The 129000-nt window shown below is 50.4% G+C and overlaps 36 protein-coding genes and 1 non-coding gene across 37 annotated transcripts in view; 22 read left to right on the top strand and 15 right to left on the bottom strand.

Annotated features, from left to right (window-relative positions):
* Positions 1–7406: 7406 nt before the first annotated feature.
* On the bottom strand, positions 7407–11490 carry VC83_06132 (uncharacterized protein; the record flags this gene model as incomplete). The annotated part of the gene is made up of 4 exons (XM_024469737.1): positions 7407–8011; positions 9539–11146; positions 11200–11364; positions 11412–11490. The coding sequence occupies 4 exons, from the start codon at positions 11488–11490 to the stop codon at positions 7407–7409; spliced, it is 2457 nt and encodes an 818-aa protein (XP_024324146.1).
* A 3914-nt stretch (positions 11491–15404) lies between these two features.
* Positions 15405–15734, top strand: VC83_06131 (uncharacterized protein; the record flags this gene model as incomplete). Its single annotated transcript, XM_024469736.1, has 1 exon — positions 15405–15734. One exon carries the CDS (start codon positions 15405–15407, stop codon positions 15732–15734), a length of 330 nt encoding a protein of 109 aa, XP_024324147.1.
* Positions 15735–16247: 513 nt separating this feature from the next.
* Positions 16248–16748, bottom strand: VC83_06130 (uncharacterized protein; the record flags this gene model as incomplete). The annotated part of the gene is made up of 2 exons (XM_024469735.1): positions 16248–16640; positions 16713–16748. The coding sequence occupies 2 exons, from the start codon at positions 16746–16748 to the stop codon at positions 16248–16250; spliced, it is 429 nt and encodes a 142-aa protein (XP_024324148.1).
* Positions 16749–17103: 355 nt separating this feature from the next.
* Positions 17104–17631, top strand: VC83_06129 (uncharacterized protein; the record flags this gene model as incomplete). The annotated part of the gene is made up of 3 exons (XM_024469734.1): positions 17104–17131; positions 17195–17354; positions 17460–17631. 3 exons carry the CDS (start codon positions 17104–17106, stop codon positions 17629–17631), a joined length of 360 nt encoding a protein of 119 aa, XP_024324046.1.
* Positions 17632–17840: 209 nt separating this feature from the next.
* On the top strand, positions 17841–18212 carry PAC1_3 (protein with putative role during mitosis; the record flags this gene model as incomplete). The annotated part of the gene is made up of 1 exon (XM_024469733.1): positions 17841–18212. One exon carries the CDS (start codon positions 17841–17843, stop codon positions 18210–18212), a length of 372 nt encoding a protein of 123 aa, XP_024324045.1.
* Positions 18213–18486: 274 nt separating this feature from the next.
* On the bottom strand, positions 18487–19434 carry VC83_06127 (uncharacterized protein). Its single transcript, XM_024469732.1, has one exon. It carries the CDS (start codon positions 19242–19244, stop codon positions 18687–18689), a length of 558 nt encoding a protein of 185 aa, XP_024324115.1. The 5' UTR covers positions 19245–19434; the 3' UTR covers positions 18487–18686.
* An 8291-nt stretch (positions 19435–27725) lies between these two features.
* On the top strand, positions 27726–28100 carry VC83_06126 (uncharacterized protein; the record flags this gene model as incomplete). Its single annotated transcript, XM_024469731.1, has 1 exon — positions 27726–28100. The coding sequence occupies one exon, from the start codon at positions 27726–27728 to the stop codon at positions 28098–28100; it is 375 nt and encodes a 124-aa protein (XP_024324044.1).
* A 3240-nt stretch (positions 28101–31340) lies between these two features.
* On the bottom strand, positions 31341–31658 carry VC83_06125 (uncharacterized protein; the record flags this gene model as incomplete). The annotated part of the gene is made up of 1 exon (XM_024469730.1): positions 31341–31658. One exon carries the CDS (start codon positions 31656–31658, stop codon positions 31341–31343), a length of 318 nt encoding a protein of 105 aa, XP_024324123.1.
* Positions 31659–34170: 2512 nt separating this feature from the next.
* On the top strand, positions 34171–36743 carry VC83_06124 (uncharacterized protein; the record flags this gene model as incomplete). The annotated part of the gene is made up of 5 exons (XM_024469729.1): positions 34171–34206; positions 34271–34989; positions 35035–35316; positions 35371–36195; positions 36251–36743. The coding sequence occupies 5 exons, from the start codon at positions 34171–34173 to the stop codon at positions 36741–36743; spliced, it is 2355 nt and encodes a 784-aa protein (XP_024324122.1).
* A 2068-nt stretch (positions 36744–38811) lies between these two features.
* VC83_06123 (uncharacterized protein) lies at positions 38812–41147 on the top strand (the record flags this gene model as incomplete). The annotated part of the gene is made up of 1 exon (XM_024469728.1): positions 38812–41147. Exon 1 carries the CDS (start codon positions 39546–39548, stop codon positions 41145–41147), a length of 1602 nt encoding a protein of 533 aa, XP_024324114.1. The 5' UTR covers positions 38812–39545.
* An 843-nt stretch (positions 41148–41990) lies between these two features.
* On the bottom strand, positions 41991–46648 carry VC83_06122 (uncharacterized protein; the record flags this gene model as incomplete). The annotated part of the gene is made up of 11 exons (XM_024469727.1): positions 45958–46648; positions 45816–45901; positions 45432–45753; positions 45321–45380; positions 45126–45232; positions 45057–45078; positions 44008–44972; positions 43770–43937; positions 43295–43570; positions 42642–42911; positions 41991–42495 (listed from the first exon to the last, which is right to left on the bottom strand). Exons 1-11 carry the CDS (start codon positions 46372–46374, stop codon positions 41991–41993), a joined length of 3198 nt encoding a protein of 1065 aa, XP_024324043.1. The 5' UTR covers positions 46375–46648.
* Positions 46649–46663: 15 nt separating this feature from the next.
* On the bottom strand, positions 46664–48253 carry VC83_06121 (uncharacterized protein). Its single transcript, XM_024469726.1, has 3 exons — positions 47490–48253; positions 47016–47437; positions 46664–46966 (listed from the first exon to the last, which is right to left on the bottom strand). The coding sequence occupies exons 1-3, from the start codon at positions 48109–48111 to the stop codon at positions 46829–46831; spliced, it is 1182 nt and encodes a 393-aa protein (XP_024324113.1). The 5' UTR covers positions 48112–48253; the 3' UTR covers positions 46664–46828.
* An 86-nt stretch (positions 48254–48339) lies between these two features.
* On the bottom strand, positions 48340–52693 carry VC83_06120 (uncharacterized protein). The gene has a single exon (XM_024469725.1). The coding sequence runs from the start codon at positions 51595–51597 to the stop codon at positions 48607–48609; it is 2991 nt and encodes a 996-aa protein (XP_024324112.1). The 5' UTR covers positions 51598–52693; the 3' UTR covers positions 48340–48606.
* Positions 52694–55222: 2529 nt separating this feature from the next.
* Positions 55223–56275, top strand: VC83_06119 (uncharacterized protein; the record flags this gene model as incomplete). Its single annotated transcript, XM_024469724.1, has 2 exons — positions 55223–55234; positions 55958–56275. The coding sequence occupies 2 exons, from the start codon at positions 55223–55225 to the stop codon at positions 56273–56275; spliced, it is 330 nt and encodes a 109-aa protein (XP_024324188.1).
* Positions 56276–57388: 1113 nt separating this feature from the next.
* On the bottom strand, positions 57389–59036 carry VC83_06118 (uncharacterized protein; the record flags this gene model as incomplete). Its single annotated transcript, XM_024469723.1, has 2 exons — positions 57389–57564; positions 58781–59036. The coding sequence occupies 2 exons, from the start codon at positions 59034–59036 to the stop codon at positions 57389–57391; spliced, it is 432 nt and encodes a 143-aa protein (XP_024324189.1).
* A 994-nt stretch (positions 59037–60030) lies between these two features.
* VC83_06117 (uncharacterized protein) lies at positions 60031–62501 on the top strand. The gene has a single exon (XM_024469722.1). It carries the CDS (start codon positions 60199–60201, stop codon positions 62278–62280), a length of 2082 nt encoding a protein of 693 aa, XP_024324192.1. The 5' UTR covers positions 60031–60198; the 3' UTR covers positions 62281–62501.
* Positions 62494–64790, bottom strand: VC83_06116 (uncharacterized protein). The gene is made up of 3 exons (XM_024469721.1): positions 64673–64790; positions 64466–64613; positions 62494–64397 (listed from the first exon to the last, which is right to left on the bottom strand). Exons 1-3 carry the CDS (start codon positions 64781–64783, stop codon positions 63106–63108), a joined length of 1551 nt encoding a protein of 516 aa, XP_024324193.1. The 5' UTR covers positions 64784–64790; the 3' UTR covers positions 62494–63105.
* A 102-nt stretch (positions 64791–64892) lies between these two features.
* VC83_06115 (uncharacterized protein) lies at positions 64893–68449 on the top strand. The gene is made up of 3 exons (XM_024469720.1): positions 64893–65242; positions 65302–67210; positions 67260–68449. Exons 1-2 carry the CDS (start codon positions 65013–65015, stop codon positions 66914–66916), a joined length of 1845 nt encoding a protein of 614 aa, XP_024324190.1. The 5' UTR covers positions 64893–65012; the 3' UTR covers positions 66917–67210; positions 67260–68449.
* Positions 68450–68617: 168 nt separating this feature from the next.
* On the top strand, positions 68618–71023 carry VC83_06114 (uncharacterized protein). The gene is made up of 5 exons (XM_024469719.1): positions 68618–68730; positions 68784–68887; positions 68939–69052; positions 69114–70398; positions 70448–71023. The coding sequence occupies exons 1-4, from the start codon at positions 68664–68666 to the stop codon at positions 69957–69959; spliced, it is 1131 nt and encodes a 376-aa protein (XP_024324191.1). The 5' UTR covers positions 68618–68663; the 3' UTR covers positions 69960–70398; positions 70448–71023.
* VC83_06113 (uncharacterized protein) lies at positions 70387–71887 on the top strand (the record flags this gene model as incomplete). The annotated part of the gene is made up of 2 exons (XM_024469718.1): positions 70387–70398; positions 70448–71887. 2 exons carry the CDS (start codon positions 70387–70389, stop codon positions 71531–71533), a joined length of 1098 nt encoding a protein of 365 aa, XP_024324196.1. The 3' UTR covers positions 71534–71887.
* Positions 71888–72103: 216 nt separating this feature from the next.
* On the top strand, positions 72104–72531 carry VC83_06112 (uncharacterized protein; the record flags this gene model as incomplete). Its single annotated transcript, XM_024469717.1, has 2 exons — positions 72104–72135; positions 72183–72531. The coding sequence occupies 2 exons, from the start codon at positions 72104–72106 to the stop codon at positions 72529–72531; spliced, it is 381 nt and encodes a 126-aa protein (XP_024324197.1).
* A 768-nt stretch (positions 72532–73299) lies between these two features.
* Positions 73300–74509, bottom strand: VC83_06111 (uncharacterized protein). The gene is made up of 3 exons (XM_024469716.1): positions 74108–74509; positions 73784–74030; positions 73300–73701 (listed from the first exon to the last, which is right to left on the bottom strand). The coding sequence occupies exons 1-3, from the start codon at positions 74370–74372 to the stop codon at positions 73593–73595; spliced, it is 621 nt and encodes a 206-aa protein (XP_024324194.1). The 5' UTR covers positions 74373–74509; the 3' UTR covers positions 73300–73592.
* Positions 74510–75487: 978 nt separating this feature from the next.
* Positions 75488–80543, bottom strand: VC83_06110 (uncharacterized protein; the record flags this gene model as incomplete). Its single annotated transcript, XM_024469715.1, has 2 exons — positions 75488–76653; positions 76707–80543. 2 exons carry the CDS (start codon positions 80541–80543, stop codon positions 75670–75672), a joined length of 4821 nt encoding a protein of 1606 aa, XP_024324195.1. The 3' UTR covers positions 75488–75669.
* A 615-nt stretch (positions 80544–81158) lies between these two features.
* On the top strand, positions 81159–84439 carry VC83_06109 (uncharacterized protein; the record flags this gene model as incomplete). The annotated part of the gene is made up of 2 exons (XM_024469714.1): positions 81159–81379; positions 81434–84439. The coding sequence occupies exons 1-2, from the start codon at positions 81257–81259 to the stop codon at positions 84437–84439; spliced, it is 3129 nt and encodes a 1042-aa protein (XP_024324035.1). The 5' UTR covers positions 81159–81256.
* A 30-nt stretch (positions 84440–84469) lies between these two features.
* VC83_06108 (uncharacterized protein) lies at positions 84470–85830 on the bottom strand. The gene has a single exon (XM_024469713.1). The coding sequence runs from the start codon at positions 85527–85529 to the stop codon at positions 84798–84800; it is 732 nt and encodes a 243-aa protein (XP_024324034.1). The 5' UTR covers positions 85530–85830; the 3' UTR covers positions 84470–84797.
* A 724-nt stretch (positions 85831–86554) lies between these two features.
* On the top strand, positions 86555–87058 carry VC83_06107 (uncharacterized protein; the record flags this gene model as incomplete). Its single annotated transcript, XM_024469712.1, has 1 exon — positions 86555–87058. One exon carries the CDS (start codon positions 86555–86557, stop codon positions 87056–87058), a length of 504 nt encoding a protein of 167 aa, XP_024324037.1.
* A 363-nt stretch (positions 87059–87421) lies between these two features.
* On the top strand, positions 87422–88036 carry VC83_06106 (uncharacterized protein; the record flags this gene model as incomplete). The annotated part of the gene is made up of 1 exon (XM_024469711.1): positions 87422–88036. One exon carries the CDS (start codon positions 87422–87424, stop codon positions 88034–88036), a length of 615 nt encoding a protein of 204 aa, XP_024324036.1.
* A 972-nt stretch (positions 88037–89008) lies between these two features.
* On the top strand, positions 89009–90658 carry VC83_06105 (uncharacterized protein; the record flags this gene model as incomplete). Its single annotated transcript, XM_024469710.1, has 3 exons — positions 89009–89493; positions 89547–89645; positions 89728–90658. Exons 1-3 carry the CDS (start codon positions 89315–89317, stop codon positions 90656–90658), a joined length of 1209 nt encoding a protein of 402 aa, XP_024324039.1. The 5' UTR covers positions 89009–89314.
* Positions 90659–91724: 1066 nt separating this feature from the next.
* On the top strand, positions 91725–92039 carry VC83_06104 (uncharacterized protein; the record flags this gene model as incomplete). The annotated part of the gene is made up of 1 exon (XM_024469709.1): positions 91725–92039. One exon carries the CDS (start codon positions 91725–91727, stop codon positions 92037–92039), a length of 315 nt encoding a protein of 104 aa, XP_024324038.1.
* A 1375-nt stretch (positions 92040–93414) lies between these two features.
* On the top strand, positions 93415–94920 carry VC83_06103 (uncharacterized protein; the record flags this gene model as incomplete). Its single annotated transcript, XM_024469708.1, has 3 exons — positions 93415–93980; positions 94280–94478; positions 94534–94920. The coding sequence occupies 3 exons, from the start codon at positions 93415–93417 to the stop codon at positions 94918–94920; spliced, it is 1152 nt and encodes a 383-aa protein (XP_024324041.1).
* A 7747-nt stretch (positions 94921–102667) lies between these two features.
* Positions 102668–103891, top strand: VC83_06102 (uncharacterized protein; the record flags this gene model as incomplete). The annotated part of the gene is made up of 3 exons (XM_024469707.1): positions 102668–102836; positions 102924–102939; positions 103141–103891. The coding sequence occupies 3 exons, from the start codon at positions 102668–102670 to the stop codon at positions 103889–103891; spliced, it is 936 nt and encodes a 311-aa protein (XP_024324040.1).
* Positions 103892–105686: 1795 nt separating this feature from the next.
* On the top strand, positions 105687–109466 carry VC83_06101 (uncharacterized protein; the record flags this gene model as incomplete). Its single annotated transcript, XM_024469706.1, has 2 exons — positions 105687–108462; positions 108563–109466. Exons 1-2 carry the CDS (start codon positions 106298–106300, stop codon positions 109464–109466), a joined length of 3069 nt encoding a protein of 1022 aa, XP_024324042.1. The 5' UTR covers positions 105687–106297.
* A 384-nt stretch (positions 109467–109850) lies between these two features.
* On the bottom strand, positions 109851–109932 carry VC83_06100 (the record flags this gene model as incomplete). Its single annotated transcript has 1 exon — positions 109851–109932. It is a non-coding gene; the product is annotated as a tRNA-Ser (tRNA).
* A 924-nt stretch (positions 109933–110856) lies between these two features.
* CPA1 (Multifunctional pyrimidine synthesis protein CAD) lies at positions 110857–113244 on the top strand. The gene is made up of 4 exons (XM_024469705.1): positions 110857–111064; positions 111242–111254; positions 111319–111582; positions 111647–113244. The coding sequence occupies exons 3-4, from the start codon at positions 111403–111405 to the stop codon at positions 112838–112840; spliced, it is 1374 nt and encodes a 457-aa protein (XP_024324208.1). The 5' UTR covers positions 110857–111064; positions 111242–111254; positions 111319–111402; the 3' UTR covers positions 112841–113244.
* Positions 113245–113316: 72 nt separating this feature from the next.
* On the bottom strand, positions 113317–119658 carry FAS2 (3-oxoacyl-[acyl-carrier-protein] synthase). The gene is made up of 3 exons (XM_024469704.1): positions 118736–119658; positions 113711–118677; positions 113317–113650 (listed from the first exon to the last, which is right to left on the bottom strand). Exons 1-3 carry the CDS (start codon positions 119250–119252, stop codon positions 113540–113542), a joined length of 5595 nt encoding a protein of 1864 aa, XP_024324207.1. The 5' UTR covers positions 119253–119658; the 3' UTR covers positions 113317–113539.
* A 992-nt stretch (positions 119659–120650) lies between these two features.
* FAS1 (beta subunit of fatty acid synthetase) lies at positions 120651–127585 on the top strand. The gene is made up of 3 exons (XM_024469703.1): positions 120651–120904; positions 121035–126255; positions 126312–127585. The coding sequence occupies exons 2-3, from the start codon at positions 121065–121067 to the stop codon at positions 127427–127429; spliced, it is 6309 nt and encodes a 2102-aa protein (XP_024324216.1). The 5' UTR covers positions 120651–120904; positions 121035–121064; the 3' UTR covers positions 127430–127585.
* A 20-nt stretch (positions 127586–127605) lies between these two features.
* VC83_06096 (uncharacterized protein) overlaps positions 127606–129000 on the bottom strand; it is a gene marked incomplete at its 3' end in the record, with an annotated part of 1854 nt that continues 459 nt past the window's right edge. The window contains exons 2-6 of the mRNA XM_024469702.1: positions 128912–129000; positions 128799–128856; positions 128575–128699; positions 127646–127946; positions 127606–127616 (exon numbers count right to left, since the gene is read on the bottom strand). The exon at positions 128912–129000 is cut by the window's right edge and continues 42 nt beyond it. Coding sequence (XP_024324215.1) covers positions 127606–127616; positions 127646–127946; positions 128575–128699; positions 128799–128856; positions 128912–129000 — 584 coding nt within the window. The remainder of the gene's footprint in view (positions 127617–127645; positions 127947–128574; positions 128700–128798; positions 128857–128911) is intronic.

The raw sequence follows: 129000 nt of genomic DNA, 5'->3' as shown, positions 1-129000 counted from the left end.
ATACCAAGATGTAAGGTGGTTTTTGCCTGCAACAATGATAAATGGTGGTACTGCCCAACCTTGAGAACTAACGCCTTGGATTACTGTAACCCATTCCCGATTACCAGGCTGTACCTTCTTTGCTTTTGCCCGCCCGTCTGAGCTTGTTACAACCATAGCAGTTGAGATAACGCCCATCATAAACCCAGTCTCATCAAAGTTGTAGATATCTGCTTCATCGATACCATATTTCGCAATTGTGTTACGCACAAGCTCAAACCAGCCATTAATAACTTCTGGATCTTCGCACTTAGCCCTCTGGTAGTCGTATTTGCGCTGAAAGCGTGTCTGGAGCTCTACACGCCGCTTAACAAAGTTTGAAGCCCAACGCGACCCAACGCGTGACGCGTCGCGTGTTGCAAGTAGTCGACTTGCCATATCTTCAACAACAGACAGCCGAGGAGGAAACCCTTTGGCAGCTAGGTCAAGTATATACTGAACAAGGACGGACTCCTCTAGGTTAGTTAATTTCCGTGAGTTGGCTTGGATATCGCGTCGTGAAGGTACACCTTCTAGACGACGACCTAGCTTGCGGTGGTCCACAGAATAGATCCTAGCAGCAACTCGAAGGCGTAACTTTGGGTCGCTTTGCATAGCCTGGATAGCTAGCACTAATTGGCTTTCATCGTTTTTATGGGGCATGTTTTGTTGTTGAGGAATTTAACATTTAGTTGGGGGGTTTGGTCACCGCATCATTTTGGCGCTTTCGCTTGTTTGGCGCTTTCGCTATACATGTACGTTAACGTTATTATTTTATATTTTTATATTTAAGTTATAGTATAATGAACTTCAGTTTCATCATAAATTATGTAATTAAGCGTTACTGTATACCGTTACTGTCACGACTGAAATACTAAAGACAGGTTGTGAAATCATCAATTGACTATTTATACAAGAACACACTAATTTATCTAATGCTGCGAGAATTGGCGAACCAGGACACAAGCTGCATATCCTTGTTCTGGATGGTGATACGCTTGGCGTGGATGGCGCACATGTTGGCCCCTTCGCACTATTAGTATAGTTTTTGTAGGTGTTCATAGAGACAGCTTACCTTCGAAGTATGACACAAGGTGGGCCTCAGCGGCCTCTTGGAGGGCACAGATGGCAGTAGACTGGAAGCGGAGGTCTGACATGAAGCTTTGCGCGACTTCACGAACAAGACGCTGGAATGGGAGTTTGGGGAGGATGAGGGCGGCCGACTTCTGGTAGTGTCGGATCTCGGCGACGATCCGTTCTTTCATATAAGTTAGTAGTGTGAACAATATTCTATTAGAAAAGAATAGCATACTGTTGACAGAAGCCTTGCTCAAAGGAGGGACAGGGCGAGGGGCTTGTTGTGGGAAGTTGGAGCCAGGGTGATCCCGCTCCCAGTTCCTTTTCTGGGCATTGTAGCTCCAGATCTTTTCTTGGCGGGCTCGGCGCGCAGTCTTGTGAATATCGACTGTTTGTTGAGTTAGTAACCTTGTATTGCTTGTAGGGTAGGGTGGAATACTTACCGTGGCGCTCAGGCTTTTGCTTGGTGCGAGCCATGGTACAGATGTGAGCGAGAGCGATATCTAAAACATGTTAATTTGCCATATTGTAGCAATTTGGCGTTACTGCTGGGCGTTACTGTAGTTGTAACGCCCAAAGAACAAAAGGGGTGAACTTACAAAGGTTGGTGACAGAAGGAAAAATTGCTAGAACTTGTATATTAGTAAAATAAACACAATACCGTTACTCTACAGCGTTACTGTAGGGTTAAATCAAATGTAAAGAAGATTGAACTTACCAATGTTGCTAGACGCGTTATCTCAGAATTGTTGTAGAAGTTAGGATCGAATTCGAAGTAAGGGCGCTTAAGTGTTGTTGCAAACAAAAAAAACTCCGTTTCTTGTTCCAAATCTGGACGTGTCAATAACAAAGAATAGTACGAGTAAGTTAGCAAAGAAACCACCCTTACATTTGATTACCTCTGATTATTAACTTCCTTTTAGATTTCCAAATTTATTGACTATACCGACCCCGACCAGTAAGTAGTTGCGCCCCTACTTTCAAAAGACGTCCGCCTTGTTAGCACATTGAGTACTCTCACAACAGTATAATCAAAGCCAGTGCTAACAGTAACGCCCTATAGTAACGCTCATCAGCTCCAAATCGCCTCTAACGCAACTTTACCATGTCGTCTCCAGCCACTGCGAAGTCATATGAGGAGAGACGCGCGGAAGTCATTGCAGCTACTGCCCACACCATTGAGCTCGCTCAGAATGCGGACCGACAGGTATAACAATCCTACCATCCTGATATCAATTGTTCTAGAGCTGATAGCAAAGCTAGGCTATGAGCCGTGCACGCCGTACCCGCCAGGGTAAAGATGACTGGGAGGGCCTTACGGCCAATGAACAAGCTGCCGTGTTAGCTACAACGCAGCAGGATATCATGGACAGGCGCACCGCTCGTGGTATTGACGCCAATTCCCGCCTCACAGCCGCTATTAATGATGAGAGTGCGGCTATTGCGGCCATTAATGCAGAGGAGCTGGAGGAGAAGTTGAAGGCCCTACCAAAGGGCGAAGGCAAAGCTGTAAGTAATAGCTAAAACATGACGATACTATCTAACATAATGGTTAGACTGGCAAGACATCGACTAGCGACAGTGGTGAAGAAAATACCTTAAAGGATATCTGGGCCAGCAACATGGTCCCAGTCATTGAGCGCTGGGAGCGCAATATTGCCCTTGCTGGCAACATCCTTATGCCCGAACTCTCAAGGAAGGAGATCGAAGAGTTTGCTGGGGGGGTTAGCAACCCTGATAATATCAAAGAGTTCGTGAAGCAGTGGGAGAATAACAGCAATGCTGATGTTGAAGATGGGCTGGTAGATTTTGATGATGATGGTGAAGAAGTGGAGGTGGTTATATCAGAGGATGAGGAGGACGATGATGAGGACGAGGATAGCCTCAACGGCTTCATTGTCGGGGTTCGTGTAGAGGAGGAGGAGGAGGTGGAGGAGGAGGAGGAGGAAGAAGAGGAGGAGGAGGAGAAGGAGGAGGAGGAGGAGGAGTAAATTCACGTCGTATACTGTACTATAGTATACTAAACCAATGGAGTTTTTGTGGTTACTGAATTCCATTTTGAGATCTTCTGCCGTTACTATCTGCCGTTACTATCTAATAAAACTATTTGTCAGTACTCCGAATAGTGACTACTGTACTCATAGTAACGGCCAGCAGTAACGGAAGAGAGCCCAAAAGCAAAAAGTCAGCATGCTTCTACTCCTCGGCTGAGCCAAGGAACACAGTCCGACCAATTAACAGTCAAACGCCTGTTTTGCAATTCCAATTCATATTACACTAGCTAGGATATACAGACTCTGCATCCAATAAAAATAAGGGCTACTACTCATCATCTCGGTTACACGTAGGCTACAGTAACGGCCAGCAGTAACGGAAGAGAGCCCAAAAGCAAAAAGCCAGCATGCTTCTACTCCTCGGCTGAGCCAAGGAATACAGCCCGGCCAATTAACAATCAAATGTCGGTTATACAGTTTAACTTTATATTATGCTACATAGGAAATATAATCGATCTGTATCTACTTAGGGTTATACACACTGCTCATTATCTTGTTATATGCTGTAGCAACAGCTAATAGTACTAGATATAGCTTCAGACTTTGAAATAAGATAGGGCTAATGTAGCAAATTGTTAAGCCAATGAAACCAAATTGCTGATTTTGTAATTTAAAACTCGTAAGCGTTACTCTCTAGCGTTATGGTAAACCTAATTAGAGCTAGACAAAATTGTTTAACTCCATAATACTATGTTCAACTAACACAAAATAGGAATAGCAAAGAGTAACGGCAATGAGTAACGGCAATGCGTAATGGCAATGCGTAACGGCAAATAGTAACAGCAAAGAGTAACGACAAAGAGTTCAAATATTACCCTATTGCAATGTGGCATTCTTGTATTCTATACTACCATTTGTTCTGTTGCAAAAGACTATGAAGAAATGGCCGTCCTTCCAAAAGGCCTCACTTAACATTCATCATTCGTCTGATTGACCTACACTCCTACTACAGTACATTTTCTCTATCCTCTTAACAACATGTCGAGCCCAAGCCCATTTACAATGATGAATCAGTCACAATTTGAGCATCCGCTTACCTCTGACACTGAGGATATCAACTCGCCTTTCGAGCCAGCACTTATCTTCTCCCAAGATGATGTACTGAGTGGAATTGAAGCTCCTCTTGATGAACTTCTTGAAAAACTACCCAAGTCTCCTAATAATCGATATGTTATATGGAAGGAGGATACCGCTAACGAATGGCATCAATGGTGGACTGCGAAGATTTCAAACAACATCAATCGAGAGATATTCCGACATATGGTTTGGACAAGGTCGAAGACGTCCTTAATATGGACTCAATTCTACCAAGGAGCTGAGGTCCGAACTGGCAATCCTAAGGTACTATGTCAGTTGTGTTGGAGGGCTTTTGCACACCCTAAGCTTCGACAAGGTGGGAGTAGCACATCTACTTTAACCCGACACACCAAATCTGGTGCTTGTAGTAGAAAGGATGGATCGCAAACTCATTTACACTTAGTAAGTTATCTATCCAGTGGTCTAGAGTAACGTTCTAGAGTAACGCTAATGACCTTCTTTAGCTGCCGCGTGCGCATTTGGAAAGGAATACCATACAGCCTTTCACACATACAGCATGGTGAGAGCAGTTGATTATAGCCATAATTTCATCAAGCCTCCCTTTTCGAATAGTGGAGAACAAGGAGGTGCGAAAGGTTCTAAACATGTTGAAACCCGACCTGGAAATTCCACACCGGACAGTTATACGCAAAGAATTAACAATGCAATTTAACAACGTCATGGAGAAGCTACTATTGGATTTACCGCCTATGGCAAAGGTTTCAATTGCCCTTGATGGATGGCAAAGTCCGTTCAAATTAGCGTTCTTAGCAATTACTGTGTATTATATCACTGATGATTGGCAATGGAGAGAGGTGAGCAGATTATAACTTATATAATAATATATTAACTTACTAACATACATCTTATAGTGTCTTATTGGTTTCGAAATGACTGGAGTCCATTCAGGACAAAATATGGCAGCTGTTGTACACAATGTACTGGAACAATTCAATATTACGGGACGACTTTTTTGCGTGACAACTGATAATGCATCAAACAATGGAACAATGCGCAAGGAACTTGAGAGCTACATGAGAAGTACTACACAAGAAGTAGAGTGGAGTAGTGATGCAACAAAAATACCATGCATGGCGCATGTTATACAGCTAGTTGTAAAAGCTATGCTAAAGGCCTTCAATGTCGACATGGCTGAAGAAGTTATAGATGTTACTGGTGTTTCAATTACTGATGATACGACAGTCACATCAGCTATTAGAAAGGTTAGTCCATGATAGTAACGCTTGATAGTAACGCTAACTGACGTCAAATACACAGATACGCACTCTTAGCAATCTTGTGAGCAGGTCTGCAAAGAAAACTGAATTATTGCTCCAGAAGCAATCTGATATAGAAGCAAAGAGACTACTGTGGCTAAAACGGGATATTGATATATGCTGGAATTCTACATATGACATGATAGTCCGAGCGATAAGACTACGCATCCCAATTAAAAGTTGGCTTGAGGAACAGATTATTAAGGAGCCTCATCTTGATCAATTCGCATTATCACCAACCGACTGGAAAAAACTAAAATACTTAGTCGCTCTTCTGCGGCCCTTTGCAGAATTTACTCATCTTATTGGAAACACGAAAGACACTACAATCAACCATACATGGAATGTATACAATACATTATTTGACCATCTTGATGATATTAATCAAAAGCTATATAACAAGGATACAGCATCTAATCCTTGGGTAGACGAGTTTATATAACAAGGATACAGCATCTAATCCTTGGGTAGACGAGTTTACTGCTGCTATTACTGCAGGTGTTGCAAAGTTAAGGCACTATTATACTGAAACTGGTGGTCCTGTTGAACAGACGTATGCTCTTGCTGCAATTCTTGATCCATCTCAGAAACTGGACATTTTTAACGCTCCTGAATGGGACCGTTCCCACTCAAAGAAGTACCGCCAAATATTCTTAGATTACTGGAAGGCTTACTATCAAAAAGATTCGAGGGACCAGCATGAGGCAGTACCGCCTTGCCCCTATACACCAACAAGTCTTAATGCGGTATTTCGGATGAACCGGCAGCTACATAAAGGGTGGCAGAGCCCATCAAGTACCAGCTATAATGAAGCTGAGCGTTATTTAAATGCGCCAGTGGTTAGTGCTGATGCAGATACTCCAGTGCTCCTAGTGTGGAAGACCTTAGAGCTCTCTTACCCTTCAGTTGCGAAGATGGCAAGGGATATCCTTGCAGTACCAGGTAAGCTCCTACAGTAACGGTTAAGAGTAACGCAAATATCTTACAAATCGCTTTAAACAGCTACTGGTACTGGAGTTGAGCGCATATTTAATATTGCCCGCGATATCCATGAATACCACAGGGCACAAATGAGTACGGCTACAGTTCGAGAGTCGATGATTGTTAAACACTATCATAGGTATAAGTGGGAACTTGATAATCATTGGGATAATATAGACCATGTATTTGGCGCTCCTGACCCAGACTCTATAATTGAGGACTCTGATCGACAAGTTGCTATGACGATGGTAATATCATCTGACGAGGAGGATGCTGAACAAGACCTACCAGACCCATCAACGCCACATAGAGCTACACAAGGTCGCAATGGAAGATTGGAAACTCAGAGGAAGCGAAATTTTGGGGTTCTAAATAAGGACCTTCAGAATGATGAAGCCTCCATTGATACTCCTCGACATTCGCAACGACTTAGAAGGTAGAGGAGGGTACTATTCAGATGTGGGTTAGAGTAACGGCTCACAGTAACGGAATATATCACTAATTAGCCTTATATAGCATTTGGAACCAGCTTGAACAATATATTATGTTAACTACTGCGATAGATACCAACCTTTGCGCTAGGTGGTAGGAAGGCTGGCCTCCCAAAGTCGACACAAACCTGTGTGCGATGGCGGTGGTGGTGATGGTAGGGAAGCCACTGTAAGCTGATGCATTCTGAGACATACGGCACTTATAACTCTAATGTAATTACCATAATTTATTATCTATATGATAAATTTATCCTAATTTCTATCAATATACCGTTACTATATACCATTACTCTTGGTCACAGGACTAACATCGTGATCTACAAGCTAAATATACTAAACTTCAGTTCGGGCTTTTTAAAAAAAAGCTCGGATGGTAAAAAAGCCTAGACCGAACCACGGTCTGGTCTTAACCCTAGAGACTGGACCGAAGTTCAGTCCGGGCTTTGAAAAAAAGGAGGACCGAACCACGGTCCGGTCTTAACCCTAGAGACTGGACCGAAGTTCAGTCTGGGCTTTGAAAAAAAGGAGGACCGAACCTTAAAAAAAGGAGGACCGAACCACGGTCCGGTCTTAAATTTAAGGACTGGAACACTCATATAAGCGGTCCGGTCCAGTCCAGTCTGGTCTTTACGGTCCGGGCCGGCCAGTCTAGTTACGATATAACCACAGAGAGTCTTCGTAATGCTTTCAACTTTGCTGTCCTGCGTTATGCTCCATAGCGCTTTTGTAGTCTTCTTAAGGCGAGAGTCACCTGCCACTGGTAAGGTTTCGGCAAGGAGACCATCGAGCGCTTCAATTTGAATCTTGCAACCTTGAACGGCTGGCAGCAGCGCAGCCTTCGTTGACTCTTCGATAGCACCATGGTCAATTTTGTCTTTGGTTTGTTTGAGCGTCTCTTGCAGCACTGGCAGCTCGGCTTTGATGTGTCGAAAGGCCTTTGGAATCTCCCCAAGGTTGGATTGGAAGTCGTCGAGACGCGCTAAGACTTTCGTGCTAAAGTCGACGAGCTGGACGATGCTGGCGATAATGCCGACTACTGTGAGAGGGTCAGCCATGAGAAATGGCTTGCCTATGAGCCAGCATTATTAATGTAACCTGGCTGGTACAACGTAAGGTTGAATGCCGGAGTCTCGCGGCGCTTGCCAACAATAGACGATACCCGGTTGGTTGCGAACGCCGCAACCCAAGAACACCAGAAATAGACTTGCTGACAAAGGAATACAGGGGAAAAGAACACAGCTTAAGGGTTTGATCATGTGTTAACTATGGCAAAATTGAATCAGCTGCACCATAAAGACCTAGGATGAGTCACTCATGGAGCGCCTAAGCATACAAATGCGGATATGCAGGTAGTTATCACATACGACCATAGACTCAAGAGAACTGGGCATCCCGTCCGCTCTGCCATACATAACCTTGGGATCGGTAGATTAGTAGTTGGGTGGGTGACCACCAGCGAATACCCACTGTTGTATGTTTTTTGTCTTTTGACTTTTTATATAACATTATGTAAGGTCCTTTGTTCTTCTGTCTGCGCTTCATCTATTGCATGTCCCAGCAAACACTCGGTGGACATCAGGTGAGGGGTAATCGGTACCATCTGTGTGGAATAATCGGGACCACCCGATGGACCGTCTGGTTAAGGCGATGGTCGCAAGTAGCGCCATATGATAATGGCGTCATAAACTAATGAAGGCTCTCATCCTTTAGCCTTCATACCGGGCGGGCAACACCCACTGAATGAACCCATCACCACCCACTTCAGACGCATGCACTACACGGCTTTTGAATTAGACAAGAATAACAACGTTATTGCAACTCAGCACTTGGTTAAACAGAGATAAGTGATGTCCTAGAGGCGAGGCGGCTTAGAGGCTCAAGTTGGTGAAAGCGATGATGGTGAAAGCAGATATTTGAGTGGTTGGTGCTCGTGCAACACCGACATCCTCAGCTGAACAGGGTTCGGGTAAATAGAATTCGTGAGGATCGACTTATAGTGCAATATCAGAGGAGTAATCATCACATGCTGCCGTAGACTCAAAGAGAATTGGGCATCTTTGTGAATTCGGTCAACGGAACTTTATACAGAGGCTGAATCGCGTGAGTGGTTCTAGGGCAAACGCCTTTATGAGGGCGCCAAATGGCACGTTTTAAAACCTGTCAACCGCTTCGCGCTTTTTCGTTGCTCTGAGGTATGGCCGGCTGAACATTTATGAGATATTTCGTAACGGCGCGAGCCGCCGTCGGGCGTGATCACGTGCTTCTTTTAGCCCACGTGCTGTATGGACTTTCAATGTCCCTGGTGCAATATAAGTCATTAAGTAAAACTAATATATATCGCCAAAGCGAACTCATCTCTTATGTATGCAAGTGCTTGCTAGCCCTAAGATACAATGCAATGATTCCCTCCATCACCTTGCCTCAAACTCTTTAATTCATTCAGAGTGTATTGTATCTCTCTTCTCCCAGGAATTCTCACCCGTTGGACGGCCCTTCCATTTAACAAAATATTCAATTTTCCCTCTCCGTTCTCGCTTCTTGAGTAATTCCACACCAAAGTTACCTTGATAGCTCGCCTCAAAGTCATTGATGAGATCTGTACTGATGTCGTCCTGTTTCTGCCACGTATTATCCTCATCCCGGAAGCCTGCCCACTTCACGAGGTACCAAATCACGCTGCCTACTTTTGACTTGGCAAGAAGCGCTTCAACCTCCCACCTCCCTTCTGTAGCGTGGATGGCAACTAGATTGCTTTCTACTCCTTGGCTGCTACAAAGCTGTTGAACTTCCGTGCGTTCTATGTTTCCTGGTGTAGTTGACACTATGCTTCCGTGAGCATCCTCGATCGAGTCGGCAGTCGCTGGTAGAGTTGATGTGGAAGGAGGAAGAGCATCTTGAAGCTGTGGATCAAGCAAGTCCATCGAAAACCTGGATGGATATCTTTTTCCGCTTTCTTTAGCTGAGTTTGTTATCTTGCGTTTCTTGCACTTAGACGTCTGCGAGCTGTTCTTCAGCTTTGTGCAGTAGTGCACTTGCAACGTCCCTTTGGTCCTTTCCGGGAAGTACTCTGCTATTTCGTCCCATGGCAATTTGTCTTTCTCTTTCAGCTGTATCAACAGTTTGTTGTCATCTTTTGAATATGTCGAATGCCTCCCAGGTCTGCTCACGACTCGTTCTCGCAAATGCGGCCGCTCCCTGTCTCTATCGCCACTAGAGGCACTGCTGATGACATCTTGTGCCTGCTCTATGTCGAGAGGAAATGGTAACTCCTGGTAAAATTTAAGGCAATACACTATTCCCGACTGGAATGTTTGTAGTGTAAGGGAACCCCGGATTGGTATCTCGTGACTCTCTAGCGGGGAATCAGACGACGTCGCTCCTGTCTTTGGAGTTGAGACCTCAGAGGAATTGGCCGTAGCAAAAAAAGCCTCTTTCACATTGCTGGGGCTCATGTGTCCAGAGCTCTCCGTGCTTTTTGCCCGCCTCGGCCGTTTTAGTCTCCGCTCCTGTATCTCAGAGCCAGCGGTGTCGCTATCATTTACGTGATCTCCACCATTAATAAATTGACTCTTTGGAGGGATATCGAAAGAGACCGCTGTTCCTCCCTGGCTTAAGACATCCCAGGAATCGGTCGAAAAAGTAACGTCTTTCACATTGGTGAAGTTTGTTTGTGCAGAGCTATCCGTGCTCTTTGCCCTCCTCCGCCGTTTTAAACGCTGTGGGTGCTCTATATCAGAATCGGAGCCATCATTGCTATGGTCTTCGCCATCAGTACCATCTGTGCTTCCATCTCGATCATCGCTGCGCTTCACCCCAGGGCTTAGTTCAATCGTGTCGATATGGTCGTTCTCTGCGGAAATATAATCATTGCTATCCCTTGTTGATTTTGGTTGATATATATCCATCTTGTCTTCGTTCGTTGGGATCCCTTCGGTCACAGATATAGCACTGGTTTCTTGAACACTACCCAAACCGGATAGACCCTCTGTCTCAAGCTTGCTCATGTTTTGAGAGGCAAGCAACAGCACGTCATTCACCTTTGTCGTAGTTGTCTGTATCGCCACATCACTTAGTGCAGCTTGAGAACCGGAGAGATCTACTAGGATCTCCCTCTCAGCATCGTCCAGCACTCCACTGTGGCCCACATCACTGTCCAGGAGGATAGGCTCATCTGAAAGACATGAGCAACGCGCTTTGCAATTACTGGAGGCTTCCGGTACTCACCCTGGCTTGTACCCCATTTCAGTTTATCCGAACCTGTCCCGTCTCCGCGGACGCTGCTAAGGCTGCCATTTATATCTGGTAATAGGAGTTCTTCGATGGAAGGAAACTCCGTCTCTGCATCGCTGACGTCTGCATCTCCACTGTATCGAATTGACTGCATGGTTTCTGCATTTGGTCAGCTGTTGCCGTCATAAAGAAATACGGACACATACCTCCTGTTCCTGGTAGAGATTGGCGTTGGCGTTGATTAAGAGGCAGTTCTGCGTGGTCCGAACTGGATGACATGTGCATCTGGGCTGCGTCATGTGTAATTGTCCTCTTGATCCCTTCAAAATTGGCACTGGCTGTAGACGGTTGAGAGTGAGTCGAACCAACACCTTGTTGTGGATGCGAAGGTGGCCAAAATGTCGAAGGCGGTATAACCACAGGACGTGGTGGTTGATAAAATTGTTGGCTGTCCCACTGAATAGAAGTCATCTTGAACTTTGATATTGGACGAGACCTATGAACTCGCTATCTGCTGAGGGACACCCGTCCTATATATACTCGTGAGCTACGGCTAGCGCCTGTAATCCGGCCTACAGAACACCCGTGGCAGTCGCCCAACCGCTTCGCTCACTTTTGGCATTACGTATGAGGTTGCTAGATGGCGTAATCATCCCATGTGTGCCAATCTTCCGGATCGATAGCTGTGAAAGCCGCGTCCTGAATCAAATCAGTGGGAACTCTGGCGAAAATGACACCAGGCTCGGTGATCTTTCCGTAGAGGCTGAGCTTTGCTGCCCCAAAGTGGCACTGTTCTGGCTACAAAGAAGATCGGCGACTCCGAGACTAGGCCTGTATCAGAGCGTTCCGCTATATCCCTTTGCTGCGCAGGCAGGCGAAGGAAGTGATTGACGAAAGACTGGATCGGCCTTGGGAACCAAACTAGGGGCGCTAAACCCTTCAGGCTGACCATAGCCTGGTATATCGTGAGATTCGACGCTTAGTTTCAGAGAGAGTCATACGAACTCTCTGCGACTAGGCGTAGATTTCTAGAACCTTCTAACCTATTTGTTAGGGAGGAATCCTTTAGGGCAGAGAATCATACACGAAAATGGGTGTGTTTCTCCAGTAGCCGTTGATATCTCTTACGTTAGAGATGAGCATTTTATAATAACTCGTTACCTACAAGGTATATGCAGCATGCGTTGTAGGTGCTAAAGCAGCATTTGATGACTGCTTAATTTGGCTTGTACTTTGATGAAAACTGAATTCTTCATACGCAGTCTGGGCTTGTAACTTGTCAGCTAGTAATTGCTCTGTTGCTGTAATAAGATCCTCTCTATCTTCAAAATCCTCGTTCTCAGTGAGTGTATCCATCTTAAAGCTTTAAGAGTAGGTAAAAGGAAAGGTACGAGGGAAGGTGCTCTATATTATATAATCTGTGTAGAACCTCATTAGATTCCTCGCTAAGGATGAGGAATAACCCTAACTATATAGAGGCATTATTATTAAATAACATCATAAAATAATTTAGCTACAACTATAATAAAAATGTCGCTCCCATCGAGAGAAAAGAAGATGTCTTCAAATACTCATCTACAACGAGAAATTGACACAGGCCATACATCAATTGAATCATTTATTCCACCTAAAAATATAATTGATTCTGATACAATTACTGAGAAAAACCGACTTTTAAGCTGGGCCAATGCCTTTAACCTAGCTAAATATGAAGCTGAAAGGTATATATATTTACTTATATATAGGTGCTAAAGGTATAATAGTAAGAAATAAGTCGGTCCTATCAAGGAATCCTATAAACTTGTCATTCCAAATGAGTCAAAAAGGAAAAGGGACAACGCAGACAAAGAAGCCGAAAGGGTCGTTGACAACGAGGAAAACCAGAGAGTATTGTCGTCGCCTACTATAGTTCAGTGACCTCAGCTACTCTACTTACCACCAACCCCATCAAAAAGGGTCGCTACCAAAACGACAAAGAGGGTTATATACAGCTTGATTTCCTTAACAAAGGAGAACTTGTTCTTATTTCCTTAATTTCTATCCCACCATCAAAAACATATCAGGCATACAAGGAATTACCACAACTTATCCTCGACTGGGACGAGGGAAAAACCCTCGTTATTAACGACCAAAGTATACCACTTAAGTATTGGAAGATACTACATAAAGACAGCCTTCCAACTTACTGGAAGGTAATTAAGAATAACTGGTTTCAATGGAGGGTAAGCTACGATAATACACCTTATTACCTCGATACTAACAACTATTTTAGTTTATTTATTACTCATTTGTTGCCTGCCAGAGGGACTGGGAGGTATTTTGGAAGAAGTATGGCGAATTCTCGTCTATAACGAGGCTCTATAGTACCCTCCAGGGGGAGCGTATAGCAGCTGATAAAGCAGATGCAGACTTAGCAAGGAAAGAGGTTAATTTTATAGCTACTTATATGCATCGTGGGGCACGAGGGAAAAGAGCAGTACTTATGAAGAAGGACATTGATATTGCTCGTTTATGGCGAGAAAACAATAATAGAAGTGTACAGTGGTGGCATACCTTCTAGTATATAGTAGACTATAGGCTATATAGAGCAATTTACTTCCAAAAAATGATGTTTATATAGGCTATATATCAAAATTCTCGTTGGAAACGAGGAATCACCTGCGCATGCGCAGGTGATTTTTTACTAGTTTCCCGAATTCACAGGTGAAAAAATACGATGCGCAATGCGCAAGTGATTTCTGCAAAACTCAAAATTTCCCTCGCCTACGGCGACCCCATTTTATTTTAAAAAAAGTTAACGACGTAGGCGTAGTGCACATATATTACTATATAAGATGTTAATTTACGAGAAAGCTCGTCGTTACCCTATACTATATCTCCAAAACTCGGTGGGAACGAGCCTTCTGAGGCCTCGCGAGCGTGTTGATGGGGTGGCTACAGGGGGGTTGGGGCCGGCCCACTTGGTGGCACCTTGGCAGCCAAACCCAAAGGGGTGCGCATCGTATTTTTTCCGACAATAATCCCCCATTCAAGTGTTGTCAAAATTACATCGCTATAACAGGGGTCCTACTGTAGGCAACTACAGTAAAAATATGATAAGTTGATGCCTCGGATCCACAAAAATATATCGACTTAATGCATATATCGAGTATACTATGCGACGGCAAGCGGGGCGCGGTTTTCAGCGTCCTGGCTCGCTTCGGTTTAGCGCCTCTACTTCGGGTTTGGCGGTGTCTCGTTCTAGTTTGGCGTGCGTGGTTTAGGCATTACTGCCTGCCGATCTACACCACGCCGCTTTTCCTCAACCTCAGAAGTATAAGTAGACGCTGCCCCTCGCTCCTCTATCCGCACTCTCCCTCGTTCCTTTCCATCACACACTTTCGGCTCTGGCCCACACCTTCTCGGCTGCACTGCCCCCTTCTCTCCTACCAATTTCGCAGCATGTATCCAGATCTGTCGAATGCTCCGGCTCTAACTCGCCTTCGACCTCCTCAAAGTCGTCATGCGCCTATCATTCTGTCGTCTCAGCCTTTTACAAGTTGCAAGGCAGTCAGCTAGGCTGAACTTGGCCGGTTCTCGGCGATAGGGCGACGACAACGCGCTGGCGGTCTGTCCAGAGCAATTTCCCCCGTCTGTTCCCACTCGAATTCCAACACCTACATCGGACGTCGTCGCCCAAATTTAGTCGGAGGCTATACTGCTGAGCGTTGCGATATCCAGGATCCCCCTGACAGGCATTTTTCGACCACCAACAATGTCTTGTCTCTGGTAACCAATATCGGGTCGCGACATTATGGATTCTGGTGGACCTCACTGAAGTGTCGGCATCATCGCGGTTGGATTAGGGCGGATGGAACACATGACAAGGAATGATTCTTGCTCATGCTTGTGGGAATGTGCCTTGGCCAATGGCAAAAACACCTCACGACGGCGGCAACAATAATGACGGGTTAGGCAAGGTTGCTGTGACACCTTGATTGCGTTGCATCCATGAAGCGGGGGGATTATATGGGCTGATTGGGGTCGGATGCAGGAATCGGGAGAAGGAGTTAAGGCATGTTACACGCTAAGATCGAAAAACGTCGCCGTCGAATTCGTTTCTTCGCTTTTGAGCCACTCGAGGCTTCAGCATACTCGTCGATGAAGGCTCAGAATGCAAGGAACAGTCTATTTGGAAATTCCGGGTATTGAAGACATCGATGAGGTTAAATCGTTCGCACGATCAATGTTACAGCGTGGCTCCGTTGATTTTGAGAGCCTCACGGAAAGTCTTGACTGATCATTTTGAGGCAGGAGAGGATGCGATTCCCGGCATCACTGATGTAGCAGAATCTGTCCTACGGGAACTAATATCGGAGCAAGCACAGTGGCCAGAGGATGAGATGACAAAAATGAAAATGCTTCAATCAGCGTTTGAAGTACTGGAACAGAAGGGTGTGATCTCAAGGGCGATGCTGCAGCAGATGTGGGAATGGCGAAATTCGTGGCGATGCTTCGTCTCATCATGTCGGCTACTGCTATTTCCATGAGCAGGACCTTGACGGGTGTATCGAAGACGGCGGCCTAGTTCTTCGACATTGTGTCATTGGTGACAATTTTGCTGATTTGGAGAAGAGGGCGGAAAATGCCCGTATAATTACCGAGACAATGGAAGATGTGGGGTTGGCAACGGAGTGGAATGAAGATCCTGAAAGAGTAATCCATCTCCCTGGGTTTAATTGGCGAGTTCGCCTACACGATAGCACCCACGATGGTAATGAAAGTGAAGGAGAAGAGAGTCTGTCTCTAGATGTCTCTAGATGCCTATGTTTGATGAGACGATTACAATTTGAATCTATATGGGCTGTAACTTACCGTGGATTCTAAGCGAACGCTACTTTTAGTACAGAAATATTATGAAGGCAAGAACGTCTCATGTCTGTAGAACTAAGATATACACGTACCTGCGCAGTCTCCTCTTTCCTTCAGGACCTAACAGTCTCTCGACCAGCACCTCGACTCCCCAGCTTACGTTTTCGAATGCGAGGAGTGCGGCCGGACCTTCAGTCCTTCGCAGGCGACGGGTTAGCACTACCAACCACCTTGTCCGCTTTCTTTTTGTCCTCCAACAGATCAACACTAGACTCCCTGCTCAAATGGCTACTATCCTTAACCGGACTTGCACTCTGTGAACCACCAGCGGTTCCCGGATTAACGTTGCTATTGCCACTACCGCCCTGGCTTGCGATGCCTACGCTAGGGGAAGAGAGATGTGGTATGTTCTTTGGGAGAGGATGCTGAGAGCCAACGCTTTCGGTGTCGACCGAACTAGCTTTTCCGGCTTTGGAGAGAGCGTAGTCACCAGAGTCGAAGTATTTGTGCTCCGTGAGGTGGCCGAATTCGGAGGGGAGCTTGCCGTAGAGGCGAAAGAGTCGTTGCTCGTTGAGGGAGAGAGACTCCGTGTAAAGTTCAGTAAAAATATAAAAGCCGACAGGTGCAAAAAACGTGCTGGGTCACAAACTACTTACGCTGATATTGATTTTGTTCTTTTGATGGAAGTCCATATTGAAGCTTGCAAAAAGATTCGTCCTCTCTCTTTTAAATTTTGACATATGAGATGAATGAACTACGTTGGGGTCCCGTTCTGCCTAACAATATATGAGCTCAAGATTGTATGTATACGTCATAATACGGATATTGCCGTTAATGTGGTAACATCTGACAACAGTTGTCACTCCTCCAGAATTTCAAAGCTTTTAAAGGTGATCAAAGTATCGTGTGTAAGTACCTAGATTAAGTTATGCAAACTCTTTCGGCGACGACCCACTAATACAATGATAGTCTTTCAAGATACCTCAACGTCGGCGGTGGAGAGCTGTCAAAGGCCATTGCGAGGCTAATTACCAAGTGCAAGCTTAGATGGATTCAATGCTGATGTATGTAAAAGGTGCTCGACGACTCGCCCCCGTATTCCAGTAACTCATATGCTAACGCCCTCATCTCCGCTAAGTCTTCCAGGAGCTCCTCAATCTACTGTACCGCCACCGCACCACCGAATGTAAGAAGGGCGAGGAGGTCTTTGATAAGGACGACGCCCGCGCCATGACCCCGCGGCGGAACAGCGACGAGCTGGAGAAGATGAGCCAGGAGGCCAGAGTACAGTTATCACAGTCAGTCCGACCCTCGATTGCCTCCCCGTTTCCGGTCCACACCGGTCAAGCTCAGCACAGAGCGACAGACATTTTTCGTTAACCCGTTTTGTCCTCTTCCCACAGACACGCAAAACTGCTCAACGAGTCCCTGCTGGAGATCTTTAACTGCATCGAGGCAATCAAGGAGGAGCACGACAAGCTGGACGGCAATAATAAGTTCCTGCAGAGGTACATTAGCGATCTTATGTCCACACCTAAGATCGCGGCCACCGGCTCCGGCAGCAGGAAGAAGTAATATAACGGATCTTCCATTCTGTCGACTGGCGATGACCGGACCCTCCGTTTATGGAATGTTTCCGGATCAGTAGCAGAAAATAAATTGACATTGTTCGGCCACGGGAACTTTATCGAGTGCTGCGTATTTGCGCCACCATCCTATATCAATACCTAGCAACTCTAGCTGGATTGCAAAAATCGCCGCCTCTAACTAGCACATCAGAGTTTATGGCCACGGGTTCGCGAGATAAGACCATCAAGCTGTGGGATACACGGGGCAGTTGTTTCAAGACACTGATCGGCCATGACAACTGGGTGCGGTCTCTTGTTTCCCACCCTGGTGGCAAATATCTCATCTCTGTTGCAGACGACAAGGCACTACGATGCTGGGACCTTAGCCAAGATGGAAAGTGCGTCAAGGAGCTATCGAGTCTGCATGATCACTTCTTCTCTTGTCTGGCATGGGCTCCGTCAATTGTGAAGGATAAGGATAAACCTCCAGCCAACGGCGAGGCGGGAGGAAGCGCACAAGATGTGCAGATTCGCTGTGTCATTGCCACTGGAAGCGTGAACATGGCACTGAAAATATTTGCCAGATAGTTGTGCAAGAACAGGCTGCATCGTTGCACCAATAGGGGCTGGAGCCGCGACAATGATGGGCAGGCTTCCTTTGAAACGGTCATCCGCACATCCAGTTGTTACAAGCCCCGACGATAGATGATGGGTGGGCTCCAGCTCAAGCGCCTCGGATGATAGATGATGAGCTGTATACTAAGCTGCTTAAGTGATAGATGAGAAGCGTTAGAAGACATAATTCGCCTAAATATAAATTCGGTGTTTTCATGAATAATATCAGTAGTGGCATTGGCCCATTTCATTCACAAGACAACGATCCATTGTAATTATGAACAGCTATAAAATAGACCATGTACGAACTCCGCCAGGTGAAGAAAACATCCGCCACTATACCACATGATATCCGCCCCCTTCCGGCCACTAGTCCTCTATTAAATCAATAACCCCATCCCTCCCACATCCGCGTCACGGGTCCAATATCCCGACGCACCCCTTTCATCAGTCCATCGCTACACTATACACCCTCCCCCCGGATCCTCCAAACCCATCTATTTCTCGGGCCTGTTCGCACGACGGCGGAGCATCCACTTGTGGATGCACAACCAGATGACGCCAAGCGCGACAACGCCAACGATACAGAACACGACCACGACACCAGCCTCCTTCTTGGCCCAGTTCTCGCGCTTGGAGAGCTGCATGGCGACGTCGCGCGCGTCGAGGGTGTGGATGGTAGGCATCTTTGCGGAATTGACGATGAAGCGCGATGCGGACGTAGGCTTTCTGCAGTGGGATGTTAGTTGTGAGTGAATAAGGCGCGAGGAGGCTCTGGATCGAATCGTATGTATCGGCGAGGACGAGGAATGGGCGACGCGACGGAACGACGGGATGACGAGGAGTAAACAAGAGCGTGCTGATGCACAGAGCGTTGGCTCCAGGCTCGCTGGCTGTCTGGGGAGCTTGTAAAGCACGAGCGTCGCGGATTGTGGGGGAGACGGTCGTAGGGATAACTCGGCAGTTCGTGATGCGATGTTTTGGCGTGGACAAGCTTGGGTTCATCGGTCTTGGCGACGCAATCGACTGATGCTGGTGGAGAAGCAGACAGAGAGGAAGGGAATACTCACAGAATGATATAAACGGCGATATTGTCAACAACAGCTATCAACTGTTGATGAGTTGCATGAGTTGATTATGAGGTTGTTTTGGTGATGGAGATGCGGGCTGTTTGGGTGGTGAATTGACGACTGGAGGTCCTTTCCTTGGAATGTTGGAATGGGGAGAGGAGAAGAGAGAGCTAAGCTACAAACTGCACAATCAGGTGTACATGGGTACGTTGGTTTAAGTGGGGTTTGGGGCAACTCCCGCGGGCAGTGGGTAGACACTGACAGGTGGCTGGATGACGTGAGGTGTGATTGGCTGAACGGCTTAGTTCTAGACCCGCTCTAAATCTTTATCCTTTTCATGATTGGATGTCTGCTTACACTAAAGTTGAGTTTGCCCCACGTAGCAACAAGAGTGACGAAATGCATTTGTCGCTTAATCTCTAGTGTCAGTCAGATTAGATAAGAGGCTAACTATATAAGCTGTAAGGCTGCAACCTCACATGATGGATAACATTGGATATCATGGATATTATGTTATCCATGTTATCCACGGATATCCCTTTGGCACGACGCCACTATATAAGTAGATAGTATTTCCTTAGATAGGAGCTTCGTGCTCAACTCAATATAGTATTCTTTACAATACTGTAATGTGTTACTTGGAAAGCCTTTGTGTCTAATCCCCTGCCTCCTCTGTCAAGTCAACCTTACGCAAGAAACCTCTGTGTCTTCTATCGTTTAGAAGTCAGTGTTACATTACACTGCTGATTCGTTGTAAAAGTATAATACTCATTAAGCTTTTGAAGTGCAGCTCCGCATGCTAGTCCAATTGCAGAGCTTTTACCAAGATCTTCTTGTATCGATATAACTTTATTTATCATCTTTAAGTAAAGAGGGATAGTAAAGTTAAGGATTGGATATGAATCGCTTTGTAACCATCTCGATGGCTTTAAGAATACCAGAAACAATCGTTCAAGAGCTTCAATAATAGCCCAATCACTTATAGTTAACGCAATATCTTTCATACTAGGATCAAGCTTTTGTGTAGTACACACTGCAGTAATCGGTATTCGAAGCTTTAAAGCAGTTTTGTAATGGTGGGTGCACCAGATGTGAGAATCTAGCCACCCAAGGAAGGGATGATTTTACTAAGACAACACACTGTCTTAGAAAAAGAGCCAAAGGGTCGTAGCTTAGACTATTCCACAACGCAGCAATCAGGTGTATGATATAGTGGAGTGGTTTAGACAAGTTGTAACAAATGTTGAGTCTGAGAACTCAGGGATAAGTCAGAGGTTAGCACCTCACTGACTTTTCAGAAACAAGGAGTAACAAGATCAATGCTTGGAAGCTTGGAAAAGACATGGAAGTATGTGATAGTCGATTTACTGTATTGTCTGCTTGCCCTTTCTTAAGGAACGGGCAGTCCTATTTATGCTAAAGGAGTGTAGTTCTCTCATTTTCCAAGACTTTCCATGACTAACCAGGCTTGGTAACTGTAGTCGACATAAGAGAATCCCATAGAACCATCTCTTAGGTTCCTAGCCTATAGGAAGTGAAAGGAGGTCCAAGGTCAGAGTACCCATATAGACAGATTATGTCATAACTTAACCAATCTTGTAGGTAACTAAGGAGCGATGACATGTAATGAATCATAGATGGTTGTAGAAGCTTTTGGAAGCTATCGTTCATGTTCCTAGGCCTCTAGTTGATAGAGATATGTCATGTGTAGTATTAGCCCAGTAACTAAGGAGTGATGTCATGTAATGAATCATAGAGGGTTGTAGAGATATGCTATGTGGTCATATCGGCGCAGTAACTAAGGAGCAATGATGTGTAATGAATCATAGAGGGTTGTAGCAATCGTTGAGTAGTATTGCTCTTGTTGTTGGTGTGACAAGCCAAAATATGTATAGTGACTTGTAGGTTTGAGGAGGAGATTTCTAAGTTTGCTCTTGAGTTTGATAGCAAACTGAGTGCAACGAATGTCAGTATGACAACTAACCAGGCTTGGTAACTGTATTAGAAATTAAGTGCGACCCACAACTAGCTTGCTAATTATGTAGTGAACGTAAGAGAATCCCATAGAACCATCTCTTGGGTTCCTAGCCTATAGGAAGTGAAAGGAGGTCCAAGGTCAGAGTACCCCTATAGACAAATTATGTCATAACTTAACCAATCTTGTGGGTAACTAAGGAGTGATGATGTGTAATAAATCATAGAGGGTTGTAAAAGCTTCTAGAGCTATCATTTATGTTCCTAGGCCTCTAGTTGGTAGAGATATGCCATGTGGTAGTAAGGCCCACCCCCTTAAGGAAGAGGTTTACTTAATAACTTGTTCAATGAGTGTCTAAATGATATGCCGTGATATATGTAGCATAAACAGATGTAGTAGAAGAGGTTGCAGCAATCGTTGAGTAGTATTGCTCTTGTTGTTGGTGTGATAAGCCAAGATATGTATGGTAACTTGTAGGTTTGAGGAGCAGATTTCTAAGTTTGCTGTTGAGTTTGATAGCAAACTGAGTGCAACGAATGTCAGTATGACATGATCCCCCTCTTAAGGACATTTGTTGGCTGTCTGCTTGCCCTTTAGCCAGGTGGCTTTCTTAGAAAGAAATTCTAGAATCAGCTTAGTGTTACGATTACATCTCACAGCTTGTCACAGCTTGTTACGATTACAGCTCACAGCTTATCACAGCTTGTTACGGTTGTTACTGTTGTTACAGTTATTATTGTTATTCCAGTTGTTATGGGGATTACGGGTGTAATCGTCGTAACCAACTTTTCGCTTCGCTCAAGGTTGGAGTAAGCAATGTGAACGCGCCCGAAGCGAGGCGAAGCAATGTGCACTCCGTCGCAACTTGAGCCGATATGCAACTTGCCCAATTCGCTCTAGAATTTCAAAAGGTCCCACTTGCTTGTGGTCTAGCTTCTTTGATGGCCTCTGTGTCTTTATATTTCGAGTTGAAAGCCATACTCTGTCTCCCACTTGATAGCGTGGTGCAGGTTTCCTTTTCTTGTTCGCGAAATGTTCCATTTTTGCTTGCGAGAGCATGATTTCATCCTGCAGAAACTCCCAAACCTTTGCCATGGTCTGAGCTATGTTCTTGTGCTCTTGTTTGGCTTCGTGATATGCTTGCTGCTCTGTATCGAAGCTCATTCTTGGTTCATAGCCCTTGTTCGCAAAAAACGCACTTGTCTTGGTTGCATCTGATGGCAAACTGTTGGCAGCAAACTCCGCCATGCACAAGTATGAAACCCAATTGTCTTAAAGATAGTTCACATGAGCTCGCAAGTAGAGTTCGAGCTTTGCATTGAATCGCTCAGTCTGTCCATCTGTTTCTGGGTGGAAGGCAGTTGAAAGTTTGGCTGAAATTTTCCAAATTTTGCAGAGCAAACTCCAGACTTCTGCAATGAACTGAGGACCTCTGTCTGATATTATCGAGTTTGGTAGACCATGGTGCTTCCATACATGTCGAAGTAAGAGCTGTGCTGTAGCTTCTGCAGTAGTCCCTTCTTGCCCAGCGAAACACGGAATGAAATGTCTTTCTTTCGTCAACCTGCATGCAACAACCAAGATAGCATTGTGCCCTTCACAGAGTGGTAATCCTGTCACGAAATCCATTGATATATCCATCCATGGTCGACTGTCAATAGGGATTGGTTGTAGAAGTCCATTGTAGGAATCTCGAGATGGTTTCGATCTTTGACAACTATGGTGTAAGGACACAGGGAATACGGCTCTCCGTAGGTGCATATGGGAGTGCGAGTCGGAGGTGATGCTGTATTCTATCCTATAGGTCTACTACGAAGGATACAAAAAAGATGAAGGGGGAACCCCGTTGGGTCTGTTTCCTTAACTCCCGAAACGGGCCCGACTCGGTTATCCCAACCCTAGCCCTGAACCTTCCACCGCAACAGGTCTACATCGGCCCTGAACCCTATACACTTACCGTCCCCCACTATAGTGTAACTCGCTATATGATCCTCTACTGGTTCGAAACCCCACCGAGTCGGATTCCATGTTTGTAGTGACCGTAACAGTTCTGAGACAGGTTCTTCGAGTATCTAGGTACGGAGGCATCCTTACATATGGCAGTTTTTGATATATCGAATTATTGTTTTGTCCATGTTTGGCCAGTAATAGTGCTGTTTCATGACTCGCAGCATTTTTCCAGCTCCTGGATGTCCCATAGAGGGTTGTTCATGAACTTCTCTCAACAAGTCCACCTGAATGGTTTCTGGCACCCAAACTCGATTTTGATATTCTAGCATGCCATTTTTGAGTTCGCAATAAGCCAATGCAACCTCTTTGCTTGTTCGATCATCATTCTCAAGCTTCTGTGGTGTAGCCTTGCAGAATTTGTCTTCCAGTTGAGACTTTTGGATTTTCTCAAGAATTGTCATTTCTCTGATATGAGTTTCCACTGGAGCTAGCTGAGCTGTTTGGCCTTGTTCTTTGAGTTTCTGAATGTCTGGATGTAGCCTCGAAGGTGGTAGCAACACCTGAAGCTGTTGCTTTTGTCGATCATCCTCATCATTGCCTTCTGGTCTGTCACCAGGCCTTCGAGTCAAAGCATCTGCTTTTCCATTTTGCTTCCCAGGCCTATAGATGATCTGGAAGTTGTATCGAGAGAGGAATTCAGCCCATCGAGCTTGTCTTCTTGTTAGCTTCTTGGTGGACATGAAGTATTCCAAGCTTTTGTGATCAGACAAGACTTGGACTGGAAAATCTGTCCCTTCAAGTTCTGGTCTCCATGCTTCGAAACATCTGATGATTGCAAGCAATTCCTTGTCATATATCTCGTAATTGCATTCTGCAGGTGCTAGCTTTTTCGAGAAGTATGCCACTGGATGTAGAACCCCTTGATCATCTTTTTGTGACAAGACTCCTGATGAGATGAAGTCTGAGGAATCTGCTTCGACATAGGCTGTCTTGTTTCTATCGAAATGCCTCAAGACAGGAGCTTCTGTGACTGTTTGTTTCAACAGCTCAAATGCAGTTTGGCATGCATGAGTCCATTCGAATATCTGATCCTTTCTGGTAAGGTTCACCAATGGCCTCATGATGCTGGAGTAATTTCGGATGAACCTTCGATAGAAATTACAGAAACCAATGAAAGCTTGCATATCCCTGAGCGATTTTGGAGTTCGCCATTCCAATATAGTAGAAACCTTTGCAGGGTCCATGCGAATGCCATTGACTCCCACGATGAGTCCTAGGAATTTGGTTTCTGGACGAAAACTTCACATTTTGAGATATCTGCTTGCAGTCCAGCTTCTCGAAGCTTCTGTAGGACTTTCCTTATGTGCTCTGTATGCTCCGCTTGAGTAGCACTGTAGATAAGAATGTCATCCATGTATGCGGTGACGAATTGGTTGAGGTAATCCATGAGGGTTTCATTCATGTACCTCTGGAATGTTGCTGGACCATTTGTGAGTCCAAAGGGCATGACCTTGTATTTGTAGGATCCAAATCGAGTTCTGAATGTAGTGAGGTCTTCATCTTCTTCTGTCTGCATTCGAATTCGATTGAAGGCATGTCGAATGTCCAGTTTGGTGAGATATTTTGCTCCTATGACTTGGGCCAGCGTTTCATCAATGAGTGGTATGGGATATCGATCCTTTTTCGTTATGGCATTTAGCTTCCTGTAGTCAACACAGAATCGAAGACCACCACCTGGCTTTCTCACAAACATAATGGGTGAAGAGTATGGGGCTTTGCTTGCTTCAATGAACCCTTTTGGCAAGTGCTCGAAGACATATTCTTCGACCAAATCAAGTTCTTCCTTTGACATATTCCAGAGTGGTGCATATCCCAGCTTTGCATCACCTTCGAGTTCAATATGATGGTCTGAAGGTCGATGGGGAGGTAGCTTGTCTGCTGCCATTTTTGAAAAAACATCCAAAAATTCATGAAATTCCTTCGGAAGGATCAGTCGAGAGTCAATTTCTTCAGTTTTGGTCTTGTTCTTGTGCTCGATTATGTCCTTCATTGATATAGCAAAGACTTGAGCTCCTCTTTGCTTCATGAGCATTCGAAATGGTGCTGCGCCAATCATTGCTATGGTGCAAGGTTTTGGTTTTTCCACTTTCGGAGCAGGTTCCGGAGGAGGCATTTCTTTGGCTTTCTTCTTTGGCCTTTGTCTTTCACTTTTAGATATAGGCTCTGTTTCGAGGGCTCGATCTGGTATAGAATGGTTGCAATAATCTCCAGTGAAGAGGACTTGATCATTGATCATATTGAGAACAACTCCATGTTGCTTCATCCAAGCTTTCCCGAGAATGATGGAATGTTTTCCCAGCGAAGTGATGAATAATGGACATAAGCTTTCCACATGCTCTCCCACTTGTAGTCGAGGATATATAGCATGTGTGATAGCAGGGGCAGCCTCTCCATTGAATCCTTCAACTTGTTTTGGTTTCACAAGTTCGACTGGGGCTATCCCTTCGATTTCACATATTCTTTCTGCATCAGCAGCATTAATGAAGTTTCCACCTGTGGCACCAGTATCGATCAATGCATGGACAATAGCTTTGTATTTTCCTATTCTACAAGTAGCTAAGAAAGGGGTGTCCGGATCAAAACTGGATCTCGAGGAAGAAGCTGCAATTCTGGCTGCACTGCCTCTAGTGATGACTTGTCTAGAGGCTATTCGTTTTCCGAATCGATGATAGACTGAGCTGTAGATACCTCATTTACTTGAGCTTTGAGCTTCTGGGGACAGTCTCGAGCTCGATGTCCATTTTGTCGGCATATGAAGCATTTCCCAAGTTTCATGAGCATTTCTTTTGCTGGATCTTGATGCGGTGGTCGATACAGCTTCTGCGTCTTGTTTTGCATGTTCGAATCCATTGTAGGTTGAGGGATTGAAGTTCGAAGTGCCTGGCCCTGATCTTGAGTTTGGCCCATGTTGTTCGAAAATGACTTTGGCTTCCTTTTGTCTTCTTGTTCCTTGATCCGCTGAATGTTCTGGTCGATGAGCATGCATTTCTTTGCAAACTCGTGAAGTGTAGTAGCTCCAACTTCAGCCACTAAGGCTTTCTGCATCTGTTAGTTGACTTTGAAGCACAAGTCATCCAGCAAAGTTTCTTCAGAGTAATCAAGCTCTGTCGTGAGCCTTTGGAACTCAGCCCAAAACACTGCAAAGGTGTTGTTTCTCTGATACAGCTTTCGATACTCAGTTTGAGCTGTGTGCCTTCGATCGGGATCACTGAAGACTTTTTCCAAAAGTTTGAGAATTTCTTCTGCTGTCTGCAATTTGTTTGTAGAGTTTGGTCGAAGCCTTGGATTGACATGTCGAACTGCCAGTCCTCCCAGTCGACTCTGAATGTAGCTCATTTGTAAAGTCTGTGTTGGAAAATGATCAATGTTGGCTTCGAGCTTGAGGCGAATTTTCACAACCCAGTCTTCAAATGCTGGCTCTATCCCATCTGTGAGGATTGGAGGGTCTGGAATCCGAGCTGACAGTCGACTGTGAGAGTGGTGTCCTGGTTCATTCTTCAGAGCTTGTTGGGTTTGCTTTTCAAGATATTTCTGAATTGTTTGTTGCTCTGTGATTTGTTGCTCGTTGCTCTGGATCAGTTCCTGTAACTGGAGAATGGCATCATCCTTTTCAGCCAGTATCGAATTTGAGTCCTCTGCTAGGGCCAAATAGTCCCGAAGAATGTTCTTGTGCAAAGTCCATGCCATTTTCTGGTTGGCGACAGATAGTTTCTGGAATTCGTCAAAGGTTTCAACATTCCATTCAGCCTTTTCATGTCGATTTGCAAGTATAGATTCATGTCTCTCTTGAGCTATTTTGCCCAGAGTGTGAAGGAAGGTTTCGGATTTGAAATTAGGATCATGAAGTTCATTGGTTTGGTTTGCAGAGCTTGGAATTGATGCTCCTTCTGCCAGGGATTCCTGGTCTTGTTCTGGATCATTTCGAGCTGCCATTGCAGCTTTTTCTTCAGCTGTATAAGCCATAGCGAGTTGCTATTTCAATTTCAGTTTATATCGTCAAGTCAGACACATATTGCCAAAGGCCCTATTGTGCAGTTGTTGGCCGTAGGAGCCACTCGAGAGGAGCGCACTTCCCTCACAGTTATATCCTTGTCGAGGGAGCGTTGTAAAAGGTCTGACTTGCGAAGGTGGTGTGTGTGTGTCGAGCTGACTGTCGAAAGCCAACTTTGAGGGGTTGCCTCGAGATCGTCCTGGAATCGACTTCAGGATAAGGTTTCTGGTTCTGGGGTTTTCAAAGAGTGGATTTCGATTTCGATTTCAGAAGAGGGTTCAGCTCAAAGAGCAGGAAAAGAGGTATAAGAGAGATTGAGTTTTATGTCACGGTTCACCAAGGCATAGGGCGCCAGTTGGGTATTATGAATTAAACTCAATCTAGAGAAGAAAGGAAAGAGAAGAGGAGCACTCGAGCAGTGGCTCGATCTATATACAGCTATGTTGTTGTGGAGTGAATTCTCTTTAGCAAGACCAGTTCTGAGAATTCACTCCACAACTGAAAACTTCGCTCCAACCCCGGAAGCTCCCCACACCCCTGAACCCCCACTCGAGCTGCAAGGCGCACTTGATATCGTAACACTCGTAGCTAAAGAAGCCCGGGTAGCACGCCAGACCTTAAACCAGGCCCGGAAACAGCTTCATAGGGCAGGAATTGAGGCACGGAAGGAAGAGCGTGCCCAAAAGAAGATGATTGCCAAGCTCTACGAAGAGGGGCTCCCAATTCCTCCAGAGTTCGAGGAGCCAATTCCTGACCCAGAAGCCCCCCAAATTGAGAGCCAGTATGAGAGCGAGCGTGGGAGCGAGTGGGAGTAAGGAAGTGATAATTTCGTAGAATAGCTTATTTAGGTATCTTTACATATAAATTACTATGTGTAGGTACTTACAGTCGCAATTTGACAGCGTGCACATTGCTTCCTCTCGCTTCGGGCACGTTCACATTGCTTACTCCAACCTTGAGCGAAGTGAAAAGTTGGTTACGACGATTAGCCTTAGCCACAAGATTACAACCGCTAAGCAGACAACTGTATGTTATGAGGAATAGCCTCACCTTCCTTCCTTCTTCTTTTTCTTCTCTCTTTAGATTCAATCTAGATTACTTTTCCTGGACTGGCATCATGACCTCTATGACCATCGTAACATAAGATTGAATCTCATTTCTTCATTAGCTCATCCTGAGCAAGAAACTAGAAACCAGCACAAACCTTTGAGCAACAGAACCCTCAAACCAGAAACCAGCACAAACCTTTGAGCAACAGAACCTCCAGAACCAGAAATCGAAACTCAGACCAACCAGAGCTACACATTGAACCAGAACCAGAACCAGAACACCAGAACACCAAATCCAGAAACCACAAGTCAACTCAATACCACACTCAAGCATCAGAACCTAGAACATTATATCAGCAGAATTAGACCTTTCCGTGACGCTCCCTCAACAAGGATATAACCATGACGGAAGTGCGCTCCTCTTGAGTGGCTCGTACAGCCGACAACTGCATAATAGGGCTGTTACGACGGAACAAGAAGGCTGGCCAACTACAGGACAGGAAGGAGGGAGGTCGCATGAGACCGGCCCTGGTACCTGGAGGGGCAGCGGGGAATAGTAGTTCCGAAAGTATCACGTGACGGACTCGCAGGATGATGAGAAGAGTCCTAAGAGTCCAGGACTCCGAGGACTCGAGTGAGTTCCCAGGAAACCACTAGGCACGTGACGGACTCGCAGGATGATGAGAAGAATCCTAAGAGTCCAGGACTCCGAGGACTCGAGTGAGTTCCCAGGAGTCCACTAGGCACGACGCCACTATATAAGTAGATAGTTAGTTCTTAGATAGGAGCTTCGTGCTCAACTCAATACAGTATTTGTTATATACTAGTAACGTGTTACTTGAAGCCTTTGTGTCTGATCCCCTGCCTCCTCTGATAAGTAAACCTTTACGCAAGAGAACCTCTGTGTCTTCTATCGTTTAGAAGTCAGCGTTACAAGGGCCTTCACCACATACGTGTCTAGTTCCTGATACCAACAAAGTCAGAAGAAGATCCTGACCTCGACAATTCCAAGGACAAGAAGCGAAGCCTGCTATAATGGCACGCGATGCACAAGGACATGTAATCCATGACAGGAGTCAAGATCAAGGACAAGAAACCCAATCTACTACAAGCAATGAGGACTGCTTAGAAAGCCACACCTACAATAGAAGGGAAACACTACTTGAGGATCCAGAACATCAAGCTACCCTTTGCATTTGGGAGCTTAAAGACATCTCAGTTGTGAGCACCTGGAGCCAAGCCCAGAGAGAGGCTGCACTTCAAATCCAAAAGCAGATGATGGAGGATTATGATCATGTCACCCAGCTCTACAATACTACCCTCCAGAAGAGTCGAGAGGAGAAGGCTACATATGATGACAATATCAGCCAACTACAAGAGGTTATCCAAGCTCATGAGTAGACAATGGCAGGACAAGCTGCTGTTGTGAAATATCTTGAAAATGAGAAGTCAAAAAGCAGCACTACTCGCAATAGAGAATCACACCAGAAATCCACTAAGATCCCAGACCTCCTACTTGTCATACTGACATTCGTTGCACTCAGTTTGCTATCAAACTCAAGAGCAAACTTAGAAATCTCCTCCTCAAACCTACAAGTCAACATACATATCTTGGCTTATCACACCAACAACAGAAGCAATACTACTCAACGATTGCTGCAAACTCTTCTACTACATCTGTTTATGCTACATACATCACGGCATATCATTTGGACACTCATTGAACAAGTTATTAAGAAAATCTCCTTCTTAAGGGGGTGGGCCAATACTACCACATGGCATATCTCTACCAACTAGAGGCCTAGGAACATGAATGATAGCTCTAGAAGCTTCTACAACCCTCTATGATTCATTACACGTCATCGCTCCTTAGTTACCCACAAGATTGGTTAAGTTATGACATAATTTATCTATAGGTACTCTGACCTTGGACCCCCTTTTCACTTCCTATAGGCTAGAAACCCAAGAGATGGTTCTATGGGATTCTCTTACGTTCACTACATGATTAGCAAGCTAGTTGTGGGTCGCACTTGATTTCTAATACATTTACCAAGCCTGGTTAGTCATGGAAAGTCATGGAAAATGAGAGAACTACACTCCTTTGGCATAAATAGGATTGCCCTTTCCTTAAGAAAGGGCAAGCAGGCAATACAGTAAATCGACTATCACATACTTCCACGTCTTTTCCAAGCTTCCAAGCATTCATCTTGTTACTCCTTGTTTCTGAAAAGTCAGTGAGGTGTTAACCTCTGACTTACCCCTGAGTTCCCAGACTCAACATTTGTTGCAACTTGTCTGAACCACTACACTACATCACACACCTGATTGCTGCGTTGTGGAATAGTCTAAGCTACAACCCTTTGGCTCTGTTTCCTAAGACAGTGTGTTGTCTTAGTAAAATCATCCCTTCCTTGGGTGGCTAGATTCTCACATCTGGTGCACCCACCATTACACTACTCTCACAGATAAAATAGAGCCAGCTTATGACGATGGGAGCATTAAGATAAAGATGAAGCTCGAGGCGAACCTTGACCATTTTCCTACTCCAGCCCTTCAGATGGGTTATGTGCAAAGCAGACTAGGTGGCAAAGCCTCCTCTCACATCAATCCACGCCTTCGATCTACTCAGAACAAGTTTCAAACTGTAGAGGAAATGTTTGAAGTCCTAGACAGAGTCTTCAGTGATCCAGACCACCGCTTTACTGCACAACGCGCTTATAGAAAGCTCTTCCAAAACAAGGATAACTTTGCTACCTTTTGGGCAGAGTTCCAGAGACTCACTGTTGAACTGGATTACTCAGAGGAGTCCCTCATTGATGACCTCCGCCACAAGGTTAATACGAAGATGCAGACTGCTTTAATAGCAGAGATAAATCCAAGCTCTCTCCATGCCTTTGCACAAAAGTGCCGTTAAGCTCGGCACCCTAGTTTTCGTCACCCCCCCGTTCTCGTCACCCTTCCGGAATCAACACCTTTCATTATGATAGCTAAATAATACAACGAATATCACTCTAATTGCCACTCAAATGTCATAGATTCTAGAGTCATATTTGATCTAATCTCTGTAGCTTTTTGGGCTGCAAATTCCGTAACCTTTCCTTTTCTTTGTGCCTCCAAAGCAGCTGCTTCGTCCAATGCCTTCTTAATACTTTCTATATTTGCAAAGCGTGAATTTAGATCAACAGTTATTCTCTTCCGTGGCTTCTTTGCCTGCAGACTCTCTATCTCAGCCTTCTGCCGTTGAATTGTTGCCTCATGCCCTGCTTGGATTGCATTCAACCTCCCAATTACCTTGCCTGCTTTCTGGATCACAAGCCTCTGCATCCGTGGTATTTTTGCAGCCTTGGTAATGCTCCGGACTGCTTAGAAAAGATGCTGTGGCTTCTGTGGGGTCCGAGTAACGTCGTAATCCAGAGAACGGGCACGTTTCCGACGTGGAGGACTCTTTAGCTGGTTCTTGACTTGTGAGGAATTGATAGCCTTAGCTGGATTCCAAGGATAGATACCAGCAGCACGCCAGCCGCCCCGGATAACACTCTCTGTAAGGCCCTCCTCTCGTGCATAGTGGTAGGCTGCAATAAAGCGAGCTTTCTTAACTGGGGCGGAGTCATCGAGTGCTGAGAGCTCCGTAATCATCTGGCGGTATTTGCCCTTGACAGGCGAGAAGCATGAGAGATCAAGCGGTTGCAAAACATGTGAAGAGTGTGCAGGTAGAAAGATAAGCTCAACTTGATGCTGTTTACAGACCCAAAGGAATTCTACAGACATGGCTGCCATGGCCATCAAGGACAAGTATCCGGTATCCACCATCAATCGGCTTCGTTTCTGGTAGAAAAATCTTTTCTAGCCAAGTAACCCCAATCCGATTCGATGTCCATCCGTTTTCTGACGTCGTACAATCTGGCACGTTATCTGCTGTATACCATGTTGTTTGTAGGTCCTTCCCTTTGAAAATGACAAGGCAGCGTGTCTTCTGGCCTATAGCTGAGATTGACTCAATAATTGAGACCCACTCACGATACTGCGGAGCTTTCACGTAAGTACGTGACTTTTTAGAGCTTGCAAGAACTTGTGTATTCGTACAAAGGCCAAGAGCAATACCTTGCTCATCCATATTCCAAATATTCTGAGGCTGGACTTGACGCTGCTCTTGAATACGGTGGAAGTGGTCGAAGAATGTGCGTAATTGCTCAGAACTCGTTCCCTAAATGCGAGAAGCTTCAATTCTCCTGCCTATAACAGAAGCAACGCGTGGATTCCGTTGTAGAAAGCTAGACACCCATTTCTTGCCAAGTGGCTCCGTCTCGCCGTTCATATGCAGAATGCAGGCCGCCATTTCTCGCGCTCGTGCATGAGACGGAGGATATCCACGTGAGTCTTCCTCGAGGATCCAATCGGCAAGGAATTCCTCTTGCCCTGGCGTCAGTCTCTGCTGTTGTTCATGGCCAACGCGTGTGTTTGTAGAGCCTTTGAGTCTCGAGGCGAGGGTCGTCCGTGGGATATTATACGCCTTTGCGGCAGCTGATTGGGTAGAATAAACACCAGATTCGAAATCCTTGATAGCTGATTGTATGGCAAACTCTCGGGTAGCGTTTTGAGACATGTTGTTGTTGAGTAGGAAGAGTCGTGTTCTAGACAGACGCGTCGAGGTGGGGTGACGAGAACGGGGGGGTGACGAAAACTAGGGTGCCGAGCTTAATAAAATGCTTCTTTAAACGTATTTCACAAGCGAGTCGCCATCCTAAGCGAGTCACTAGCAAAAACACCAAAACGTGTCGTCAACTTGACTACAGACAACATGCCACCCCTAACACAAGCCCAATCCTCTAATAAAGAGGATAGAATACTACAAGCTATCTAAGCAATCAAACAAGGCTATTGCCAAAGTGTTCAATCAGCTTTAGAATCGTACGATGTGCCCCGCACAACCTTCCGTGACCGGATTTATAGGATGACTTCCTAACGCGACTCTACCCCTAACTCACGTAAGATAACTCCGTACGAAGAGTCAGATCTTATTCAGCACATCCTCGACCTAGATTCACGTGGATTTCCGCCCTAGCCGCAAGGTGTACAAGAAATGGCAGCCCTACTACTCTCTAAACGAGGCGAGGGCTCTGTTAGTAAGATCTAGACTACCAACTTTACAAAGCGTCGTTCGGAAATCAAAGCAAAGTTCAGTGGGAAGTACGATTACAAACGGATGGAGTTCTCGAATGGAAATGATTGTGATACCTAGTAGGTGCAGTACACAGGAGAATGTTTCGGGGCCTGTCAATCACGCCCGCCAATGTGGTGTGGTGTACTGTTGCCTAAAACAACTCGGCCCTTCGGTAAGCAGCCTCACTTTTTCAAAATGCCACATAGAATACCTCTCAACGCCTGACATCTACTGATGCGATGAAGGTTGCCACTTGTTACCGCTCCCTGCTCTGACCGTCTTTTCATTAAGATGTGACAGTACCTCCGCCGTTGCGAACCCTCATTTTTAATCCCAAAGCACACACCGGTCCACGGTCGAATCTGCCTCGTTGCGGACTTCGATCCTTTGCGAACCATCAACGCCCGGCCAGAGTCGTTCGCAACGCCATGATGCTTCGGGCGCCATTTCACCACATCTAGTTTTCCTTTTTGCGAGGGAACCTAACGTATATCTTTTCAACATGGATGTTGGAGAGAGTTAATTATTACTTTTTGGCTGTGTCCTACCCTACTTTGATCGGGGTCGCAAGGCTTGAAGTCGAGAGTGTCCCGACTGTCAATTTAGCTGGTCTGTCGGGGACATCTCAGCAGCTCGAAGTGATAGCCTTGGATACAGGCTCTGCAGCTGGCGAAGATGGACTCGAATAGCGCTCACCGCAACACGAATAATGTATGAAGCTACAGGTTCCATGAGTGATGTTAAAAGACATAATCTGACATACTTGTCGATCTAGCCGCCAGGATTTTCTCGTTCCTCTACGTCGCCGCTCAACTGGGACCAGTTCAGCCATGATGGACCATCAGACCCAGGCCTATTCCCGATGCAAATGAGCTATCTGTCTCAGCCGGTGGCAGGAGATTCCATTATTGTTAGGACTATGGGAGCCAGCTTTTTGGACGCTGCGTATAACTCTGTACCTTCCGGGATACCGGGGCAGAGAACGTTGCCGAAATGGCACAGCACTCCCACAAATCCACCACAGATATCGGTGGGTGTTTCATCTACTATTCCATATACCCACACATTGGCTTTCTATGTTTTCAACGATGAGGATCCATGGTCACAAAAGGGGTTTTTTGCCGAACCTTCTACTTTTGACGGTAGGTTGCATCTGAAGAGCCAGCTGGTTGGACAACTCCCAGTGAACCAAAACCTATATGGGAAGCGCTTCCAGACCGAGGGTGACGCCGCAGCCGGTGTGGTACTTGGCAAACCCCAGTCGGACTCAGGGTATGGATCGCTGCAAAGCGCATATGCTCCTTCAATTAGCAATTTTGATACTGGACTCCCGGCCACAGGAAACCGGATTGCATATCCCCATAGCCATGGCTTCCAACAGGCGGATGCCACGTTTGGACCAGAAGTTGCTTCTTCCAAGATCTCGCGTGTTGTGCCTCCATTGCTACGCTGCCCAACCTGCAACAAGGCAGTCAGAACACCATCCGTGTTGAGGTAATATTTCTGTAGAGAAGCTGTGACTGTGCTGAAAGTTTCTAGGAAACATGATCTGCGCCATAAAAAGCCATTCATCTGCTCATATCCTGACTGCCCAGGAAGTGGACACGGACAGGGGTTTGGGACTGTCAATGACCTGGACCGACATATTCGAAGCAAACATCCGGAAGGCAAAGTCTCTGGACGTCCCATCCAGTTGTTCTCTTGCCATTTCAGTGAATGTCAAGAAAAGGGCAGGAAGTTTACTCGTTCGGATAACTTCGGAGTCCATCTCGATCGATGCCATGGTATGGAAAAGGACGAGATCAAGGGAATTATTCAACGGTTAGTGATCGTATAAAAACTACTACGTGAGCCTAACTAACATCTAAATGGCAGGAAAAAAGAGCAGCATTGGTTTGGGGACCCAAGGATTCAACTTGGTGACAGACCACAAGAAATAAGTGCAGATCTTCAAATACAGGACGCCAGCCTTGAGATTTCCTTTGACCATGCCATGGAACAGAGCAATGAATCACTGGCTACTGATGGAAGCCATTACGAGATGTATGATAATGATGACCAGGGCCATCCAGAGGATATATCTTTCTACATAATGGCGGATCAAAGCCGTGACCTAGGTGATACGGCTACCAATATACTAGCGGAGACCAAATATAGGCCAGCTGATACCACGGATATGGAATATTTAATGGATCCAACATTGGATATATCCAAAAGTGCAACACCAGTTGCAACTACGATAGGAACTACCCCGAAGAGGGAGAATGGATCATATATACATGGTTCCACTGATTCTCACGCACAGAAAGCTCTTGCAAGCGCACTAGCCAACAAACGGAGCCAGGACAGGAATTTCAGAGGAATGGGCGCCAGCCAAAAGCCAATGTCTCTAAGGGAGGACCCAGTGGACCGACGTGTTAATATAGGAGCCCTGTTCAGCCGTGACAAATCCAACCAGCAAGATTTTAATTCAGGAGACCTTGTTGCAGCTCATTCCAAAGATGAGGACTGCTACACAGATTCACAAGACGACGATAACGCGGCCACAATCTTACGAGACATGAACAGCCGCGGATTCGTCTTACAAAGGAAAACCGCTCTCCTACCTGAACCCCCCGCCCCTTCTCCATCAACCCAGCCCCGATCTCCCCTCTCCTGTAGCGTTTGCTTCAAAACCTGCCGCCGCCCCAGCGAAATGGCGTACGTCTCCCCCCACCCCTCGATCGCACCTTCCCTCCTAACCCGTACCATCCAGAAAACACATGAAGCGCCACTCCCGCCCGTACCACTGCACCTTCCCACCCTGCGCCAAAACCTTCGGCAGCAAGAACGACTGGCGCCGGCACGAGAACTCGCAACACCTCCACTACGAATCCTGGCGCTGCCAACTCCCCTCCGCCACCACCACAACAACAGCAACCCTACAAACGCAATCTCAAAACCGAGACAGAGACCACGACAAACCTAGCGCATGCAAACACATCTCCTACCACCTCGACGCATTCAAATCCCACCTATCACGCACGCACCAGATCGGCTCTACAGAACTAAATGACAGCGCCACCCTCGCGCGCTGCCTCGCCCCCTGCCCGTGCACATTCCACTGCGGCTTCTGCGCCCGCCGGCTCCCGCAACGCGACTGGAGCGCCCGCTTCGACCACTTCGATGGCCACTTTTCCGGGCGCGGCGGAGCGGGCAAAGTGGAGATGGCAGCATGGACGGAGGAGGGTGAGGGTGCCGACGGTTAGGGCGAAGGGGAAGCTGGAGGGGAAGCTGGAGGTTGGGGGAGTGAAGAAGAAGGGGTTGAGGGTGCCGAGTAAGGTGGTTAAGGGAGTGGAGGTTACGATTAGGGGGGGGAGGGATCTTGTGAGGGAGGGGAGGAGGAGGTTTGCGAGGGCGGCGCAGGAGGGTGAGAAGAGGGTTAGGAGTGTGACGAGGGAGGGGGGGAGGCAGGTGAGGAGGGCGTGGGGGGGGGTGAAGAAGAGTATTCCGTGAGTTTGGTGGTGGTGTTGGTGGTGGCATGGGGCATGGGGCTGACATGCGTGCAGGAAATCATTGAGGAAAGAGATGGAGTGAGGCGGGTGTGACGGGGGTATGGGAGCGGAAAAAGTGAGGCGGGTGTGACGGAGTTTGGATCGGAAAAAGGAGATGGATAGAGTGTGGCGTTTGGGGCTGTGCTTGTTTTATTCTCTTCCGACGTCGATGGTGTAATGGCGGGCGGAGGCATGGTTTTGGTTCCTTCTCACTTGGATTGGCGGCGTGTTATTCCTTTTCGCCTCAATTGGCGGGCGTGTTTTGGCCCCTCTCATTATCGGCGCATGTTTTATTCTTTACTCGGGTGTTTTATTACACAGCGCGGGCATGCATGCGGCATCGGAGTTCTCTTGGATCACATGGATTACTTGGGTTTTCACGTCGAGGCATTCATTCGCACATGGGCCTTTTATCAACCCTTACAAACCTCTAAGTTTGACATCACGGCATCTTTACCTACTACCACTCCAAGCCGGCTTCACGACATCTCCCATCGCTCACCACGCCCCACCGACTCTCCCCGAGCAACACCACCGACACCTTTAACGCTCTAACGGACAGCGCGCATATAGACGTGGCTGGTTTTGCTCCTTCTGCCCCAGACCAGCAGGCAAGGTGTTAGGCGTCTCACGGGGCGTTATCCTACCTACCTACCAACATACATACATACATACCAGTATCCATCCAACAATCAACCATCAACCATCAACAATCAACCATCAACCATCAACCTATAACCCAAATGCACCTCGTATCCGTGCATCCATCATCATCCAGTTACCATGTGCCGTCATGCCGTAAACCCCCCCATCATCGTCATCACCCTTCCACCGCGCCTCCCTCCGGCCCCGCTCCCTAGCCATACTACGTACAGTACACACCCATTAGAACCCACATACTAAACTAAAACTAACTAATGCAGGGAATACCGTAGAGGACTTTATTCCCTGCATTAGTTAGTTTAGTTTAGTTCAGTCCAGTGGCGAATCCGCAGGGCGCGGCTAGGGCTTCTTCGGGTAGGAGTAGGGGACCAGGGGTTCGGCTGGGGGGATGATGGGAGATGGGAGATGGGAGATGGGATGGGGGGGGGGGAGTTTGTTGGTGGCGCGGGGCTGTGCTGTGTTTGGATGGATAGTTGTGGCGGGGTGCATAACCAACAATGAACTGAACCAGGACAAGTAATCACTGCCTATAGCGGACGGGTCGGTTCGAGCTTTGCCTTTCGGTAACTTATATAGAGTTTCTGCCATATGTAGTTACAGTACAGTACGTACGCATATCACGTGACGCTCCTACAATATTACCCCCTCACCATCTCCCCTCCCCCCCTTCCCGCGCGCCATTCCCATCCCGTACACCGAACCCTGACCCACTACAGCGCACCGGATGAGGTTGATGGTGATGGCGAGGCAGGAGGGGGGACGGAGGGGAGGGAGGGGAAGGGGGGGAGGGGGGGAGGGGGGGAGGGTTATCCCATCTCCAGCTCTAAACCGCCGTCGTCGTCAGTCAGCTGTCAGCAGTCAGTCAGTCGATCCCTGTCTGTCGGTACTACTATCCCCCCCCCCTGAATGATCGTCACCATCCACTATTTTGTCAAAAACTATTTTGTCAAAAGGCCTCTGCTTGCCGCCTCAGCTTCTCAGCCTCTCGACCGGTGAGCAGGGATGTCGGTCTGGCTTCGACTATTCCTACCAGCTCTACAAGCGTGAGGCTCTGCTCAAAGATACGTATCTTTCACCGCCCACCGTCCACCCCGCCCGCCATCCATAGAACCGCCCACCACCCACCCCCCGCCTTCCCTCACGCCGCCCGCCGTCCCTGCCCACGATATCTGAGAAAACAAGAGGAATTAGACCCTGGGAGTCCAACCTGACCGGCCCATGAAGAAATACAACAACAACAACGCACTTTAGACGCCATGCCCACCCACACGAGACACGCCACGCTTCCCTTCATTCTCTATCCTTCAATTGACATGCAGCCATACATGGGATACATTTCATATGCATGCATGCTTCGGTGTGTGTGCCCTTTCCCTTATGTCCTGTCCGTCTCTCTCTCACTTACCCTCCATTCTTTAAATCTCCCCCTCCTCCTCCTTCCCCCTCTTCCCTTCTTTCCCTTGCTCACCTTCTTCCTTCTTCTCATCCCTATCACCATTCATCCTCAACCAACACAACACAACACAACAACAACAACAACAACACGCATGTAAGTGCCTAGCTAAGCCTCTCTCACCATCACCCCTACACTCAGCCTTGGCCGCCCACAGTCTGTCCGTGACGTGTGATCCACCATCCACCGTCTGCCAACGCGAGGCGAAGCACCATCCTTCCCGCTCTCGTTCCAAATCCAGCTCTCACACTGGCCGACGCCCGGTCAAACATCCAACACGACGTCACAGCTCTCCAACAACCCTCCGTCTATATCAACGCTCTTATCCCGAGCCTTCTCTCTCCCTCCCCCTCCAACACCTGCCCCTTCCAGGCTCCTGCCTACCCACCTACCTACCTTCCATGGATTACCAGACCCAAGCCCCATGGGACCGTCCCCAGATATTTGCCTATAACAGTATGATGGCCTCCCAGGTCGATCAGCAAGAGGCTTCCTACCCCGTGGACCCCATCCACTGGATTACCAACCTGGAGTCTGTCCCCGTCCCCGTCCCCATCTCCGTCCCGCGCGGCCGCTCCCATCCTGATTCCCAGCAGCAGGAGTGGACAGCGCAGACCCTCGAGTCCCCAAAGGCCTTCAACGACAGTATGCAGAACCGCCAGAGCCAACAACAGTACTCTTACCAAGAGGCACACCAGGACACTTACCCGGCGCCCCAGCAGCTACAAACCTCCAACCTCCCCTATGGCTCCTCGTCGGCGTCGTTCGACCAGTGGGCCCCATCTCCCGGCGCTAATTCCCGCGATAGCAGCGCGCTGAGCCCACAGAGCGAGCGCGATTACCGCCAGGATCCTTCTCTTGTCTCGTCACCCTACGCCGCACACGCTCTCACGCGCTCGCACTCCGGTATCAGCTCTCTCAGCCATGAAGCAGACTTCTACGCTGGCGGCGGACAGCCGTTTTCACAGCAGACGATTCCCAATATGTCCATGATCCACTTCGAGTTAGACGAGGACCCAACATTCAGAGGGCAGGAGGAGATGTTCATGGACCAAGACTCCGGCGAACAAGACACCAACACCTCCATGACCACCACCCTCGCTCCCCGCCCACCAACACACAACCAATTCCTCCACCTACACCTCTCCCCCGCACCCTCCATGCACAGCCACCACTCCCCCGCCCGTTCCTACACAACCCAAAACCCACCCGCGCCACGCCTCACTCCCCACCAAACCCCAATGGAAGTCGACGACGCAGACCTCGACGCAGCATTCGACATCGACTCCCCCCTCCCCGCCAACGACGACACCGACACAGACGGTACATGGACCCCCCACGCGGCGCGTCGCACCTCTCGCACGCCCCGCCGTCGCGCAGGTCAACGCCCTGCTCCGCCGCCGCCGCCGCCGACGACGACGACGAGGGTGTTGCAGCTGACTTCTGGGAGTCGCGTGGAGAAGAGGAAGGGTAATGCTGTCTCTTCTTCCTCCTCCTCCGCGGGGCGCGCTGGGAATTCAAACCCGACATTCCCCTGCACCTTCGAATGGGCGGGCTGCACCTCAGCCTTCGCATCCAAAAATGAATGGAAGCGCCACGTAGCCAGCAAACACACCTGTTTCTTCTACTGGGAATGCCGTGTCGGGCCTTGTTCCGCCCCCGGCCAATCCGGTAAATTCAACCGGAAAGACCTCTTTGCGCAGCATCTCCGGCGTATGCACTCTCCCCTCTCATCTTCGGCTAAGTCTGGCGCGGGGAAAGAGGCGTGGGAGAGACGACTATCTGAGTTACTCGACGAGGGGAAACGCAAAGGCAGAGCGCAGATCACGAAAACGCACTGCCCCGTCCCAGGGTGTACGGCGGGGTGGGAAGGGGCGAGGGCGTGGGACGAAAGGATGGAACATGTTGCGAGGCATTGGGAGGCGGTTAAGGGACGGGGAGGGGGGGGTGGTGTGAGAGTGCTGGGGGGGTTTTGGAGTGGGCGGAACGGGAGGGGGTTGTGAGACGGGTGGAGGGGGGCGGGTGGGTGCTAGGGGAGGGAGTGGGGGAGGTGGATGCTGTTGGGGAGGAGGAGTAGGGGGGGAAGTGTGTACAGGTGGGTGGGTATATTTGGTGGATGAGATGGGTTGTCTCACTTGCTGGTCACTCATCTCGAGACCAACGATCTCACGCACCGTCACGCTCTACCACACCAACGACCCATCGCTTCGGCACCTAGCTTTGATCCGCCTCGGTTTCAGGGCCGCTGTTTGCCTGTTATGTTATATACGACTCGCCTTTCTTTACTTTATATTTTTCTTTTCGTCATATTTGCTTTTTTATTTTTCGTTTTTGGTTCCGGATTTTTGGATTCGGGTTTTGGATATCGGGGATGGATTGATGATACGTTTTACAGAGCCCCCACCACCTCTTATGTTGGTGTGAGGGTATCTGTACATCCCCACCTAATAAGGGGGGGGGGGGGTGGTGATGATGATGCGCATGCATGATGGATATCATGATGGGATGAGATGTATTCACAGACTTGGGAATGGGACTTTTATAGACAGGACGGGATGGGTATGGGCTATTATAGACAGGATTCGGTTAAGAACAGGAACGGTGCCATTTGGAAAACTCCCGAGGCAAACTAAGGATAGACTTTTTTTGTAGGGGGTTTTACTTGTAATTTGATTAAGAGATACCCTACTTGAATAAAAACATAATTGTTGTTTTATCACCCGTCAGATTCTTTACATGGTGCGTTTGTTATTGGTTCATTTTGAAAATGTCATATTGTATAATATTATTAATACGAAATAGTGAAAGTAACTCCTGTCTATCTGACATCCGAAGAGACGAGGCGTTCACAGACCCCCTTGCCCCGTGTTTCCCTGTTGCCCCAAGTTACCTTGTTGTCCAAAGTTCCCCTGCTGCCCCTGTTGCTGTTGCTGTTGCTGTTGCTGTTGCTGTTGCTGTTGCTGTTGCTGTTGCTGTTGCTGTTGCTGTTGCTGTTGCTGTTGCTGTTGCTGTTGCTGTTGCTGTTGCTGTTGCTGTTGCTGTTGTCCTCCCTGAGCCGGAAATACTCCCGGACCCTGGAGTGCCTCTTGAGGCTGAGATCCTCCTTGAGCCATAGGTCCTCCCTGAGCTTGAGAACCTCCTGGAATCTGAGCACCCCCCAAAGTCCCACTTTGATTCCCGTCCTGCTGCTGCTGGCCCCCCTGCCCCTGTCCCGAACCCTGAGGATCCTGACCACCGCCACCCCGTGTATTCTCACCCTGTGCATTCTCACCCTGTGCATTCTCACCCTCAGTGGGTGGATCGGGCTTCTCCGGCGCGGGCAAGAACTCAATCTGTCTCTCGGCATTTATCCTATACCACACAACACGTCAGCGATCTATCCTCCCTGCCTCCCCCATCCAGTTAATGCCAGAATCGTTCCCGCTTCCCCTTTCCCTGCTGAAATCAAGGGGATATACGCACACAAACAAGGACAAAAAAATAAAGAAGGCACATACAAACAAAACTTATTCGGCAAACTAAAACACGTCAAAAACACCCTCGGAAGCTTAATCCTGAGGCTCTCAACCTCCTGGTAGGCGTTATATATTTCCCTCAGCTCGCGGGGCCAGATCTTGCGCTTCGCTAGCTGGTCCTCGTGGTACCGGTGCATGAAGGTGTAGATGGCCATCTGCTGCTCGTTGGTCATGAGTTTGTCGAGGAGTTCGCGGGTGTAGAGGTGGCTGAAGGTGAAGAGGATGGCGGAGCGGTTGTTTATCGTCGCGACACTACACACCGACACATAAACTCGTGAGCCCAAAATACAGACACACACGCGGTAGTCTTCCCTCCCTCCCTCCCTGCACGAAACTGCAGCAGTTGATCGGCACGGAGGATTATGATGAGGAGGATGAGTAGGATGAGGAGGATGAGGAGGATGAGGAGGATGAGGAGGATGAGGAGGATGAGGAGGATGAGGAGGATGAGGAGGATGAGGAGGATGAGGAGGATGAGGAGGATGAGGAGGATGAGGAGGATGAGGAGGATGAGGAGGATGAGGAGGATGAGGAGGATGAGGAGGATGAGGAGGATGAGGAGGATGAGGAGGATGAGGAGGATGAGGAGGATGGAGGAGGAGGAGGATGGGGAGGCAATCCATCTCTGTACTCACGAAAAATAATCCGGCAACAACTGCAACAGCGCCCTCTCCCACCAGTGCGGATCGTCGGCCGAGCGACCGCGCGGGTGCGCCACGAACGCGTACTCGTCCTCGAACACCCCGTCCCCCTCAAAGGCGGTGTTGACCATGTCCCGCACCACGTCAGCGGAGAGGATGGTCCCGATGTCGGTGGTTTCGGAGAGGACTTTGGTGTACTTCAAGACTGCGACGAGCATCTTGCGGAAGTAGGTGGGGGCGGTCCATTGGAGGCAGCCGAGGGGGCCGGTTCTGGTGGGGGTTTGTTAGTTTTCTGGCTCTCCGTCTACCTCCCTCCTGACGGATTACTCACGTCCAACAAGTACTGAAATACGTAAGACAAATCGACCTGAAATTCGCCGTGCTGAGGCCGGCCTCCCCCGCCATGAAGTTGAAATGGTGAGCGAGCTGCACCTCATCATGCCAGGTCACGGACTCGGGATTCGCGTACTCTCGACAGCGGAAGATATACTTCCTCACCAGCTCTATCATGCAGAGGAGGTCCTCTAGTGGCAGGATCGCTTCGGGCCACGATGGGCGCGAAAGCGGTGGCTTAGCGGGTCCGAGGGGCTCCCAACCCGAGCTGATGGAATGGACCATCATGGAGCTTGGATGCCAGCTGTGGAAATGAATTAGCTTTCAGACGGCACATGCTACTTTGAACTTTGTTTGGGGATGGAAAGATGTACCTCAGCATCTCATCGACCGAATTGCACGTGTGGAGAAAGAACTTCCACTCCTCGGGAGTGATAGTTGGCCCCGACGATGCTTTAACTAAATGCGATAGGTGGAACCACAGAGCGTCTTCCGAACAAGTTGCTACGACGTGGAGACCGAGGGTGTTGCGGAAGTATTTGAGGTACGAGGCGATATTGTTGACTGCCGTTAAGTCGCTTGCTCTGGGTTCCATGAGAGGGTCGTCGGGGAGCTCATAGACTGAGGTTGGGGTGGGGGGATCGCGGGGTTCTCGAGCTGGAGCTGGGGCTGGAGCTTGGGGCGGGACTTCCTGCCCCTCCGGTCCTGTCGCTGGTGGCTGCCCTTGGACTTGGGGTCCGCCTTGAGGCTGTTCTGTTTCCTGCGCTTGCGGGACACCTGGTTCTTGAGGTCCGCTCGGTTCCTGGTGAGTTTGCTGGCCCATTCCTGGCTGTAATGTTGGAATGAGGGTATCATTGGGACCCGGAACGTATCCTTCGCCCATTACCTGATCGATCCTATCTCGAGCACGTCTGTGCAAAGTTCTGCGCATATTTATAGCCGCCACCACTATTTTGTCCTCAGGGGACATGTCAGGCCCAATGTCAACGTCGGGACGTATCACTACATTTTTTATAACAGTTAGGTTTGGAATATATTTCGCATTTTTATCTCGTTTCCAAAACTCAAGTCGTTCGGCTAGGGGCTCATCTGGAACCATTGCGTCTCCTCCGAACCGGACAATATGATAGTCCCAGAAATCGGCGTGCAGAAACATACGCATCCATTCGATGGATACCAACCTACGAACATCTGTGTGCGGCTCCAACGCTTTTCCGGGAGGCAAATACCTGGTGTCCCCTTCGTCTTTGTGAGTTCCGGGATAAGGAAAGGTCGTGTCATATACCAGCAACGGCAGGCCGTTGTTGGACTTAACCAGGTAATGGTGGGACTTGAAGACCTAGTTGGATAATATGAGTTAGAAGCGTGATCGGATATTTTTTGCAGACATCAGGATAGGGATGGGTTTTTGGCGGATCATTACATTGTTTTCCATAGAATGGCCCCTATATAATGTCAGAAATGGGGCACAACAGAGGCGCGGCCGACATACACTTCATTCCATCCCTCGTCTTGGAAGTAGGGTTCTGGAGGGAATCTGTAAGATTTCGTTCGTCGCCTCGGGTCGCTACGTTCTTCATGATGTATAACTGCCGCGTGCTGTTTGCAGGCAAAGTCAGCAAAAACTACCCCCCCTTATCCCTCCTACGAAGAGAAGTTAAATCCATAAGGATCACAGCATACTTACGGCAATTTCATGGGTAAGGGTTCTCGCAGCAAAATTAACCAACACGACCCTTTCTGGTTCCTTTTCTTCAGGTCAGCAGGATTCACTCCACGGATGGAAAGGAAATTATACCGTCAAATCGTTTCTAAGGAGTGGACTGATCAACTCCGTACAAAGAGTTACGGAACTTTTTCCAGGCCCTCCAAATGCAACCGTTATACCCCACCAGTTATCATCTTGTGGACTGCCATCCGTGGAGTCGCGATACATAGATCTCAAACAAAAGAACCACTTGCCAGCCATCTCCCTTAAAAGTTCCTTTACTGGAACTCTTTGGTTGTGGATTTCTTCCGGTGTTCGCAACCTGAAGAATAAATTATGCACGCCGGCGCAATGTGGACTTGGCTCCGTTCTCTTATTATCGGAACCCGCTTCGCTCAGCAACGCATCCCACCTTGGAAGTGTTCATCAGCTCATCTGTGACTTCAAATCCTGCGCACACAATACTGTACTTACCACGGCCAAAGATGTGAGTTATCCAAGTAACGAGTGGTTAGTTGTAAAATAGGCTTAAGTGCCTCCCAAATAATTGGGTTGTCGGCCTGTATCATACTCAGTATTGGAAATAACCGTTTTTGACTAACAGCGGCACACTCACTATCATGAAGCCTTCGTGTCCATCGCCTACTAATGGCGGTGGATAGCTCTTTAAACATCCATTTAGTGTCTCCCACTGAGATCCATCAATGAGTGGGTGTATATGATTTTCAAGTTCAAACTTCCCCCAATGGTCAGCGAAATCAGCATCGGCAGTTGGTATATATGCTCTCAAGGCCCTCGACCATTCCATTGGGAACCCCCCATTAACAAATTTCTGATAATCTGCTATTGTGTGTTTCCATTCTCTCCGCTTCTCTGAGTCATCTAGCCTTTTGGGGCTGACGGGTGTACGGCCGCTCTTGTAGCCTTGAAGTGCGTTGACAATATCAGGCCTAGTCCTATCCTTATAAATTCCGTACTTCTGGGCAAATTTTGTAGGTGGCCGTCTGGGCCTGGTCGGATCATTGGTCGCCATTGTGAGAATGGGTATTAAGCATCACGAGTGGGTGCCAATAGGTTTTGAGGAAAAATCTTGTGGCCGACGTGCTGGTCCTCTATCAATATATCGCTGCAAATTGAGCCTCCTGAAGGTCAAAGCAAAGCCACTTCGCTGTTGGCATCATCTTGAAAGAAACAAATCGGCCGGCCGCGCAAACGCGTTGGAATGGGCTTGTTTCCATTCCCTTGTTTCGTCAAAGAACACTATTCCCTCGAGCAACATTGTTAACCACTGCAAACGGAAATTTTTCCTTTGAAAGAATGGGACAAGGGATTTCTAAATTTGCTGTTGATACACACGCGTATAGATGGGAATATATCCTAAGTGGTCATTGCCAACTCAACCCAACCAGGAGGAATTTCTCGCCAACGCCGCATTCGCTCTTTAAAGTACATTTTGTTCATAACTGCACCCCTGCTCCATCACGCACTTACCGGAAAACTAGAGTGCGGCCAATGGCACCCTGAAAGGCGTTGTTGTACCTCACCGTCGATGAGCAGTTGCTCTCCTGGTATTTATTTTCCGCCTCTGGCAATAATTGGGTAATTTGCTGGATTCGATTCGCATTCTGGAGAGGGTCAGGTAAAAGCTTAACTGCCTTGAAGATGGAAACTTACCGACGGATGCGTAGAAAGCCATTCGGGGGGCGTTTCTTTGTCTAGCTTCTCCATTCTCTCCCACAACCCTACCGCTTCCTTGGGATCATAACAGGCTGCTGCCATCAGCATGAGGCCAATATGATCTGCTTCACTCTCCTGCTCTCTGGAGGAAACTCTCATAATTCCAAGGTCGAGCACCATGCTCCCTAAAAATCGACCTAATCCCATTGTAACTCCAGTATAATCGAGATACATTAATCCCCAAACAAATGGCTGGAGCAATACCATCTGGCTCATCTTTTCAGCCGAGTGCTGCGCCATGTTGTGGGCAATTTCGTGGCCCATAACCGCCGCCAGCCCGTCGCTGGTCTTGCACACAGGGAATATTCCACTGTAGACGAAGACCTTGCCTCCTGGGAGGACAAAAGCGTTTGCTTGATCTGAAGCCCGTATCGTCAGCCATTGTATACCCAACCTGACATATGTACTTACTCGGATCCTCGATGACGTGTACCGTCCATCCCTCGCCCTTCTTCTTATCACTCTGTCCCGTGCCCAAGTCCCCTGCCTCTATCAACCGCCCAAGCACCTTCTCCACCATCTTAACTCTGAAATCGGACTTCGGTAGCACCCTGCCCCTCCTCAACTCCTCGGAGAGGATCTGGTTATACGCCAACTTCCCCTGCTCCTCGGCACTGCCTTCGCTGTAGCAGTTGAACCTCCGCCGCCCTGACACCGGAACCGTCTCGATGTTCATGAAGTAGAATATTGTTATCCCACCCGCGGTGAGGATCGCGAGGCCCCGGAACTGCCCCGACGCGAACAACCTCCGGACTTGCTCGGGGGTGATGAGGGGCCGCGCATTGTGCGGTTCGATGCGTCGGAAAACTTGGCGGCGGTGTGTGTTGAAAGATTCGTGGAAGGCCCGCTGCTGCTGCCGGCTACCTGCCGAGTGAGGTCCGTTTCCTATCTTTCGCCATAGTTCGTAACTGGGTCTTGTGATGGCGCGTGGGGGCAGGCTGCCGCGAGGCTGAAGGACTTCCGCGAGCTCTGCGCACCTTGCAAACTTGTTAGGAGCTGCTATAGGGCGCAGAAGCTTGGAGAAGAGCATCATGACCCAAGGTAATTAGGATATGCTACTCTGGCTTGGTAGCATCTCTTGTTCATAAGCTGCCCATCGTTGTTGTGCGTTGCTTGTCAAAGTTGTCGCGGGATTTTGGGCGGTCATTGCGACGACCAAACGGATAAAGCTCGGCTGAACCACATGTGGGCTTATGCGTGGAAACGGTTACAGCCAAGTCTAGCAGCACAACCACTACACAGTACCGTACAGGAGAAAAGACTACGAGATTGTTTTTAATTGAGATGATTCTGTTATCTATACAAGATAGTGGAGAGCTACGAGGCGAATATCGCTCCACCAATCTAATGGCCTCTCGTTATGGCCACTAAGCTTCATCCCTAAACGCTCTGAGAATGATGTCCCAAATTTTGATGGCCCCTGGTCGCCTATTGGCGCAAGTCAAAACCTCAATCTTCCATCTCAACCTCATCAGCCGTTAACTTGTTGACGCCTTCCCAGTCCTCCTCCTCGTGCATGATCCATACATCATTTCTCTTCATTAACATGAATCTCAAACGTTCCCTTCTTCCCTGAGTATTTCGCCAACGGCTGGGTGCTCGGGTACTCGCTGGGCGTGCTGCTCGTATCACTAACTGCGTCTTCATCATCATCTGAGAACGCCCTAGCCTCGATATTATTGTCGTCCTCCTCTTCCATCTTAACCTGATGAGCCGTTACCTCGTTGACGCCTTCCCAGTCCTCCTCCTCGTGCTGAAATGCCTGGTCCGTATCCGGCATATAATCTTCGTTATTGTTGTCATCAGTCTCGAATTCGTCCGTGGGGCTGTCTTCGTTGTCGATGCCCCAGTCGTTCGGGACGTTACTCATAGACCTTCTGTCGTTATAAATATAAGTTGCGTTGCTGTGAGGTGTAGCATATGCGAATGGCGTCATCCCTCTCTTATGCTCCCGTTCCTCCTCAAAGACGTAAGGGCTAGGGGGCTCAGCGCTCCAGCGAGGCGTGTCACGCGGATGGTTGGGTGATTGAGTACGCTGGCGCTTCGCAGAAAAGCTATAGGAGTATCTCGGGGCGCAAGGGGAGGGCGAGTGGGTTACTCGCTCATGCTGAAGCTCGAAGGACGTAATACGGCGCTTGCCTTGGCTCCCCGGCGAGGGTCGGAAGTTTATCGGAACAGTGATGGGCATGGATGTTGTACGGCCATGGAACGGGCGAGTTAAATTGCGTTCGGTGAGTGGAGATATAGGCTGGCCAAGGGCCTCGGAAGCGGGTGTACGCGAACGAAGTGGAGGCGAGTACTCAGAAGACGATGTACTAGAAGTTGGCGAAGCTTGGCCCTGGTCAGATTCTGGTGCTGGAATGATGGCGAGAGATAGTTGCTGTGTGGTAACGGTTTGGTGGATAACTGGTCCATCTAGTCTTTCGTCCCAGTGCCAGTGCGGCTCGTGGATTTGCATTTGGCTGGGTTTGAAGCTACGGCTTGCCCGAAAGCCACCATCGCTGCTTGCTGCGGAATTTCTTCCCTCGTTGAATAGAGGCAGATGCCTAATCTTCTGCCATGTCCAACCCGCGGATCCGTTTTGCATATAGCCGTCTTTATTGGTGACGTAAAGGCGCCTTATATTAGACTGTTGCATAGATACTTCCGCAAGGAAGGATGCTGTCCACAGTGTGGGCGTCAGCATCTCAGAGGTTTCGAGGAATCGTAGTTGCGAGTCCTTGTGCAATTTCCGTAATGGGATCCATGAGGTACCAAGAGCTTCGCGGTACCGCCGAAGGGGTTTTGGAATTTTCGAGGGCGAGCTGATGCCAGAAGACATGGTTTGAAGTATATCTTCAAATGCTTCAAACATGGCAAACTGAACGTGCTGGGCATCAGGACCTTTAACCTGGATTGTCCTCACAAGGCCTCTGCTCCGAAGTCGCTTATCGACTACAGTCTCTATGCCGCAGGCTCTTGCCGAGAAAACAGTTGATGTTGGCTGTAATTTTTCTAGTATGTGCTCCCAGGAGTTCTCTGTGGCCGCCTTGCTGAAAAATCGTTGAGACAGTGCTTCCGTTAACATATGAGGAGATGATGTGTCTTGCGTACTCCAGGCATTTCTCTGCGTGGGGTTGCCCGTTCGAGACCATACTCGATCCATATCAAGTCCGTATGGTAGAAATATGACCTCAAACTCCCATGGATTGGTCGCCGACGGAGGCATGGCGTTATCAAGATCACCTAGGCGAAACTCCAAGGCCTCGATACGTGAGTCAATCCGGGAGTACATTTCCGCGTGGCCCGTAGAAGTCATCACGGTCGAATTATCCGACGTAACTGACCCATTGTCACGGCCAGTAAGACCAAGTTCCTGGAATCGCTTGGTAGAGAGAGCCTTCTCCACCCGATCCAACCGGCACTCTATTTTCTCATGCTTGTGGCTAAGCAAGTCGCAGTCACAGTCACAGTTCCCGGCGTCGGTCGGAGCGGCACAGCTATGAGTCGCATTCTCCAAGTGATCCAGACGGTCTTCATGGTTCTGCAAAGTGTCTTTCAATGTCGGCTTAACCGCATAGTGTTTGTGAATGTCCGAAACGTATGGCAAAATATGATGGAAATTGGGAGTAGAATTTGCAACATCCATCTCGGATTGGGCTACAACGGAGGTAAGACATTCATCATTTTCGTTTGTGGAGACCAATAGGTCCATTCCATGAGACGATGGTTTCTGGGCCAGGTTTGTCTGTGATGCGCCACTTTTCTCAGTCTCCACTGTCATAAGCTTGTCATGAAATTCGGCATTTTCCAGGTATCCAGATAAGGGCGATGCAGCATCGGTTAAGCTTTCGTTATATGAGCCAGCCTGGATGGGGTGAGAGATCCAGTCATGTATCAATCCAGTGTTCGCTCTGTGCTCCTCGCGAGATCCTGCCGATCTAAACGAAAGTGGTGCTCCCACAAGAGCACTCAAGTTCATATTTGAGGACAGCAAACACTGAGATGGAATAGGAGGGAGCCCAGTGTCCTGGGGAGTGAAGTTTGGTCCGGGGGCTCCTGCATCACTTCTTGGAGGGCCGGTCTCGGTATCCACGCCAGGTGTTGGCAGCTGCCTCCCGGCTTGTGTCCCATTATTGAAGCTTACTGGGGCCGCTCGTTGCAAAGAAATACTTGGGGCCTTGGGAGGGTCCCTGTATGTGCTCAGGAGCGACGAGTCGCCTCCATGCGAGGCTTGTCGAGATCGGATAGGCATCGGAGCGACATCTTCCGTCGGCTTTCCAACTTCATGGAAACATGCATGGTGCTCGCACATGCACCAACCCACCTTTTCAACCTCGAGTTCTCCATCCGCATTTGTTGTCCCGGCCGAGTATTCCGACCGGTCGCAAAAGCGCTGGCACCCGCATTTTGCGTTGTTTCCAATGCTCAGATTTGTATAATTGCAGGCGCCCGTTGGCAGCTTTTGTGACGGTTGCCTGGCGGCAGGTCTTTCGCCATAACGGCTGTTCAAGATTGGAGTATTGGCAAAGTGAGCCATCAGCAAAGTCAAGTTTCGAGAGTGCTATGCATCGAAAACGATACGGCCGCCAGTGGGTTGAGCGACGACGGGGCTTGAGCTTCGAGATATATAATTAATTTTCGACTCCTTGGTAAAACTAAATCATAAATAACCCTCGATGAATTCCGATCGCGGGGAGGATTTCAGCGGACTGAATGGTTACCCTCACGGTAAGGACGAGCCCGCCTAATTGACAACTTTTTAACTTGGGATACTAACAGGTATATAGAAATATGAACATGGACACACTTGACTGAATGAAATATACTTTGAGTGAAGGACGACAAACGCAAGAGGAAAAAGGACCAAGGCACGAGCAGGCGCACGTACGGACACAGCCTGATCGTGGGATCAACCGAAAGGTGTGGAGAAAATATATTTAAGGAAGGAGAACGGCGAAACGATACAGAAGCCACACAAGTACCCGGTGGCTTCGGTTGAGCACAGTTGGACGTGTGCACTGCCATGGACTGGTATGACTCTTCGAATCAACCTTGTCAGCTGCAGTAGTCCAGGAGGTCAGGTTACCAACCCAATAGAGCAGCATAAAACCGCTCCATGGGGACCGAGTTCGCAATCGTTCATCATATCTCCAGCCAAACAGCTCCCTTACTGTGCCTGGAGCCAGTGACGCCGGGGCAACTCGAGGCGTCCCGTCCATAGCCGCCTCAGCGTTGTCGAATCATAAACGCCTTGCGGTGTCGCGAACACGACAGCGCGGTACGGGTCGCATTTACCGTCGCCTCGTTGACAAATTAGACGGCGTCAAGTGTGCATATTTCCCGAACTGGTTAGGTGAATATGCATGCACTCTGGTGTTGTTTCCCCATCACATCAGCAGCAGGATTGTGGTGAGATCCCCGCCTTGCATTGATATGGTAAATTCCAAGGGTCTTGGAATATACATCCAGCTGAACAAATTACCATGGGGCGTTTTGACATCGTATTATACAATAAAGCCACTCCTCGCGCGGTTGCTGCTTTACGCACCCTGTTGTAATAGTCACATGATCTCACGTGATCTCCGTACGGATTATCGGTAAAGCCAAGTATAGGTTAACGTAGTTCACAAGCGAGTTGGCTGCACAAGCGAGTTGGCAGATTTTTCATGGCATACAAACAAAACGTTAAATAACACAACAATTAATTAATTAAATTATTAAAGCTAACGTACATGTATAGCGAAAGCGCCAAACAAGCGAAAGCGCCAAAATTATCTACCCTCACGACAAACATTGCGATAAATCTACCACAACATTAGAAATCAATTGAAACTACTCGGAGTCCTCTTCCTCAGAGGTGTCTATTACAATCTGACACGTGCGCGCATTGTGCCCAGTCTCACCACACTTGCCACAGCGACGGGCACGGGTTTCTTCCCTTGGCTTCCGACCACGGCTTGCCCTTATTTCCTGCTCTACCTGCTGCACAACATCCCTCTCATCCTGTAGCTCTTGCGCCCCTTGTTGACTAAGTGATCCTCCTTGCTGTAGTCGTGTTTTCCTAGCTCTCCGGCGCTTGCTTAGTACTTCATTTGCCTGTCGTAGGTTTTGGTTCTCTCCCTTTAGCAGTGCTAATTGATGCATTATTTGCGATGCACCCTTTGTAAACTGGTCAACAGCTGCATAGATTGAGGTTGGAGAGCTATTTTGATGGCGTGAAATCCGAGTTTTAATAAATGTAGACTGTGACATAGCTTCAATTGGGTTGTTTGGTGTCTGAGAAACCCAAGGTTGAGCAGTACCTGGGCGGGAGCTTGGAGGCGTTGGTGTCCTTAACTTAAGATCAAGTGTAGATATCACTCTCTCAGGGTCAAATGGAAGAAGCCCTGCCCCTCGGAACCCGCCTCGAATGTTACTTTCCGTCATTGTAGTGTTAAATGCAGCGTGGAAGGCAGGAAAGAAGTCATCCTTTGTAATATGAGAAATATGAGCCTGCATCATATCTTCAATTTGCCGACCATAGGCCTGCTTTAACGGGCCGAAACAGCCAACATCAAGTGGCTGGAGTAGATGAGAAGAGTGAGCAGGCATACAAAGCGTAATAATGTTGTGTTCCTTGCAGTACTCCTCAAACTCATCTGAGTGGTGGCTCTCATGACCATCAAGGACTAACAAGCGATAACCACCAACACTCCGGGCCTTTGTATGCTTCTCAAAGTGCTGAATCCAATCCATGCCTCTCTCGTTTGTAGTCCAGCCATTTTCAGTAACAGAAATCACCCAATCGCTTGAAAATCCACTATTCTCATACCAAGATGTAAGGTGGTTTTTGCCTGCAACAATGATAAATGGTGGTACTGCCCAACCTTGAGAACTAACGCCTTGGATTACTGTAACCCATTCCCGATTACCAGGCTGTACCTTCTTTGCTTTTGCCCGCCCGTCTGAGCTTGTTACAACCATAGCAGTTGAGATAACGCCCATCATAAACCCAGTCTCATCAAAGTTGTAGATATCTGCTTCATCGATACCATATTTCGCAATTGTGTTACGCACAAGCTCAAACCAGCCATTAATAACTTCTGGATCTTCGCACTTAGCCCTCTGGTAGTCGTATTTGCGCTGAAAGCGTGTCTGGAGCTCTACACGCCGCTTAACAAAGTTTGAAGCCCAACGCGACCCAACGCGTGACGCGTCGCGTGTTGCAAGTAGTCGACTTGCCATATCTTCAACAACAGACAGCCGAGGAGGAAACCCTTTGGCAGCTAGGTCGAGTATATACTGAACAAGGACGGACTCCTCTAGGTTAGTTAATTTCCGTGAGTTGGCTTGGATATCGTGTCGTGAAGGTACACCTTCTAGACGACGACCTAGCTTGCGGTGGTCCACAGAATAGATCCTAGCAGCAACTCGAAGGCGTAACTTTGGGTCGCTTTGCATAGCCTGGATAGCTAGCACTAATTGGCTTTCATCGTTTTTATGGGGCATGTTTTGTTGTTGAGGAATTTAACATTTAGTTGGGGGGTTTGGTCACCGCATCATTTTGGCGCTTTCGCTTGTTTGGCGCTTTCGCTATACATGTACGTTATTCAGAATCGGAATTATCAAGCTCAATTCTACCATTCTTGCACGTTCGTACGTTGTGTCCAAATTCTCCGCACGCTTTACATCGTCGTTGTTGTGGCCCGCCAACCTTTGTACGACCACTACTTTGAACCAAATCAGTCTGTAACTGCGCGTTAACATCAATTTGAGCTTGAAAATCTTGCGCATCTTGTAGACTAAGTGATCCTCCGTCTTGAATTCGACGTTTTTTCGTACGACGGCGTCGACTAAGTTCATCATTTGCTTTACGCAATGCGGTGTTCTCTTCGCGTAACAAAACCAGTTCGTGGATTGCACGTGTTGCACCTTTTGCAAATTGATCTACACTTGACAAAAGTGCAGTTGGCGAGCTATCTTGATGTCGTACAATCTTTTCTTTCACATATTTAGTATGTGATTGCGTTTCGATCACGTTGTGCAGCGTTTTTGGCTCCCATACCATAGGCAGATCGGACGAAGTTGGCGGTGGAGTTGGCGTAGAAACTCGAATATCAAGCTGTGAAATCACATACTGCGGATCGTACGGCACTAAACCAGTTCCGCGGAATCCTCCTCGAATGTTTGACTCTGTAAGTGCTGCACGAAACGCAGCATGAAATGCAGGAAAAAAGTCTTCCTTCGAAATGTGGGTAATATGTGCACGCATCAATTTTTCAATTTCAGTGCCGTACGAACGTTTTAAAGCTCGAAAACACCCAACATCAATGGGTTGAAGCTTATGAGATGAATGAGCAGGCATACATAAAGTAATAATGTTGTGATCTTTGCAATATAGTGTAACGCTGACTTCTAAACGATAGAAGACACAGAGGTTCTCTTGCGTAAAGGTTTACTTATCAGAGGAGGCAGGGGATCAGACACAAAGGCTTCAAGTAACACGTTACTAGTATATAACAAATACTGTATTGAGTTGAGCACGAAGCTCCTATCTAAGGAAATACTATCTACTTATATAGTGGCGTCGTGCCTAGTGGACTCTTGGGAACTCACTCGAGTCCTCGGAGTCCTGGACTCTTAGGACTCTTCTCATCATCCTGCGAGTCCATCACGTGCCTAGTGGACTCCTGGGAACTCACTCGAGTCCTCAGAGTCCTGGACTCTTAGGACTCTTCTCATCATCCTGCAAGTCCGTCACGTGATACTTTCGGAACTACTATTCCCCGCTGCCCCTCCAGGTACCAGGGCCGGTCTCATGCGACCTCCCTCCTTCCTGTCCTGTAGTTGGCCAGCCTTCTTGTTCCGTCGTAACATATAGCTCAAAATCTGGTTGTGGCTGACCATCCGGTGGATAGCTGCCCTGGTTCCTGGAGGAGGAGCACCACGCCCTCGTCGCCGCCGAAGCGGCCCTCCCTGTTGTCGACCAACCGAACACCACAAGGAAACGCACCGAGACGCAGGGAGAGTGCTGGCCAGTGCAGTACTCGCACTTCGACGACGAGGGAGACCAGACGCAGGCATGCGCCTGGACTCCCCGAGCTTTGGCCAGAAGGCAACGCAAACAGAGGACGCGGAAAGCGACCGACAAGGCTCCGGCAGGAGGCGGGACCGGCATCTTCAAGTTGGGATCTATAATCCCGTCAGTTGAGCCCACATTATCACCCGCACGCTGAGCGCGTTCCCGTCACCTACTCGTTCGTGTGGAATGGTATATTCTAAAAAACAATCAATTAGTATACAGATATATGAATGGAGGGGGCCACTTACCAGTCTCGGATCGGCATTCGCTGGCGTTGGAAACAAACAAGAGAAAGTGGGCGAAGCGGAGGACTCAAATGTTGGCTTACAACAATAAATTCTGAATCAGGCTAGCGCAACCACTCCCCCTTTCACGTTTCCGAAGGTTCGACTCAAACGATTAGCGGATTCTTCCCGGGGCCCATTCGGACCACGAAGATGGAAGTGAGATCAAACAAAGCCAACTCCAGTGTTGCATTCCACGAGGTGGTGTTACGGTACCCTTCACGAACAGCCACCTCTGCACACAAGCACACCCCGACACATTTTAGAAATGGAGAGGTTACGGAAAGGACCCTGATAGCGTGCTTTGCAGACAAAGCACCCTCTTAGAAGGGGGGTAGTGTAAGGATGTCCTCTCGTCTCTCACTCTAAGGAGCAGACAAGGAGCAGACTCTGAGTAGCTGCGGGTCACGTGTGATCATTTGGGCGGGCTAACCGACTCGGAGGTTTCGGGTACTTGAGGGAAATGACTCACGGGGTTCCCCCTTCATCTTAAGAGTTAAGGCAGGTTAGCCGAGTCGGACCCGTTTCGGGTACTTAAGGAGATTGACCCAACGGGGGTTCCTCTCTTCATCTTTTTTGTATCCTTTATAGTAGACCTATAGGATAGCATCCGTTTAGCCTCCGACTCGCACTCTCACATGCTATTACTGTGAGCTGGGTGCCCTGTGTCCTTACATGTTTATTCCTTCCATTACTTGTCACGGTTCACCAAGGCATAGGGCGCCAGTTGGGTATTATGAATTAAACTCAATCTAGAGAAGAAAGGAAAGAGAAGAGGATCACTCGAGCAGTGGCTCGATCTATATACAGCTATTGTGGAGTGAATTCTCTTTAGCGAGACCAGTTCTGAGAATTCACTCCACAACTGAAAACTTCGCTCCAACCCCGGAAAGCTCCCCACACCCCTGAACCCCCACTCGAGCTGCAAGGCGCACTTGATATCGGAACATTACTCATCCATGACTGTTTTGGGCTCAACGGGCTCAGCACGGTATCATTGATCGAATTGGTCTGACTATGCAGCCACCCTTCTTTACAAATAAGGCTCTCTTCAACTCCTTCTTCTCCTCCTTGTACTTGTCCCACAGCTGCTTCATCTCTTCCTTCTCCGCGACACCGTGCTGCACCAGGTCTGAGTTGTCAGCGAGCCTGAGCCTGACTGTTACGGCTAGTAACATGATGTCATGGTTACAGGGCCAGGGCCTAGTAACGTGACGTGTGAGTCACAGTGGGAATGTAATGGTGGGTGCACCAGATGTGAGAATCTAGCCACCCAAGGAAGGGATGAATTTACTAAGACAACACACTGTCTTAGAAAACAGAGCCAAAGGGTCGTAGCTTAGACTATTCCACAACGCAGCAATCAGGTGTGTGATGTAGTGAAGTGGTTCAGACAAGTTGCAACAAATGTTGAGTCTGGGAACTCAGGGGTAAGTCAGAGGTTAACACCTCACTGACTTTTCAGAAACAAGGAGTAACAAGATGAATGCTTGGAAGCTTGGAAAAGACGTGGAAGTATGTGATAGTCGATTTACTGTATTGTCTGCTTGCCCTTTCTTAACGAAAGGGCAATCCTATTTATGCTAAAGGAGTGTAGTTCTCTCATTTTCCAAGACTTTCCATGACTTACCAGGCTTGGTAACTGTAGTCGACGTAAGAGAATCCCATAGAACCATCTCTTAGGTTCGTAGCCTATAGGAAGTAAAAGGAGGTCCAAGGTCAGAGTACCCCTATAGACAAATTATGTCATAGACAAATTATGTCATAGACAAATTATGTCATAACTTAACCAATCTTGTGGGTAACTAAAGAGCGATGACATGTAATGAATCATAGAGGTTCGTAGGAGCTTTTAGAGCTATCGTTCATGCTCCTAGGCCTCTAGTTGGTAGAGATATGTCATGTGGTAGTATGAGTGATGTCATGTAATGAATCATAGAGGGTTGTAGAGATATGCTATGTGGTAATATCGGCCCAGTAACTAAGGAGCGATGATGTGTAATGAATCATAGATGGTTGTAGCAATCGTTGAGTAGTATTGCTCTTGTTGTTGGTGTGATAAGCCAAAATATGTATAGTGACTTGTAGGTTTGAGGAGGAGATTTCCAAGTTTGCTCTTGAGTTTGATAGCAAACTGAGTGCAACGAATGTCAGTATGACACAGGTGAGGATTCAGAGGAAGATGAGGATGCATAGTTACTGTATTTCCATAGTCTATATAGCTATCAATCATGTTTTCATTTTTATACTCGAGTACTACTCGAGTACTACTCTACTCGAGCCCAAAAAACAGTACTCTACTCAAAGATCTCTGAGTAGTACTCTGAGTAGTACTCGGGCAACACTGGCTGGATTCCAGAGTAAGGTAAACGGACCAGGAAGCTGCTCTTGCTGCCGTAGACACTCGCAGGCTGTAGCGTACCGTTGGATTAGCGGGTTATACTCCATTAACTCCACATGTAAACATCGTAATATAGTAGAATCAAGATTTGGATTGCGTAGTAGCCGCATGTTACTTGCTTCATCTGGGTCGTAGAAAAACAGCTGATTAAAGGCAGCATCCTCAGGGCGTCCCGTTATAGGGTTTAGCGGACCTTGGTAATGCATTAACTCTCCATGGACAGTAACCATTCTCACGCCTCGATTACCACCTGTAATGCTGTCTAAACGGCTGTCCTCTGAGAAGCTATAGAACGTTAAAGCCAGAGCGTTGTTGTAGGCCTTAATATTCTTGCGAAAGGAGGTAGCATCTGGAGCGTCCGAAACATATAAATATGTAATATAAGGGGGCGGCTTCTGTAATGGGTAGGAATCTGGAACTGCTCCATCTAAACAGCACTTCTTTCTAAAAAACGGACCGTCCCTATCAGCCCGAACCTTCGACCCTATAAAGAACATTGCACCACAGAATCGACACTCGTTATCCATACGACCGGTAAAGTGTGGGGGGTGTTAAAGAGTTGTATTCTGATAGAAAGGCAATAGGGGTATTCTGCTGGGGGCTCTAGGTCGAGAATTGGGTCCCGGTCCTATTGCGGACACAGTTTCGACTATAGTCTATTCTATAATATACTACAGTCATGACGCGTTAAGTCGATACTCGAAGCACATTTTACGATAACTGCTGTACAGTCATAATCCGTTATGTCGATAGCTCGGGTCCCGTAAATACCATCGAGATAGCGTAAATATCGAGATATCGAACGTGGGTTGAGGCCAGCAAAACGTATCGACGTAACGTGAATCGAGTATCGACTTAACGCGTCATGACTGTAGTATATTATAGTCGAAACTGTGTCCGCAATAGGACCGGGACCCAATTCTCGACCTAGAAACTAGCTCTAAGCCCGAGCCTGGGTTCGAGCCAGTCTTTGAGTTCGAGTAGAAGTGATAATTTTCGTAGAAATAATTTATCTATGTACCTTTATATACAATTTAGTATGTAAAGGTACCTTGCGCATCCTTCTCCACCCACGATTAGGACTTTTGGGCCACACAAGTATGTAGTACATCCCACCGACTTCAAGAGTTACGTCATGGCACGTGATAAGTAGATTGACGTTGAGCTAGGCTAAGTGCGAAATCACAACCGCGTCACAGACAAGCAAAGCTGCCCAGTCGCGTGGCGCGAAATAAATTCCAATACTCCGTACAACAGCAGGCTACTACCTTGCGAAACCAACAACACCGTTTCATCTACATATTTCACAAGTTTATTCTTCTGCACAACCTTGTACCCAAACACATACCACAACTTCACTGGAAGTCAACCAATGCTTCCAACCAGTCACACATGATGACGGATTGGAACAAATTGAAGGTGCCGGAGCTCAAGGCTGAACTCAAGTCAAGAGGACTGTGCCAACATGGATTGAAAGCTGTCCTTGTCGCCAGGCTGGATGAAGCCGACAATGGCACCGGTGCACAAGGTGGTGAAGCTGAATTAAAGCAAGGCGACGGCAATGAAAGCATTCAAACCAATACTGTCGACAACAGCCCAGAGGCGGAGGAGGCGGCACCACATCCTGAAGTTGAGATCGACAGCGCACTGAAACTGTCGCATGAACCATCTACACAAGATGTAAATAAGGATGCGCAAATCGAAGCGGACTCCAAACTAGGTGCCCCTGCGCAACCAGAAGCTACCCCCACCTCTCAAGAGGCGCCAATACAGGATAGTTCGTTGGCTGAACCATGTGTCGCTGAGGCTCAAGCAACTGATATTGAATCGCGAAAAAGGCGCTCGCTATCTCCTCCTCCTGGCAGCTCAGAGACGTCACGAAAACGCCAGCGCAAGGACACAGAACTCCCCTTCACCGACGTTGATGGACGACGCGATGACGTGACTACTTCAGAAGGAGATGCACAATGGGTCGAAAAGCACAACAACGTCGATACTACAATAATCAATGCCGAATCGGAGGAGGTTGCAACGGCTGGGGACGTGGAAGGGGGCCCTACAACCATGGGCGTTGGAAAGGAGGAGGTCGTAGTCGAGCATGCAGGAAAACACACGGAAGACACTCGTGGCAGGCACAGAGAGCGCAGCTACAGATCGCCTTTAGTCTCTTCCCATCGACGCTCAGAAGACCGCCAAGCAGGCAGAGACTACGACATGCCTGATGCAGAGCAAGAGCGCAGTGTTGCGCCATCCATTCACCCAGCCACCTCAGCTCTATACATCCGCAACTTCCAGCGACCGTTAAACCGTACGCAACTCAAAGACTATATTGGTGAACTTGCCACTGCGCCAGGCCTGTCTCCGGGTCCTGATGTCATACTTGACTTCTTCCTCGATTCAATTTGCACGCACGCATTTGTCTCGTTTTCCAACATCTCGGCAGCTTCTCGTGTCCGCTCCGAGCTACACGATCGCATCTGGCCAGATGAGCGCACCCGTCAGCCGCTTTGGGCGGATTTCATCCCGTATGAGAAGGTAGCCGAGTGGATTGAGGCTGAAGTCTCTTCCACCGCTGCACGATCCGGCAAGAAATGGGAAATCATGTACGGGGTAGATGATGACAGGAATGTTTCAGCCACCCTCCAGGAAACCGGTGCCGTCCCAGCTCAGATCCGCAGGCAATCGTCATCCGTAGTCAACAATCCGCCCCCTGCTTTTGATCGCCTTGGCCCAGGCCCAGTCCCGGGTGCACCTTCTGGCCCTAGAGCAGACATGGGAAGAAGAGACAACGGAGTACCCCTTGACGGCCCATCGGATCGATACAACAGGGATTCTGGCCGTGATTTCAACCCATACGATCGACCTAACGCTGATGTACCACCGGTGGCTCCATTTGACCCGGATGTGACCTACACCAGAGCCTCTCCACCCGTCGCTTTTATTCCCGTAATGAAGGCTCTTGCGGAGCGGAGATTGGATAACATTCATAGCCTCTACGCTAGAGACGCGGAGGACGATTTCAGGGCGAAGAGCGAGCAGCACAGATACTCGTTCGAAGGCGACCTGTTGGTCGATAGAGGGCCAGAAATCTTCCCAGGCGTCAGGCCTCCGCCAGGCGTGAGAAGGAGGGGACTACCTAGAGGATTACTCAGCAGGGGCGGCGGCGGCAGACGTGGTCCACGAGGTGGAAGAGATTTTGGTGGCCCGAGAGACTTCGGTCGAGGCGATAGGGGCTACAAGGGGGGTTACGGCAGAGACGAGGGGTATGGGGGAGGGTTCCGGAATGATCGCCCACCGCGTCGCGGAGGAGACTCGTATGCCGGCGGATATGATAGCGGCTACAGATTCAACAGGCCTGAGTATGATCGCCCGAAGGATGATTTTGGCCGTGGCCCGAGAAACGGGGGAGGAGGTTACGGCCGAGAGGATCAGCATTGGCGTGGGGGTTCGGTGGGAGTGGGCAGACGTTATTAAGGGGTTGTGTAAATACAGGGTCGGGGGGGATATTGGAGTTTCTGAGGCGTTCATAGTGGGTTGGTTGATTGTTTGAGTATATACGGGTGGGTGGAAATCTCGAGATATGGCATGCGATGATTTCTCCAAGGGCCCTGGTTTCGTGGCGTGGCGTGGAGAGCCAATTAATGCACAGTTACATACAGTCCGTAATGATGCAAATAAAAACGATGTTACACGTTAATCGCTGGGATCTTATATTCGGTGATACATACTCTAGATTGCACCTATCCCATACCAGTCTTCAAACCTAAAGATTTGATTTAAAATGTCCGAGAGGGCTGCATACATGTATGCTGCATTCTTACATCAAGCCAGCAAGCAAGTAGTATGCTGAGGCAAGCTGCCATCTACTCTCAGTCCAAAGGATCTCATCTGCCAACGCTCCGTTAAGAACCATCTCCTATAGAGAGAAGGTCCCTGCAAACACTGAAGTCTGCATCGCTGGGTATATCCATCTTTGCCATATTCCAGGCGCCCACACATGCTATACCAAATGGCGGCGACAAAAGAAAGGTAAGATGAAAGAAAAACAAAAAGTTGTCGAGTGAATTCACCAAAATACTCAACGCAGCATGTTCAATGCCCAACAAATGGGGTTCATAAAGATCGTTGGTCAATTCTAGCTGGAAACAGCAGCCCTTGCCAGTAAACGCCTGTGCCCTCCTGTCGTCCATCCATACACCAGCGCTTCGCTCCGTTAGTGTAAGCAAAAAATTATATCCGGCACCGTCCCGTTATAACCGTCCTACCCATAACCCAGCCCCGTCCCGCCAGACCACAAACCTAATCGCTAATATGTTGAAACAGCGCCGAGATGCTCTCGCCGTAATGGTTCCTCCGGATGGCCTCGCTGAGGAGCCCGGCCAGCTCGAGCACGACGAGCTTCTTGCTTGCGCGCGCGCGCTCTTCGGGGATAGGGAACGAGTTCGTCACGAGGATCACGTCGATGCAGTCGCACTTCTCGAGCTCCTCGAGGGAGTCGCCGCCGAATAGACCGTGCGTCGCGATGATGTACACCTTCTTTGCCCCACCACGCTTGACGACCGCTTCGGCTGCGGCGACCCAGCTACCCCACTTATCGATCATGTCGTCGACAATGAATACCGAGCGGCCCCTGACGTCTCCGACGAGGGTGATCATCTTCTCCAGGTCGTGGTTGACGGGGTCGTCGCCCTCTTCGTCGCTGCTTTCCGCGGCGTCGTGCGAGCCGCCGAGTGCGTAGGGTTCAGGGTTGAAAAAGCTCGAGACGCGCGATATTTCCAGAGGGTCGTCTTCTGGGCGATCTAAAATCATGGAGTTCGACATGGCGGAGGTGGTGGGAGAGGGGTAGTCGTCCGGCACGATGTGGCCGTGTACAAGACGGCCGTGGATAACTTCCCGGGCGCGTTCATCGGTGTATTCATCTTCTTCGGTGTGTGAGAAAGGGATGGGAGTGGTGACGGATCGAGTAAGAGGGGAGCGCGCAGCAGAGGTTGGTCTGGTGAAGGGCAAGCGGCTAGCTGATATGGGATTTGAGGCGCGAGTTGATGATGAGCTTTCGTGACGCGAATGAGAAGGGGTGGGGTTGGATGTTGGGCCGGATATCGGGTTAAATGTCGGCTCCGAGTCGAGTGTGACGGCGCTGAGAGGGGTAGACAGATCCGGTTCGCCATCAACTTCGTCATTCCGCGTATCTTTGTCGTTGGGAGGTGGGCTGTGGTCTAGAGAGCTGAATATCATGCTTGAACTCATGTTACCGCCTCGCCTTCGGTCTGTGGTGACCATTCCGAAGTTCAACTTCAACGCATCCGCCAATGACGTGACCCTCTTTGTGCCGCCCGCGTTCTTCGATACGCATACTGCTTCCTTCCATCCCGGGACATTGTGCCTGATCCACCTTGCTATTAACGGTTCCGCGTGAAGATTGTCAACAGGGCATTTGAAGAAGCCCTGCATTTGAGATGCATGTAGATCGATCGTGATGATGTGGTTGACACCAGCAACATTGAGAAGATTAGCAAGCATGCGAGCAGTAATCGCGCCTCTGTGTGACTTCTTCTTAGATTGTCGGCTATATGGGAAGTATGGTAGGACAGCTTCAAAGAGAATCAGTAAAAGCAATTTGCATGGCGTGGTACAGAATGGGAGACTTGAAGCAACGCACCGGTGATTTTGTTAGCAGAACCGCCTTTGCACGCCGAGATAAGAATCAGGAGCTCCATGATACTATCATTTATCTTCGAACTGCCAGACTGGACGACGAAGACATCCTTCTCTCGAATGCTAGTGAGGATCTTGACGCTCGTCTCGCCCTGGGGTAGAGTTAGCCCCACGTGCAGATACAGAGCTAGATAGCTGCATTGATACGTACGTTTGCAAATTGCGACAGCTCGACAGCGGCCGGTGCCATTCCTAGATTTGTGCATATCTGATTTGTGAGCTCAGGGACAGAGCTCCCTGCGAAAATGAGGGTTTTGCGCATCTTCGGTGGTTGTTGAAGGATAAACGAGAGATGGGGGAGCTCAAAATAATATTTTAGCTAGTGGGAACAAAAGTTCCGCTTCCCCACTCATGATCCCGCTCACAGCCACCACAACAAAATTCCAGGATGGCCGAAACAGATAATCACATTAATATCCGCCATGGTCTCACAGTAGATAAGGACTGATGGTTCATATAATTAATTGTCATCAGCCTTTTATTTATTAAAGATGGGGATCCCTCACCTGATCACCCATCTTCGTCCCTACTCAGAAAACACAAATTTCAACGGCCAAAATGTAATAATTGATGGCCCTGGGTTCGCATATCACATATTTCACACCTGCTTGGCAGAAGAGCCGGAAGCTCGCAATCCGTTTGAGGCCTTTCCGTCGTACAAGAAGATTGGCGATGCGGCTATCCGCTGGCTAGAAGAGCTAGAAGGCTTTGGCGTTGAAGTGTACAGACCATTCCTATTCCTGGCTGAGAAAGAAAAGAAAGAAAGCTGATCCCATGCAGGAAGAAAATATACTTTGATGGATTTTTGCCTGCCTCCAAAAAAAAGACGAGGTCATCACGACTCATGAATTACACAAAGCAACTGGCTTTGTATCACGAGGCATGGCCGCAGGTGATCCCGAGTGGAAATGCCCAGCAGAAGCCGAAAGGCAGAAGATCAAGCATGTTTGATCATAAGTCGTCTGCAGCTGTCTCTGGGCATGTTCCTGCTATTCCATTTCTTGTCCCCGCCATTCTTGAGAAGCTTCTGGCTTCTCAGCGCTTCCAGGGCATCACCTCTGTCTCTCCAGGCGAGGCAGATTTGTACTGCGCAAGGTATGTGAAAGATCACGGCGGAACGGTGCTCACAGGCGACTCTGATCTCCTAGTCCATGACCTTGGTGCCCTGGGCTCGGTATCATTCTTTAAAGACCTTGAAGTTTCCGAACAGTTCAACATCAAGACGATTAGGTGCTTCCAGTATACACCAGCTTTAATTGTGGAAAGGCTTGACTTAAACCGGTCATATGGGCTAAAATCCTTTGCTTTCGAGATGGTTATGGACCCACATGCAAGTTTACCAAAGCTGAAGCAGAAATCTAAGGACATTAAAGCGGTCACGGATTATCCAGGCATGTACACAGACTTCGTAAAGGAGTATGAGGCCTTGTCCAAGGAAGTTCATACCACGGAACTCCCAGAAGCTGATTCTGCAAAATCCCTTCGAGCTGTGCTCAGGACACTCGATCCCAGGATATCAGAATACGTTCTTCAATTTCCTCGGGCGGCTGAGGCGGCTGAGCGTCCGTTTCCTTCTTCAGTTCAGCCAGCTGAAAATGGGAACAGTGTGGATATGTTCCTCCCATTTCTGCTAGATTGTCCTTCCAAAACAAGTGCCTGGGAGATGAGCACGGCAGTTCGGCAATTAGCTTATGGTGTGATGAATTTAACAGAGCCAAAGGAGAACCATGTTGTGGCCGTCGTGGAACATCGACGCCAACAAAAAGGCTCTCGGGGGAGGGAATGGCAGCTTCCCACTTATGGTGAGATAGAAGAAGCATCCGCAGGATTAGTTGAGCTAGCGGAAAGTATTGGTAAGAAAATGCCTGGTCTCTCGGACTTTGGCCTATGGAGAGCTATTGCCCTCCATCAAGATTTGGTCTTCTCTTCTTCGGCTGGGAAACAGTCACTGGGGAGCTTGATAATTGAGTCGGGGGTGGGGTCGAGAAGGTTATCGTGGGATACGATACACTTTTCCGCTCAATTGCAAGGCTCCTTCTACTCTTTTCGAATGCTCAAGCAGATACTGGGGGTTGCCTTGGTCTCGCAAAACTCGGAGAACATATCCGAGGCCTTGAAGAGTTTATCTAAATTGCTCGAGTCGTTACCAGATTTGCAAGCAACGCCAGACGTTCACGCAGACCTGGAACCCTTCAAATCCTCCGCGGATCGCAAAGCGCTTTTAGCAGTCAAGACGCTGCTGAACATAGGAGGACAGGATATAACGGACAATCACAATCCCAAGTCTACAAAAAAAGATAAGAAGAATAAACGGAAGCGGGCGCAGGGGTCAAGCGCGTCGGTGGAGGTCACAAAACGGCCAAATAATATGTTCGACTTGCTAGGCTCGACATGAATAACGAGCACCACGTAGAAAATATCAGCCGCTTAGAGACGACACAAACTCCCGTTGAATACGCTCCGTCAAATACCCCGGGACGGATGCTCATTACCGAATACACTCCCCTAGATTCTCTTCAACTGATATCCTGATTCCAGTCACCACATCATATTCGCCGCATCCTGCTCACCACATCCTCTTCGCCACATCTTGTTCACCAGATCGCCTTCACCACATTGCCTTCCCAGATTGCCCTCACCCCAACATCACAAGGCTGAAGCTGCTTCATCTTGCTCCTAGCTACAATCAGTAAGCATATTTTTATCCTTGCACACAATCAACTAACTAACCTGCAAAGCAATCGACACGTATTCGCTCTTTTCCTCTCTGATCTCTGAGAGGAGTTCTGTCTAGCGATGTCTTCTCTATTTCCAAGCCTTCCTTTCGAGATCCGCCACGAAATTTGGCGTCACTGTGTCCCAGCACCACGCGTTGTCGAGACACGTTATGATAAGGCCACTGGCAGAATTCTCCCAGGCTCTATGCCTCCAGTTCTGCTCCATGTGTGCCAAGAGTCTCGCAAGTTTATTCTCTCCACCGAAACAGGATTCAGCATGCAATTTGGCACGCCAGCATACCCCGCCGCTGTTTGCTGAATGTTAAGACCGACGCTGTTCAGATTGACTATTCCGCTCTCGAGAACAACAACATCGAAGCTGCCGAGTTAGAAACCATTATTCACCTTGAAATCTATGGTGCTACTCTTGCTAATAAACTTCCTTCTGATGTTATCCGCCAACTTGTGAGATTTCAACATCTTGATACAGTATCACTAGTCACGCGTTGCGCACCACTCCAGAAGCCTACAGGCCTAAAGATTTTTCTTGCCTACTTTACTTGCTAATGGAGAACCTCCGTACTTGTTTGACTTCTCAGGACTGCGATACTTTCAAAGGGCTACTTATAAACTTCGTTTATATGAGGCATGATGGCTCACGCAACGCTGAAGAAGTAGAGTTTAACCCAGATTGGAGTTTGGCTGTCGACAGTGTCTACTCTCATGATGATTTTGCGAGTCGACTATGACGCGCCGTATGGAGGAGTTGAGACGCAACAGGGAGACCCAGGCTGCATAAGTCTGGGTATAATTTCCATTCCGAACTTCTCAGTTGAGAAAGGGGGTTTCTATTGTAATCTGCTCTGCTTGGTTGGGAAATGGGGTGGTACTATATGGCTGGGTATAGTTCGTTTTCTAAACTGCTCAGTTGAGAATGGGGGTGACACAAAGTGCCCCAGTTGTTTCTGTTCTAACCTTCTCGGTGCAAAGCAAAGCAAAGCAAGAATGAAGTCGCATGTATCGTCCACTGGCCCGATCTCCTGGTGCCATGGGTCTCTCAGAGGCACCAAGTCGATCTCACTACCCGAGTCACAAGAAGAGTAATATAGTAGCTCAACCTCGCGTTTCTTGTTGTTATGCTCGATAGTTCACTGTGCTTAGTGTATGCAGAAGTGTAATTAAAATCCGTTAATAATCCCTTGATAACTCCCACGAAAGCGTGTAGCTCCTCTCCAACTCCCACTGCCGCCGTCTGACTCCTACGGTATGACGAGGCTAACCCTCAGCCTTGCCGACGTCAGTGTCGAGAGGCGGCGAACAATGGCAGTATAAAAATGTGCCCCTCCAAGAATCTAGAGGGGCATGTTAACTAAATTTCATTTCCAAACGATATATACCATCTAGAGGCATCTTAATACTGCCAAAATGCCCTCTGAACTTGAGGATCTTGTAGGATTTATAAACCATGGCAGTACTCCTGTACGACAACTAGGTATGCCCAATCCCCACACTTTCGTGCAACAGGGCTGATGAAGCGCATGGTAGCTGTCGAGAATTTGGTGCCGTATTCTTTGAGCCAGCCGGCGATATTCAAGAGGGATGGTTTATTACCAGTTAAACATCTCAAACTTTTGGTTAGAGATTATCCGGTATGCGGCCCCAAAACGTCGTCAGATGGCAGTGGCTAACAAGAGATGTAGCAAATAGCCAAGAATGCCCTCGATATCCTCATCAACCTCTCTGATGACCATGAGATCCTTGAGGACCTCTCAAAAGATAACACTCTCCTCGATTCCCTCTTAAGTCGCCTCACGGTATATTGGCCCTTTACAGTCCCACTATTGTAATCCTGCGCTTACTTTCGATCCTGAACAGAACCCTACTGAGCCAAATGCAAACTTAATAGCTATGCTCCTCGCCAACCTTGGCAAAGAAGATAATGTAAAGATCCTTCTACAGCTAGGCTGCGTATCTCCCGAGGGTCTGCGCTCCAGCAACCGCATCATTGACCAGCTGTTCGATTTATTCGTCAAAGGCGCCGATGGAACATACAATAAAGATGCCAACTTCGACTACCTCGCCTACCTCTTTGCCGACATCGCAAAACATACCGAGGGCCGGAAGTACTTCCTGACCAAGCAAGAATACGATGGCGTCATCCCATTAACGAAGCTCACGGTCTTCACCGAGCACAAGAGTGACGTGAGGAGGAAGGGTGTCGCGAGCACGATTAAGAATGTGGCGTTTGAGACGGACAAGCACGAGCTGTTTCTTGCTGAAGACCAGATCAATATTTTGCCTTACCTGCTACTACCCATCATCGGCGGAGAAGAGTACAGCGACGAGGACCAGGAGGGCATGCTGGATGATTTGCAGCTACTCCCACCTGACAAGGCGAGAGATAGCGATCCCGAGATCATTAAGGCGCACGTGGAAACACTGATGCTGTTGACTAATAGCAGGGAAGGGAGAGACACAATGAGGAGAATCAAAGTCTACCCCGTGATCAGAGAGACACATCTTGCTGTCGAGGATGAGGGGGTGAGGGAGGCTTGTGAGAGGCTGGTGCAAGTGCTAATGCGGGACGAGGAGGGGCAGGAGGTTAGCGATGGGATGAAGCAATTAGAGCACACGAGCAAAAGAGCGGTGCCAGCGTCGAAGGCCGGCGGGTGGGCAGATCAGGAGAGCGAAGACGATGATGATGAAATTAAAGAAGTCTAATAGACTCAGCGAAACCAAATATATCGAAATATATCCACCAATATCCAACGCCTGACACCTTTCATCGTCAATTGTCTCAAGCATTCCTCCATTCATGCTCTCTCAATGGATGTGTTTCAGAAGTCTTAGAAAGGGGGAGTACCTGCGTATGTCACGTGAAATGTCATGCAAGTTGTACCTTGCTGGGTCATGCGTGCCCTACGCCTGCAAAATGGTAGCTTTCACCAAACCCAATTGAAGGCTCGAAGCTGCCAGATACAGACAAATATGACTTAATGTATGTCATGTCGAACAGATTTGAGACTTCATAATTGTCCTCTCCTTGGCGGCCAGCCGGTGGAGGTTGATGACTGGGAAGACAACATAAACAAGCCGACCGCCCATCACAAGCCAGCCATCAATGCCTCCGTAAACACAAAATTCGGCCATGGAATATGTAGTACGTTCCCCTCAAAAATCCCCAATCGAACCATTCTAACACCCGACAGAAAGGATTTCTCCCGTGGCCCGCCACCCCCGTCCCAGGCGTCGCCCTCTCGGCCTCTGGCCTCCTCGCCCTCGCCGACCTAGGCACAATCGCCAACCGCACCGCCATAACCGGCACCTCAACATGGCTCGACATGCTCGTCCTCGCCCCCGGCCTACACAACCAGCAGCGCGCCGACACCCTCTCTGACCTCCCAAACCCTTTCACACAACCCCTCCTCACCACCCCCACCCACCGCCATATCAGCCTCACAAACGCAGCCACGATCCGCTACCTCGCGCGGCTCGGCGCGGGATCCCGTCCCGTCACCCTCCGCGTCGGGTCGCCGCGCACCCAATCCCTGCGCAGGACAGTTAGCACGGCTTCGTTGAAGCGCGTTCGCCAGAGGCCCCGGCCTAGTTTGATGGCTCCGCTCCTGTATATCATTGCGCTTCTCCTCACCGTCAGCGCAATGGCACTCATGGTCTTGACGCGCGACTGGTGGGGTGTGGGGATCCTGAGCGCGCTCATGCTCGCGCGCGCGCTGAACATCTGGATTATCCGCTCGCGCACTTCCGGGGGGCCGCCGGCATCCGCGCAGGCTTCTGGGCAGGCAATTGTGCAGGCGTCTGCGCCGACCTCTGCGCCACCAGGATCGCCGCCACCTACGCCGGTGGATGCGGAGCCCGAGAGCTGGAAGGTCAGGATTGATGGCGAGAGAGAGATATGTCTTCACGGGATGGCTGACGACTTAGAGGCTTTGACAGGGGGCATCTGGATGCGTGGCAAGACAGCAGTAGAGGGGTACGCAGAGGCGGCGGCGAAGTTGATCGTCTATCTCGTCGCGTCGTTCAGCGGGAATATGCACCAGACAGGTGATATGGTACTACTTCTGCTGCTGTTGTTTTCGGCCGGCTTGCTGGCGCTGAGTAATTCGAGGGAGGATAGGTTCTGGATGAATGGACGGTCAGCGGTTATTGTACCTGGGTTTGCGGAGGTTATGGATGGGATTGCGACGCCGGATTGGGGGGGGACGACGGATGGGGGGGGGAACGAGATGAAGGGCGGTGGTGGGAATGAGACGCCGGGGAGCGTGATGTCGGTGTGAATTTTGGGCTTTAATGGTGGGCTTATTAAGGATTGCGGTAGTATTTGCGGGCTTTGGGGGGTTGTTTGATATGGTGTCCTTTTGTGGCACTCGGCTGGTTTTGGAGGGATGATCAAATTTTGCAGCGACGAGCGACGACATTACGACTCATCGCGAGAGCACCTGGGGCGCAACAGGTTCTATATACCCTCTAGGAACGCATGCTTATCTTCAGAACTCCACAGAAATCATAGACTTAGATATATATATTAAAAAAAAGTCTGGGGGAAATCGCCTCGTTGGGTATAGAAAATAGAAAAAACATTTTTTATCAATATTATATTTCGCAGCTCTTTGGTTTCGGCTGCAGAGGCCTCAATTCATCTCTTCGTAATTATAAATATAATTCTTATTATGGCGCGGCCTTCAGGCTTGCTTGCCCTTGTCTGCAGGATAACTTGGAAGCTGACGTAGCTGAGTCGATCCTTCTCGGGAATTACTGTATAAGATATAAAACCTCACCCTAATTCTTAGAACTGCCAAATAAATGGAATCTTCCTTCCTTTAATCAATACAGAATAGCTGCACGACATGGATTTACCGTTAACACACAAGTTCCAAGGGTGGAATATCCGCTACAACCTCCAAACCTCGTCGACAAACACACCAGGCTCATAGTCTTCATCCACGGCACACCCTGGTCCTCGGTCGTTTTTAAGCCCATCGTTGAAGCACTTCTAGCAAAAGGCTTCTATGAGATTCTCGTCTACGACCTCCCCGGCTACGGACAATCCCAATCCTACACCCCCTCCGCCGCCGCACCACCCACCTCCAAAGCCTCCTTCCCCGGCGACACATCCGTGAAATTCCAAGCCACAGCCCTCGCAGACCTACTCAAAGGCCTACACCTAGATGGCAAAGGCCGCAACCCCGCACCCGCCACAGTGATCGCGCACGATATAGCCGGCACGATCGCCCTGCGCATCTCCTGCACGATTGCAACTTCGCCTCCTTGCTAATGGGGATGTGGGGGAGATGCTGGAGGGGGGTTGTATGGGGGGTGAGGTGTGATGTGAAGATTGCGTGGGGGGAGGAGGATCAGTGGATTCCGAGGGCGAGAATAGAGGAGACATTAGGAGGCTGGGGGGGAGTGTGAGGGAGGTGGCGATTATTCCTGGGGCGGGGCATTTGGTTATGTTGGATAGGCCGGAGAGGTGGGCGATTGCGGTCTTAGTGCTTCAGTAATATCTAAGCAGATTAGGCTTTTGTTAAAACGGGAATAAGTTGAATATATATATATATATTCTCACTTCTAAATTCCGAAAAGGAAATCTTTGGAAAATATAGCTACAATTGATAAATGATGAAGCAAGAGAACCAATTTTTTAATCAGAAGAGAATTTTAAGCCTACAGCATCCCCGTAGTTCTAGTAACAAGGGTTGTTTTGTTGCAAGTGAGAAAACCCTAGTCACATGACAATCATACATGGCTTGACAACCTCACTTGGAATATCTCCTCAGCCCTGCCTTCGAGGTACATTTTTATTATCCTACGCGGAATTGAGCATGCAAAGCATATCCCAACGATCAATCCCGCAGATTTACAGCTTACAGTCTCAGTTCCTCCCCACAGCAACGCCCTCACCACCTCACTTATCACCTTCGAACTAGCCCATTATACTCAGGAGAGCAAGCATCAACAATGAAGAAAGCCCATCGTACAACTACCTCCACCACAACAGTCACGCAGACAGGGAGGCAAATGGTACATTGATGTAATGTTACATATAAAAGTGTTTCATATTAGGCCAGGTAGGATCAAGATCCGGGTATTAGACAAAGACGCCACGACGTTCCGCAAGATACTACAATGATTCCGCAAACCCCCTCTCTGGGACTGCGTTAATACTCTCCGAGCCTCCAATTTCTCCATCTCTCCTTTGTTTGTTTGTTCCCGTTTATACCCGGGTATCTTTATATTCCCACAGACAGACGACGATGGTAGCTAAAAAAGGAAATTCCGTGTGTTGGTGTGTTTGGTTTGTTTGAATGAGAGAGCGACAATGGTGAGTGGGAGAATCTAGTACTGTTGCCCACCCGGGACCTTCATCTCATGGTTCGCAGTCGGCTGCTGCGTAACGCCGCCCTGTTGGAGGAGGCGGTACTCGACTTCCTTCTCCTGCTGGATACTAATCGGAGGGTTAGCAAACATTCTCATTCCCATTCCCATTTTCACCCAAACTCATCAATTGGGGGGGATGGGGAACTTACAGATCGCAGCATCCGCAGAAGCAACCCCTCAGACAGTTAACGGGGAAATCACCAGTGAGACCAAAGCGATCCATGATCGTGCGGCGCTGGAGCACGATACCAACCGAGGTAGCGGCGCAGCATCCACTCGCCCACCACCCGATGCACGAGGCGTTGACGAGGCTGTAGTCCTCGAGGTTTGCGTCGTGGTGGAGACGGTGGTGTGTCTTGCCGAAGGTGACGCAGGGGCAGCAGCAGGTGATGAGGCCTGGATTCTCAAATTAGTTGTCTGGCCGCTGGCTGGAATGGGGAGAGAGTCATTTGCGTGAGAAAGGGGGGACATACAGAGATCAATAGGCGTGAAGAACTGAAGGAAGCTATGGTGCCATGGCTGATGCGACGCAGGCACGGGGCTGGTGATGGTCTCAGGCTTGTTCAGCGCGGCGGTGATGCGGTTCGTCCAGTGCGCTACGTCGTCATTTCCAGCTGGGGGACCGGCGACGGGGGCAGGCTGGGAGGCATACGGCTGCTGGACAACCTGCTGTTGCGGGGCTGGTGCGTATTGAGGCTGGGCAACTTGCTGTTGCTGGGTGTTCTCGTAGGTGGCCATGTGATAGGATGTGGGAGAAAGAACGACTATTGTAAGTTGGATGGTGGATGGGTGATTGTATATGGAGAAAAGTGAGAACGACGAGAAAACGAGAGGGACGGGAGAGGTCTTATAACGCTGATCCCATCCACCCACCACCACAGAGAAAAAAAAAACCACTCGCCCGCCCCTATTAGCCTTGACTCATCAGTTCCGTTTGCCGTCTAGACCCGCGCCACGTCTCCAGTCGGCGCAAACGGGATATTCGAGCATGACAGACATGCCATGACGGGACGTTTTACCCCAACTGGGCCCGGACGCCCAAGGCTGAGACGGTCGTCGATGTTGTATGCTGCGGCCATCACATATCTCCCTCCACACGTCTGGATGCGGGCTAAAGCTCGCTCGGCAGCTGAGGCAGTGTTCGGCTGGGGAGGGCTGGGATTGGTCGAGGGGGGGAAGTTTGTTTGTTTAGGAATTGGGATGTGAGGGATTCATTTCCACGCTTGAGGTGGCTTTTGGGTGTTTGGAGGGTGAGGGACTAATGGGGTGTACACTGTGCTGTACTGTACATGCATCAACGGCCCGCTATAAATGAGAAATGAGAGATAAAAGAGTTTGTTTGGACGCAGAGTTTCAGGCTTCACAGCGATTCCATCATCTTTCACTTGTTTCCACTGGACCTGCCATCCCGCGACTCTCAGCTGTCAGAAAGTGACAACGCCAGGGTCCAGAAGCTCACAAATGAAAGTGGACTCTTCACAGCTGTACTCGTACCAAAAAAATCGAAATTTCTCACGAACCTCTCCATCACTGCCTCGCACCCACGTCGTGAATGAATGGACCATCAACCGTCCGTCGTGAGATAGTGTAACACGATACCGGGACTGAGATGACAGTATCCCCTTCTATTTCCAGCTGCTGCTGCTGGTAATCTCCTTTCCCAGACTCACACAGTGGATGATCCTCGGCACTGCGCCGCAGCCAGCCAGCCAGTGCCGCCGTATCAGGTGACTGCCTGCCTGACTGACTGGATCAATGGGAGAGAGGTGCAGAAATATCGCGTCGCGTTGGATTTCCTTCGGCGATGAGCGGCTTCATTGAATTTCATCCCATTCCCTCTGTTCTGTTTCGTATCACACTTATCACACTTATCAAAACGGGAGATTTAAAGCCCCGAGATTTCCACACTATTTAATGTCATACATATATTCATTTCCCCAACAAAAAAAAACGCCTTCCATGCTACATATATATCCACGAGTTTACTCCACATCTACGCCATGCCATCATCCAATGCAGGATCCCTCCCACGCGTCTAAAACACAACATTCACCTTCTCCGGCCCCCCCGGGACTTCCTCTCCCTTAGGCCCCTCTTCCTTCTCCCCACCCCCCGTCTTCTCCTTCACCTCCCCCTTCTCCGCCTTCATCTCCCCCCCAGTCCCAGACCTCCCCCTCCTTCCCTCCCCCTCACCAACACACAACGAGCTCTTCTTCCCCTCCCCCTCACTCTTCTCCCCCTCACCCTCACTCTTCTCCTCCTCCCTCCGATGAAACGTATGACTCTCACTCAAATTAATAGCCAAAAAGCTCTTCGGCAACCTGACCTGATGAAACTTCGCCCTCAGCGTCTCAATCACCTCCTTCCAATCCATATGCTGCGTCAGCGAGCGCCGCGGCGCGCATCCAATGCAATGTTTCGAATCAAGCTGCACATCGAGCGGGTCATAGGTGTGACACCCTGGGGAGATGGTGATGCGGATCGAATACGCGAACGTCTGTTCCTGCGGCATCGGGTCCGGTACCGGTTCCAGCGCCGCCGACGGCGGCGGATTCGCAGCTAATTCCGCCAACGCAGCCAGCTCACCCGGCGTCGCGAGTTCAGGCGCCGACTGCGCCTTCGGAGCCGGCGAAGGCGTAGTCTCCGACTCATACAGCTCAAAGCAGATCTGAGACAAGTAATCGAGCTCCGGGATAGCGGAGCGTGCGATCTTGGTCTGGATCCCGCCCTCGAGGATGCAGTTGAAGAGGGTGTAGATGTGCGATTCCTTGGTGAAGTAGATGAATGATTTGGCGTCGTCGGAGGCTTGCATTTCCTCGAGGTCGGCGACGATTTCTTTGAGGAGGGGGAGGGAGGTTAGAAGGCCGATTTCGAGCTTTTCGCTGTCGGTGATGCCGTATTCTTGGGGGCAGATGAAGTCGAAGAGGACCTTGGCTAGGTTGTATAGCTCTCGAAGCTTCTCAAATCTGGCATCCGTCTTCGCCTTGGTCTTGGTGCTTCCGGTAAAGAGATGGAAATACTATTTCAAGTTAGTGATAGCTCCAACAGACAACTCGAACGGGGTAAACATACACTTTCCGGCGTCTCCTCAACCACATTCTTCATAGTCCCAGAGCGGCGCCTAAACAGTCGTCGCGACACCGACTTGCTCGACTCGGACTTCTCCGTCGTAGTCGTCGAATCGCTCCTCTCCGGCTTATCAGACTTATCCTCCGACACCTTCGCCGACGACGCATCCTCAACCACAACAGCCGAGTCCTCCTCCTCGAGCATCGACTTGCTCGGCGTGAACACCCACTCGAGGAACTGGCGGTTGTGCAGCGCATCGAACTTCATCGTGTCGTAGAGCTCCGAGATCTTGCTCGGGTCGACCTTTTCCGCGTCGCAGAACTCGATGAACAGCTTCTCCCAGCGCTCGCGGAAGAGCTCGGCATCTTCGCCGCAGCACCAGCGCGCTTGGATGTTGTTGATTGCCGTGGCCTGTCCCATCGCGCCCACCTGTGGGGACTCACTAGTAGCTTTGTCGCCGGGGTTGACGATGTTGTTCAGAGATGTCACGGCGCCGCCGTAGAGCTTCTGGTAATTATGTCGCATGACCTTACGATGGAAGTTCATCAACTGGATGACCTGGCGCTGGACAATAGATGGCTCGGGAAGATTGGCAGGCCACGCGAACTGCGGAGGCGGCCCCTGTCCTTCTCTGAGAAGGACCTTAAGCTTCTTTTTCACCTTGTCCATCTCATCCTTTGCAGCATTCGAGTCGTCCAGAAGATCTTTCCGGATAGTAATGAAATCGCTGGCAAGATCCTTCTTATCCAAGAACGAAGCTGAAAAGATCTGCGCGCTCGTAGTAACGCGTCTCTCAGAGCTGCTGAAGACGTGAACCTCGTCGAGAACTTCCTTATTCATCAGGTAAAGATCATTGCGCATATTCTCACCGAGCTCCTGTGCCTGGTATCGCGCAGAGTGCGTCGGCTCACCGCCCCACTTTACGATCAGTTGGAGCTTGTCGAGGACAAGACTTTCTTCCGCGGCTGTGATACGGGATAACGTGACGCCCGTGAGGGAGTCTTCTCGCTTTAATGGTCTTTCCTCTGGGTCATGGGAGTCGTCTGTTGCCCCAGGCGTGGTTGGAACCGAAGGGATAACCTTCGAGACGTCAACTGCGATCGTGGCAAAAGTCTGCTTAGGTGAATCTTCCACCTTGCGTTTCCTGAACATGGGCTTGATCTGAACCTTCGTCCCGACCCATCCACCCTTCCTCACAAGCACGTTTCGTAGGGCTTTCAGCTTGGTCTTGTCCTCGATCCCCTCGCGTAAAGCCACATCGACAGCGTCAAGAACGCTATCAAGCGCAGCCTCACCCGTCAAGAGGACCTCTTCCTGATGGCCCTTTAACAGCTCTATGAAAGGCTTTGTGTGAAATGTATACTTGTATTTCTGCTTCGGAGTACGATCAGCGTGGCGAATGACAGAAACCATCCCCTTAAGCTTCCAGGCATGCTTTGGTGCGGGCGGAGGAAGCTCCTTATCTTCTTCTTCCTCTGGGTCTGTTTCGAGGATCGGCGAGGTCCGCACTGATGTAGCAGCTGATACAGGCCCTGAAATCGACGCGCGAGACGAAACATGTGGTAGGGAAGGCACCATGCTGGACACAGGCTTCTCCATCGACGAGGCCGTGCTTAGTGGCATAGTCGGGACAGACCTATCAGGTGAGGTCGACCTCTGCTCCGATGACTTTCCATGTGGGCTATGGTTATGATGTAAGTGCGCAAGTTTCGAAATACTTGGGGATCTGCCGAGGATAGATTGTAGAGTAGATCGGTGATTTTCTTTCAACGAGCTCTCCCTGCGAGTTCGCGGGGGCACCTCTGATTCCGACGCTTCAGCTGATGGGGCGACGCTTTCCGAAATCTTTGCCTGCTCGGCTGCACGGAACTGATCAGCTGCCTTAGCTTGTCGTCTTTCCCTCTCCTGAATGAACATATTTCTCAAGATGCTAGAGCACTGGTCGTAGTATGCGTCATTGTCTTTCACAAAACTCCAACCATTCACATCGATGACATAACTCTTCCCATCGGCGCGTAAAAGGTCGAACCCACAGACCCTCTGTCCGAAGCTGGTAGAAATACGGGCTGCCATTGCGGACTCATCCTTTGTCAAACTGGTGACGTAGCGAATTTCCTTGCCATGAGTGTTGCGCCTCACGAGACCATCAACGACGGGAGATTTCCTAGTCTCGGCGTGACAGAAACCTGTCCCAACAGTGTATGCCTTGACATCCTCTGCATTGTCGACCCTCATGAACTTTTCATATACGTAACTAGAGCCTTCTTCGAGGATGGCGCGTGGTATAGTAAGACAATCTATGTGCTCGGAACTTTTGTTGCCAATCTTGCGGAAGAGCTTGCGGGCACCACCACCTTGGCTTTTCGGATAATAGATGCATATGTTGTGATCTTCTCCGCTGACTGGTTTTTCAACGAAAGGCTTCCGTAAAAGTACTCCGTCTACGCTTAGTGTATCGCCGTCATCCAAGAGCTCCACCTTTCGGGGAGGAGGCGTTAATAACTTATCGCCATCTTCCGGCCCCTGCACAATAACCCCAGAGGTCTCCTTGAGGTGCCGAGCCAGGTCTTGGCTCATGACTCTTGGTCCTCCATCTCGATTGACTTCGACACGACTCGGACTCGGAACATTGATCTTGTCGAGAATACGTAGACATATACGGCGATCCCACAGGATCTGCTGCATCGGGACATCGTTGACGCAGAAAGGCTTCCTGGCCTTGACATAGGCAATCGCTTTGGCAAGCGGGAAGCCTTCGGAATAGAAGGATATCAGGTAGTCGCAGACTGGCCAGTTCTCAATGTCTTCATCCAGGATGACCTTGTCTCCAAAAACGACAACTGAAAACTCCCCCTTTGCAATTAGCTTGTTAAGGATATTCCTGCTCGGCTTACTCCGTGCCTTGATATCCAATGCACACACCCCGATTATGCCATATGGTGCCGGCTTTGGCTCCTCCTTCTCTTTCGCCTGGTGTATTCCTCGCTCGCTACTCGGGCTGTGGCTGCTTGCGCCAGTGCTTACACTGAAGCGGCGCTTGACACGGCTTCTAGACCGTGGGATGCTCGCTCTTGAAGTGCCTTCTTGTCTGGAGCGCTTAGGGGCGTCGCCTGGTGAAGCACCACCCTTGGTGGCGGCCTGTTGGGGGTTCACTGCGCCTTGTGCGGTAGGCAGCGTGACAGACGGACTTGTCACCGAGACAATCGGGGTTGCGGCATCCGGTGAGACACCGAGACTTCTGGTCCCCGAAATATTCCCAGGGTTCAACCTCGGGATGGCATCTCCTGAAGAGGAATTGGAACTGGGCGCTATACCACCTGCTCTCGCGGATTGTAACGAGTATAGCGACGAGCTCGACATTCGCTTCGATTCCGACGTAGTTGATCCAGCTTTTGACATTGCCGGTTCGGGTAGCGGTTCATGCTTGGTTAAGTCGGACGTGCTCCCACTGAGCATTCTGGGTGTCTCTGACTCTTCCACGGCCCCATCGTTGGTGGACGTGTTCGTACCTTCCGTCCAAGCCTCGGACATGTCCGAAATTGAGCCTCTGTGGCTAATTGTCGAAGATGCTCGCGAGGATTCGGTACCGTATGTTGGGCCACGGGGTAATGAGAAGCTGACAGGCTCAACGTATGCTTCCTGCTCAACAGGTTCGGAGATGCTGCTTTTTAAATTGACAGCGGAAGGGTTCTCACTCGAGGCAGTCGATAGCCGCCGGTGAGATGACATCTCTGCTGCTTCTTCGGGTCCCAGTTGGTGCGATGGCTCCCGTGCTGAGCCAAACTTTGCTTCCGCCGCCACTGTGCTAGAGTGCGGATTAGTTTGCCCCTCTTCTTCCATCTTTCGGTGTCGATTGGGTCTTTCGGCACCTAATAAATCATGAATGGTCGGGTCTCTGTTCGTAAATCCTGGAATAAATGCTGGAGTCAATTGGGATTTTAGATAATTTGTATAGGGCAAGCAGCCGAAGATGCAGAAATCCTCTCAATTGCGGCCAACAGGAGAGTTAAATAGATGAAAAAAAGAGCATGTGCCCAGAGACGATCTAAGTCTCTTATCAATATGACGTCCTTTCGCCTCCCGCCAGAATCTCAAGACACCGCCAAGAGAATCACGAAATGGGCCAAACGACGAGTAAATGCGGCAGAATATAGTCGTGAATAGTTATAGATGGAACGAGTAAGGATGAGGCTATCCCCAAATACCCAAAAGGTATCAAATCTTGCGAGAACCTCGGTGAAAAGGCAAGAGGGCAGAGTGACAGGTACCACGTTGACCGATAACGCAAGGCCTTGGCATTCCTCAGCACCAACGAGCCAACAACGAGCCAATAGAATGTCGCGTAGCCAGGGCCTGGACAATTGACAGAGAGTACTTGGGTACGTACTGAAAGTATATGGGGAAAAGTTTCGCCTAGCTTTTACGATTGGGAAAAAGAAATATACCTGCAGGTCGCTGCTTAACTCGACGACGACTGTAAAAAAAAGGGCAAGACGAGGTAGAGGAGGCAGTTTTGGATATATATTGAGCATATATCTCTGAATCTGACAGCCATGCCTTCAACTGTCGCCTCAAATAGCGCCGAGGGGCCAATTGTGAAGAGGCAGAAGCTCCAGGACAATGTCGCGCCTGGGGGAGAGCAGGCTCGACAGTCGCGCATCTTCACACCGTTTAGGGTACGTTGATCTGCGATTGTGAGGGAAAATTTGAGGTTCTAATGTTTTTCATAGACTGTCGGCCTAGTATCATCTACCGCGGTGCCCTTTACTTCCATCCCACTCGGAAAGACGTCCTTCCAAATCACCACATCCGTCGGACGCTGTCTTCAAACCTACGACTTGAAGCGTGGACTGAACCTCGTCTTCCTCACGAGACCACAAACTCCCGAGAACATCACTGCGACGCTGGCATGGAAGGACAAGGTCTTCGCGGCATGGGGCGGCGCAAACGGCTCGCAGCCGGGACTGTGGAGTTTCAAGAGAGGCAAGAAGGTTGACGAGTACGAGATCCCACAATACTTGACCCAGCCCATCAAGCAGGTCCTCATCCTTGGGACCTGGATTGTCGCCTGCTGCGCGACGAGGATTGAGGTCTGGAAGTCGGCAACCCTCGAACATTACACCTCGATTCACACAACCCCGGGAGCTGGAAAGGGCGGGAACGAGCTCACCAGCATCTCCAACATGCCCACATACTTGAATAAAATATTTGCGGCGCGGAAAGACGGCAGCATCGATATCTTCAACGTCAGCAGCGGAAAGCTCATCTACACAATCCTCCCTCCACTGCCGAACTGCGGCTCGATTACCGCGATGCAACCTACCCCAGCACTGTCCCTTATGGCAGTTGCCTACTCGAATGGTCCCCTCGTCATCCACAATATCCGAACGGACAAGACTATAATTTTACTGGAGTCGAAGAGCTTGGTTGCTTCTATCTCGTTCCGAACGGACGGACTTGGCGCTGGCGAAGAGGGACGAGAGGCTGGAGTCATGGCGACTGCCGGCCCAGACACTGGAGACGTCACATTCTGGGACCTGAACAACGGTGGCAAGGTGGTGGGAGTTCTCCGTGGAGCCCACAACCCTCCCGTCGCAGATGCCGAGACTTTGGTTGGAGGAGGGATCAACAAGGTTGAATTCCTTGCTGGCCAAAGCGTCGTCATCACCAGCGGTCTCGACAACTCCCTGAAATCTTGGATCTTTGACGAAACACCATACTCCGCCATCCCTCGTATCCTACACTCTCGCAGCGGACACGCCGCGCCGGTCACCCGCCTCCAATTTCTTCCATCTGAAGCCGACGGGGCGGACGCCAAAGGAAAGTGGCTGCTCAGTGCTGGCAAGGACCGCAGTTTATGGGGCTGGAGTTTGCGCCGCGATGGGCAGAGCACGGAACTTAGTCAGGGCAATATCAGAAAGAAGGCTAAGAAGCTTGGAATCCTTGCCAGCAGCACCCTGGCGAATGAGCCGAGCACTACGCTTGAAGACCTGAAAGCACCAGAAATCACATGCATTGCGTCGTCGCTCAATCGTGACGGCGGAATGGGCGCACATACTGGTTCTGGTGGTATATGGCAGAAGAGCCAGCAGCGCGCAAAATTCCCTGGTGATGCGACACAGAGTGGAACTACGGGATGGGAGAGTGTTGTGACGGGTCACCACGACGACAAGTATGCGCGCACCTGGTTCTGGGGCAGGAAGAAGGCTGGAAGATGGGCATTTGAGACTGGTGATGGCGCGAATGTTAGCAGTGTAGCTATCAGCCCTTGCGGTACCTTTGCCATGATCGGATCCGAAGCGGGAGGAATTGACAAGTTCAACCTCCAATCAGGACAGCATCGCCAGCGCTTCCCAGCGAAGTTGACCCAGGCGCAAGCCAAGAAGTGGAAACTACAGCAGATGGCCGAGAAAGATGGAACAGTAGCTATCCCAACCGGAAAGCGATTCCCCTTGGGTCTGGGACGACACACCGCCACCGTAACAGGAATAATCGTCGACTCCCTAAACAAGAACGTCATCTCCAGCAGTCTCGACGGCAAGCTCAAATTCTGGGACTTCAACACCGGCCACCAAGTCAACGAAATTGACTGGGCGCCCATGACCCGCATCACCGCGCTACACTACCACGCCGCCTCCGACCTCGTCGCCGCCACCTGCGACGACGGCTGCATCCGCATCGTGGACACCGAAACCAAAAAGACCATCCGTGAGCTCTGGGGCTCCCAAGCCGCCATCACGGACGTCACCTTCTCCCCCGACGGCCGCTGGATCCTCGCCGCCTCGCGCGACGCCGTCCTGCGCGTCTGGGACCTCCCAACAGGTCACCTCATCGACGCCATCCGTCTCCGTAGCGCCTGCACCGCGCTCGCCTTTTCGGGCACGGGCGAGTTCCTCGCTACGGCGTGTGAGGGCGAGCTGGGCGTGAATATCTGGAATAACAAGACCCTCTTCACTCACGCACCTACTCGCCACATCTCCGAGAACGAAATCGTCGACGTCGCTGCCCCCACCGCCTCGGGCGAAGGAGGCGCAGGTCTGATTGACGCCGCGTTCGCCGAGGAGTCCGAGGATGACGACGCGGCGCCCGCGGCTGCGATGCCCGACCAACTCTCAGCGGACATGTTGACGCTGAGCATGGTGCCTAAATCACGCTGGCAGACACTCCTCCACCTCGACCTAATCCGCGCTCGCAACAAGCCAACCGAAGCGCCCAAAGCGCCCGAAAAAGCACCCTTCTTCCTCCCCAGTCTCGAAGGCGGACGTCCTTCATCCTCGCTCGTTGCTGGGGCGGTCGATACGCCTACGGAGCCGGAGAGCAGGATTACGCGCCTAGAGCAGATGAGCGGAGCTGAGCAGGATGTCTTTGCGGCGACTTTGCGTCGTGGCGCTGATAGTGGGGATTTCACGCCGTTTGTAGAGCACCTCTCTACTCTGTCGCCGTCTGCGGCGGACTTGGCGATCCGAGCGCTTGCGCCGGCGCCGGGGGCGAGGCCGGAGGAGTTGGTTGCGTTTGTGAGGGCGTTGACGGCGAGGTTGGGGCAGAGGAGGGATTATGAGCTTGTGCAGGCGTGGATGGGGGTTTTCTTGAAGTTGCATGCTGAGGCGTTGGGGGATGAGGAGGTGCGGGGTGTGTTGGCGGAGTGGAGGAAGGAGCAACAGAGGGAGGGGAGGAGGGTGGCGGAGTTGGTGGGGTATTGTGGGGGGGTGGTGGGGTTTTTGAGGAGTGCGAGGTAGAGGGGTGTAGATGGGAGAGGGAGGGATCTTATTTTGGATTGAATACTTTGATTGATGTTTGTGGATTGTGATGTGCTTATGTGTAATGTGATAATTTTTTAATTGGGGAGGATCTTACACCTTTGTATCACTCCGCGACACTGAGCTAGAAGATTGACATCATGAAGCCAAAGCTAAAGCCAGGAAGTCCATTCCAAGCCCCTCAAATCCGCTATTTAGCACCACCAAATGACCAGCGCTGCGCATGAATCCGAATAAAACCATAGCCTTTCCCATCCAGCCATACCCCGTTTTGCCCATAGTTCCACACCAAACCAACGCCAGGCAATGAAGCCCCCCAATCCCAACCCCCCAAATCCTACATAACCTCCCTAAACAAACTCCTCTTCCCCGTGGGACTATCCGGATCCGCACCCAACCCCTCATGCTCATCATGCCCAGCACCCTTATCCGGCCTCGGACTAACCCCCCTCAAACTCGTCCCCACCGCCGCACTATCATCAAACGGATTCCTACTCTCACTCCCCCCACTCTTCTTCACCACCCCCGTCTGCTCACCCCCCATCTCCTCCTCATACCTCCTATCCAACTCCCTCTGACTATCCCCCCCATACGGCCCTTCCTCCCCCCTCCTCCCCCTCGTCCTTCCCCTCTCCTCCCCCCCAGCTCCACTATACCCCGTCTCAGCATGCAACCCTACTTCTTGCTCCTCCCTATAATAATCCGCCTCATTCCCCACCCTCGCATCCCACGCCTCATCCGGATCCAGGGCGCCGAACCCGCTTCTCGCTCCTCCCCCCCCAGCGCCGCCATAAGCACCAAGAGGCTCCTCGTATGCGCCTCCAGCGGTGCGTGAGCGGCGCGAGCGAAAGTTCCGGAATTTGTCCGAGATCCAGCCGATCAGGCCGCCGGAGCGCGGTTGGGGGGTGTAGGAGGAGCGGGAGGCGAAGGGGTTGTAGGAGGTGAGTGTGGGTGTGGGGAGGCCCAGGCGGCGTGCGCGGAGGTAGATGAAGACGATCCAGACGATAGCGGAGATGAGGATTATGGCGAGGAGGACGAGGAGAAAGGCGCCGAAGGCGGGGAAGGACATTGTGAGGTTTTGTCGGTGGTGAGGTGGTGGTGGTGGGTGATCTCGGTGAATGCGATGGTGATCGCGGATGGTTCTGGACCCTTGGGGTGGTTTTGGAGTTCAGAGTGGGATTGCTGGTGAACGATGGTGTTTTAGGCCATGTCTGTGGTCTGCATTGGTGACAGAGAGATGTGACTTCTTTGTCTTGACGCGCGATTAGAGATTCTTTCTTTGTGAGGTGAGGTTGTCGTGAGATTTGGGTCCAGACTGAGATTGCAGCACAGGGTAATGTCGTCAATATCTGCTTACGGAGTAAGTTGCAGTAACGCGAGTAACGCGGGGATTCCTTATCTGGGTCAGGCCCAGTGTTTTAGATTTAACATGCGAGGCACGTGACTTGTTGTGGATGACTGTTAGCGGCACGTGCATGATTGTAGATCACGTGCATGTCTCGAAAATGCTTCACCGTCAGGTGACCAACTGGGTACACGTGACTTTGTTTTTGTTAGAGTAGAACTACGTTCCTAGAAGTATATATATGGCTTCGCACCCGTAGTTTACTCAATTAAGTCGTCAAGCTCTAATTTTGTGCTCAACAGACTTCCTACTTTGGCTATTCTGGGAATCTGAGCCTCTTGGTCCTTGGCTCATCGGGAAACAATGACTGTAGAAGTCAAATCTTTTCTCCCATATCACGAGCCGAGTATTGTGACTATTCTCATCCAGTCGTCATTTATTCTCATCCTCAATGTCGTTAATACTCTCTTCGACAAGTTGATCTTTTGCGGACTTCTTGGCCAGGTATTTATTGGCGTAGCATGGGGGACTCCTGGTGGGAAATGGCTCGACCAGGGAGTTGAGGATGTGATCGTCCAGCTGGGATATCTCGGGTTGATCCTCTTAGTCTACCAAGGTGAAAATCCCCAGCCGTATGTGAAAGCCAGCCCTGGTTAACATTCGCAGGCAGTCTGGACACGAATTTCCGTTCACTAAAGGCAAATCTCTCTCTATCTGTCGCAGTAGCAATAACTGGAGTCAGCTTTCCCATGGCTCTTTCCTTTGTGCTGCAATCAGTCGTGGACGCAACGCCCATTCAAGCTTTCGCAGCTGGAGCAGCGCTCTGCTCAACCAGCCTGGGAACAACGTTCTCTATTCTCAATGCCAGTGGACTATCAACCACTCGGTTTGGTACAGTCCTGAGCAGTGCGGCAATGATGGATGATGTTGTTGGCCTAGTCATGGTTCAGGTGATCTCCAATATTGGAGAGACCTCGGAGTCATTCAGCGCCGTTACTGTTGTTCGGCCGCTTGCCGTGTCTTTTGGTTTGGCGATTGCTGTTCTGCTGTCTTGTCGATTGGTTGCTCAACCTTTGACGACATGGCTTAATGGGGTGAGGAAATCAAGCCCGAATGGTACTTTAAACACGCTATGCCAGGCGACGCATACTGCATTTATCATTCATACACTGGTGTTGGCAGTGCTTGTTACTGCTGCTACTTATGCTGGCACTTCCAATCTCTTTGCTTCTTACCTGGCTGGGGCGTCATAGCTGGTGGGATAGTGAAGTTCCGCATCTAAATTCAGCCAAAGTGGGCTGTTCACCCGATTCACCAACTTCGCCAGTTGAGCACGGAACGTCCGCTGGTGGCACAGGGTCACCAAATCCGTCTTCGAAAGACGAGATAGGTCCTAGTACGGAAGGTGAGGCAACTGAAAGCGACACCATCCTCAAAGAACAGGGTGATCTTATCGCTGGTAGTGGCATTGCTGTATACCACAGATACTATGCGACAGCGGTTCAACGCATTCTACAACCGTTCTTTTTCGTAGGTCACTTTCCCATACTTCCTCTATTCTTCAAAGCTAAACAGAACCACCGGCCTCGATCGGTTTCGCTATTCCAATCACAGACATGTTCGGCGGTTCAGTCGTCTGGCGAGGTATTGTCTATACGATCCTCATGCTCTTCGCAAAACTCGTCACGGGCTTATGGCTCGTTCGCCTGGATATTTCATTGACAAAGGTTACCCCCAAGAGCATGCGCTTCTCCGTATTTGGGGGTGGGAAGGCCAAGAAAGAGGTGAGTAGTACTGCAAGTGCTGCTGATACTCACGAATTGCAACCTCAAAGCCATGCTGCAGTACGGCCTCCCACAAAAGAAGCCCCCACGGCGAAAAGCCAGAGTCCTGGACCAAGCATGGTAGCTTCCACCGCGGCGACTCCTAAGCCCAAGAACCCGCTCTCCCTCTACCCAGCAGCGATGCTCGGCACAGCCATGACAGCTCGTGGGGAAATCGGCTTGCTCATTGCTTCTATAGCTGAGATGACCGGTCTCTTTGCCTCTTCTTCCAGACCAAGCAATGGTAGCTCGGAGATATATCTAGTGGTCACTTGGGCTATTGTGTTATGTACTATTATCGGGCCGTTGGGGGTTGGGACGCTGGTTAAGAGAGTTAGAAGGCTCCAGGGCGAGAGGGCGAAAACACCCGGGGCAAGCGATCCTCTGGGGATTTGGGGTGTCAGCTAGAAGATTGTATTCGTGTTATTATGGATGGCGAAATCAGCGATCATTGTCGTTTTTTGGCATATATGACATCTGGCAAGGCCGTTTGGCGAGCTGAGAAAATCCGACCGGGAACAAATCCTACCGAGAACGCATGTGCCCTCGCACCAAGAGAAATGATATTGAGCACGATGATATATTCATTGGCCTTCTCAAACCCCCCATGCAGTAGCGGAATCCCAGGTTTGAGGAGAAACTCGTCATCTACGCCCATTTATGACCCCTTCACCACCCCCAACTCTTCTTTCCAAATGTGTCTTGTGTTTCATCGACGAGACAAACAAAATATTCTGCGCGATTTAGTTCGTGGCGTCAGAGTTTTTCGTCGAGGTTGGGGCAGAGTGAGACATCGCTGAAGCATGTTTCATGTATGCTGTCCATCTGACTCCCTCAACCCTCACCGTGACACCTACATCACACACCTCTCTCCATACCCCGTTCACCCCCTCACCCCTCGTTTCGCACACAACATACATTCATATTCCCCCCCGACAAATACAACATGTGGAAACAACCACCTGGCGTGCTAATAAGGTTTCGCCCGAACCTTGACCTGGCGCTGGGATAGAGTAGTCCATCCAGTCACCCCACCACCCCCTCTCCCCCTCTCCCCCTCTCCCCCTCTCCCCCCTTGCCTTAGCAGCCCTAAATCGAATCGCGCGCCGCAGTATCCCGCGTTGAATCCGCAGCGCGCGCGCACGCCACACGCACCACACACCCCTGCGGCCGGGCCGACCTATCGCGCACGCAGCTCTCGCAAGCCATGTCACCCGATCGGGCGGCGTGCGGTGCCATCAGCTCGATCTGGGGAGGTATGCTCGTGCGCACTTTGATCGACGACGCGGCGCGGGCAGGCTTGGGCAGGCTTGGGCGGGGAGGTACTGAGGGGGGCATGAGCTGAGCGTTTCATGGTGGTGGCGCTGGGGGAGGGAGTGGTGGCAGTGGGAGGAGAGAGGGGAGGGAGGGAGAGGAGGGAGAGGAGGGAGAGGAGGGAGTGGAGGCAATCATGGAGGCAATCATGGGACACGGCGTGTTGGTGTGGAGGAAGCTGATGGGGTGTCGAGGTGGTGTGAATGGGATTTTGTGGCATATAAGAGAGGTGTTTGTGCTCTCGATGCGGCTTGCTGTTCCATGACTATTACAAACACAAAACTTTGATGGGAATTTCACAGGCTTATCTCTATCGGTCTTTCTTCTCTTATCTACCTTTTCTTCTTTGATTCTGATTCACTAGTGGTGACGATGACGATTGGTGGTTCTTTTAAGGCGGCTTGGGCTGCGGTTAGGGGGTGGAGGTCGGTTAGGGGGTGGAGGTCGAAGAAGACGGATGCGAAGACGGATGCGACGACGGTGGTGAAGGCTGGTGCTACGGCGCTGGCTCCGACTCCTGCGTATAAGAGTGCGGGATACTATGTCAACTGGTGAGTCTATGTCTACGCCATAACACCCCTATACTTCAACTAACATATCACAGGGCAATCTACGGACGCAACTTCCAACCAGACCAGATCCAGGCAGCCCAACTAACCCACGTCCTCTACGCCTTCGCCAACCTCAGGCCCGATGGCACTGTGTTTGTCCCCCCTTCTCACCTACACCCCCTCCTCCCCCTCCCTCCACCTCTTACAACAGAACCCAACTAACCTCCCCCCCAGCTTCCTCTCCGACACCTACTCGGACCTCGAAAAGCACTACCCCGCCGACTCCTGGAACACCCCCGGCACCAACCTCTTCGGCTGCGCTAAGCAACTCTACCTTCTCAAAAAGAAGAACCGCACCATGAAAGTCCTCCTCAGTATCGGCGGGTGGACCTACTCCTCCAACTTCGCCGCCGCCTCGGCCACCCCGACCACCCGCGCCCTCTTCGCCGCCACCTCTGTCGAGCTAGTCAAAGACCTCGGTCTCGACGGCCTCGACATCGACTGGGAGTACCCCGCCAACCCCACCGAGGCCCAGAACTACGTCCTGCTCCTCAAGGCCATCAGAGACGCCCTCGACGCGTATGCGAATGATAACGCAAAGGGGTATAAATTCCAACTTACCATCGCCGCCCCCGCGGGTCCGGATAAATACAAGATTCTCAAGATGAAGGATATGGACGCCTACCTCGACGCTTGGCACATCATGGCCTATGACTTTGCGGGGTCGTGGAGCACGGTCGCGGGACATGACGCGAATCTCTACCCCAGCGAGGCGCTCCCGGAGAGCACGCCGTACTCGATTGATAAGGCGGTCACGGACTACATCGCTGCTGGCGTGGCGGCGGCTAAACTCATCATCGGCGTCCCCCTCTACGGCCGCTCCTTCGCAGCTACCGAGGGGATGGGCAAGAAATTCAGCGGCGTCGGCGGGGGGAGCTGGGAGAACGGCGTGTGGGATTACAAAGCCCTTCCCAAAGCCGGGGCGACTGTCAACGTCGACGCTGAGGCTAAGGCGCGGTACTCGTACGACCCTACGACCAAGGAGTTGATTAGTTTCGATACGCTTGAGGACGCGAAGACGAAGGCGGAGTATGCGAAGAGTAAGGGGCTGGGGGGGCGATGTACTGGGAGACGAGTGCGGATAGGGTGGGGGATCAGAGTCTGATTGGGGCGTTTGTGCGGGGGTTTGGGGTGCTGGAGAAGAGTCAGAATTTGTTGAGTTATCCGAAGAGTAAGTATGCGAATCTTGTGGCGGGGATGCCGGACCCGGCGCCGGCGAGGTAAGGGGGAAGTGGAAGTAAGGGGGGAGTGGAATGGGGGAAGTGGAAGTAAGGGAGGGGGTGGTGGTGGGGGTTTTCTTCACACGTTGGATTTTTTTTATGTATGTATATGATGTTTTTGGGGGACTGAGATGAGGGGGCTAAACAGCGTGTGTGGCGATACAAAGGAACCCTCTTGTATAGTTAAGTTATAAGGCAAGTTACTTGTAGTCGCCGTACACAGAATCGAGAATTCGCGGCTACTGGAGTCCTATTGTTAAACTCCCCCATTGTTATCGCCAATTAAAATAAGATTTTAGCACTGTGAATTTATGAGCAGTTTCCCACTTTCTCAGGCACACGTTTTGATCTGGATATTCAGATCGGAGAGTATATCCAATACTAAGCGTCGCCGCGCACTCTGACAGAGGGGGTGAATTACCGACTTACTGGATTCAAGAATACTGCCGTTGAAGCAGGTTATCGACTCGGCGAGCAGTCATTCCCTGGGTTTACCACATTGCCAAAACCCAGATCCAAGCTACCGCCTGAGGAAAAGAAGCAGATTGCCAGCTCAGTTATACTACGAATACGAATCAGTTGTCGACTCGGCAGACGATCATTCATTCCACATCGACAAAATACAAAGACGGCGATCTAAGCATACTGCCATAATTCAAAGGATACGAGGCAAACTGTTGACTCGGTGCGCCTCCATATACCCCGACCGGTCCGGCCAAAATGGACGAAGTCGAGAGCAGCTTTGCGCATGCTGCAAAGAAACATTTCAGCCATCCAAGAGTTATACATCTACAAGATGTGTTGAATTAGGGCTCATCCGCGATTACGCCCGAGCACCGTGGCACGATCTCTGATATCATACGCTTCTTCGCTAGCATTCCCCGCCCGGCGCAGGTATCCTATTCGGCTGTAGGGGTTGGAGAGCGCCAGATAAGCCTTACCATTGCAGATATGGAGACCTTGAACAGCCAAGAGCAGCTGTCCGAGCGAGCCATCGAGGCTGCTCTCCTGGCGACGGACTTCCCGAATGGGGTTATGGTGGCGAGGGCTTCTGGATACGGGAGTTTTTACGACCAGAGGGAGTACGAGGATGGCATGGCGATGGAGATCGACCAAGACGCTAATATAATTCTTTGCCATGTTCATACAGGAGTAGCATCACAGCACTGGGTTGGGGTGGTCGTGTACTTTGGTCACGATGATGATGGGGACGATACTATTAGTCTGCAGTTATTCGATTTCTCTCGGCGGCAAGGCGACGTATGATGAGGAGGTCATCTTTTTGATCGTGATGACCTGGCTCAGGAACAAGATCCCCAACCACAACAAGTACCAACAGCCAAAGAAGCTGCCGCACAAGACAGTCGCCATGCAGTCGGATCTCGGGTTCACATGATTACGAACCTGCTGTCAGTTGGATTTTGGGAAAGAAATGGAGACTGCTGATAGCAGGACCATAATAGACTACACCCGCAAGCTCATTGCCCTCAAGATTGCGCGCAGCGCCGCGGACAACCTTGGTGGCGACGCTGGGAAGCAGATCCACGATGCCCTCCATGCATCCAACGTCGGCTACTAATCGGCGACTGGAACCGGGGAATGACGGCGCGGCGAGCCATTAACCTTACAGAATATGTCAGTTTCCTGCCGTCTCTCGAAATGCACTGCATTCTCCGCCGAAATCTCCCAGAATGCAGGCGCGGCGAGTCATCAATCTCCTCTATAAATGCAAGATGTGTAATACGTCGATGGCTGGATTCCACTTCTCGTCTCCTGAACCATCAATCCCCTCTAAAAACTCGCAATATATCGACAGCTAGCTCCCTTCCTCTCTCCCTGAAATGTATAGGAATGACGGCGCGGCGAGCCATCAATCCCATGAAGCGGAATACGCCAGCTTCATCCCCGTTGCCTCTCGAAACGCACTACGATGGCTACATCTACATAATTACGGCTCAGCTAGTCACTAATGCATGAAATGAAATGTGGTCTACTATTTTCTATACCGCTCGTAGCAGTAATGCAATCGTATTTCTTAATCCTTCTCCTCGTGACTACAAAAATGTGTTTCTCATGTGCTCTAGCAAGTCCAACCCCCTCTTTACCTCGACCTTTTCATCTAACGCCATCTTTGCCATGCTATCTATCATACCCTACTTCTTCTCTTCCTCATCTTAGATTGTTCTATAATTATTTTAGTATTCTCATTATCATTTTCTTCGTCGTCGTCGTCGTCATTGTTGAACACATAATTGGAGTTTGACGACTTGATTGAAAAACTACGGGGGGCGAAGCCCCTATATATACACAGTTGGTATACAGGCTACGCATGTGCAGCGTACTACCAGGAATGCAGTTCCAACAGTCATCGTCGTTAGTGTTATCACGTGACACGCTTGCATTCTTAGACTATTATTTAACGTAAATTAGACTCATCCTTAATAGCGTCCCTGACTAGCCCTGCCGCTACGATAATAGACATGGAGCTATATACTAGTCTAAATGATAATTAGTTTGTAGTTATAATCGTGCTGTAGTCCAGTTGGGCCATTCTCAACCTGTCCCATTCTCAACCTGGGCGCCTTGAACCCGTTTATGATAGTATTCGGCCGTTACAAAGCAATCTCAGTTCTGACTTACAATGTCATCCCCTCCAGCAGCAGAGTCGGTGGATATTCCACTACGAGTAAAAAAGATGACAGCGCTTTCAGGAGAAGTGCCCGCACCGCCGAAGCCGCTACAGGATGCTAGCGGCTACACCAAAGACCGTCTCGAGCTAGGATTAGAATACGCAAATGCGGTAATACGCATAAACGGGAGAAATCTCTCTCCAATTGGCAGGCGAACTCTCTCCATATATAAGGAGGCATGTACACAGCTGCTTCTGCTAAACGAGGGCGACTATATGGATATAAAAGGGGTAGAGAAAGTCCGGTCTGAGTTGCTTGGGACGATCCGAATGTTTGAAGAGAGCAGAGCCTACAAGGCCTGCTTAACAGTCACAGAGTCAAAGCACTCAGAGGAGCTCGCCAAAGAGATCTTGCGACTCCAGCGCACTACCTTCTATGCCAGATATGGAGATGTCTTTGGAGACGCTCGCAAATTATTGCGGCACGAGGCCGAGGCAGGAAAAGTGACTGTCTGGTCCGGTCTAAATCAGCGCTATTGGACAACCATTAGCAAAACATTAATTGCTGAGAAGCCGTGGTATGAGCGGCTACTTCGAAGAGAGCAAGTGTACGACGAGTGCCCTACTCACCTTACTATGGTCGAGACCTGTAATCGACTAAGATTCCAGACTGACGATATGATCGCAGCGATCTATCACTACGCGCAAAGGAACGAACTACTTCATGCTAACCTGTTGCCTATAATAAGGGATGGGAATTACTCAGATCTAGCAACTATGCTACAGAAGGATTATGTTCACGTCCCGTGCATAGTACAAGCTGGGGTTATTCTAGAGAAGGTTTTGTTAAATGTCATCGAGACAATGATAAACATAGGTTTATCAGAGACCACCCACGTTATCCAGAGAACCCGCAGACATGGGTAGCTACCCACGCTTTACAGATGCGCACTGACGAGTTGTGTGGGCCGAACCCGCGAGACGAAGGCAAAGTTAATAAGGAAATCCATGAGGAAATCCACAAGGCCTTAGCGCAGCGTCTGCGTTCAGAAAGAAAAAGCCGCGAGATGTCTAGCGTCTTTGATCTTTGAGTCAGCTTTGGTATTATCAGACCCTAAAAAGAGGGTAAAGCGGGTGGCGTCAGCGGAGTTGGATGGGGAGATGGAGAGGGCGAAGAGACAGAAAAGGGAGTGGGATAGGCTGCAGAATATAACCAGCAACGTCCACTCACTAAAGGTGGCGTATGAGAATTCGTGGGGGAAGATGTTACCTCCTGTCAACCCTACTGCAGACCCATGGATGGGTGGGATGGAGTCTGAGCCTGCACTAGAGTCCGCCTCCGAGTCTGAATTCGAGCCTGAGCACAAGCCTACCCCCTCATCCTCACCTACGCCTGAGATGATGGATGTTATTGAGCCTGACACTATAATGGGTTTAGGCGATGGTATCGGGGACGGCGATATCCAGTTGGGCGGCAGCGATTCTGAATATGAGCCCGAGGAGTACAATATGTATTAAACCGCTAGATGATGAGTAGCAGCAGTATTCATAGTACATTTGTGTCGTTGGCGGAATGCAAGGATTTTTTGGGATATGTCTTTCTTAGGGTTTGCTTCGATTATTTGAACCCCAAACCAAGCAGTGTTCTTTCATGGGAACGTGATGTGTCATGAGGGGATGGCCTCTTTAAGTTTGCTATCAGAACTCGTCTACAAACACAAGAATTGATCAGCGAATTGATCAGGGGTGATGCCTTAGGTGGGATTCGACTAGACACAGTTAATCAGCTGCGGAAAGAAAATCTTCTGCTAGGATTGGCCGCGCAGCGAGCCATCAATTTATACGGAGATTGAAAACTATGCATTCCATGAAGCTCGAGCTACTCGTACTTTGGGTCAATAATTGTTAAACGTGCAATGATCGTCTTCCCCCTTGTAGAAGTATAGTCCAATAAAAACCCGAGTAATGTTATGCTGCTTTACCACTCGTACGTACGTGACGCGTTATATAGATTGTTATTCCTCGCAACTTTTTAAAACAGCGACGAGGTGGAACTACGTACATGGGTCCCCTGTTAACAATTATTGACCCAAAGTACGAGTACAATTACATGACGTCTATCCAAGGTAATTACTAACTTATATTCTAACTACAATAGGAATCTGGCTGGCTGTTAGCCTTGAACAGATAACTAGACAGTTTTAGCAGCCTGACCTTCGGCCTGACCATTACCCGTAGTAGTAATTGCCAAGCCCCCCCCCCTGCCACCCCCCCGGTAGCCCCGATTTTCTTGCCTTCGGTGATTACCCGTTCTGGTAATCAGGAAGGCACGACTGAACAGACTTCTGTTCAGTCGTGCCCTCCTGATTACTACCGTATGTAGTTAGTTTAGATATTAGTAATACACTTGTTTGAACGTTCCTCATGATGATGCGCATCGAAAAAGTGATAATTTCGCCCTATATACTGTATTTTAGAATGCCGCCAGCCACGACTGCCGTTCCTACTGCTCTCCAGTCTGTCTGGAGAGTATCTATAACATCGAATAAGGGGTTTGAGTCCCCTAGTCGACTCGCAAGCAGCTCGAATAGTCGTAGCCAAAGCGTCTTCGACGACGACTACGACGATGAGGAAAGCGAGCTTGACGGCTCTCCTCTACCATTTACACCGATAACTACGAATTCTACGATTATTACGACTCAACAGACACCGATAAGGAAGCGGAAAAGGGGGCAAGAGGTGGATATACAAGATGATAACGGGGGACGCCGGCCGGCGCTGTCAAACCAGGAACATATCATACTCTTAAAGATCTGTATGCGGTTATCACATACATACCGGACATCTGAAGCAGCAACGTTCTTTCGGAACGTTACTGCTGATTGGCAGTTGGAATCCGGGAAGGAGCATGATACTCTTCGTCGGTGTTACGACGGAACAAGAAGGCTGGCCAACTACAGGACAGGAAGGAGGGAGGTCGCATGAGACCGGCCCTGGTACCTGGAGGGGCAGCGGGGAATAGTAGTTCCGAAAGTATCACGTGACGGACTCGCAGGATGATGAGAAGAGTCCTAAGAGTCCAGGACTCCGAGGACTCGAGTGAGTTCCCAAGAGTCCACTAGGCACGACGCCACTATATAAGTAGATAGTATTTCCTTAGATAGGAGCTTCGTGCTCAACTCAATACAGTATTTGTTATATACTAGTAACGTGTTACTTGAAGCCTTTGTGTCTGATCCCCTGCCTCCTCTGATAAGTAAACCTTTACGCAAGAGAACCTCTGTGTCTTCTATCGTTTAGAAGTCAGCGTTACACTTTGAGCACCACTTCTACGAGGTACCGGCTTACACACAAAGCAACATGTCTGTCGTCAGTTCGAAGGGGAAAAACCCCACCACGCCAACTTCATCTCAGAGGTCTAAGCCTGAGAATGAGGAGATGCCCGATGCACCCACCGTCAACGAACTCAAGGAAACTCTACGCGTCAAGTTGCCCGACACTTACTCCGGCAACCGAAAGGAACTTGAGGTGTTTTTGCTACAGGTCGAACTGTACCAGCACTTCAATGACGAGAAGTTTCCCACCCAGGAGAGCTATGCCCTGTGGACTGCGTCCTACCTTAGGGGGGAAGCCCTGCGATGGATCGAACCATTCCTCAAGGACTATTTCAAATATGAAAGTACCAATGGAAGCATGACAACTACGCAGACTATGTTTGGCAGCTGGAATGGATTCTGTAAGGAAATCCGACGCATGTTCGGAGACATCGATGAGATTAAGACCGCAGAAGACCATCTGTTTGCACTTAAGCAGACTGGCAGCGCCCTCACATACTCCACAGAATTCCAGAGATACGGCAATCAGACAGGATGGGACGCCAGCGCACTCATCAGCCACTACCGACATGGGCTGAAGAGCCATATACGTATGGAACTTGCCCGTTTGGAACAACAACCAACGGACATGGTAGCGCTAATCGAACATACGGTCCGAATCGACAATCGACTATACGAATTCCAGAAGGAACGTCGGACCTATGACAAGCCCAAGAAAAGTTACCCCTACCGGGGAAACGAGGGCAGACGACGGGATCAACACCCGCGAGACAACCGTTGGTCGGACCCAATGGAACTCGATGCCACGTTCAAACCTGGACGACCCCGTGACCCTAAGAAAGACAGACAATTCAAGGAACGACTCTGTTTTAACTGCGACAAGCCAGGCCACATGGCCCGAGACTGCAGACAGCCAAAGAAAGGGAACGGCGGACGCAAAGTCGGCAAACAACTCAATGCCACCTGGACAGGACAGTTGAACGCAACGTTTGTGAGCAAACAGGACTGGGGAATAAACGGCGAAAGCACCCCAGAAGACGAGAGCTCAGATGAAGGGTCGGAGGCGGAATCGTTCACCGTCTCGGAACAGGAGACCTTCGATGAACTCGCACCTACGGAACCAATGAGTCCACGGTGCAAGAACGTAGTAAGACGCATGGCAAAACACGCCCACGCGAAGATTAGGGCCGAACGAGACAAGCCCAATGGCCAGAGGAAAATCCCCATGCTTAAAGACCTCTACGGGAACCTGTTACAGGAACTTCCGTTAAAATGCAAGGTGGACGACTGCAAGGATGACCTCTGGAGATACTACGACCAACTAACGAATACCCGCAGGCTGCTTGGCACGTCCCAAGACGTAGCTAAGTTGGAAGCCCAAGAAGCGGAAGAACTGGAGAAGGATGTCGAGCATATGGCTAAACTGAAGTATATGAAAAGCGTCGAAATTTACTACCAGGACCGCAGGAGAGCCCTGAAGAAGTACGACGAGAAAGCCAGAGATATGCTCCGACGGGAAAATGCGAGACCCACTCCACACATCGAAAGGAGAGCCATGGAGCAACTAGACACGTTCTCCACGCCTCCGAGGGAAGATAGTGCATGGGTGAGAGGACAGCGGGAACTATCAATGACAGACGCAACAGAGACTGATCATCCCTGGCACGCGTATGTCTACTGGGAGTATTGCAGCGAAGATGATTGCAAGCTCCACTGGAAAAAGAAACACCAGAATCAGTTGTTTCCCCGATCCTCGCCCAGGATACACTTCAGAGACGCAGAGCAAGTTCACGCCCTCAGGCGAAGCCAGTCTGAAGGGGACTTGCCTATCAAAAGCGAACAGGTATACAAGAAATACCCACATCTGCTAGACGAAGCAGAAGAGCGAGGGAAACGATCTCCCCAAGGACCACCATTGGAAACGGATGAATACTATCCTTCCTCGGACGAGTCAAAAAACTAGGAGTCCTCGACGGTAGGCCACCGGCGAGCGACACGAAGAGGCCTAGTACAGACCAGCTATGCGCCACGACGGGCAGCATGCAACTATATGTGGTCGCTAAGATACAACAGCGACACCTCCGAGCAATGATTGACTCAGGAGCGACGGGCAACTTTATGACAAAGAAAGTAGCAGACACGCAAGGTTTCAAGACGCAATTGAAAACCGAACCATACCCGTTAATGGTCGTAGATGGAGAGCCCATCTCGACTAATGAAGGAATGGTGACCCACGAAACGGTCCCATTGGAAATGGTCATGCTACACGGGCACAAGGAAACGATTCAGTTTGACATCGTGCACATGGACAACCATGCGTGCATCCTTGGTGTGCCATGGCTCAAGAAACACAACCCCCAGATTGACTGGTGGAACGAGAAAGTTGTGATGAGCCAGTGCGCGTGTGAACAACGGACGGACATGCGACAACGGGAGAAACCCTCCCAGGGCCGGAAGGAGTTATGTGCAACCTCCGAGCTCGATGACCTAGCCCAGGCATCCTCACCGACGAGTATACCAGTGGAGTACAAGGAATACGAGCGATTATTCCAGGAAGGCCCTAAGAACGAGGCGCTTCCTAAGCACCAACCATGGGATCACGAGATACCTTTGGAGAAAGACAAGAGTCCACCGTTCGGACCAATATATCAGCTATCGGAAAAGGAGCTGAAGGTACTTAAGGAGTACATTGATGATAACCTAGCAAAAGGATTCATCAAACCATCCACATCACCCGCAGGAAGTCCGGTGCTTTTCGTACCAAAGAAAGACGGCTCCCTACGGTTATGTGTGGACTATCGAGCGTTGAACAACATCACAATCAAGGACAGGTATGCCCTGCCGTTAATCAACGAACTACACGATAGATTTCAAGGAGCAAAGATCTTCAGTAAGCTAGATCTGCGAGGAGCATACAACCTGATCCGAATCAAGGCTGGGGAAGAGTGGAAAACAGCATTCCGCACCCGCTATGGCCTATTCGAGTATCAAGTCATGCCCTTTGGGCTAACAAACGCACCCGCATCTATGCAACGACTGATGAATGATGCTTTGCACGAATACTTAGACATCTTTACCATTGTCTACTTAGACGATGTCCTGGTGTATTCAGCAACCAAGGAGGAGCATGTCAAGCATGTCAAACTCGTCCTGAAGAAACTAAAGGAGTACAGCTTACTCCTCAAACCAGAGAAGTGCGAGTTCCATAAAAACCAAGTCGAATTCTTGGGTTACATTATTGGAACGCATGGCATCAAGATGGACCAAGCAAAAGTAACGGCAGTGTTGGAATGGCCAACACCGACCACGGTCAAGGAAGTGCAAGCCTTCCTAGGCTTCGCCAACTTCTACCGAAGATTCATCTCGGGATATTCCAAGGTAGCTCAACCACTCACGGAGCTTACCAGAAAGGATCTCGAATTCAAATGGACGGACAAGGCAGAGGCTGCTTTCCAGGAACTTAAGACGAAGTTCACGGAAGCACCTATCCTTGCTACATTTGACCCTGCAAAGAAGATCATCCTCGAAACGGACTCTTCTGACTTCGCAATTGGAGCATGTCTGAATCAACCAGACGAGAACGGTAAGTTCAAACCAATCGCGTACTACTCTAGGAAACTGTCACCCGCGGAACTCAATTACGACATCCACGACAAGGAGCTACTGGCTATTGTCGTTGCCTTTGAGCAGTGGCGAGTATATCTTGAGGGATCCACCTACCCTGTGCAGGTATGGACGGATCACAAGAACCTCATATATTTCACCACGACCAAGGTTTTAAACCGCAGACAAGTCCGCTGGGCAGAAACCCTCGCAGCCTACAACTTCACGATAACCTATCGCAAGGGCTCCGAGAATGCGAGAGCAGATGCTCTCAGCAGACGGACCGACTACGCCGGCCCAAAGGAAGAAAGACCTAGAGCAATTCTGAAGAAAACAGATGCAGGAATACAGTACAACGAGTTACTAGCGACGATCTCAGTCATCGAAGATACAGAACTCGAGGAAAGACTCAAGAAAGCTTACGCAACAGACGAATGCGCCAAGCGAGTCTTGTCCAAAGTCGAAGGCGACTTCGCCATCGACGAACAAGGATTGATTCGATACAAAGGGTTAGTGTATGTCCCAAGTCAAATGAGACGCCCGCTGGTGCAAGAACAACACTCGTTACCAGCACACGGTCATCAGGGAGTAACGCGAACCTTCGAACGAATCACCCGACACTACTACTTCCCAGGTATGAGGAAGCAGGTAGAGACAGTGGTAAGAGAGTGCGACATTTGCAGCAAGTCAAAATCCAATAGGCATCTGCCATACGGACAACTCAAATCGACACCAGTACCAAAAGGAGCGTGGAAATCAATAGCTTTGGACTTCATCGTCAAGCTTCCACCCTCCAAGGACCCGTTAACAGGAATAGAATACGACTCTATCCTCGTCATCACGGAAAGACTCACGAAATATGGGAAGTTTATACCATATCTAGAAGCTAGCGACGCCGAGGCGCTCGCATATACCTTCATTCGAGTCATATTAGCCGATCATGGGATGCCAGAAGAAATCATCTCAGATAGAGACAAGCTCTTTACTTCGAAATTCTGGAAATCATTGATGGCGCTACTGGGAACAAATCATAAGCTATCAACAGCTTTTCATCCCCAGACAGACGGCCAAACAGAAAGATTAAATCAGACCCTTGAACAGTACCTGCGAAGCTATGTCAATCATCAACAGGATAACTGGGTTCAGATCTTACCCATCGCACAGTTTGCATATAACAGCGCGATGACAGAAGCAACGAAAGTCTCACCGTTCTTTGCCAATTATGGCTACCAGCCAGAAGCATATAGGCAACCAAGACCGGATGAATCACGAGCTGAACAAGCCCTGATCGTGGTGGAACAACTGAAATCGTTCCACGAACAACTTGCGACGGACATCCAATTCTTAAATGAACGATCCGCCGCATACGCAAACAAGAAGCGCAGTATGGAACCTGCCTTCAAGGAGGGGGATAAAGTATACCTACTCCGGAAACATATCAAAACGAAACGACCAAGCACAAAGTTGGACTTCAAGAAATTGGGACCATTCAAAATATTGAACAAAGTCAGCTCAGTTAATTACAGACTGCAGCTACCCAGGAAGTCTAGACTACACCCGGTATTTCATGTCTCACTACTGGAACCAGCAAGAGGAAATACCCCAATTGCGACTGACACTGAACTCCAACCCGAGAATGAGATAATCGAATATGAGGTCGAAGCGATCCTAGACAGAAGGTTAGTAGGACGTCGAGAAGAGTTTTTGATAAAATGGGAAAATTACGAACCTACGGATAATTCGTGGGAACCAACAAGGAACATCAGCAAGGAACTGCTGGAGGAATATCGACGCCGCCATCCGCCAGCCATTGATCCCAAGATGCAGGGGAGTAGGCCAGTGGATCGGAGGAAGCGGGGGTCCCGGTTACAGACGAGGAGGCAGCGCTAACTGCCTGTTCCTCGGCCTCAACAGCGTCACGCTTCTCAGCAGCCACACGTTCGGCCTCCTCTGCCGCATCAAGCTCGTCGAGGGTTTTCAAACCTCGCCGGAGCATATCTTTACCACGGGTTCGGATGAGGCGTTTCTGCTTCCGCAGACGAAGTAACTTCGAAAGGGTTTCTTCCTCTTCGCGATCCAGGCGATCCCCCTCCCGTTCGAGCTTCACCCAGTCGGGATGCTCAGGACCCATACAGTCACATTTTTCTTTCAAGTTGCGACGAACGCACTCGGCGCACCACCGTGAATCATTTGGAGACGACACGCAAGTAACGTTTCGCCTCACGCAGTTCGAGCAAGAATCCATTTCGGGTAGTTCGTATCCGTGGTTCTTTATTCGACGGACAAGATCGTTGCGTTCCTGGAGTTTGCGGGCAGTGTCAGTAGGCATGTTGCATGTTGAAGGACTCGCTGAGGAGCAGCAGAGTCCCGGGGACATGGACGTACTTATAGGATTCGAGACGAATGCCCAGGGGAAGGGAGCGAGTGTTACGACGGAACAAGAAGGCTGGCCAACTACAGGACAGGAAGGAGGGAGGTCGCATGAGACCGGCCCTGGTACCTGGAGGGGCAGCGGGGAATAGTAGTTCCGAAAGTATCACGTGACGGACTCGCAGGATGATGAGAAGAGTCCTAAGAGTCCAGGACTCCGAGGACTCGAGTGAGTTCCCAAGAGTCCACTAGGCACGACGCCACTATATAAGTAGATAGTATTTCCTTAGATAGGAGCTTCGTGCTCAACTCAATACAGTATTTGTTATATACTAGTAACGTGTTACTTGAAGCCTTTGTGTCTGATCCCCTGCCTCCTCTGATAAGTAAACCTTTACGCAAGAGAACCTCTGTGTCTTCTATCGTTTAGAAGTCAGCGTTACAGTCGGGTACTACGGAGGAGTATTACTGCCCGCCGGAAATACCTTGCTGAGCTTGGAACCGGCGAGCAAGATGGGAGGACGGAGCGACAGTTATACGAGGACAGCTGGATTGCTGTCCTTGATGCTGAAGCTACAGTTATACAGCAGCGGAGGGAACATCGAGGAGCTATTGGAGCAAAGACTGAAGCAAGCGTTCGGGCCCGCGCTTCGCTCCTTACTGCGATGAAAGAGAAGCGGGTTATCAACCCCCCTTTACCATCACCCCGGAACCGTATACCAACTCTCCAAGCGCAGGAGTTAGCTGGTAGTGAAGCAAACGATGCTATCACTATTGGTGACGACGATGACGACCAACTCCAGCCCTACGCCTCCTCCTACGCCTCCTCTTTTTCTCCGCCACCATCCTCCTCCTCATCCTCGTCTCGTCAGCCTCGAAAGCGCCAAGCTACTACACTTGACGAGGATGAGGTATTCCATGACCGTGAAGAGCGCCGTGACGAGCGCTTCTTCTCAGTTATGGAAAACTTCTCGAAGGCAGTTGTAGAACCGCCTTCACAAGTGATAACTATCCCTCACGATATCGAGGGGCAGTTAGAAGCGTGCCTCCAGCAACAGGAGAAGCGTATTCAAGCTGGAATTGCTGCCCAGCTTGAAGACTTACGAAAAGAACAGATGGTGATGTTCTCTTCGTTTATGCAGCAGATACGACAGAGAGAAGGGAGAGAGGAAGCAGGGTAGAACAAGTATGTAGCTATATAGTTTAAATACATAAATACGCTTCGATTGATGGCGGGTCTACTTTGAAGCGCCGTGATATCAAATTGCCATGAATACAGGTATGGAAATTCGTGAGTAGAATAGCTACAGCGAAGTACGCTGCAACTGGTTGACTTCCAGATCGAAGGCCTTTACTAAAGGCCATATATGAGAATAGCTGTTGAGTCCGGCCAAAGTAGTTCTCAACAGCTATTCTCGCAGATGATAACGAGCGGTTAAACGCTTGCTCATCAAGAGGCAGATGTCGTCTGCCTCTTGGATGCGAAAAGGGGCTCATAATACCCGTTGTGCATCGATAAGCTGGATCACCGTAAAGGAAGAGCCATTCGGGCTCTTCCATATGATCCATCAATTGCTTGAGTCTGTCTTCGCAACCAGACTCAAGCCACATCATCCAGTCGTTTGCGGTACCAAGAAAGGGTCCGCATAACGACGAAGCAAGCCCATCAGGCGTCACGATGGCCTACCATTGCTGGCCGTGTTGGCGTTTATGGCCATTATAAACGGCCCGCTGGGCTTCATCACTTCCAGCAGGCCGACAGAATCCTCGAAAGGTTCCGTCAACGAAACCCCAGATCCTAGGGCAGCCACCAACAGCTTCTACGGCTGTTGAGAACGCTTGCATCTTCTCATATGATAGATGCGGGGCCCAACTAAGAGTCGGCCCAAACTGGGCAACAAGATATTGGCAAGTATCGTTGAATACGATACTTAACCATGTGATAGATCGACCGAAGATTCTCACATGGCTACACCATCGGCTTGGATAAGCCAAGCGGGCAAGAACTACACAAAGCGCAGTCTCCAGACTAGCAACAATTCGGTGACGGTATGATAATTCCTCAAAGCGGAGGAGCGGAATGAGGCAGCGGATCTCTTCAATCGAGAAGCTATATAGGAATTAGACTAGAATATGAAAAGGGGCTTTTTATCATACCGTAAATACAGCTTCACTTTGACTGGCGACCCCTCACCCCAAGTATCAAGACTCCAATCGCAGCGCTGGTATTCTAATGGCGGCCTATATGGTGGCCGTCGAACGATCCTAGCTAACTGCTGGCGGCGGTAGCGACGACGGTGCTGCTGGCGTGAGCGATAGTAGAATACTATTGCAACAGCTGCAGCAGCTATTATAACCCGCTGCTTATGAGTTACCATTTTATTACTATATAGCTATCTACAGCTTCAAACGCTACTTCAGGAGGCAGTGTTTGAATATGATATTACTACATTGGGCGTTACTACAGGGGTGGTAAGGGGCTACTACTACTATAAGCTACGGCGAATATTAGCATCACTTGGCAGCTTGGCAATTACTACATTAGGTAATGGTCAATTACATCGTTGGTCAAGCTGCTAAAACTGTCTACTGTCTGATGCCGACAGTCTTACTTCCTATTTAGGAAATAGTGGGTTCACAGCGAGCAGGGCTTGTACAGGGTTTGTACAGGGTTTATACAGGGTTCCTGGTCAAATTGTCTACACTAACGACATACAGGACTGTCGAATGAGGTGTCTAACACCTGCTGAATCGCTCTAGTGGGAGAGTGAGTGTATGAGCGATTATTTGCATTTTCTGGATATATATAATATTAAAGTGAAGAGCGGAAATGCCAAGAGTGGTAATGATGTACGACAGCGGAGACAACAGAGAGCCATGGCTCTCCGCTGTCTCCGCTGTGTCTCCGCTGTCTCCGCTGCCGTACATCATTACCAGTCTTGGCATTTATGCTCTCCGCCGGCAGAGATTTAATTGGCCGATAGTTTGTAGAGAACCCACATTTTCGCTGGGAGACCCCGTGATCCCCGACGCTAACATGTGATGAAGGGCAAAGTAAGTTGGGGTCTATGCCATCACCACCATCACCACCAAGCCCCAAATCTGATCATCTGATAAGAAGATTGATTCAACAACCATCCAACTACCACCACCATCATCATCATTCCCACTTCCCACATTTCCACACATAGACAAATACACACATTACACATATATATATATTCGGAATATACAGATCCCATATCTGTATAGCTGCGATCCTGCAGCTACTGGGTCGAGACATCTGCATACATACATACAGAGAGAGAGAGAGAGCTTACAGACTTTCTACAGTCATATCGCATGCATCTCTCCCAAGTGACACCAGAGCACAGAAACACCGACCCATCGCTTCACTACCGTCCTCAGCATAACACAACCGCAACCTGCATTACTGCCGGCCCCCCAAAAAAGCGAATAAAACCCCCCCAGTCCAGTCTCACACTCAGCTCAGCTACCTCTCCAGCGCCTCGGGGCTAATCCCCACTCTCCTAACCGCCAGCAGGCCCCATCAGGCTGGTCATGTTGCACCGCCAGCCTAGCTGCATATGACATCTCGCACCACCTACCCCATCCCTAACCGGACCACGAAGAATGGTGCTACTGCTCGGCTTAACGTCCATGATCCCCACGACGGAGTATCCTACTCTCTCGACACCATATCCCCCAGTACCGACAACGACACTGACGACGACGACGCAAACGATCGCACACGACTCGCTATCCCGCCAGACGATGCGGCACGGCGCACAACAGATCTAGAGACCACATCGAGCGAGAGCACGCGGATGTCGAAGGCGCCGCTGCTGCTCCGGACCAGTCCGGGGATGGGGACGGGGTCGTATGGCGCTGCGCCCGTGGGACACTCGACGGATGAGGAGGAGGGGGAGGAGGAGATACTGAGGCGCAGGCATAAGAAGGCTGCAAGCCGACATACAGTGAGCTCCTCGAGGCGGCGGAGGAGGAGGGCAAGTGGCAGTGATGCTGGTGGGGGTGGGGGTGCGGAAGGGAGTGGTGCCGCGCCGAGTCCGACGGAGACGAGGAGACAGAGTATTTCACTCGGGGCAAGCACGGCGGCCATGGAGGGCGTGGAGGGGTTTGGAATGGAGAGTCGGTTTGGGGTTGGGAAGCTGCCCGTCTCGCCGGGATCGGGGCATTCGTCAAAAGATGGACTTGACGAGGACACCGACCCAGACGACCTGTTCAATGACGAGGATCCTCCGGATAACTCGAGGTACTCGCAGGTGAGGGCGTCGGTGTCAGCGCTGGACGACCTGTCGCTGTCGATCAACACACCGCGGATGTGGACGCTGTCGATGCTGTTTGCAATAATGGGATCGGCTACAAATCTCTTTTTTTCTCTTAGATACCCCAGCGTTTCCATTACGCCCGTCATTGCGCTCCTGCTCGTCCATCCTCTCGGTCTGATGTGGGACAGGTTGCTCAAGCGACCAGGTGATCCGGAAGTCATATACATAGAAGGCAACTGGTCAATGTCGCCCTCATCCGACGATGCTACCCTCGACACCGACAGCGCGGACGACTCACAGCGCTCGACGTCGTCGACCCTAGAAGGCAAGGAATCTCGGCCGCACCGGTTACGGCTTTGGCTCGCCCAAGGCCGCTGGAATGGAAAGGAGCACAGCTGCGTCTACATCGCCAGCAATGTATCCTTCGGATTCGCCTTCGCCACCGACGTGATCGTCGAACAGACGCATTTCTACAACCAGCCCGTCACCATCACATACCAAGTCCTCCTAATCCTCTCGACCCAAATCCTCGGCTACGCCTTCGCCGGACTCAGCCGACGCTTCCTCGTGCGCCCCGGCGGCATGATCTGGCCCGGCACCCTAATGCCGGCAGCCATGTTCACAACCCTCCACAAAGAAGAAAACAGCATCGCGAACGGCTGGACCATCTCACGGTGGAAATTCTTCTTCGTCGTCTGGCTCTCCGCCTTCGCCTTCTACTTCCTCCCCGGCCTCCTCATGCCCGCCCTCAGCTACTTCAGCGTCATCACCTGGTTCTGGCCCGACAACGTCGTCGTCGCCAACCTCTTCGGCGTCTCCTCGGGTCTCGGCCTGTTTCCCGTAACCTTCGACTGGGCACAGATCGCTTACATCGGGTCTCCGCTCACCACGCCGTTCTGGGCAGCTATGAATGTCGTCGGCGGGCTTGTGGTGGTGATGTGGATCATAGCTCCTATTTGTTACTACAATAACGTCTTTTACTCCGCATACATGCCCATCCTCTCCTCCGCCGTCTTCGATAACACCGGCAAGGTCTACGACGTCGCTCGCATCCTCACACCCGACTTCCTCTTCGACCGCGCAGCCTACGAATCCTACTCCCGCGTCTTCATGCCCATAACCTACATCCTCAGCTATGGCCTTCAGTTCGCCGCCCTTGCGTCCCTACTCACCCACACAGCCTGCTGGCACGGTCGCGATATCGTTCGACAGTCGCGCAACTCCCTCGAGGAGGTGAGGGGGCAGGCGAAGATTGGGTATGAAGCCCTTCCCGGGGCGCCGCTGCCGAGGGGAAGAAGAGGGATGAGGGGGAGGAGAATGAGTCTTGAGCCGGGGGTGGAGGATACGTTGAACCAGGAGGATGTGCATAATCGGCTTATGCGGAGGTATAAGGATGCGCCGATGTGGTGGTATTTGGCGACTTTTGTGAGCATGACTGCCATTGGGATTTTCGTGGTCGAGTAGTACGTCCCTCCTTGTCTCCTTTTTCCCCATTCCGTGTCTTTGCCCCTACTTCCCCATCTCATCTCTGCGTATACAAGGCCCACACTAACAAACCCCCAGCTACCCAGTCCACCTCCCCTGGTACGGCCTCCTCCTCGCCCTCTCCCTCTGCGCCCTCCTCTTCATCCCCACCGGCATCGTCGCCGCAATCACCAACCAACACTCCTCCACCTACCTCATCAACCAACTCGCCTGCGGCGCCCTCTTCCCCGGCCGCCCCGTCGCAAACATGGTCTTCGTCACGTACGGCTACATCTGCTCCGCCCAAGGTATCAAATTCTCCTCCGACCTCAAGCTAGGGCATTACATGAAGATCCCTCCCCGCCTGTTGTTCTCGGTGCAGATGGCTGCGACGCTGGTGTCTAGTTTGACGCAGATTAGTGTGTTGAATTGGATGTTTGCTAATGTGAGCGGGATTTGTACGACGGATGCGGTGAATGGGTTTTCGTGTCCGCTGGCGAGGGTGCATTTTAATGGATCAATACTTTGGGGTGTTGTCGGACCGGGGGAGTTCTTTGGGCCTAACGCCACGTACCGGCCGTTGGTATGGTGTTTCCTCATCGGCGCCCTCGCTCCCCTCCCGTTGTGGTGGTATAGTCGACACAGCAAATCGAGTATCGTGCGGCACATCAACCTCCCCGTCCTCTTCGGATCGCTGTCCTGGATCCCACCTGCTACCGGTCTCAACTTCAGTGTCTGGGCAGTCGCCTGCTATATCTTTAACTTCCGCATCAGGAGGAGCGCGCCGGAGTGGTGGGCGAAGTATACGATGACACTTAGTGCGGCGCTGGATAGCGGGCTGGCGTTTGGGGTCGTGGTGATCTTCTTTGGGGTGCTGTATCCGGGGTGGGTGGAGGGGTGGAGTTGGTGGGGAACGGAGGTTTATAAGAGGGGGTGTGATTGGAGGGCTTGTAGTTGGTTGGGGGTTAAGGAGGGGGAGAGGTTTGGGCCGGATAGGTGGTAGAAGGTGCGCCGGGGGGGGGGGATGGAAGTTGGAAGTTGGATTTGAAAGGGGAGGGGGAAGATGTGGTGTGAGCATGTCACGTTTTATAAGAGCGCCTCGATGTATTTTCGGGCATGGATTGGATGGGGTCGAAACATTGAATGGGGTGTTGGGTTAGATATACATAGTACTATACAAGCGCGCATGATTGATATGAATCGCTAGGTAGAAAGATGGCGTGGGATGGTATGATATTACTTTACTATTACTTCCCTACAAAACAGACAGACCTCATTTTGGGCGTGAGACTGAATTTATATCAACTATAAGAGTTGCTCCGGTGAATTGCTCCAGTAGATACTTTTATCTCAATAATCAAAAAAAATAAAAAATAAAGTATTGAAACGACGTGTGCAGGATTTGAACCTACGCGGCCGAAACCATATGATTTCTAGTCATACCCATTAACCACTCTGGCAACACGCCCGTTTTACTTTGTGTGATTGTGGCGAGTAAATGGGACTAGAAACCACTTCGGATTCAAAACTATGGATGTTCAAATCTTTTGCACATGCCGCTGCTTGATGTTGAATTTTCGGTTTTTTTATGTGGAGTAATAGCACCGGCGGCGGGCAGAAGTGCGTAGCCCTGCAGGACCAATATCGCTAAGTCCCACATTGTGAGAACCAACACCGGAAGCAGATGGGAAAGATAGCTGGCATTGACGATGCGGAGGAAAGTCGCGGTTACCATAATGTTGAATATCGACCAAGTGGCGGTCTGGGCAAGCTGGTGAGGAAAGCCTGGATCCAGTGCCACCAACGGCTTTCTCGATTATGCGAGGATATGCGATGGGAATAGGGGTTTGGGGCACAACGGGATCGAAATTTATAGGGATTTATGTTGGTTTATGGTGTGGGTTTACGAAAGATAGAATTGAATGATATAAAACATTGACGTCTCTACTCATTCAACAGTGAAAGTGTGATCATAGAAGCTCAATGATGAATTCCGACATTCAAAGCAATAGGCAACGTCCAACCCCACCAGCTCTCCTCTCCCATCGTGCCCCTAATCCCGCAGATAAAAAAGCAATCAACCTCGCAATGGCATTGATTGTCTTCCAACGCGCCGGCCAGAACATTTTGATAATGCTGCATTATCAAAAATAAACGACGTCGGTGGCGAAATCTTGACTGCCACGTGACTAGCACACTACCATGGCTTAATTCTCAATTATCCGTCCTCAGCCAATCAAATAATTCGATTTTTTCGGCCGTCGGAGCCGTCACCGCTTATCCCCCAACCAATTACAGCCAATAAGAGCGCCCCGATATCCATAATTATTTTGCTTGTGCATACAAAGACTGAGGGACCAGCAGTTTTTTACGCGAGACCAAGTTCCGATCTCGTCGTCCCACCTCCATCTTCCTCTTCCAATCCTCAATCCAACACAATTCTCCCCACTAAAACAACAACCTTCACCGCTGTCAATTCAAAAAAGCCCAATTACATTTATACAAGGGATATTTGAATGATATCCCCCATTTATTAGCTGCTAAGCTGTTTTTCTTCACGTTGCGTCTATGAGTGCGCGCCCGTCAGTCTTCACTTCGCAGGTATGTGCGACTCTTTTTCTTCACCGAGCGGCGTTGTCGAGGCGGATGGCGGTGTCAGTCACCGCTAGGAGTGTTGGATATTCTTCATCTATACCGTACTATTTAGCTGGCTCTTTCTTCTTTCTGCTCTCGTCGGAAAAGGCTTCGTGGGATCTCTGGCTAATGACTCGGTCATAGGATTACATTTCAGGTGCGCACACGAGCAAACCCCGCCTACCGCAACATCCCGCACAACATGCTAACCCACTGCGTAGATCACATCTGGAAAGCTTCAGTAAATTGACGAATCGTCGATCAACCATATACCACCACTTTACACACAAAACTTCTACTACGACATGCTTGCTCGCTTTTCCAAGCCGGCCCTGAGGGGCGCAGGAATCGCGCTCAATGGCCGCTTGGTCTCGCAGCAGGCTAGGTTCCTGGCCACCGTCGAGCCGACCGTTGGAAGGACTATGCCTGTAACCAGGCCAAGGGCTACACCGATTGCTCATGATCGGGCTACGTTCACTATCAGGGTATGTTGAAAAGTGGCGTTGGGGGGGAAGACGACAAAAGGAAGATTTTCTAACTGAGAAACAGGACGGCCCAGTCTTCCACGGCAAATCATTCGGAGCCAAGTCCAACATCTCCGGCGAGGCCGTCTTCACGACCTCCCTCGTCGGCTACCCGGAGTCCATGACGGACCCCTCCTACCGCGGCCAGATCCTCGTCTTCACCCAGCCACTCATTGGGAACTACGGCGTGCCATCCAACCAGCGTGACGAGTTCGGACTCCTCAAGTACTTCGAGTCCCCCAACATCCAGTGCGTCGGCGTCGTCGTCGCCGACTACGCCCTCCAATACAGCCACTGGACGGCCGTCGAGTCCCTCTCCGCCTGGTGCGCACGCGAAGGCGTCCCCGCCATCTCCGGCGTCGACACCCGCGCCATCGTCACCTACCTCCGCGAGCGCGGCTCCTCCCTCGCCCGCATCACCATCGGCGAGGAATACGACGCCGACCAAGACGAAGCCTTCGTGGACCCCGAGCAAATCAACCTCGTCAAGCGCGTCTCCACCAAAGCCCCCTTCCATGTCCCCTCCCCCAAGGGCGACATGCACGTAGCCGTCATCGACTGCGGCGTCAAGGAGAACATCCTCCGCTCCCTCGTCTCCCGCGGCGCCTCCGTCACGGTCTTCCCTTACGACTTCCCCATCCACAAGGTCGCGCACCACTTCGACGGCGTTTTCATCTCTAACGGCCCCGGCGACCCAACCCACTGCGCTGATACCGTGTACCACCTCAAGCGCCTGATGGCGACTTCCCAGGTCCCCGTCTTCGGCATCTGTCTCGGCCACCAGCTCCTCGCTCTTGCAGCCGGCGGTCGCACCATCAAGCTCAAATATGGCAACCGTGCGCACAACATCCCCGCTCTCGACCGCACGACTGGACAGTGCCACATCACATCCCAGAACCACGGGTACGCCGTCGACACCTCCACCCTCCCAGACTACTTCAAGGAGTACTTCGTCAACCTGAACGATGGCTCCAATGAGGGGATGATCCACACCACCCGTCCTATTTTTAGCACGCAGTTCCATCCCGAGGCCAAGGGAGGACCGATGGATAGCAGTTACCTGTTCGATATGTACCTGGAGAACGTGCGTCGCTACAAGGATGGGAAGAAGGTCGTTGGTGCGGTTGTGGAGGAGAGGATTAGCCCGCTCTTGGTCGATATCCTGGCTAAGGAGCGCGTGGGTGTTGCGCCGGCGCAGAAGGCTGCTGCTGCGGCTTAGGGTGGGGTGTTTTTGGACGCAGAGATGGGGTTGAGATGATTATGGTGGGAGGATAGGAGTACTACGTTGCTTTTACTTTGCTTGGTTGTTTTGGATGCGTTTGGGGGATTGAGATCAATACCGCAATTTACGCTTTTTTTTGTCTTTGACTGTTTGGACTTTGTGAACTGAACTGAATTGCTCATCCCCAATCCGAAGCTCTAGATTCTTCCCGCCCCCGGCCTTTGTTGGCTGTGTGTTGTGTTTCTCACTGGGTTTCTCAGGTCGAACATAGAGGAGTCTGTCTACCTGCCGTATATAGATGGGTGTGCTACTGTGTGTGCAACATCCCATGTATTCCACCCGTCTCTAACCTAACCCCTGTGCAACCCATCTCACCTACCCACCTCAATTCCACTATACAGCACATTATACTCGTTTCATACAGACACAGCACAGCACATCATTCAAAAAGCCAAAGTGAGTAAGTAAAATAACCCATCCATATTCTATCCCAACACTACTATAATAATATACTTCCTCCCAATCTTGTGATTACCCCGACCTCCTTTCGTCGGCCTCTTCTTTCTATCCTTTATTATCCACACACGAAAAACAAACCTGCCCTGCCCGCAGCCAATCCGTAACAGGAGAGGAAAACGAAACAGGTAGTCTCGATCCTAGATCTTATATATACACCCCACACCCCCTACAGCTGACTTAAAAAGTCGACACCGCAATCGCAACAGCCTGACTCGCCGAATGCGAGATCGAAACACTCACCTCCCTAACACCCGCCTTCTTGGCAGCAGTCGCCGCATCACCATGTAACTATTTCCAAGTCAGCACACCATTCACATCACACCTTGTCAAACAGTCTTGAATACTCACATGAACAACCAACACCCCCCCCTCCCCCGCCAAAACCTCAATACTCTTCAACTCCGCCCCCCCCCCCCGGCTCGGCACCCCCAAACTCTTAAAAACCGCCTCCTTCGCGCTCCACCTCCCCGCAAAACTCGCCTGCGGATCCGCAGCAGCGCGACAATACCGCGCCTCCTCATCCGTGAAGTTGCGCTCTACGAAGGTGGAGTTATCGATGTTGATAGCCGACACATCCTCGACGTCGACGCCGACCTTTGTGCCTGGGGCAGCGGTGCTCTTGGCCAGTTTCTCCACGACCAGTTTGGTGGCTTCTTTGCTTGATGTGGTGGCAGGCTTGGGCGCCTTGGCTGCGCGGGCGGCGGCTACGGCTTCAGCGGCGAAGTTGGGGGAGTAGGTAAGTCCGGCGGTCTTCTTATCAACCGACACCCTAGCGTTAGGGTTGAGGAAGACATCCGGCATCTGCTCATCCGTGTACGGCGCATGGGTCTTCGCGACGAAGATAGAGTTGTTGATAAGCCCATTATGGAAGTACCTATACGCCTTCTTCTGCCTGGCCTCTAGCTTGCCACGGTACGTAGCGAACGTCTCCTCATCGAGCGTCGCGAAGAGGTATTTAGGGTGGATACCAATAGCCTGCGCGCCCTTCTGCCCGAAGCCGAATGAGGTCACGGAGAAGGCCTTGATGCCGTCGGTTTGGATGCTCTTGCTGGGGTAGACGATGAAGTCGAACTGCTCCATGACCTGATCGATGTTATCTGCATTGCGGTTACCGGGGACGAGACCGGTGTTGAGGACTTGCAGCGCGCCGTTCATCATCCAGCCACCAGCAGCGCCCTTGGGGTGGCCAGTAAGGAATTTCTGGAAGATACCGAGGAGGGCGTTGCCCTTCTTGCGGCCGAGGTGCTCGAGCTGCTGGCAGATGGTCTTGGACTCATTCTTGTCGTTCGCGACGGTCGAGGTGCCGTGGAAGGAGGCGACGTCGAGATCGTCGATGGTGAGACCCCAAGTGGCGAGGGCACCGCGGATAGGCGCTATGGTAGGGTCCTTCTTCCAGAAGCTGTTGCCGAGCTGGTCGAGGACGTCGCGGACTTGGCGGGCTGCTTCGCGCTCGATGTGGTCTGTGCGCTCGCTGGTGTAGACGGCCTCGTTGAAGTCGCCAGCGCTCTGGGCCTTCATGGCTGCGACCTCCTCGTGGAGGTACTCGAGCTCGGATTCTTGCCATTGGACGATCTGCTTCTTGCGGAGCTCGATCTGGCGTCTACGGTACTTGATGTCGAGGAGGGGGGATGGGAAGGCGCCGGCGGACTCGCGGGCGGTGGTGAGGACACCTTGGCCGGGAGCTGGGATGGAGCGGCCGATCTTGTCGGTGGCAGTGGCGGTCATGCCGAGGATACCGTAGATGGGTACACCCATGTCGAGGGCCAGCTTGGCGGTCATGATGAGCTGCATACCGGCACCCTGGGACTCCATGAAGCCGTTTCTGGTGGTGGTTGCTGGGCGAGACATCTCGGCGGGAGTGCGACCGTGGGCGAGCTCGTCCACGCCGTTGCTGGTGGCCTTCATGTTGGCGAACTCGTACGAGCCTTCCTCGGTGAAGTCATCGAATCCACCGACGAAGCAGACGCGGGCCTTGCCCTCGATGATGGTCTCGTAACCGATATCCAGAGACTCGACGGCAGTGGCGCAGGCACCTGATGGGGTCTTGATTGGTCCAGTTGACGACAGGATCAACATGTTAACCCAGGCACTCATCGTGTTGATGAAAGACTCCTGGAGAATATCCTTCTGGATCGGCAGGTCCAAGTAGCGATCCTTGTACATGCCCCTGAGAGCTGTTGCGCCACCAATACCGGAACCGATACAGTTACCGACCTCGGAGATGTGGACGTACTTGTAGAACTCGTACGGGTCGGTGATACCAGAGGCCAGGAGAGATTCAACCGTGCATACAAGAACCCAAAGAGTAACTGGGTTAACTTGTGCGACGATGTCGTCAGGGATACCGTACTTGGTCGCGTCCCAGCCAAGTGGAATCTGGCCGGCAACGATGCGGTCGAAGCGAAGAGCCTTGGGAACCAACAGGCTTGCGCCCTTCTTTAGGCGGACAGTGTATTCGCCAGACTCCTTGATCTCAAAGATCTCAACCTTGTCCTCATGCTTGAGCTTGAACTCATTCGCATTCTCCTTGGAAGTCTCAAATGGCTCAAGATCCTCCTCAATGACAACCTCCTGGAGGAGCTCCTTCTTGTTGGGGTCGTACCCGTCGAACATCTCTGGCTCGATAAGACGGATACCGGCGTGCTCAAGGATGTGTGCCTCGTACTTTGGCTTGACATCCTTATCATCAACCGGCTCGCCAGTCTTAGCATCAACCCATCCGGCGTACTGCTTGCCCTTGATCAGACCGTTGTGGTTCTTGATAAGACCCATAATCCAGGCCATCTCAATGCATCCCTCGAGGGAGAACTGGCCATAAGCCTCCATCTCCCAGCGAGTCCTCGAGTTACCCCAAGGACCGACCTCAGCAAAACCAGTGACAACGACAACCTTCTCGAGGTCGACCATGCCCTTGAGGTTCTCGTTGAGAGGCTTGATATCCTTCTCCCAGTCTGGCAGGTTGGGGAAGTCGAACTTGATGTTGGCGCGGGGCTCAATGGTAACCTTCTGGTACAGAGCCTCGCTCTTCTCACCGTTGACGATCTTGTTCTCAAGAGCTGTCTCCTTGCTGACGGCACGGCGAACCTCGCTGGTATCCATGATATCCTTGCGGAGGTTGGTCATGACGTCCTTTAGACGTGGGATGAACTGGAGTCCACCGTTAAGATCGGCGAAGACAGGCTCAGACTGGCAAAGGTCGACCATAGGAGGAGTCAGGAGACCCAACAGGTTGAAGGCCATCTCGGTTTGCGAGAAGGTGCGAACACCGTAAGCCTCAACGCCCTCAGCAGTGATGTTGTTAGCACCCATAAGGCCAGTGCCACGAGTCCATCCAATAACTGCACCGCAGATGGTGAGGAAGTTACCCCAGTTCTCAGAGTGCCAGCGGTTGAAGAGGGTCTCGAGACCCAGCTTGGACTCGGAGTACAGACCATCGTTACCGAAGGTACCGTGGTTGGGAGACAATGGCAGGATAACTTGTGCCGGGCGAGTCTCGTATCCGCGGTCGGCCTTCTCCTTCTTGACGGCACCAAGGAGACGGAGCACGTTGGTAAGCATGATACGGTGAGCAAGCTCAGACTTCGAGTCGATACTGTCGATCTCACGTCCGTTCTCCGGGATAGCAGCGAAGGGAATAACGAAGTCAAGATCCCATCCAAGACCATCCTTGGGGTTGTAGATGTAGTCAACCAGAGCGTCAACATCTTGCTTGCTTCCTTGGTTGAAAGGAACAACGATGAGCTGAGAGCCCCTGGATCCGTAGCGTGCGTACATGGCCTGGTAGTACTCTGTGACTTCACGGGAAAAGCGGCTAGTCGTGACAACGACCTTACCACCACCGCTGATGAAGCCCTGGAGGACCTCAGCACCAATGGAGCCAGCACCTGCACCAGTCATAAGCGCATTCTTTCCCTGGAAGGAGAGGCCGTTCTTCGCGGCATCCTCCAGGCCATTGATATAAAGACCGGTAAGCTTCTTGCTGTACTCCCATCCATGCTCATCCTTTCTCTTTAAGTGCAAGAATGGGATAGTCTCGACCTTTCCTTGCTTGACGGGCTTCTTGATGCCGCTGACACTGCCCTTGGTCTCCTTGGGCATAATTTGACCCTCGCTCATGGCCAGGGAACGGATGACATCGCTGTACAGAGTCTTGATCTGAAGTTGAGATTCCTTAGACAGCTTGTTCTGCTGCTTGATGAGCTTGTAGATCTTGCCAAGATCGTGCTGGACCTTGGTTCGGTTTCCGTACTCGGAGATCTTTCCTCCATCGGCCATGTCCTTGACATAGTGCTCCAGCTTGCGCACGCTCGTTCTTGGAATCTCGCTGTACTCGAGATTGCCACGGGCGTCGACTGTAGTGTGGGGACCGGTAGGAACAGACACGTCCTTGTACATAGGAGGCGTGTTGAGAACATCCTTGCAGTTCTCAATAAGCTGCTGTCCAAGCTCCTTGGCGAGCTGGTAAGTCTCTCCTCGGTCTGCCGGGCAGTGGTCGATGTGATACTGCATGAAGTCGATGAGCGTTGGGTTCGCACGGTTCATGATTCGGATACACTGGCTAACAATCTCACGATCGACAGCCTTGAGGCGGCCGAAAATGATATCGTAGAACATGAGAAGCGCATCTTGACGAGCCCAATTCCAAGATGAATCATAAACTCTAGCCTTCAGCGATGTGAAGACGGGCTCAATACCAGCCGCGTATGCCTCTCCGTGCTCTACATTCCACAAGTCGAGCTGTGACTGCAGAGCAGCCTCCGACTTCTGAGCGCCAACAAAGGACTTGTCGCCCGCCCGTAAATCGATCTTCAAGTACCTCGCGAACAGCTCAAGTTGTTGCTTGAACAGCGCGCGCTGGTCCTTGGTCAGTGCGTCAATCGCAGCAGGGTCCATCATCATTCCGCCGCCACCACCACCGCCCGCAGCAGCGACAGGTGCGGAAAGGCTGATCCCAGCATTTGTCGCATATTTATTTGATACCTCGTCGAGGAACGCTTTGGCGTCGGCCTCCGCCCCGAGACGTGCCGAGGGCTCCATAGTAAGCGCCAGCAGGAGGACACCGTCCTGGCGCCCCGGACCAAGACACCACCTCGTCTCGAGATATTTCCTAGCGGATGTGATATTGAAGCCACCAGGCATCTTTGATGAAATTAACCTGGCGATAAGAGATAGTGACTGCTTTCCAAGTTGGCCGTTGAATGTAGCCTGCATGGATTGTGAAAGCTCGTCCAAGGGGATATCTTCGGGCTTCTCGGGTGTCGAGCCAAACTCCTTGCCCAAGTCACCTAATATTTCGTTTTGGAGAGTCGATTTGCCTATTGATGAATTGTTAGCCGCTGTAACACAGACTCTGAAATGAATGAACATGCATACCTCCAACAAGATCCTTGATAGCCTTGCTCAAAGGAACCTCCGTAAACGGCTTCTTCAGCTTCTGTGCGATAAGAGACCTGACAATCTCCAGGGCGCCAACGGGGGCATCTGGGACTTGTGCCGCTGGTCCTGCACTTGCGGCAGGTGCAGCAGCAGCGACAGGGGCGGCGCCAGCAGCAGGGGCAGCAGCAGCAGGCGCATCGCTCGACGCAGCTGCCTCTGGCTCCTCCTCCACTGGGTCAACATCGTAGTAGATCTCCTTCGCGTCCTTGTTATAGCAGAGAATCTGTCTCTGCACAGACTTGGCGGCATCGTGAGCCTGGTACTTGGAGGCCAGCGTCCTCTTCGCCATCACACCAAGGGTATCTGCGGGACCGATCTCGACAATCCTCTCGGTCAACTTGTCGGCAAGAATGACATCTTGTGTCTCGATCCAGCGCACGGGCGACGCGAATTGGTATGCCAGCAGCTCCACGAGGAGCGTGTGGGCGAGCTCCTGCTCGACTTCGGGACGCATGGCGAGTGGGTATTTAACGTCCGAAGACTATGATGGTGAAGTAGGTGAGTGGTTATCGGGTGGAGGATTGCTTGTTGGAGAGTCCGTGAATAGGATCCACGGCGAGGTTTGTCTTGGTGGTTGGTGTTTCGTAAATTGCAGGAACTGTATGAATGGCTTGTCTGTGAAGAATGGGTATGATTACAACCAACGTAAGGGGGGGATTTGAAGCTCGACGAGGGCAAGAAGGGTACGGCAAGAAATAGAGAAGTGATTGATGATGATTATAGATTGATAGTTTGTGAATTGGGGACCCGACGAAGGAGAATAAGGAGCTTCGGGAGAGCGGGGGGAGGGGAAGAGAGGATAGAAAGGTTGATTTCCAATGGAAGTTGCGGGGGGAGAGGGAGGTCGTCGTTGGGAATCGTCGATGCACAGACGGGAGCAATTGCAGGCAACAAAAAAGTTGGGTCTATGGTCTCAACACAGAGAAGGCGCTAACCCTGATTTGGGTTGGGGGGGGGGTGGGGGGGTGGAGGGATTTGGTGTGGATGGGGCGCGTGCGTTGTGAGAGTGTAGCCTGGGAGGATTTTGAGGGGTGGGAGAGGTCATGAACAAGTCACTGTTAGAGTGGTGGTTTACTGGGTTGTGGTGCATACGTATGCTAAGAGTACATGAGTAGTACGCGGCAGAGGAGACAAAAGGTTGAGCACGAGAATGTATCGGATTACTGAATTATACCATACTGAGTGAACTGACTGACTGAAGTGACTGAGTGAACTGACTGACTGAATTATACTATACTGACTGAACTGACTGACTGAACTGACTGACTGAACTGACTGACTGAACTGACTGACTGAACTGACTGACTGAACTGACTGACTGAACTGACGGACTGAACTGACGGACTGAACTGACGGACTGAATTATACTATACTGACTGAACTGACTAATTTGATCCGACAATATAGTATATAGTTACCACAACAATATAGTGGATAAGATGCCTCATGCCCTACTTATCACCACGTGACCACTTTCCTCGATACATACGGAGTACTCCAACTTCAAAAACTGTTGTGGACGCTAACGTCGATCAAGCTAGTGTCCTCAGATTCAACTCCCCTCATTGGCCCACATTGCCGCATTGGCCCGCATCGACGGCTACACACCCCTGCTATCAAGTACGTACCATCCTCATCATCCTCGTACCATCCTCGTACCATCCTCGTACCATCCTCGCTACGGCAACCAGCCTGCGCCTGCATTTGCGTTGGATCCCCATCGGAACGCTAGTCTACCGCCCTAGTCGGGTTTTGGCGAGGCCTTGTTGAGCTCCCTACCAGCCAGAACATTTGTACGTACGGAGTGAGTACCTCCTCAGATTTCCTGCCCCCCCCCCCCCCCCCTCTCTCCTACTTCCTCACCTCTACTACAAACACAACTCTACTATCCCGCATCTCAGAGCTCATATACCTTCTTCTACTCCGCTCATTCTACGTCGTGCTGCTGCTTGAAGCCAATTTACCATTTACCCTATTTCTCTTTTAATACAGATCCCGCAAATTGACCCCTTAATCATCGACTCCGAGCTCAACCCCCCCATCCTCTCTTCCGTGATAAGAAGGCATTCCTGCTCTTAACTGAGTATCTGGAATCTCGAGAACAAGGTGCGTTGCCCAGTGCTTTGTAGTAGGAGGTGGAGAGACGTGAATTGTGTTCGAAGCTGTCTTCACTTCAGCCTCTCCATGCTCACTGGACCAATGAATTTTTCTAACCTGCCTCTGCCTCCCACTACAGACTTCCTACCGCAACCTCCTTTATACCAACATGCTGGGAACGTCCACCGGACCCCAGACTGGCGTTTCGACTCCACGATCGTCATCCTCTCTCCGACCCCTCACCCTCACACATGGATCCCTCGAGCACTCCTTCCTAATTCCCACAAACCTCCACTTCCACGCCTCCCAGATCAAGGACCAGTTCCTCGCCTCTCTCCCGGAGCCAACAGACGAACTCGCACAGGATGACGAGCCCTCCTCGGCAGCAGAGCTCGTGGCGCGATACCTGAGCTTCATCGCCGCAGAGGTCGAGTCTGGAGAGGACGATGCGCAGGGGTCATACGAAGAGGTCCTCAAGCTCGTCCTCAACGAGTTCGAGCGCGCCTTCCTGAGGGGCAACGATGTCCACGCCTTGAGCGGTGTAATTCCCGGCATCGACCAGAAGAAGCTGGAGACCGTGCGGGGATACTATGCCGCGCGCGCCGCGAGCAACCGACCGATCAGATCGCACGAGTCTGCGCTCCTGAGAGCCGCCAGCGAGGGCACAGCCAAGATCTACTCTGTCTTCGGTGGACAGGGAAACATCGAGGAGTACTTCGATGAGCTCAGGGAACTTTACACCACCTACCAGTCTTTCATTGGCGAACTCATTACTTCGTCGGCTGAGCTGCTCCTGACCCTCTCTCGCGACCCCAAGGCCGAGAAGCTGTACGTCAAGGGTCTGGATATCATGACCTGGCTGCGCCACCCAGAGTCGACCCCAGATGTCGACTACCTCGTCTCTGCGCCAGTCAGCTTCCCACTTATTGGTCTTGTCCAGCTTGCGCACTACAGTGTTGCATGCAAGACCCTTGGTCTCACCCCAGGCGCATTCCGCGAGAAGCTCAGCGGTACCACCGGACACTCTCAGGGCGTTGTCCTTGCTGCTGCTACCTCGGCGGCCGACAGCTGGGAGTCGTTTGATAAGATTGCCACCCAGTCTCTCACCATCCTTTTCTGGATTGGCTCTCGCAGCCAGCAGACCTACCCGATAACTTCCCTGGCACCAAATGTGCTGCAAGACTCGGAAGAGAATGGCGAGGGCATGCCCACGCCCATGTTGAGCATCCGTGATCTTTCAAGAGAGCAGATCCAGGAGCACATCGACGCCACCAACCAGTACCTTCCCGAAGACCGTCACATCTCGATCTCGCTCGTCAACAGCGCCCGAAACCTCGTCGTCACGGGACCTCCTCTCTCGCTCTATGGTCTGAACCTCCAGCTCCGTAAAGTCAAGGCTCCTACTGGGTTAGATCAGACTAGAATTCCCTTCACGGAACGCAAGGTCAGATTTGTGAACCGCTTCCTGCCAATTACCGCCCCATTCCACAGCAAGTATCTCTCGAGCGCGACCAGCAACATCGACGAGGACTTGAAGAGCGTTGTCATCTCGAGCAAGGATTTGGGTATCCCCGTTTTTGACACCACCACTGGCAAGGACCTTAGGGAAGGGATCGAGGGTAACATTGTGCCAACCCTTGTTCGCCTGATTACTCAAGAGCCAGTCAACTGGGAGAAGGCTACTGTCTTCCCGCAAGCCACCCACGTCCTTGACTTTGGCCCAGGCGGTATATCCGGCCTTGGTGTATTGACCAGCCGCAACAAGGATGGAACTGGCGTCCGCGTCATTCTGGCTGGCACTATTGCCGGTACCGTGCCGGAAGTTGGTTACAAGCCAGAGCTCTTCGACCGTGATGAGGAGCACGCTGTCAAGTACGCTGTTGACTGGCTCAAAGAGCACGGTCCTTGTCTTATCAAGACAACTAGTGGCCAGACCTACGTCGACACGAAGATGAGCAGACTTCTAGGAGTTCCTCCCGTGATGGTGGCTGGTATGACCCCCTGCACAGTGCCTTGGGACTTTGTTGCCGCAACCATGAATGCTGGTTACCAAGTTGAACTTGCCGGTGGTGGATACTACAACGCCACGACCATGACCGAAGCCCTGGCCAAGATCGAGAATGCCATCCCCGCAGGACGTGGAATCACAGTCAACCTCATCTACGTCAACCCCCGCGCTATGCAGTGGCAGATCCCTCTCCTTGGCCAACTCCGCACACAAGGAGTTCCGATCGAGGGTCTCACTATCGGTGCTGGTGTCCCATCCATCGAGGTCGCACAGGAGTACATTGAGACTCTCGGCCTGAAGCACATCTCGTTCAAGCCAGGATCCATTGATGGCATCCAGTCCGTCATCAACATCGCCAAGGCCAACCCAACCTTCCCTGTTATGATGCAGTGGACCGGTGGACGCGGTGGTGGTCATCACTCCTTCGAGGACTTCCATCAGCCAATCCTGCAAATGTACGGTAGAATCCGCAGATGCGATAACCTCATTCTCGTCGCTGGCAGCGGCTTCGGTGGTGCTGATGATACCTACCCTTACATCACCGGTACCTGGTCTTCCAACTTTGGCTACCCGGCCATGCCCTTCGACGGATGCCTTTTCGGCAGCCGCGTGATGACGTCCAAGGAGGCTCACACCAGCAAGAATGCCAAGAAGGCGATCACCGAGGCAGAGGGCGTGGAGGACAGCCACTGGGAGAAGACCTACAAGGGCCCAGCTGGTGGTGTCATCACCGTCCGCTCCGAGATGGGCGAGCCGATCCACAAGCTCGCCACCCGCGGTGTCAAGTTCTGGGCCGAGATGGACCAGAAGATCTTCAGCCTGCCCAAGGAGAAGCGCGTTCCGGAGCTGAAGAAGAACCGTGCGTACATCATCAAGAAGCTCAACGACGACTTCCAGAAGGTCTGGTTCGGTCGCAACAAGGCTGGCGAGACGGTCGATCTCGAGGATATGACTTATGGTGAGGTTGTTCGCCGCTTGGTTGATCTGCTTTACGTCAAGCATGAGGCGCGCTGGATTGATAAATCTTACACCAAACTCACGGGAGATTTCATCTACCGTGTTGAGGAGCGCTTTACCAAGGGCAAGGGTAACCCCTCGCTGCTACAGAGCTACACTGAGCTCAACGAGCCATACGCGACTTTGGAGAGGATTCTTGAGGCTTACCCTGAGGCTGAGACTCAGCTTATCAACGCCCAGGATGTCCAGTTCTTCCTCCTTCTCTGCCAGCGCCGCGGCCAGAAGCCAACTACCTTCGTCCCCGTCCTCGACGAGAACTTCGAGTTCTTCTTCAAGAAGGATTCGCTGTGGCAATCTGAGGATCTTGAGGCCGTCATTGGCCAGGATGTTGGCAGGACTTGTATCTTGCAAGGCCCAACTGCCGTGAAGTACTCCAAGATTGTCGACGAGCCCATCAAGGATATTCTTGATGGTGTCCACAACGCCCACATCAAGGGCTTGACTAAGGATATCTACAACGGCGATGAGTCTGCCATTCCGGTCACTGAGTACTTCGGCGGCAAGCTCGTCGAGTCCGATGCCGAGGCTGAGTTTGAGGGCCTGATTGTCAACCAGGACGCCGAGAGGACCACATACCGTCTGTCTTCGTCCCCACCGGCTACCCTGCCGTCATTGGATGCCTGGCTCACGCTTCTCGCCGGATCCAAGCGTTCGTGGAGACATGCTCTCTTCACCTCTGAGATATTCGTCCAGGGGCAGAAGTTCCAGACCAACCCGATGAAGCGCATTCTCACGCCAGTCCGTGGATTGTTCGTCGAAGTCCTCTACCCGAATGACCCAGCCAAGACTGTCATCACTGTCAAGGAGCAGCCAAGACCCAACCACTACGTCCAGGTCATCGAGGTCAAGCTCGAGGGAAGCAACAAGATTGCCGTCAACATCACCAAGGACACCACAGCTCTCGGAGAGCCAGTTGACCTCGAGCTGAAGTTCAGGTACCACCCAGAGGCCGGCTATGCCCCAATACACGAGGTTATGGAGGACCGCAACGACCGCATCAAGGAGTTCTACTGGAAGGCGTGGTTCGGTAACGAGAAGCTCGACTTGGACGCATCTGTTACTGGCGAGTTTGACGGTGGATGCGCTACTGTCACCGGCGAGGCCATCAATGACTTCGTCCATGCCGTCGGCAACAAGGGCGAGGCTTTCGTGTCTAGACCAGGCAAGGAGGTCTATGCTCCTATGGACTTCGCGATTGTCGTTGGCTGGAAGGCCATTACCAAGCCCATCTTCCCACGCACGATCGATGGTGACCTGCTCAAGCTTGTCCATCTCTCCAACGGCTTCCGCATGCTTCCTGGTGCCGATCCGTTGAAGGAGGGCGATGAGGTCGCGACGACGGCGCAGATCAATGCTGTTATCAACCAGGATTCTGGCAAGATGGTTGAGGTTATGGGCACGATTACCCGCGAGGGCAAGGCTGTTATGGAGGTCACTTCGCAGTTCCTGTACCGCGGTGCCTACACCGATTTCAAGAACACGTTCCAGCGCAAGACGGAGGTGCCCATGCAGTTGCACCTGGCGTCCAGCAAGGATGTGGCTGTGCTGCGCTCCAAGGAGTGGTTCAACGTTGAGGAGACCGATATGGATCTCCTCGGCCAGACCCTTACTTTCCGTCTGCAGAGTTACTACCGCTTCAAGAACAAGACCGTCTTCGGCAGCGTCGAGACCAGGGGACAAGTCCTCCTCGAGCTCCCGACCAAGGAGATCATCCAGATCGCCACTGTGGACTACGAGGCCGGTGCCTCCCACGGTAACCCAGTCATCGACTACCTCCAGCGCCACGGCTCCTCCATTGAGCAGCCCATCAACTTCGAGAATGCCATCCCGCTCAACGGCAAGGCGCCGCTGCAGCTCAGAGCCCCTGCGTCGAATGAGACCTACGCTCGTGTCTCGGGTGACTTCAACCCCATCCACGTTTCCCGCGTCTTTGCCAGCTACGCTAACCTTCCCGGTACCATCACCCACGGCATGTACTCCAGTGCTGCCGTGCGCAGTCTTGTTGAGACCTGGGCGGCTGAGAACCACATCGGTCGCGTGAGGAGCTTCCACGCTTCGCTTGTCGGCATGGTCCTCCCTAACGATGATATTGAGGTTAGACTGCAGCATGTTGGTATGGTTGCTGGTCGCAAGATCATCAAGGTTGAGGCGAGCAACAAGGTGACGGAGGAGAAGGTTCTTCTTGGTGAGGCGGAGGTGGAACAGCCCGTCTCGTCGTATGTCTTCACTGGACAGGGATCGCAGGAGCAGGGTATGGGTATGGAGCTTTATGCTAGCAGCCCTGTTGCGAAGGAGGTTTGGGATCGGGCTGATAAGCATTTCATGGATACTTATGGTGAGTTTTTTTTAATTCGATTCTGTAGCTTGATGCAGTTAACTAACGGATACCAGGCTTTGCTATCACCAACATCGTCAAGAACAACCCCAAGGAGCTGACCATCCACTTTGGTGGCCCCCGCGGAAAGGCCATCCGCCAGAACTACATGGCCATGACCTTCGAGACCGTCGCCTCGGATGGCACCACCAAGTCGGAGAAGATCTTCAAAGAAGTCGACGAGAACACCACCTCGTACACCTACCGCTCCCCCACCGGCCTCCTCTCCGCCACCCAATTCACCCAGCCCGCCCTGACCCTGATGGAGAAAGCCAGCTTCGAAGACATGCTCTCGAAGGGCCTCGTCCAGCGCGACAGCAGCTTCGCCGGTCACTCCCTGGGCGAGTACTCCGCCCTGGCTGCCCTCGCTGATGTCATGCCCATCGAGTCCCTCGTCTCCGTCGTCTTCTACAGAGGTCTCACCATGCAAGTCGCCGTCGAGCGCGACGCGTCGGGGCGTTCGAATTACTCCATGTGCGCTGTGAACCCGTCGCGTATTAGCAAGACCTTCAATGAGCAGGCGCTGCAATACGTCGTGGAGAATATCGCCGAGGAGACGAAGTGGTTGCTCGAGATTGTGAACTACAATATCGCGAATATGCAGTATGTCTGCGCTGGAGATCTGCGGGCGCTGGATACTCTGACGGGCGTCACGAATTACCTCAAGGCGCAGAAGATCGATATCCAAGCCTTGATGGAAATCCTCAGCATCGAGGACGTGAAGGCGCATTTGGTGGAGATCATCCGCGAATGCGCGCGCCAGACCGAAACCAAGCCCAAGCCCCTGGACCTCCAACGCGGTTTCGCCACCATCCCGCTCAAGGGCATCGACGTGCCCTTCCACTCCACCTTCCTGCGCTCGGGCGTCAAACCCTTCCGCTCTTTCCTGCTGAAGAAGATCAACAAGACGACGATTGATCCGAGTAAGTTGATTGGGAAGTACATCCCTAATGTCACCGCGAGGCCGTTTGAGATTACGAAGGAGTACTTTGAGGATGTGTATCGTCTGACGAATAGCCCGAAGATTAAGGATGTGCTTGCGAATTGGGAGAGTTATCAGGATGTGGGGAGGGCGGGGAGTGAGAGTAGCTTCGAGCATGTGCAGGCGGAGGGGATGGAGACGGATGCGTCGTAGTGTGTGTGTGGGGGGATTAGATAGATGAGTGAGTACGCAGGTTTTTGCGGATGACTTTTTGGGGGAGGGGAGGAGAGGAAGTGAGGGAAGTTTTTTATATATCTGTAGAGAAGCGTGGTTGTTTTTAATGTAGAAAGGGATGAATAAATGAATGGTTTAAAAATAATTTACAGTGTTTAACTTGATACTGAATTGCATTAATCGTCGTGACCAAACTTTTCTCTTCGCTCAAGGTTGGAGGAAGCGAGATGCGGGGTTGAGAAATGGGGGCTTCTGGGTCCGGAATTGGAAGCTCGAACTCCGGAGGAACTGGGAGACCCTCTTCGTATAATTGGGTCAACATCTTCTTCCGGGCGCGCTCTTCCCTCGGGGCCTCAATTCCAGCTCTCTTAAGCTGATTCCGGGCCCGGGTTATAGCTTTGCGGGCTACGCGGGCTTCTATGGCTGCGAGCTTGTGGGCTTGAAGCTCAGCTTTCTCAGCCCGAATCTCGTGAGCCCGAGCACCCTCAAACAATTTCTGGGGAATTAAGGGAAGTGGGCTAGGAAAGGGAGGTAGCAAGTATGGACTTGCTGAGTTTCAGGTTATGAAAAACATCACACTAAGCTTGCAATGATATATAATCTCGCCCTGTTGAGCCACATGGTCGTCACCAACTGTCCTCTTCATTCCAGCACCCATCAAACAACGTTTGAAAATCTGATGATGTTATTTCATAGCTAAATATGCATAACTTCGCAGCTTAACCTAGTCTAAGCAATCATGAAAGTCTCCATTCATTCCAACCTTTCCCACTAAATGCCAATATCCGGGGCCGGGCCAACGAATGGAGGAATCGTAGTCGGGAGATCATAAGGATCCTTCAAAGCATATTCGTAGAACTTCCTAGCATCAAATACTCTCTTGCTGTTCACATCCATATGCCTCTAACCACTTCCATAGTGGTTTCACACAACAGACCCTCTAGTCAACTGCACCCTCTCAGGAGAAACTTCGAGGGTATACCCTCCTCTGACTACACTGACACCATCCCAACTGGCGGGGAAGGCACTCAGTCAAAAGGCCTCACGGCCGCGCAACACAAGCAAGAAATGCTCTCTAAGGTTATACTCTGTACATAAACCCCTAGCATAGCACGTCCCCATACCCTATCATCATCATCATCATCATCATCATCATTATCCAAATGCCTCTCCCCAGTGCAATCCTTGAACTTGAGCCAGTTGCTCTGATCGATGCGTTTGGATCGGCGACGACGGGGTTGTTGACGTTCTTGTAGTACCAGTTCTCGACGAGGAGCTGGCGTGGCCGCGGACGTAGTTGCCGTAGGAGGTGGTGTTTAGGTGGTAGTTGTTGAACATGTGGCAGTACTGAGGTTGTCAGCGCTGGGGCCGCGTTGGTTGGTTGAGTTGAAGAAGTTGTCGTTGATCTGAAGGTGTTAGTATGTGATTTTTTTTATCTTGGAAGGGAAGAAGGGAACTTACAGTCATTTTGGCGATCACATTCTCGGTCCAGCCAATTCCGAAGGCCTTGTTGTGCTCGGAAAGGAGGTTATTTGATACAGTCACGTAGT

The sequence above is a fragment of the Pseudogymnoascus destructans genome (genome assembly GCF_001641265.1).
Source record: "Pseudogymnoascus destructans isolate 20631-21 unplaced genomic scaffold scaffold_10, whole genome shotgun sequence".
Taxonomy (NCBI): Eukaryota; Fungi; Ascomycota; class Leotiomycetes; order Thelebolales; family Thelebolaceae; genus Pseudogymnoascus; species Pseudogymnoascus destructans.
This window is presented reverse-complemented; position numbering and strand designations above follow the sequence as displayed.

Coding starts and splice junctions, on each gene's coding strand:
- FAS2 (XM_024469704.1), bottom strand. CDS start 119,252: ATGCGTCCCGAAGTCGAGCAGGAGCTCGCCCACACGCTCCTCGTGGAG. Junction 118,678..118,735: donor TATCAAGGATCTTGTTGGAG/GTATGCATGTTC, acceptor ATTCATCAATAG/GCAAATCGACTCTCCAAAAC. Junction 113,651..113,710: donor GGGGGGTGTTGGTTGTTCAT/GTGAGTATTCAA, acceptor ACTTGGAAATAG/TTACATGGTGATGCGGCGAC.
- VC83_06115 (XM_024469720.1), top strand. CDS start 65,013: ATGGGGATCCCTCACCTGATCACCCATCTTCGTCCCTACTCAGAAAAC. Junction 65,243..65,301: donor GAAGGCTTTGGCGTTGAAGT/GTACAGACCATT, acceptor GATCCCATGCAG/GAAGAAAATATACTTTGATG.
- VC83_06117 (XM_024469722.1), top strand. CDS start 60,199: ATGATGACGGATTGGAACAAATTGAAGGTGCCGGAGCTCAAGGCTGAA.
- VC83_06116 (XM_024469721.1), bottom strand. CDS start 64,783: ATGCGCAAAACCCTCATTTTCGCAGGGAGCTCTGTCCCTGAGCTCACA. Junction 64,614..64,672: donor AGCTGTCGCAATTTGCAAAC/GTACGTATCAAT, acceptor ACTCTACCCCAG/GGCGAGACGAGCGTCAAGAT. Junction 64,398..64,465: donor TTCTGCTAACAAAATCACCG/GTGCGTTGCTTC, acceptor TTCTCTTTGAAG/CTGTCCTACCATACTTCCCA.
- VC83_06121 (XM_024469726.1), bottom strand. CDS start 48,111: ATGATGCTCTTCTCCAAGCTTCTGCGCCCTATAGCAGCTCCTAACAAG. Junction 47,438..47,489: donor ACACGTCATCGAGGATCCGA/GTAAGTACATAT, acceptor TACGGGCTTCAG/ATCAAGCAAACGCTTTTGTC. Junction 46,967..47,015: donor GGCTTTCTACGCATCCGTCG/GTAAGTTTCCAT, acceptor GACCCTCTCCAG/AATGCGAATCGAATCCAGCA.
- VC83_06127 (XM_024469732.1), bottom strand. CDS start 19,244: ATGAACCCAAGCTTGTCCACGCCAAAACATCGCATCACGAACTGCCGA.
- VC83_06114 (XM_024469719.1), top strand. CDS start 68,664: ATGCCCTCTGAACTTGAGGATCTTGTAGGATTTATAAACCATGGCAGT. Junction 68,731..68,783: donor TACTCCTGTACGACAACTAG/GTATGCCCAATC, acceptor AGCGCATGGTAG/CTGTCGAGAATTTGGTGCCG. Junction 68,888..68,938: donor TTTTGGTTAGAGATTATCCG/GTATGCGGCCCC, acceptor CAAGAGATGTAG/CAAATAGCCAAGAATGCCCT.
- FAS1 (XM_024469703.1), top strand. CDS start 121,065: ATGCTGGGAACGTCCACCGGACCCCAGACTGGCGTTTCGACTCCACGA. Junction 126,256..126,311: donor GCATTTCATGGATACTTATG/GTGAGTTTTTTT, acceptor AACGGATACCAG/GCTTTGCTATCACCAACATC.
- CPA1 (XM_024469705.1), top strand. CDS start 111,403: ATGCTTGCTCGCTTTTCCAAGCCGGCCCTGAGGGGCGCAGGAATCGCG. Junction 111,583..111,646: donor GGGCTACGTTCACTATCAGG/GTATGTTGAAAA, acceptor ACTGAGAAACAG/GACGGCCCAGTCTTCCACGG.
- VC83_06120 (XM_024469725.1), bottom strand. CDS start 51,597: ATGGCTCACTTTGCCAATACTCCAATCTTGAACAGCCGTTATGGCGAA.
- VC83_06111 (XM_024469716.1), bottom strand. CDS start 74,372: ATGGCCACCTACGAGAACACCCAGCAACAGCAAGTTGCCCAGCCTCAA. Junction 74,031..74,107: donor CTTCACGCCTATTGATCTCT/GTATGTCCCCCC, acceptor TTGAGAATCCAG/GCCTCATCACCTGCTGCTGC. Junction 73,702..73,783: donor TTCTGCGGATGCTGCGATCT/GTAAGTTCCCCA, acceptor CCCTCCGATTAG/TATCCAGCAGGAGAAGGAAG.
- VC83_06108 (XM_024469713.1), bottom strand. CDS start 85,529: ATGTCCTTCCCCGCCTTCGGCGCCTTTCTCCTCGTCCTCCTCGCCATA.